General features: G+C 46.2%; 1 protein-coding gene, 2 long non-coding RNA genes, 2 other non-coding genes and 1 pseudogene across 10 annotated transcripts; 3 read left to right on the forward strand and 3 right to left on the reverse strand.

The window, feature by feature from the left end:
* Nucleotides 1-1,601: 1,601 nt before the first annotated feature.
* On the reverse strand, nucleotides 1,602-82,016 carry LOC105470698 (solute carrier family 9 member A8). 5 transcript variants are annotated; one of them, XR_011613258.1, is made up of 17 exons: nucleotides 81,820-81,976; nucleotides 79,573-79,754; nucleotides 70,328-70,408; nucleotides 54,357-54,415; nucleotides 48,246-48,329; nucleotides 43,773-43,874; nucleotides 42,592-42,626; nucleotides 37,746-37,889; nucleotides 30,224-30,362; nucleotides 28,453-28,558; nucleotides 16,548-16,664; nucleotides 13,241-13,323; nucleotides 9,935-10,046; nucleotides 6,933-7,153; nucleotides 4,275-4,421; nucleotides 3,174-3,362; nucleotides 1,602-1,805 (listed from the first exon to the last, which is right to left on the reverse strand). XR_011613258.1 is itself a non-coding variant. In XM_071079155.1 (16 exons), the coding sequence occupies exons 1-16, from the start codon at nucleotides 81,843-81,845 to the stop codon at nucleotides 3,255-3,257; spliced, it is 1,746 nt and encodes a 581-aa protein (XP_070935256.1). In that variant the 5' UTR covers nucleotides 81,846-81,977; the 3' UTR covers nucleotides 1,602-3,254. The 5 variants fall into 5 exon arrangements, 4 of the variants coding, with proteins under 4 accessions (XP_070935256.1, XP_070935259.1, XP_070935258.1 ...); XM_071079155.1 differs by having other exon boundaries at nucleotides 1,602-3,362; nucleotides 81,820-81,977; XM_071079158.1 differs by lacking the exon at nucleotides 16,548-16,664 and having other exon boundaries at nucleotides 1,602-3,362; nucleotides 81,820-81,989.
* LOC105470697 (uncharacterized) lies at nucleotides 55,175-76,225 on the forward strand. 2 transcript variants are annotated; one of them, XR_011613259.1, is made up of 4 exons: nucleotides 55,175-55,261; nucleotides 71,444-71,491; nucleotides 71,624-71,707; nucleotides 76,144-76,225. It is a non-coding gene; the product is annotated as an uncharacterized lncRNA (long non-coding RNA). The 2 variants fall into 2 exon arrangements; XR_980703.3 differs by lacking the exon at nucleotides 71,624-71,707 and having other exon boundaries at nucleotides 76,144-76,219.
* On the reverse strand, nucleotides 58,070-63,812 carry LOC105470696 (cytokine-like nuclear factor N-PAC; annotated as a pseudogene).
* LOC112424747 (U7 small nuclear RNA) lies at nucleotides 65,224-65,285 on the forward strand. The gene has a single exon (XR_003015652.1). It is a non-coding gene; the product is annotated as a U7 small nuclear RNA (small nuclear RNA).
* Nucleotides 82,017-99,148: 17,132 nt separating the features above from the next.
* On the reverse strand, nucleotides 99,149-99,252 carry LOC112424742 (U6 spliceosomal RNA). The gene has a single exon (XR_003015649.2). It is a non-coding gene; the product is annotated as a U6 spliceosomal RNA (small nuclear RNA).
* Nucleotides 99,253-121,179: 21,927 nt separating this feature from the next.
* Nucleotides 121,180-138,325, forward strand: LOC139358809 (uncharacterized). Its single transcript, XR_011614309.1, has 3 exons — nucleotides 121,180-121,257; nucleotides 132,677-132,800; nucleotides 138,282-138,325. It is a non-coding gene; the product is annotated as an uncharacterized lncRNA (long non-coding RNA).
* The last annotated feature ends 5,098 nt before the right edge of the window (nucleotides 138,326-143,423 follow it).

The raw sequence follows: 143,423 nt of genomic DNA on the forward strand, positions 1-143,423 counted from the left end.
CTCGGCAGGGAATCTGGGGGGCAGAGGGGGACCTTTTCTCTTCTGCATGTGAAATCCTTGTCAGTGGCCGCCAACGGCCACTGAGCTTCTCCCCACACAGGAATCAGGCAGCAGTTCCAGCCCTGAGCCACCCCCGGCCACACCTACACCCCAGCCTTCACCCTCCTCAGCAGAAGAGGCCTGGCCTCGGCCACCCTGCTGAGGACTCTGTAAGCATATGCGCCCCGTGGGTACATGGACCCGAGACTTCATGAGGCCAAGCTGTGCCGATGGCACCCTTGCCAAGGGTTTTAAGAAGGGTCCCCAGTCACCCATCTTTCGGCATTCCATGGCACACAAAGGAATCCTGTGGGCTAACCTGGGTGACTCTGGCGCTCAGGCCTGCCCCTTGGCCTCATGCCAGCCAACCTGGCTGGCCCAGCCCAGTCCACCCACTGTGAAGAGGGGTGGCTGGCTTAGGGTAGGGGCCGAGAGGGCTTCAGTTCTGCCTCTGGGCAGAGTGTCTGAGCTCTAGATGATGGAACTGAGCCACCCTTAGCCTGGCCCTGGCCCAGCCCCCTGCAAACTTATCTCGGGAACCTAGAAGCCAGCCCCTTTCCCTGCGAGACCACACACAAGTCATGGGGTGGTTGTTCCGAGGGGTCATAACAACTACAGGCTGCAGAAAGCGTGGGATTTACTCCAAGAACTGGTTCCACACGGCAGCGCCTGTGGTGGAGGGACTGCTGGCTAAAGGCTGGTTTCCCCAGCGCTCCCTGGCTCCAGCCTTCACTCACCCTGAAGTATTCCTCCTACATGCCACAGTTCTCCTGTCCCACGGCCTAGACCCAGAAGAAAATAAATACACATGCAGGAAGATACAGTTAAGCTGCATGTTTTTCTATCTTCTGCGCATTCACTGCCCCAAATAGAATTATCGGGTGTGCTAAAGGTAGACAGCAGCAATTTGTTATTCTCAGGCAAAGACATTTGAAAAAAACTGACCCAGAAAAACAGACTTCTATGGCCTTTTGTTACCAAGGCGAGTCAAGACTGCCAAGGAACACGGGGTGCCCTCATCTCTTAGGGGCACTCTCCCAGGCTGCTGACCTCACCTGGCCGCCTGGGGGCAGACAAGGCTCACAGGAGATCGAGGCAGGTGCTGGTACCTCCTGGGAAAGGTCCCGCCACCCCCTCTGCCCCCCACAAATCCTAGGGCCCCCCCACCAAGCCCCACATGCTCTTCCGCCACAGCATCCTTTTCAGGTCTCAGCTGAAAGCATGAGGCCAGGTGTGGCGTGGTTGGGGCTATCAGACCTGGCGGCGAGGGGGCAGACGGAAATGGGATCTGACTCTTTTCATTGCTTTATCTGTGAATTTAAGATTAGGAAAGAAAGAAATCCTGGCAAACAAGTGATTGCAAAGCAACTGACATCTGGGAGACGGGACCCTAAACTTCAGGCGAGAGTGAGTTCTGGCAGGGGCGCAAGAACAATCTGGTCTCAGATCCCTGCCCCCACTCGCCCAGGGGCAGGCAAAGGTCCCCACCCTCTGACTTCCTCTCTTCTCCACTAGAAGGAAATGGTGGAGACCAAAATTAAGCAAGGCAATGGCTCAAATGATAGGGTTGAGAAATTTAAAAAGATCATATTTTAGCTCTATCAAGTACAAATTTACTTTTCATGCAAAAAGTAAACAGCGTGCTTCCTGCCCGGCTGGCCTGCTCTCACTTCAGGGGCAAGGCGAGGTGGCAGCATCGGGCCTGGCCTCTTGTTCCTGGCACAGGTCCTGAGGTCAGTCCCTCCTGATATCCGGAGCCACACCGTCTGAGGTGGAAGAGATGGAGATGCGTTTGCTCCAGCCCAGGGACCATGCTGGCCCACCGTGTCCCCAGAGAAGCAGGAATGCACATGGTGAATTAAACCACCCCCGGGGGCCAGGTTCCAAGGCTCCCTGGGACCCAGAACCACATACGGAAGTTGGCAATGGCCCTTCGATGAGCTGAGCAGTTTGAGGCTTGTCAAAGGGGAGGTGAGGAGAGGATGCGAGTCAGTGACTCCATTCCGTCTGGACATGACTGACAGCTCCTCACCCTGAGATGGCTGAGGAGGCCGGGCCCCTGGGACAGGGCTGGGGTGTGTGTGCGTGGAGCATCTGCTTCTGACTCCAGGTCGGGGTGGGAGAGGGGAGCACTGGGTGCTGCCGCTCTGGCCCCTGCCCCAGTGCTTTGGGGACCCTAGCATGGGTGACAAATGGGATCCAACGTGGTGGGGAGAGGGGAAAGAGGATGGAACCCTGATTAGCAGCGAAGATGGCAGCAGTGAGCAGACACTGCAGGGGCTCGGCACAGTGGCCTCCGGTTAGACAAAAGAACAACTGAGTATGGGAATGGTGGGGAGGGAGATCAGATGGCAGGAGGTGACTACGAGGCTCTCAGCACTTTGCTGTAAAATGCATGAATTTAAACCTAATTAAGACAGCAGTTGTGGGCCAGCAGGAACCCTGTGCCTCTAGCTTTTCCCTCTAGAGGGCGCTCTGACCCTACAAGATAAAAGCCTTGGGTTGCAGCTTGCAGGGGGCTCTAAAGAAGATACCAGAAGGTACCAGTGTAAACATTCAGAAGATGCCCAGAGAAAGGCAGCAGCCACCTGCTGTCCAGGGAGACAGGCTGAGAAGTGCCAATCAGGCAAAGGGAAAAAGGTCACTCGGTTTCTCTCCCTCTCTCTGAGGGAGCACAGGAAGTGCCACAAAGGGCAGCGGGAGGTTTTCAAGATTTCTGGGCCCTGCCACTTAGGTCAGAATTGTGGCTGCGGAGGCATCTTGATGACTCAAAGGCAGGTGGCTCACCCCTGGCTCTGCCAGTCCGGCGGGGGCAGGATGAAGGCAGTGGCTGGGGAATGGCACACCTGTAGATGGTGCTCTAGGCGGGGGGCCACAGGGGTCCTCCAGGTGGCCGGGTAGGTGCCCCAGCTTCACAGATGACTGGCACTTGGCCCCGTGCTCCCTCCCCTCTGTGGGCCGACGAGCCACACTGAGCAGAGGCTGGCTCAGGGAGGAGTGGGGAGATGACAGTTTCCCAAGAAGTCACCTGGCTCCAAAGGCCTGGCAAGTTCTGGACTAAGGTGACTCTGCAGCCAGTACCTCGCCCCGCCCTCTATGTCTGGAGTCCTGAAGGGGCTGCTGGATGCACACACCTCTGCGAGGCCCCTGCTGAGTGTCTGTGGGCAGCAAACGCCCATCCTGGGCCTGCCTGCCTGAAGCCTTGGCACCTGGCGTCAGAGCAGCTCCTGCTCGTCGTCCTCGGAGCCGGAGGGGCCCTGGCGTACCTCCTCGTACCACTTGTTGGTGAGAGTTTTCATCTGGATGCGCCCGTGGTGCAGGTCCTGGGTCCAGAGACACAACCAAGCCGTCAGGGGCAGGGCCAAGGAAGGGAGGGGAGGCTGCTGGGTGCCTTGGGTGGGGTGTCTGGGGAGGAGGTAGGAGGTAGGGTGATGGCCACAGGCAACTTCAGTTTCAATTGAACAAACTGAGCTGGGATTGTTCTTTGTGGGGGTGGAGATCACGGGAGGTGTCATTCAGAAAGGAGGAGGTAGCATGGCGTGAGGTTGAAAATGTGGTCTCTGGAGTCAGACACACTTAGCTCTGCTCCTAATTATGCCCGTATTGGCTGTGATCTCGCGGGGTTACTGCACCCCCTTGGGCCTCCAATCTCCTCAGCTGTCAGGGAGACAGCTGCATCCACTGCACAGGATGCTGGAGAAGGAAGCAGTTGTGGTCACAGTCACTGGAGCTGCCTGGCTCCTGGAAGAGCGCACACACCGGCAGCTATCAGAATGGAAAATGGGCCTGCATAGAAACAAAGCAGGCAGCCGCAGGAAGAGCCCCACCCCTATGCAAGGCCTCCAACTAAAGAGAGGCCAGCAGTGCCCCGAGAGACAGAACCAGAGGCCTGAGCTGGGGGCAGCCTTGGGCCACAGCCTGAGGTCCTGGTATGTCTGAAATTCCTCAGCTCTGATTCAGTAGCTGATCGATACCCCGTGTCTGTCATCCAGGAAAACCAAACTGTGTTAACAAATCTATTATTAACCTCGCACTAAACGTGGCAGCGAAGGAAAAACAGCAGATGCCGAGTTCCACAAGCATGTCCAGCCTGCAGATCAGGAGGCAGCAGCCTGGCGGGCCCACGTGAGACTTTCTGCCTCCCCACTCTTCCTCCACCCCACCCTGGGCCACCGCAGGTCCTGAAGGAGGCAGGCAAGGGACCCCCAGAAAGTGTGGCCTGGCCGGTATCCCACCTCCTGCGTCAGCCTCCGAGTGAAGAAGGGGTTTAGGTACTTGGCGTCCAGCCACATGAAGCCTTTGAGGTCCTGCCGCCTGATGTAGTGGGCCTCGTACTCCTCCTCCGTGAGCTCCGACAGGTGCTCCGACTCCACAGTGTTGCCCTGAGCAGGGAAGAAAGGCGGCCTGACGGCCATCAGCAGGCACCATCGGGGGCACCTCTGGAAGCCCCCACACCACCCAGGCCGCCAGTGTCCCCAATCCTAACTCCACTTGACCATCAGTGCAGGGTGACGATGGGCAGCAGACGGCCTCCTGGGAGCCCGCAGGGAGGCAGGAAGGTCCCTCAGGGCACAATGGATGCCCAGGACCCCACCTAGGACAGCTAAAACAGAAGGACTGGGCTGGGCTGGGGCTTGGTTTTTAAGCTTTTCAAGCTTTTTGGGTGATTCTATCATGCAACCAGGACCGGAACTGCTGTTCTGGGCTTTTCATTAGCAGCAAATTGCACAGGGAGGCTTTTTGTGTCTTTGCCTGTGGGTCTATTAACTAGGACTCCACCATGGACAGGCTTTTGCCAATCAAGTCAGGAGAGGAGAGGGGAGAGGGACACATCCTGTAGGCATTGGAGAGGGATGAGAAAAGGGCCCCATGTGGAGGGGAGGGCCAGAGGTGAAGAGGCAGGAGCAAAGCAGACAGGCTCTGAGTGCAGTGCCCGTTCTGCTGCAGGAGCCTTGGTGGGGCCACAGGTGCAGGTGGTGGCGGGGGTGGGGGGGGAGATGGGTGCGGGGCAGGAGCAGGGAGGGGAGATGACGGCAGGGGAGGGGAGGGCATTTAGATGCTGTGAGGCAGTGGTTGTCAAACACTGGTCTGTATTAGAATCTACCTGGGGGGCTTGTGAAACCACAAAATACGGAGCCCACCGGAGCCACCTGCAGAGGTGCTAATTCAGTAGATCTGAGTGGGCTTGGGAATCTGCAGATCTAACAGGTTTCCGGTGATGCTGCTAGTCTGGGGACCCCATTTTGAGGACTGCTGATCAGTGTGGTGGTGAAGAACGCAGGCTTGGGAGTCTGCCCGCAGCTGTCTGATCTGATTCTCTTGGTGCCTCAGCATTCTCATCTGCAAAATGGGTATAATGAAAGCACCAGTTTCCATGCAGGCTATTGGGACAATCTGAGATAGTCCAAGGAAAATGCAAGCACATTGACTGCCACAGAAAACATTCCAGAAACTCAGCGGTTCATCCTCAGAGGAGCTGTCCTGTTTCTGCTAGTGCTGTGCTTCGCCAAGTGTGTTCACAGGATTGGCTGCAGCAGTACTACCTGGCAACTTGTTAGAAACGCAAATTCTTAGCCTGGGCCACATAGTGAGACCCTGTCTCTACTAAAAATAAGAAAAAAATTAGCTGGGTGGGGTCACGCCTGTCTGGAGTCCCAGCTACTCCAGAGGCTGAGGTGAGAAGATCGCTTGAGCCCAAGAGGTCCGGGCTGCAGTGGGTGGCCACGATCGCGCCACTGCACTTCAGCCTATGCAACAGAGTGAGACCCTGTCTCGGAAATAAAGAAGAAACACAAATTCTTTCGGACCCCATGCCAGACCTATGAGATGCTGGTGACAGACCCAGCAGCCTGTGTGTAGCAACCCCCCACCAATTCTGATACCCAGAAAGACCTAAGCTAGAGCTTTTGTGAAAACCAAAAAAGTTGGTAGATAGGGGTTGGGGGCAAAGGGCCTCTTAGTGTGATGGAAGTTCTGCAGAGCCAGGCCTCACAGCCATCTGGAACTTTCCTCCCAGCAGCACTGCACTGGCTGAGGGGCCCAGTTTGGAGACTGGAGGCCATGGTCTTGCCAGCCCTGACTCCAATGTTAGCCGTGGATGGCTACGTGAGGACTCCTGGGCCTCTGATGACTGATTAAAGTTACTGAGGCCCAGCATATGGAAACTAGAAAGAGATGCATGTCCAGAAATGCACGATTGGCAGGGGATGCTCTGGGCTGGAGCCTACAGCAGCCTCTGCTTTGGTCAGAGGGCCTAGCTTTGCATAGAGGTCCTGAGGGTGAAGACAGGGCAGGAAGGCAGCTTGGTGGCAGGGGCAGCGGCTTGTAGGAAGAAGAGGTGGGCAGGCTGCAGAGCCTCAGCTCTCCCTACAGCTGGGGCCTGGGTACCTCCAACCCCACACCATGTCTGTCCTTGGGGGAGTACCCCTCACGGCCCTCACAGCCACCACAAGCCGTCCTCCCCTCCTCGGGCCCCTAACAGGTGGTTTTTAGTAAAACCATACTGGGGAATGATGGGATTTTGAAACCCTCAAACCTGGGCCCTGACAGGTGTCTCAGCTGCTGGCAGGGCAGAGGCACTGCTAGGAGAGTGGCATAGGCCCAGACTCCTGTGGTGCCCTATGGAGCTTCAGAGAGGGAGCAGATGGGGTCGCCCACAGCTTCCCTGGCTGCGGCAGGTCACAAAGTTGCCAGACACCCCTCCAACAAGAGCCATGCTTCAGAACTCAAGTTCTGTCACCTCCTTCTCAGTGGGGGACCGGTGTGTGTGCGTGTGTGTGGAGGTGCTGGGCGTCCTCAAAGCAAGGCTCATCTCCCCATTTCCTGACAGTGGGGACCATCAGCTGTGCAGCAGGCCAGCCCCCTGCCCCACCCCGCAGGTGCGTGATACTGACCATCTTCTCCGTCTTGCTGAGGTTGACGTCCTTCTTGTTCCTGCGGCGTGCCTTGGCGTCCTCGATGTCCATGAGGCGAATGAGGGGCATGGTGCTGCCGCCCAGCAGCAGGATGGTGAAGAGCACAATGACGATGGTGGTGGTGCCGATGAGCTGTCGCTTCTCCATGGGCTCCAGGTCCAGGTGCAGGCTCAGGGCATAGGGGATGGCCCCCCGCAGGCCTGGGGGACAGCAAACAGCATGAGAGGACACAGTGAGGAGGCAGCAGCTTCATGGGCTGGCTTCCCTGGAAATCCACCAGCCCAACACTGCGACCAGCCGATTATTCTAATGGCCCTGCTAAAGGGCGTGTGCTCGCCCTGTGAGGCTTTGGGGTGTAAAGAGCAGGTGGCAGAGATGTGGGGACCACAGACTCACCTCCATGCCCACTTGGGCAGATCAAATGAGGTGGCCTGCCCCAGCTACAGAGCCCCAGGTGTGGGTGCAGGAGGACTTATCAAGCCTGACGCTCGTGTCCTGGAAACTGCAGGACAGCTGCTGTGGGCTGAGCCCTTCCTGTGTGTGCGCCAGGCCCGGGCAGGTGTTCAGCGTGTAGAGCATCACTGGATCTTCACAGGAATCCTTACCGAGCAGCGATACTCTTGTCCACAACACACAGATGAGGGATGGAGGCCAAGAGCAGCATGGCCCACCCAGGGCCACTCATCTAATACCCACAACAGCACAGGATGCAGTGTGTCCAGTACCCCTCCTATCTCGAGATGCTGCCCCTGTGGAGGCCCCTGGTGGCACTGATGGGGCTGTGGGCTGCTTAGGTGGTAATGAGGCTGGCTGGTCCCCTGTGAGGCTACTAGGAAACAACTGAGGGGCATGGACTGAGCTGGGAAACAGCACTTTCCTCTCTTAGAAGCTTCCTGGCTTCCTTGGCGCCGTACTGAGGGGACAGGCAGTCCTAGCCCCACCCTTGGGGAGCTCCTAGAGCAGCTGGGAGGAGACACAGCAAATGAGGGTTGTGAAATGGTACCTAGAAGAGAAGGTGGGAGGGTGGGGTGTAGACAGCACCAGGACCTGCCCCAGACAGGAAGGCAGGGAGGCTCACATCACCAGGGGGTAGGACAGCCAGACTGCTGCAGGCCAGACCCAGATGGGGAGATGGCAGGGCAAGAGCAAAGGGCACATAATACAGAGACATGGCAAGGACAAAGGACTCTCAGCCTCTCTAAACCTGTCACGGGCCAGAGGGTTCAGTGGCATGGCACATGTCATGTGCTTTAACAGGGTATGTACCCAGCAAGTGCTTAGTACCAGCTAGCCAGGCCATGGGGCAATTCAAAGATTTCTTGGGCAAGGGAGATGCAAAGGCATAGGGATGGCGGCATCTCCATGGCATCCAAACAGGCAGCTGGAAACAGGAGTATGGATCCCAGAGGGAGGTCTGGGTTTGCGGGAACAGCTTTGGACTAGGTGGAAGTGAAGGCCAGTGGATGCATGAGCACACTCAGTGAAGTGCAGAACACACAAACAGAAGCGGGGCTGGGGCCAACTCCTGAAGAAGCTGCTATTTGAGGGGTTAGTGAAGGGGGACGAGCCCAAGGAGACACCAAAGAGGAGAAAGGAGGAGCTTGCCCCAGAGGCCGGGGAAGAGGGTGAAACGGTCCTCATCAGAGGCAGGGGCGGTGGGAAGGAGGTGGACTAGGATGGGGGCGGATCCCTCCCCTCCAGGTCTGGCTGCGGGAGGTCACTGGTGACCTGCCAAGGCCAATTCCTGCCCCGTGGACAGACGGTGAAGAAGTGAGGAAAATAAGCGAGCATGGCTCACTCGCAGGGGTCTGGCCATGGCGAAAGAGGCGTGGATGCAGCGGCGGGGGACGTGAGGAGGAACTCTGGCTGAAGTTCCTGGTGTTTTGTAGGAAGGAGAAGCTCTGATTGCTTAAATGATGATAGGAGGGGCTGGAAGCAGATGCTTGTTCGGTGCCCCTCGTTGAAGATCCAGGAAAGCCTGGATGGAAACCCACGGAGCAAGAGCCCGGGGAGCCTGGGAGAGAACAGGAGCTGACAGCCCCCGCCATTTCAAATACACTCCAACCTTCCCTGTAACGCTCTCTCATCCTCATGCCCCCCTTCCCAAATAGCTCACATCACTTCAAAAACCTCTGACACACTTCTGCAACCACTTTACAAAGTAGTTTGCCTCACTAGAAAAAGAGATTAGGAAAAAAATGAGTTTTTCTCACCATATATATATGTATACATACATAGACATATACGTACATATATATGAAACATATACATTTTTAAACATGGCCTTTAGAAAGAAGAGAAATCTGAGACAAACTTGCAGATATGCCTTTGGATAAAGAACATTATAAAGTATGTTGCTATAACTCAACCCACACGGAAAATACTTTAATTATAATATTTAAGCAAGAAAGCATAAAGAACAGTATGTATTGCTCAAAAATAAATTTAAGGATGCCTATGGATCCAGTTCTTTAGAAGCAAAGATTTATGAAATCATTTCCATCCTTTAAAAAGCGATTAAATAGCAACTGAAACATTCAAATTAAACTACCAGAACTTTGTGACTTAAAGGAAAAATATCCAAAACTAACATAAGGTATGAAACAGTTTCAACTTTCAGCTTTTCTACCTTGAGTCCATTATTACTTCAGCCTAGAAAACCCACAGGGAGGCACTGAGCCACGCCCAGCTGCGTCCTGGACTGCACTGTCCTGTCCAGGGGAGAGTGGCAGAAATCCCGGCTCTGCCTCCAGTGGTCACGTGACCCTGGGCATGTCCTTTGCCCTCTTCCAACCTAGCCTCGCCCACTTCATAGCACCATGGTGAGGGGCACCATCTTGGTTGCAGTAGGTGCCATTAGACGGGAGTATTGATTACTTGTGGCTTTGCCAAGGGCGCTAGCAGAGAACCATGGCTCTCTCTGTGTGGGGCGTGCTTTTAACAGGTATTTCCCCACTCCATTTATTCAAGATTTGACTTACCACTAAACCACATGATGAACATCATCTTCGGTGTGATTTTATGATCCCGGAAGAAATTCAGGAGGTAGGAAAGAGGGAAAATGTTTACCGCTCTGCCAAATAGTACAAGCACCTGTTGATAGCAACAAACTAAGTCTTAGGTGAAAACATCTGGCTCTTCACGCTGAAGCTTCCTGACGCTGTTGCAGACTGTGTAACGCATCCAGTACAAATGCAGCATTCCCCTCATCCCCTCAGCCACAAAAGACACGAGCAACACCATGCTCGTGAGAGGCCCAGCATGGGCGTGCTGCCGGAGCTGCGGGATTCTATGCATCTAGGAAAGGATAAAGCTTTGTACGTTACCTTTCTCAGTAGCCAGAAAAGAGAACCGACGAGGTATCAGGAAGGGCATTAGTAATGACAGCAGAACAAAACTGAATGCCAAGAGGCTGTACAGAAGTATTCACAGATTAGTTTAAGGAAAACCTGACTCCAAAGGCGCTCCTCCTTGGGACAGGCCTGCATTGATCATTCCAGCCCCAAGGGGACAGACAAGGTGTTTCTGCCTCTCCCTCAGGGAAAGGAGGGCAGCTGTGAAGGACCTACCCATGCGTGGAAACACTGCTGTCTGAGCAAGAGGAATGCAGAGGTAGGGTCTACAAGGAGGCCATATGCCCTGGCTTAGCCGGCCAGCTTCTTGCTGTGGCTTTTGGTTCCTCTCCAACTCCAAAGGCATGTTAGTCTTGGCAAAGTACAGCTTTATGTAAAGTTCACATCTTTTGTTGTTTGTTTTTTTTTTTTTTTGAGACAAGGTCTCGCTCTGTCTCCCATGCTGGAGTACAGTGGCGCGATTGTGGCTCAATGCAACCTCAACCTCCTGGGCTCAAGTGATCCTCCCACCTTAACCTCCCAAGTAGCTAGAACTACAGGCATGCAACACCATGCCTGGCTAATTTTTTAAACTTTTTAGTTAAAGATGAGGTCTTGCTATGTTGCCCAGGCTGGTCTCAAACTCCTGGTCTCAAGCAATCATCCTTCCTTTGCCTCCCAAAGTGCTAGGATTACAGGTGTGAGTCACTGCACCCAGCCTAAAGTTTAAATCTTATCCAAGTGGATTCTTAGGACATTTATTACTTTACTTTCATTTTCTTCATTTTGGTTCTTACCATAATTACTTGAAAAGGATGACACAGACATATACAGCACATTCTTTAGGCTTTCAGTTTATTCCTTTAACAAGCATGAATTTTACAGGTTTTTTTTTTTTTTTTTTTTTTTGAGATGGAGTGCTGTGGTGCGATCTTGGCTTACTGCAACATCTGGCCCCCAGGTTCAAGCAATTGTCCTGCCTCAGTCTCCCTAGTAGCTGGGATTACAGGCGTGTGCTACCATGCCCAGCTGATTTTTGTATTTTTAGTAGAGACTGGGTTTCACCAAGTTGGCCAGGCTGGTCTCAAACTCCTGACCTCAAGTAATCTGCCCGCCTCAGACTCCCAAAGTGCTGGGATAATAGGTGTGAGCCACCATGCCTGGTCAAGAGTAAATGTTTCCAATCATCAAACATTTCTATGCCAGACAACATGCCGATCATTTTACATGCATTATCCTGCTAAATTTAAATCCCTGCAAAGGTCTTATAAAGTAGGTATTATTATCTCCAGTTTATAGGCAAAGGAACTGAGGTATAGAGAGATGAAGTAATTGGTCCAAGTTGACAAGGCAGGAAGTAATGGATTCAAGCCTCAAATCTGGTTCAGACCCCAAAGCCCATGCTCTTGACCACTAAGCGGAGCTTACAGGGTAGGAACTGTAACCCATCTGAACAGCACAGGCCATCTCCACTAGCTGCAGGGCCAGCCTGGGCCTAACTGCTTAGAGAAAACTGAGTTGTCACCCCAGGGCATCCTCTCATTTTCCTCCCAACCTGTGGCTGAAATAGTCACCTCCCTGTTTCACCCACTGAAATCCAATCTTCCATGCCTACACTGGTGTTTCAGGTTTGATTAAATGTGTCCCCTTTTATCCAGTGGCCACACTAAAGGCTATTATACTTTTTTTTGAGACGGAGTTTCGCTCTTTTTGCCCAGGCTGGGGTGCAAATGGCGAGGTCTCGGCTCACTGCACTGCAACCTCCACCTCCCGCGTTCAAGCATTTCTCCTGCCTCAGTCCCCCGAGTAGGTGGAATTACAGGCACAGACCACCACGCCCAGCTAATTTTGCATTTTTAGTAGAAATAGGGTTTCACCATGTTGGCCAGGCTGGTTTCGAACTCCTGACCTCATGATCCACCAGCCTCGGCCTCCCAAAGTGCTGAGATTACAGGTGTGAGCCACTGCGTCCAGCCTAGGCTATTATACTTTCTGTAAAGGACTTTTGCTACTTTTGCTGCTTTTTTTTGCCCTGAAACCTGAGTTTGGAGGACGAATAACAGTGACCAAGAGCAATGAGCTCTTGCTGAGTGACAGGTGGAAGTACCCAGGTTGCAGGCAGACTATCTTATAAACAGACAAATATAAATAGACAAATTTGAAGAAAACTGCAGTAAGAAGTACATAATAAACTATCCAGAAAAATTAGGAAAGAGAAAGAAATCCCAGCTCTATAACCACTGTGAACATGTGGCTACATTTTCTTTACATACTTTCTTTTTTTCTGTGCATAATAGTTTTACATGGTTATGATCAATTACATATTCAATTTTGAAATCTGCTTTTACCTCCTCACACAAAAACCTACAAACCTGTACTTTTATTTAAAGACCATAATATTCAAGGCCATTAAAAATCTTAAAAAACAAGACTGAGCGCGGTGGCTCATGCCTGTAATCCCAGCACTTTGGGAGGCTGAGGCAGGTAGATCACGAGGTCAGGAGTTCAAGACCAGTCTGACCAGTATGATGAAACCCCATGTCTACTAAAAATACAAAAATTAGCCGGGCATGGTGATGTGTGCCTGTAATCCCAGCTACTTGGGAGGCTGAGGCAGGAGAATCACTTGAACCTGGGAGGTGGAGGTTGCAGTGAGCTGAGATCGCACTACTGCACTCCAGTCTGGGCGACAGAGCGAGACTCCATCTCAGAAAACAAAAAAACAAAAAACCTTAAAAAAGTCTTTGCTGGGGATATTTATTCACTTAATTCTACCCCTGCCCCCTTAGTGTATGTTTGTGATTTTTTTTTTTTTAACAAAAGAAACTTTAAACAAAAGACTGTCTATGTAGCTGTTGACTTTGAACAGTTAACAGTTACATAAACGAATCCGGAACATGTGTTTATTGATCTACAAATAAGTAATTAAATAAAAAAAACAAGGAAAATACTTACTATGCACCAGATGACAAAGGAAATTTCAAACTTGTGAGGAAAACTAAAAATGGACAGGCCAAGAAATGCAAACACACATGTTTCTGAAACAAACCAAAGAATGGATTATTCAACCCCAATGATTTCATTCCAATATGGTACTAAACTGTTAAGCAAGCAAACATTCACAGGCAGAATCCAATACAACACTTTCCTTATTTTCTTGAAAACCCTGCAGCCAATATCTTGGCCAAACTTGTGCTTAAATTCTCTTATTCTTTTCTACTATATAAGCAATATGTCCCTGGTATTCAGAAATCTCTTAATGTAATGAGTCAACTGTCAAATACTTCTGCAAATAAACGCAATCCCGCCCAGGGAAGATGGAAACACATGAATCTGCCGATCTGCTGAACACTGTCACTAGCTAGGGTCCCAACTGTGGCAACGTGGCCAAAATTCAGAGCAAATGACTGCGACGCCACATGACAAACGTGAAGGGGTCTTTAGTTAACTTCCACATGATTAGCTTAATATATTTAACATTGCCACAAGGTTTAGAACATAGCTCACACCCAGCAGGATTTGCAGAGTGAGACTCATTGCTAACTCTTGGCTCCACTCTGCAAGCCAAAAAGAGCCCAATATTTACTCTCTGTCACACAAACTTGTATATTTTAAGAAAAAGCACCTTATAAATTTCTCACACTAGGCTCTCTGCTTAAACTGTGATGTCCCTCAGAATAGCATAACGACTAAAGAGATTAAAACTGTATATATATATTTTTTAGAGACAGAGTCTCACTCTCTCTCCCAGGCTGGAGTACAGTGGCATGATCTCGGCTCACTACAACCTCCACCTCCCGGGTTCAAGCAATTCTCCTGCCTCAGCCTCCCGAGTAGCTGGGACTGTAGGTGCCCGCCACCACACCCAGATAATTTTTTTTTTTTTTTTTTTAGTAGAGACAGGGTTTCACTGTGTTGGCCAGGCTGGTCTCGAACTCCTGACCTTGTGATCCGCACACCTGGGCCTCCCAAAGTGCTGGGATTACAAGCGTGAGCCACTGCGCCTGGTCTAAAACTGTATTCTAAAATAGCTGATCATAAAGAGCAAGGCTGTTTTACATTCTAACAATGTTTTTCCTTTGAATGGTACCCAAGTTTAAAACAAGTCCACAAGCTGGAGAGTTTACCCACCCTCCTCTCTTTGAAATTTTTTCTTATCTAATATTTGTGTGATCTTTCCAAATAAGCACATTTAGAAGACATTCAGATCTAGTGGATGCTTTTTCCTGGCAGCATCAACTCCAAGGTCTGGATATATCATGGTTAACCAAAGCCCCTTCACATTTGTCATGTGGCGTCGCAGTCATTTGCTCTGAATTTTTGCCACTTTGCCACAGTTGGGACCCTTGCTAGTGACAGTGTTCAGCCAGCAGGCAGAATCGTGTTTATCCTCTTCCCTGGGTGGGATCATGTTTATCTGCAGAGTATTTGACGGTCTTTCAGTCACACTTGACAAACTGTCAAAATTTGACAATTTTTCTAATGACCAATCCTCTATGGATGGATATTTAGATTGTTTCTATTTCTGAGAGGTTCAGCAAACACCCCAGTACAGGCTAAATTCCACACGGTTGAACTGTTGGGCCAAAGAGTACGTGCCTTTTAAATTCAGACAGACATGGCAAATGACTCTCCAGAAAAGATTCCAGTAGGCCTGTTTTCCACACACCAAGGCCAGAAGTGGGTATTATCAAGCTTAACATTTGCCAGTCTGCTGGGTAAAAACCAGAATCTTTTTGGATGGATGATTTGCTTTATGTGTCTTTAACTGGGAGGGTCAGAGTCAGAATCTGTAGTCTCACTTTCTGAGAGAGGTGCTGTACAAATAATACCCTCTGGCCCAGGAAGAGAGAGACCTGGCCCAGGAATAGAGAGAACTGGCCCAGGAATAAAGAGACCTGGCCTGCATACCCACTTCTTGGCCGTGAGACCATGGGCAAGTCACGTGACTACTCCTCACCTGAGCCTCCTTATCTGCTAAGTTTCTGCCTGGCCTGCCCCTGCCTTCTAGCATGCTAACAGTGTGGAAGTAGCAATTAAAAATGAGACAAATGACTGGGCGTGGTGGCTCTTGCCTGTAATCCCAGCACTTTGGGAGGCTGAGGCAGGTGGATCACAAGGTCAGGAGATCAAGACCATCCTGGCTAACACGGTGAAACCCCATCTATACTAAAAATACAAAAAACAAAATTAGCCGGGTGTGGTGACGGGCACCTGTAGTCCTAGCTACTGGGGAGGCTGAGTGAGAGAATGGCGTGAAACCGGGAGGCGGAGCTTGCAGTGAGCCGAGATCGCGCCACTGCACGCCAGCCTGGGCGACAGAGCGAGACTCCGTCTCAAAAAAAAAAGAGAGAGACAAATCCCCCAAAATGCCAGGAGTGACTTTGATGATGACAACTAGGGCAGGAGCCACTTGGGGGCCAGCTTAGAGAGACATGGTGAGAGTTGTTCCCCGACTCCAACCACTTCCAAGTATAAAGTTGGTGGGGAGATACATGGGTATGTCTGAGCGTGGGGAAAATAAGCTCGAACAAACTGCTTAAAGACAAAGCCATCATGGTTTATCCCAGCCCAACAAATGACACCTCTACTGCAAACTGTCCCCGAGTGATGTCCCTCAGGCTGCTCTGTGAATAAAAGATTCTGTGGACAAGTTTGGAAAATTCTGTAACTATATCCCCCGTTAAGGATTTTACAATGCACATTTGCTGAAAAGTCTGGCAATTCATAAATGTTAAATTTTATTTAACCAGGATTTCCTAAACTCTTGACTACAAAATTTATCTTTTTCTATCTTTCTTTTTTTTTGTTGAAGATCATAGCCCACTGCAGCCTCGAACTGCTGGGCTCAAGTGATCCTCTCAGCCTCCCAAACAGTTGGGATTACAGGCGTGAGCCCCACGCCTTGCTTGACTATGGAGCCATTTTCATCTAACCATCATTAATATTATTTCCAAAGACTACATTTTTGGAAATGTCACATTAATACATTAAAAATTCATGTCTCAAATGTTCATAATTGGTTCTCACTATTTTTGGTCTTTAAATCGTAGGCACCAGATGTTCATTTATTAGGTGTTTGGTTTACTTTATGAAATTTCAAAGCCAGAGGAACAAACAAAAGATAAGCGAGTACGGGATCTGGCTCTGAGGAGCTGCTGCCCTGCTGCCAAGGAAAGTCTCAACTGACTCTAAAACAGGGTAAGGAAGAAAGATCAGCTCTGGGTGGGCCTGTGCATGGCCACACAGACGCAGAACTCACCACACAAGAAGGCCACGGTGCGGAGGGTCTGCTGCATGAGGATCTGGGTGACTGGGGAGAGGTTATGGTGCGTGTAGTGGGACATCACAATGCCTGAGAACAGGATGGCCATGATGCCTAGACAGGGAAAGAACAGAACAGAAAGCACTGCCGTGTGATCCCCAACTCAGATCTCACAATGCCTGCAAGGCCCTGGGGCCTAAAGCATTAGAGGATTTAAGAAAAAGGAAAATAAACTAATACCTGAAGCCTCCCACAGGCTTCAGAAAAAATGCCATGGGTCCCTTCACTCTGGCAGCCTCATTACTAGCTGGGTGACCTTAAGCCACATTACTCAGAGCCTCAGTTTTCACTTCTGTACAGTGGGACTAATAGTAGCCACTCACAGAACTGTTAGGAGGGTGAGTGAAAATAAGCCACATGAAGTCCCCTTCACAGTACCAGAGCTAAAAAGGTATGGACTATCACTGACATCCAGGGATAGCACTGGCAGATGTGGAACCTGTGGCTATCGAGGGCCCACTGCACTGCCCCCAACCTTTTTTTTTTTTTTTTTGAGACAGAGTTTTGCTCTTGTCACCCAGGCTGGAGGGCAATAGTGCGATCTTGGCTCACTGCAACCTCTGCCTCCCAGGTTTATGTGATCCTTCTGCCTCAGCCTCCTGAGTAGTTGGGACAACTACTTTTTAGTAGAAATAAAGTTTCACCATGTTGGCCAGGCTGGTCTCGAACTCCTGACCTCGGGTGATCTGCCCGCCTTGGCCTCCCGAAGTGCTGGGATTACAGGTGTGAGCCCACCGTGCCTGGCCAACTGCACCGTTTTGCATAAGGAGCTTGAGCACCTATGAATTTTCTATATGTGGGGAGTCCTAGAGCTGATCCTCCACAGATGCTGAGGGATGACTATATAAGGAGTGCAAGCAAGCAAACCACTCTGGGGGGGCAGAAAGGAGCCTAAGAATCTGCGTAAGGATAATGTGTGGATTCTTTTTTTTTTTTTTTTTTTGAGACGGAGCCTCACTCTTGCTGCCCAGGCTGGAGTGCAATGGCATGAACTCGACTCACTGCAACCTCCACCTCCTGGGTTCAAGCGATTCTCCTGCTTCAGCCTCCCAAGTAGCTGGGATTACAGGCATCCACCACCAGGCCCAGCTTATTTTTGTATTTTTAGTAGAGATGAGGTTTCTCCATGTTGGTCAGGCTGGTCTCGAACTCCTGACTTCAGGTGATCTACCTGCCTTAGCCTCCCAACATGCTGGGATTACAGGCATGAGCCACCGCACCCGGCCTCTTTTTTTTTTTTTTTTTTGAGACAGGGTTTCGCTTTGTCGCCCAGGCTGGAGTGCAATGGCGTGGTATCAGCTCACTGCAACCTCCGGCTTCTGGGCTCAAGCAATCCTCCCACCTCAGCCTCCTAAGTAGCTGGGACCACAGGCACATACCACCACGCCCGGCTAATTTTTTGTGTTTTTGTAGAGATGGGTTTCACTATGTTGCCCAGGCTGGTCTCAAACTCCTGAGCTCAAGCAATCCAACCTGCATCGGCCTCCCAAAGTGCTGGGATTATAGGTGTGAGTCACCTCACCTGGCCAAATGTGGACTTTTAAAATACTTTTCCTTAACTTTGAATTTTCCCATAATCCTGCACTACTGTCATTTAAAAAGGTAATGCATCTTTTCTTCAGAGCCCTGCACCAGGGTGTCTACAACCTTCTGTGCTTATGCAGGATTCGAGCCTCGACATTTGTCCGCTGCCCTCAGTCACTCCTGCGGCACTCACAGTTCTCTTCTCAGCATCTCCCTGTGTAGGCAGCAGGAAAGGGGTCTGTATTTCATGTAAGGAAGCTGAGATTGTCTTAAAAAGTCATCAAATAAGCTGCCAAGATATACTAATTGCAAGTCAAACTTCATAAGCAAAGTTTTAATTCACTTCTGCCATTTTGTGGAAATAGGGCTTATCTGGCAAACTTTCCATGTATAAAAGGGTGAAAATTGGCCGGGCGTGGTGGCTGATGCCTGTAATCCCAGCACTTTGGGAGGCCGAGGCAGGTGGATCATGAGGTCAGGAGTTCAAGACCAGCCTGGCCAAGATGGTGAAACCCCGTCTCTACTAAAAATACAAAAATTAACCGGGCATGGTGGCACATGCCTGTAATCCCAGCTACTCCAGAGGCTGAGGCAGAGAACTGCTTAAATTTGGAGGAGCGGAGGTTGCATGAGCCGAGATCGTGCCACTGCACTCCAGCCTGGGCGACAGAGTGAGACTCTGTCTCAAAAAAAAAAAAACAAAAAAAATCACAGAGCACTGTATTACAGACATGTCAACTGCTAAGCTTACTGTAACACAATACCCTACAAAATATAGGAAACCTACTTTTTTGTATTTCCCAGCAGGTGTGGGCTGGCTGAGTGACAGCAGGAGCTGGACATTTGATCTCCTAACCCCTTTAGGAAACAGCAAGTGCCTTCGCTCTTCATTTTCCCCTACAGTGAGATTCCAGCCATGCTTCCTGTAAGACACACCCGACATGGTGGGCAAAGGAAAATGAGAGGGTAGGAGACTTCTTTACCTGCTCCTTTAGGGCTCTTTGGAGCTCAAGATTGTTTTTGCTGCTGTTGTTTTTCTTTGAGATGGAGTTTCACTCTTGTTGCCCAGGCTGGAGTGCAGTGGCACAATCTCAGCTCACTGCAACTTCCGCCTCCCGGGTTCAAGCAATTCTCCTGTCTCAACCTCCCAAGTAGCTGGGATTACAGGCACAGTCTTGGCTCAGCCTGGCTACAAAGGCCGACGGTAGCCCTGTGGGATTGAGGATCTAACATGGACCAGTCTTCCCGCTGGTTTTCCCTACAGGAAATCTCCATCTTTAAGGACGTCACCAAATTCAAACATTTTGGATTTTTCTGCATGGATAAGTAAGCCCTGTCTGGGGGCTGAGTCTGGACCACAGCTGCCACCTATGCACTTGACCCACTGTTGGCATGGGGCCATCTGGACAATCCCAGAGGGCTTTACCCTGGGCTAGTGTGGGGTCAGGGCACCTTGAGTTCTAGGCAAAAGGAAAGAGGGTCAGCAGCAGGCACAAAAGCCAGAGGGATGGCTCAAGTATCTGCTTCATATGCCCTCCAGAAGCTAAGGGGACTCTCCACCACCCACACCACCCTCGTCTGCAGCCACTGGAGCAGACTATAGAAACACAAAAGGGGGGTTTTCATGCAAACCAGGCTAACATTTTTAAGTGAGGTAAAAGGCACGGTATTTTTAAAAATACACTTATGGAAGAATCTCCTTTAAGAAGGCAAAATCATTTAAGCAAGCAGATAATGCAGCAAAAGCATTCAGCCTCCTGAAGGAATGGCAGAAAAGAAGAAAGGGAGAGAGGAAATCCACTTCTGTTTATGGTTACATCCACTGTTTCAGATGTAATAAAGGAAGACAGTATGGGATTCAAATCCAAAAGGCAGTGAAAAGGTATCATGGTACAATTTCCACTGTACTGTGCCTTACTGTGTGTAAAATATGACATACTTCTTGAGGGCTGAGTGAAACCATAATGAGTATGCTATGTTAATTACTCAATAATAAACATATTTTGCCATAAAACATTCAGACTCACTGAGGTATAGAGTAAAAGAGAATCTCTATTCACACTGCCCGCTCAGAGGTAACTACTTTTAACTACTATTAACACTTCAACATGCAGACTGCCAGTTCTTTCACCATGTGATTATAAAGTTTATCTTTAAAGTAACAGGCTGGGCACGGTGACTCATACTTGTAATCTCGGGACTTTGGGAGGCCAAGGTGGGTGGACTGCTTGAGCCCAGGAGTTTGAGACCAGCCTGAGCAACAGAGGGAGGCTCTGTCTCTACAAAAATTACAAAACTAGTCGGGTGTGGTGGCACGTGCCTATGGACCCAGCTACTCAGGAGGCTGAGGTGGAAGGATCACCTAAACCTGGGGAGGTCAAGGCTGCAGTAAGCCGTGATTGTGCCACTGCACTCCAGCCTGGGCAACAGAGCATGATCCTGTCTCAAAAAATAACATTAAAATAAAATAAAAATAAAGTAATAAACAGGATCCTATCACATATATAGTGCCTATACCAGCAGAGCAATTTCTTTTCAAGGGCTTCCAACTCTCTTTTCTTGGTGCATATACTAGAACCCCAGCTCCTTTTCAGGCCTACAGAACCTGTGAGGCAGTGTCCTGGCCACACTGGTCTTCCTTCTCTTCCTGGAGCATGCCACACTCCCGCACATCTATCTTCAGACCCGTGGCTCCTGCAGTTTCTGCTGCCAAAACCCTCCTTCCCTAGAGCGTCCCTGGGCTGGTTCCTCTCACCACACAGGTCTGAGCTCCAGTGCCACCTCCAGGAGACACCTCCCTGATTGCCTGAGCTCCCAATCCATTCTCTACCGCGTGCCACTCTCTGTCTTTAATTTTTCTTCTTGTAATTTCTTGCCACCTGGAATTGTCTTATGGGTTTACTTAAATTCTGGCTTTCTTCTGCAGGAAAAGGAAACTGATCTTGAGGTGTTTATAAATGTAGCCCCAACAGCAAGGATAGTTCTCAGCATAGGGTGGACATTTAATAAATATTTCTTGAATGGGTGAGAGATTGATTTTTCAACTTAAAGAATTTAACAATATGTCAAATTCTTCCCATGGCAGTACAGACAGGTCAAGTTCATTTTTTAAGAGGCTGCACAGGATTCCATAGGCTGCACAGGATTCCATGGACTGGAATTTGATCTTTTCCATTACTGATGAACATAGAGTTCCTTCCAATTTTTCTCTCCCAAGCAGTGCTGCAGTGGAATTCCTTAGATATCTGTGCATAAGAGCACTGCACCATACATTCTATCTTTGGCCAACTTCATGCCAGTATCTTTTTTTTTGAGATGGAGTCTCACTCTGTCACCCAGGCTGGAGTACAGTGGCGGGATCTCGGCTCACTGCAACCTCTGCTTCCCAGGTTCAAGCAATTCTCCTGTGTCAGCCTCCCAAGTAGCTGGGACTACCGCACGTGCCACCATGCCCAGTTAATTTTTGTATTTTTAGTAGAGATGGGGTTTCACCGTGTTAGCCAGGATGATCTCCATCTCTTGACCACGTGATCCGCCTGCCTTGGTCTCCCAAAGTACTGGGATTATAGGTGTAAGCCACCGCACCTGGCCCATGCCAACATCTTAAAGCGTTATGTCGGCTGGGCATGGTGGCTCATGCCTGTAATCCCAGCACTTTGGGAGGCCGAGGCGGGTAGATCACAAGGTCAGGATTTCAAGATCAGCCTGGCCAAATGGTGAAACCCCATCTCTACTAAAAATACAGAAAAAAAAAAAAAAAAAAAATTAGCCAGGTGTGGTGGTGGGCGCCTGTAATCCCAGCTACTCGGGATGCCGAGGCAGAGAGCTGCCTGAACCCGGGAGGCAGAGGTTGCAGTGAGCCGAGATGGCGCCACTGTACTCCAGCCTGGGCTACAGAGCAAAACTCCATCTCAAAGAAAGAAAGAAAGAAAGAGTTATGTTATAATTAATCCTGCAAACTCATCCTTCGAGCCCTAAGTCCCCTCCTCTGTGACTCACCCTGACAATGTCACTCTGTCCCATCCCCTCCAAGCCCAGTGTTTGCTAACCACTCTGCCTAAGTAGAGTCTATTCATCTTTGAATCTTTAGTGTCAGAGGCCAAAGTGGCCCTCAAAACTGGCTTGACTGAACAACAAAAATAGTTAACATGGATACAATTAGAATGAATATTCTGAGAATAGCTAATGTTTGCTGAGTAATAGGGAGACTATTTGATTTGCTGTGGATACCAGGAAGTTTTTAGAATAGAAGGGGATATTATTAATTCATCATGTTGAGACAGAGGGCAAACCAGGACTTGTGGCCACCCCAGTAGTGGCACAGATGCCCCATCAGGACTCTCACTTGCATTGCTCCCTTCGTCCTCAGCAAAGGCGTCAGGCTGGCCCTTTTACTTGTCTATTTTATGATGAGGAAGTAGAGCATGAGGTGGTTAAGTCTGTAATCTGAGGTTACACAGCCAATGAGAGGTGGAGCTGGGATTCAAATCCAAGTCTGTCTGTTATCCAGCTCCAGTTCTTAACAACCGTGTTCCCTACATGTAGATTTACATAAATAATTCCCACTTCCTAGGAAGAGAATGTCCTGCTCCACAGTCTTGGGAACCACTTGAGATCAGTCCTTTGTGGCAGTCAGGAAAAGGGGAGCACACAAAGGAAGGTGAAGACAGCAGAGGCCGGGCGCGGTGGCTCAAGCCTGTAATCCCAGCACTTTGGGAGGCCGAGACGGGCGGATCACGAGGTCAGGAGATCGAGACCATCCTGGTTAACACGGTGAAACCCCGTCTCTACTAAAAAATACAAAAAATTAGCCGGGCGCGGTGGTGGGCGCCTGTAGTCCCAGCTACTCGGGAGGCTGAGGCAGGAGAATGGCGTGAACCCGGGAGGCGGAGCTTGCAGTGAGCTGAGATCCGGCCACTGCACTCCAGCCCGGGCGACAGAGCGAGACTCTGTCTCAAAAAAAAAAAAAAAAAAAAAAAAGACAGCAGAAACACCACGCTTTCCATCTGTGCTTTCACAGTGCAGCGCAGAGCATCCACACACCACACAGGGCCATCCTGCCCCTCTCTGAAAACCCTGTGGGACAAATACCCAAAAGGCAAAGCACGGGCAGGGCAGGTTCCCTCACCCAGAGGCAGATCTGGTGTTCCTGGCTGGCACTGCTGTGTGTGGAGCAAGGTCCCTAAGGAAATGAAACCCCTCTCCACAGGAAACACTGCCACTCTGAAAAGAAGGTAAGAAAAACACTCCCTGATTTTAATCACAGATTCCAAACAGAAGCATGAAACACATCTTTGCCAACAGGTACCTAGTGATCATCTCAAGGGGGTAGAGGAACAATTTTAAAAAATAGATGTAAAAATAGCTAGGCTAGCCGGGCGCGGTGGCTCAAGCCTGTAATCCCAGCACTTTGGGAGGCCGAGACGGGCGGATCACGAGGTCAGGAGATCGAGACCATCCTGGCTAACACGGTGAAACCCCGTCTCTACTAAAAAAATACAAAAAACTAGCCGGGCGAGGTGGCGAGCGCCTATAGTCCCAGCTACTCGGGAGGCTGAGGCAGGAGAATGGCGTAAATCTGGGAAGCGGAGCTTGCAGTGAGCTGAGATCCGGCCACTGCACTCCAGCCTGGGCAACAGAGCGAGACTCCGTCTCAAAAGAAAAAAAAAAAAAAAAAGCTAGGCTAGAGCCAAATGACTCACAGGTAACCTTTTTGTAAGTGCCAACATTCAGTCAAGAAAGGGAACCTGATGGCGGACACCAGGATGGAATTACCCTGGTGAACTGGTTTGCGATGAAAAACAAAACCCTGAAAATGGCGAGTCCACTCTGCTTCCTCCTTGTGCTGCTCACGCAGCACCCACGTGCGACTGCAGATAGCGACTGGGTAGAAAAATTCTGTCAACTGAGTCACTAAAGACCACTGGGACTTCCGCTTTGTGTCTGAAGAAATTACTGCTACACAGAACACTGTCCTGCTCTACATAACTACAAAACCTGATACAAGATATGAAACAAAACTCTTCTGACATGGGACAAAAGATAGGGTAGGACTGTGATTCCTGCCAGAAGGGAAACAAACAAGGTGGCCACTCTTTCCCCAGGCCCCCTGCTGAGCTGACGGTCTAAGGCTGAGGCTTTAGAGGGCTGTCCTGTTGAGTCGGGGCTGAGCTGACGGTCTGAGGCTGAGGCTTTAGAGGGCTGTCCTGTTGAGTCGGGGCTGAGCTGACGGGCTGAGGCTGGGGCTTTACAGGGCTGTCCTGTTGAGTCGGGGCTGAGCTGACGGTCTGAGGCTGAGGCTTTACAGGGCTGTCCTGTTGAGTCGGGGCTGAGCTGACGGGCTGAGGCTGAGGCTTTACAGGGCTGTCCTGTTGAGTCGGGGCTGAGCTGACGGGCTGAGGCTGAGGCTTTACAGGGCTGTCCTGTTGAGTCGGGGCTGAGCTGACGGTCTGAGGCTGAGGCTTTACAGGGCTGTCCTGTTGAGTCGGGGCTGAGCTGACGGGCTGAGGCTGGGGCTTTACAGGGCTGTCCTGTTGAGTCGGGGCTGAGCTGACGGTCTGAGGCTGAGGCTTTACAGGGCTGTCCTGTTGAGTCGGGGCTGAGCTGACGGGCTGAGGCTGAGGCTTTACAGGGCTGTCCTGTTGAGTCGGGGCTGAGCTGACGGTCTGAGGCTGGGGCTTTACAGGGCTGTCCTGTTGAGTCGGGGCTGAGCTGACGGTCTGAGGCTGGGGCTTTACAGGGCTGTCCTGTTGAGTCGGGGCTGAGCTGACGGTCTGAGGCTGGGGCTTTAGAGGGCTGTCCTGTTGAGTCGGGGCTGAGCTGACGGTCTGAGGCTGAGGCTTTAGAGGGCTGTCCTGTTGAGTCGGGGCTGAGCTGACGGGCTGAGGCTGAGGCTTTAGAGGGCTGTCCTGTTGAGTCGGGGCTGAGCTGACGGGCTGAGGCTGGGGCTTTACAGGGCTGTCCTGTTGAGTCGGGGCTGAGCTGACGGGCTGAGGCTGGGGCTTTACAGGGCTGTCCTGTTGAGTCGGGGCTGAGCTGACGGTCTGAGGCTGAGGCTTTAGAGGGCTGTCCTGTTGAGTCGGGGCTGAGCTGACGGGCTGAGGCTGAGGCTTTACAGGGCTGTCCTGTTGAGTCGGGGCTGAGCTGACGGTCTGAGGCTGGGGCTTTACAGGGCTGTCCTGTTGAGTCGGGGCTGAGCTGACGGTCTGAGGCTGAGGCTTTAGAGGGCTGTCCTGTTGAGGCGGGGCTGAGCTGACGGTCTGAGGCTGAGGCTTTAGAGGGCTGTCCTGTTGAGGCGGGGCTGAGCTGACGGTCTGAGGCTGGGGCTTTAGAGGGCTGTCCTGTCGAGTCGGGGCTGAGCTGACGGTCTGAGGCTGGGGCTTTACAGGGCTGTCCTGTCGAGTCGGGGCTGAGCTGACGGGCTGAGGCTGAGGCTTTACAGGGCTGTCCTGTCGAGTCGGGGCTGAGCTGACGGGCTGAGGCTGAGGCTTTACAGGGCTGTCCTGTTGAGTCGGGGAAGCTGCACAGAAAGAGAGCTCTTGGACATCTACTGTAAAGTCCCCGTGAGTCTTTGACTGATACTGATCAGTATATATGTGGGATGAAACAAGAGGCTGGGGAAAGAATCATTAAAAAGAAGTAGACTGAACAATTCCAGAAGCTGACATGGGGCTGGGATTTGTATTCCCACCAGCCAGAGTGGAGAGAGCTCCCAATACCTGAGACACCTTAGTTAGGGCCCTGCTACTGTGCACCAGTCCTAACAAAGTTTAAATGTAAGCCTCAAAAAGGATTAAACTGATGCCAAGAGACTTAGATACATGCCAGAAGAAAAGTCTAGAAATAACACACAAAAAACAAAAAATATATATATATTTTAAAAAGTCCAGAACTCCATAAAGGAATGCAATAAAATCTTGTACTCAACAACATAAAGTTCACAATGACTGACATCCAATCAAAGCTTACTAGCAAGCAAAGTGCAAGAAGATGTGACCTATAAGCATGAGAAAAATCAACAACAAAACAGACCTAGAGTTGACAGAGACGATGCAATCAGCAAACAAGGACATTAAAACAGCAATTAGAAATGTTTCATATGCTCCAGAACATAGAAGAAAACATGAATATCAAGAGAGAAATGCAAGAAATGAAAATAACCCAAAGGGATCTTCTGTAGATGAATTATAGAATATGTAAATGAGAAATACACTGGGTAGGATTAGCAGGAGATTCCACATGGCAGAAGAAAAGATCAGTGACTTTGAAGACACGGCAAAAGGAAATAACCAAAATAAAGCACATAGGGAAAAAAAGACAGAAAAAAAAAAAGGCAAAGCATATTGTGGGCCAATAGCATGCTACCTCTCATAATGCGTAAATTGAAGTCTCAAGGGGAAGAGGAAGGAGGAACAAAAAAATGTTTATAAAGAAATAGGCAAAAGCTTACCAAATTTGATGAAAGCTATAAACTCATATAAACTATAAACCCAAGCAGCTCAATGAACCAAAGGTGAATATAAAAAGAACCACACCAAGGCACATATAAATCCAGTTGCTACACACCTATCAGGACAGCTAAACTTTTTGAAATTAAAATAAGTGTGGTGGCAATATGAAGCAACTGGCACTCTCTCATACATTCTGATGGGAATGTAAAATGATACAGTCACTTCGAAAAACACTGGGCAGTTTCTAAAAAAGTAAAAATGTACTTACCATATGACCTAGCAGCCTTAATCCTAGGTATTTACCCAAGAAAAATGAAAACACATGCAAACTGTTCTTAGCCCAAATCTGGAAAACCCCAAATGTCCTTCAAATGGTGAACAGACAAACAAACAGTGGTGCAATAAGAATGATAAACTACTGCCACATGCAAAAACATGGATGTCTCTCAAAAACATGACAACTGAAAGAGAGGAGACACAAAAGACTATGTACCCCATGATTTCATTTAAATGACATTCAGGAAAAGGCAAAACTACAATGACAGTGCAGATCAGTGGGTGCCAGGGCTCAGGACAGGCAGGGGGATTGACTACAGAAGGGCACAGGGGAGCCACGTTGGGCTATCGATAAGAATATGCCACACCTTGACTGTAGGGGTAGTTATGACTGCCCACATTTGCCAAAATTCATGGAATTATATACTTAGAACAGGTCCATGTATTGTGTGTAAATTATACCTCAACAAAGTTAATAAAAAAGAAAATCTCTGCCATCCTGTGGCACAGATCAAAACATTCCTGCAATAGTGCCTCATTTCCAGAACAAGGCCTCTGAAGGGACTTCACTCAAAGGATGGGATCAGACTTCCGGGGCAGAGTCCTTCCCACCTGGCTGCCCCCTCACACAGGAACAGGAGTGAGTCATGTTCCATTTTCAGGTCAATACCCTTACAATGTAACAAGCTGGGGACACAAACTTGACTGCCACTTGTAGGCAGAAAGCCCAACTAAGCCAAGCTTTGCCAACAGGGGCTGCTGACTGATTACCAGGTGACCATTACTAAGAACATCACTCTGTAAGTGGCCACCCCTCCTCCAGCTGGTGAGTATCATCTTCTAGGGCCACATCAGAGTCGTCCCTGCTGCTGGGAGCTGTGTGCCCTCCTCCAATGGGGTGCAGGGAAAAGGCTCTGGGCCTCCGCTGTCAATCTCACTACCACCACTGCCTGTGCAGTGCAGCTTTGGGCTAATGACAACCTTAGTACCTATGCCACATGGGCGGTAGCAGCATAAAAAAACTGAATACTGGTAAAGTGTGTCCAAAAACGCCCAACATTACGTCACCGCCACACTTTGCTTGTCCCTCTATGTAGCACTGAGTACATGGTTTCATGATGATCTGTTTTGGAGGGAGTTGTATTAGAGGAGGGTTCTAAGCACTGGTTCTTGACTCAAAGACAACTAGTTTGAATCGTTGTTCCACCAATCCCAGCTGTGACCTTGAGTAATTTACTTAATTTCACTCAACCTCAAGTTTTCTCATCAGTAAAATAAGGACCTTCACAGTACCTCCCTCCCACAGGCTACCCTCCTCTGAGGGAGCCTCATAGGACTGATGGGCTAAATAAGAGAAGGCAGGTTAAGAGAAAATGTGACTATGACACCAATGTGACTGTCTGAGCTACTGGATCCAGGCAGACCTAAATCCAGATGTGTGTCTAGGGAGCCAATAGATTCCCTTTATCACTTAAGCTCTTCTGAGTTGTGACTGTCTCTTGTGACTAAAGGTGACCTAACTGACAAAGCCTCTTTCATCAGGCAGGACAAAATGCCATCACCACAGCACTTTCAGGCTCTCTGTCACTTACCTGAGAGTGAGATTCCTTCTGCAAGCCCATAAGGCAGATAAGCAAAAATGATCATCATGCCAAACTCCAAGGAAGGTGTTTTCCTCAAGTCAATATGCTTCAGCACGTAAATGACAACTGTCAAGGAAGGAGAATCGAGGGAGAGTTGATGGGAGATGTGGAGAAGTCACAAAACTGCTGCTTTCCAAATATATGAAGTAAACAGGTACAGAAGATTTTGGAACGTCCCAAGGTTACAAATGAAAATTTGTCATTATGGATTTTTTTCCTTTGTAGGGAGACTGTTGCTATAAGAAACAAAACACTAAGAAATGTAAATTCCGGAGATAAATGGTGGTGGAAGATGAAAATCAACCTAAGTCAACTCATTTAAAAATGCTGACTTAGAGGGCTGGGGATGTGCTGGGCCATGGCACGAAGCTGGAGCTGCAGACACACCAAGGTCAGTTCACTCTGCCAGGTTCCTCCCAGGGCCATATCACCCCGACTCCTCCAACAACATCAGATGAGATCACTAATGCTACCCATCTTGCTTTCCCCATCAGTTTTGAGTCAAAGACAACTAGTGTGAATTGCTGTTCTAACTGGGGTTCCAGGCCCTGTTGAAGCGCAGTCTTTCCTATTCCTGGAGATTTCCAAACTCATGCCCCTGTAAAAGGAGAGAGCCTTGTATATATTGAAGTATCATTCACAATGCCTATACTGGAGCTCACAGTACCCATTTGCTCCACTTCATTTTGATAGATACTTTTTTTTTTTTTTTTTAAAGAAAAAGATATAGAGGAAAATACTGAAATGGAAAAAATTTTCTTTTCCATTCTGTTTATTGGTACAATATGAGAAGCTGTCAGCCAACTCAATAGAGCCTTTAGACTTCTAGATAAAGGAGTTGATGGGAAAATTCAACAGGATGGCAGAAAAATATGCCTGTAACCAGGCAAAAGAGTTTCTTCCGGCCATCTGTGAAACAAACTGCTCATGGAGGCGGGCCAGGTGGCCATCTCCCTGAGACATAGGCTTAGGCGTGCACCAAAGTGGTCTACTGCCTGTTACTATTTTAAACATAATGAAATTTCTACAGCAATAAAGGTGTCGTTGGCCTTAACAAGACTCTTTCCATCTCCAGCTAGAAAAACTTATTGGTTGTTAAATAACAAAATCAGTGCAAATAACTCAATGGAACACATTTTGAAAGCCCCTTTTTCAATCCTTCTGGATAAACACTTTCGGTGGGATAAAAATTTTCTCTGTTTAACATTTTATTTTTATTTATGTATTTTTTAGAGACGAGGTCTCACTATATTCCATTGCTCAGGCTGGTCTTGAACTCCTGGGCGAAAGCAATTCTCCAAGCCTTAGCCTCTTAAAGTGCTGGGATTACAGGCGTGAGCCACTGCACCTGGTCTATTTGACATTTTCAAAGAAAATTAATTTCTAATTTTCCAAATGTGAAAAGTAAGATGGCAGAAAATGAAAATCATCTGAGTGTGGTTATCATACTCTGGGAACTGAGAGGTCCCCAAAATCATATCTGATATCCAACAGTGTATATGTTTTTTAAACTTTGAAAAGTGACATTCTAAATTTCATATGTTAAATTAAAAAATCCTTGAGTTAGAGTGTTTCTCAAACAAAAACTAAGCAAAAAATCCTCCTTTAAGCAAAACCTTCATCTAAAATTGGCCCCCTTAAGAAACAGGAGAAACTGGCTAGAGACAGAAGCCATCAAGAATAATCTCAACCCTGTATGCTCATCACATTAAAAGGATATTAATGCAGAAATTAAGCCAGTGAGAGTGCCGAGCGCTGCAGAGCCAAAGAACATTTTGAGGAAGTAGTCAAGGGCTTGTAAAAATGTTTGCCACCCACTGACATCTGACATATTTTTTCTTGTTAAACCTTCAGCTGTGCTAGGAAATGAAAGAAAACAGAAGTTAAAATGTTATATATACAAAGGTCTTAGAAATTAACTTAAAACTTATCTCTTGCTTATTCCCTCATTCATTCATTCATTCATTCATTCATACCATCATTCATTCAGTCAGCCAAACGTCTACTGTTCACCTACTTTGTCCCAGGTACTGTTACTTTCTGGGGTTCAGAGATGAGAGCAAAGTTGCTGCCCTTAAGGAGCTCCTCCCTTCAGGCTAACAAGGGAGAAAACAAGATGAACACTAAAGACAATCTGCAGGAAGGGTAGAGGGCTGTAGAAACACAGGATGGGCGGGTAACTAACTCAGACTGGCTGGGCTCAAGGAAGGTGCTTGAGAAAATGTGGGCTGATGCCGGGCGTGGTGGCTCACACCTGTAATCCCAGCACTTTGGGAGGCCGAGGTAAGCGGATCACTTGAGGGCAGGAGTTCAGATCAGCCTGGCCAACATGGTGAAACCCTAACTCTACTAAAAATACAAAAAGTATCCGGGTGTGGTGGCACACGTGTGCCTGTAATCCCAGCTACTCAGGAGGCTGAGGCAGGAGAATTGCTTGAACCCAGGAGGCAGAGGTTGCAGTGAGCCAAGATTGCACCACTACACTCCAGCGTGGGCAACAGAGCAAGACTCTGTCTCAAAAAAATAAAAAATAAAAAAGGCGGGGGGAGGGGTGGGTTTAGATTTGGGATAAAAACGACTTGCCCAGGTGAAGAAATGGGGGAAGGCACCCAGTGAGGGAACAGCATCTGCAAAGGAAGGGAGCCCATGCATATGCAGCCCATTGTAGGAACTTTCAAGTACCGAGATTAATGCAGCTAAAACGTGGCAGGGGGAGTGGTGGGGCGGGGGAGGTGGGGGTGGGACAGTGGCAGGAGGCAAGGTGACAGTAGTGGCAGAGGAACAGGGCACAGCCCGGGAAACGCACTGGTATTTCAGCTTGAAGGCCTCGGAAGTCAATGGGAAGGATTTCAGTACAGAAATCTTGTGATAAAACCTGAAATTGAGGCTACGGCAAGAAGTCAGATTAGAATGGAGCTACCCAAAGAAAAAATGCCCGAGGTTTTAGGCTGAGAGGGAAGATATAGGAGACATTAAGGAGGAAGAAATCAAAGAACTTTCCTTTTACTGTAACAGAACAAAGTAAAATGTCAGATGTTATTAAATTTAATTGTTGGTTTTGTTCTCAAAGGTAAAAGCATTACACCATTAACATGGAGTTATTCTCATTAAATATCCTCCTCCTGTCTCTCAAATCCATCCCCTTTTCTCCCTCCCCTACTGCCCTTTACTACCAGGGATAAGTCTCACTGAGCTCTCTCTCAACATCCTTGTCTTCCTACAGACCAACCCCGTTCTCCACTCAGTGGCCTAAATGATCCCCCTCTTTTTGTTTTTGAGACAGGGTCTCACTCTGTCACCTAGGCAAAGTGCAGTGGCGTGACCTCAGCTCACTGCATCCTCTGCTTCCCGAGGCTCAAGTGATCCTCCCACGTCAGCTCCAGAGTAGCTGAGACCACAGGTATGCATCACCACACTCGGCTAGTTTTTGTATTTTCTGTAAAGATGGGATTTCACCATGTTGCCCAGGCTGGTCTTGAACTCCTGGGCTCAAGCAATTCACTTGCCTCAACATCCCAAAGTGCTAGAAATACAGGGCCTAACTGATCCTTTTCAAAGGCACACCTGATCGGGTTACCAGCCTGTTCAGAACTCAGAGTTTCCCGACATCACCAGGAAGCCCAGTCTTAGTCTGACCTGGCTCCCACCTGCCATACCTCTCTGACCTTACCTCCTCCTCCCCAGATCTAAACATCTGGGCCACACTGTCACTAGCACCTCCCAGGTGGTCACCATTCACCTTTCCCTGCCCCAGCTAACTCCCTATTCATCCCTCAGAACCCAGGATCAGTGCCACTCCCTCAGGGACACCTGCCCTGATCCCTTCACGAAGGCCTGCCCATGTAACGTTTGTCATGGTGTCTGACTTCTCCTTCACAGCATGGGAAACTGTAGTGCCTCATTCCACGAGGATGAAGCCTGTGTCCATCTTGTTTGCTGCCTTATGTCCGGGGCTTAAAGCAGAGCCTCGCACACAAAAGACAGTCAATACCTTTTTATTGACTCAGCAAATGAAACAAAGAATACTCAACAGTAATACTCAGCTTCATCAATCACCATGTCATGAATTGGTATCGTATTATTATTATTATTATTATTATTATTATTGAGATGGAGTCTCGCTCTGTTGCTCAGGCTGGAGTGCAGTGGTGCAATCTCGACTCACTGCAACCTCTGCTTCCAGGTTCAAGCGATTCTCCTGCATCAGCCTCTCAAGTAGCTGGGATTACAGATACGCACCACCACATCCAACGACTTTTTTTTTTTTTTTTGTATTTTTAGTAGAGATGGGGTTTCACCATATTGGCCAGGCTGGCGTGGAGCTCCTAACCTCAAGTGACCCGCCTGCCTTGGCCTCCCAAAATGCTGGGATTACAGACAGGAGCCACCGTGCCAGGCCCCAGGATTGGTATCATTTTAAAGCAGAGTAAGATGAAAAGGTAGCTTGGTCAAATAACCTCAGAAAGCCTTTCGAGGAAATTTACAGCACAAAATAACATTAAGGTCTGACACGTCTTGCAAAAAAGAAATCTAACTTTCTTCATGTGAAAGCTTTGCAGACTCATTTGAACACACAATCTCCCCAATCCCCCTTCTTTCTAGCAGATCACAGGTTAACATCCCACCTTGAAGAATGTGGCAGCCAACAAGGGCTCATACTGGAAAAGTGCTTTTGAAGGCCATGATCACCCGCAGTTCCCAAAAATGGATCTGCAGGCCACACACATACAGTGCCCGGCCTCAGCCCACGTCTCTACCATGGCAGGCACCCAGGCTGGTTTCACTGCTTTATTTTTATACAGAGTAGCCTGAGGCCCAAAGAGAGTGAGTCACGGGGTAAGGTCACACAAAGGGTTAACAGCAGATCCAGGACTGAGGCAATGGTTTCTGAACTCCAGGTAATGAAAGTAGAATTTGGACTCTTTCTGGCCTAGTAATTTTCTATGTTTTGTTTCTTAAGGTCATGTTTCTCATACCTTAAATAATAAAAGGGAGTATTGCTTCAGGGTCCATTTCATGAGCTTAAACTGTAGCTGGAGAAAACAAAAGGTTTCCTCTATAGCAGTGACTTTAAGAACACACTATCATAGCAACGAATCAAAGTTGAAAATGAATTCAAGTTACTGAAGAAACAGAAGACATTTGCTTTCCGGCACTCATGAAGGTAACAACACTAAAAAGGGGGTAATTCATTCACATATTCAGTTGCAAAGATAAATGTGTCAGCTCACTTTGGAGATGATCGTTTATGAAGCATACCTCTTCAAAACCAGATGTGATTCTAGCTGATAACCAAGGAAAAGTGACAACAGCTCCCAGAAGCATATTTTCTTTTGAACTAAAAAAAAAAAAAAAAAAAAAAGGGCAGGGGAAGTCTGACATGCCCCTTTTCTCTCTCTTCTGTCTAAAAATGAGCCTCCCAGGTCTGGCTCACAAGACATTCCTTCTGAGAAGCCTTCCTCATATCCTTAATGGTCTGGTCATTGAGCCCCTCCGGCTTACAGCACCATGTTCACTTCTCTATGGGCATCTTTTGCCCATCATGGACCGAGTTCATCAAATCCACCTGGCTCTCAGCAGTATCTGGCACATAAAGGTCCCTCACCAAATGCTGATGGCAGATGACCAGCCGTGGCTGGAGAGTTCATGAGGCTGATTCTCCAGTCAGCTTGGGTCTCAGCAGTGGCAGTGCTGCTGGTGGAGGGAGGCGGCCGGAAACTATACATGCATGCTCCACAGATCCAACCGTGGGAACTGTTATCATAGGCGATCTTGGGATTCTTTTTTTTTTGAGATGGAGTCTCACTCTGTTGCTCTGGCTGGAGTGCAGTGGTGTGATCTCAGCTCACTGCAACCTCCACCTCCCAGGTTCAAGAGATTCTCCTGCCTCAGCCTCCCAAGTAGACAAGATTACAGGGACCCACCACCATGCCCGGCTAATTTTTATATTATTAGTAGAGACAGGGTTTCACCATGTTGGCCAGGCTGGTCTCAAACTCCTGACCTCAGGTGATCCACGGGCCTTGGCCTTCCAAAGTGCTGGGATCACAGGCATGAGCCACTGTGCCCAGACCAATCTTGGGTTTCCAAAGCACTTTTCCAGGAAGAACCTCTGGCTACAGACAATGACTCCATCATTTCCCATCTTAAATAGAAAAAGTCTCCTAATCTTTGGCTTTTATAACAGAACTGGAAAAGCTCAGAAAAGATCCTACCTCTGAAAAATTATTTTTCTTTAAAAAAATCAGAGACAAAGCAATTGAGTTTAGCTCCCAATGCATAAAAATAACTCATGATGTCACCTCCAAGTTGGACAAAATTCCTTGTCACAAATGTTCAATATGTGTAGCCAGGATACGAGATAAAAGTAAAAACCAGAACGCTAAGCAGCTTTCAGAGTAGATCTTAAATAAGAAAAAATATTACCATCGGATTTTTTAAAGGTCTTGCAGCATGCTGTATGATAATATCCTAATAAAGCTATAGAAATTTCTGCCAAGAGAAACATGAAAAAGCCAATAGTAGGAAATTGGTTAAGTAGATCACAGTAAACCCAGAAAAAGGAATACTCCGTAACCAGTAAAATGATGTTCCAGAAGACTGTTTTATCAACTGTGTTCAATGGAAAATAGAATACAGTATTTGGGGTATAAGCCTATTTAAATAAAATGTATATATATTTACACCAAATTGTTAACTATATCTCTAGGTAGTAGCAATGTGTGTGATATTTCTCCCTTTTTTGCTTGTGTATTTCCTAAATTTTATAAGAATATATGTACTACGCTTAGAATAACAAAAACACTTCTAAGTTTGGTTTTTTTTTAAGGCCTGTTGAGCATCTCTTGCCATCAGGCAGTATTTGGTAAGCTCCTCCTGCAAAGGAAGGGCAAAAACAGGGCAAAAACTGAGCAAACATGGTGAAAACAATAACTGGGGCAGGGAAAGAAAAGGAAAGGATGTCACGTTACCTGGTGCTGGATGATTTTCTCGTAGTATCTTTCCTTTTCTTTTTTTTTTTGACACAGAGTCTCACTCTGACGCCCAGGCTGGAGTGCAGGGGCGTGAGTTTGGCTCACTTCAACCTCTGCCTCCCAGGTTCAAGCGATTCTCCTGCCTCAGCCTCTCGAGTAGCTGGGATTACAGGCGTGAGCCACCACGCCTGGCTAATTTTTGTATTTTTAGTAGATATGGGGTTTCACCATGTTGGCCAGGCTGGTCTTGAACTCTTGGCCTCAAGTGATCTATCTGCCTCAGCTTCCCAAAGTGATGGGATTACAGGCGTGAGCCACTGTGCCCGGCCCTGTAATATCTTATTTAACTATTCAGTCCTCAATTTTAGTCCTAGGCTGAGGCATTTTATTCCAACATAAAAATTCTGAATATAGTCTATAAAAAAACTTTTAAGAAAATGCCAACTACACAGAGTGGTTATGCTTTAGCAAAGGCAGTAAGTCAGCATTCAGCTAAATGGAAATTCTATTATCTAACAGAACACAGTCTGGCCTCTAACGTTCTCTTAGCTCATTTTTGATACACTATCCAGGGCTCTTTTCTCCACTTGCTTTGGAGTTTTTTGCAGGGAGGTGGGAGAATGGGGTCTTGCTATGTTGTCCAGACTGAGCTCAAACATCTGGGTTCAAATGATCCTCTAACCTCAGCCTTTGGAGTAGCTGGAATTACAGGCATGAGCCACCATGCCTGGCTTCCTTCAACTGCTTTGTCTGTGCCTTTTCTGTGTTTTGGCAAAATTGTTTGGGTTTCTTGACTGCATGTTAACAACCACCAAAAAATGCAGAGTTCAAGGAAATATCCCTGCATCAGAAAAATATATTTGAGATTATCTTAAATGCATTTCCTTTCCCCAATGATTTTGTTTTGTTTTGTTTTTAAGACAGGGTCTCACTCTGTTGCCCAGGTTGGACTGCAATGGCTCCATCATAGCTCAGGCATGTGATATGACACCCAGCTAAAATTTTTTTTCTTTTTTTTTTTTTTTTTGAGACGGAGTCTCGCTCTGTCACCAGGCTGGAATCCAGTGGTGTGATCTCAGCTCACTGCAACCTCCGCCTCCCAGTTTCAAGTGATTCTCCTGCCTCAGCCTCCGGAGTAGCTGCGATTACAGGCACCTGCCACCATGCCCCGCTAATTTTTGTATTTTTAGTAGAAACAGGGTTTCACCATGTTGGCCAGGCTGGTCTTGAACTCCTGACCTCAGAGGATCCACCCACCTCGGCCTTCCAAAGTGCTGGGATTACAGGACTGAGCCACTGCGCCTGGCCCCCAATGACTTCTTGACATTTTATTATTCATCATTAACTTCTCAGATCCCATCAATTAGGGCAGTAATACCAACAACTATTTGAAAACAAATTGCAGTTTCCAAAGCAGCGTTTACACAATAGCATCTTAAGGCAGGGCACCTATCCGCATTCCTACCTTATTTTAAAGTTGTGAAAAGGAAGGTGACATGCAACAGCTAGTGGGGCCTCTGTCTACTCCTTTTGTCTCCAATGATGTTGCCTGAACATTGACCCCTCAACAGGCCACTTCATCATATCTGGGGAACTTATTAAAAACCCATGGTCTTGGGACTCACCCCAGACCAAATGAATCAGAAGGCTCTGAGGGTGGGGCCGAGGAATGTCACACTTAATAAGCACCCTCAGTGATGTTGAGAACCTGGGCTCAGAAACTGCTACTAAAAGGTAGGCCAAAAAAGGTGGGCACAGCCAGGAGCAATGGTTCACACCTATAATCCCAGCACCTTGGGAGGCTGAGGTGGGCAAACTGCTTGAGCCCAGGGGTTCAAGACCAGCCTGGGCAACATGGTGAAACCCTGTCTCTACAAAAACTTTTTTAAAAATTAGCTGGGCATGGTGGCAGGTGCCTGTAAGTCCCAGCTACTCGGGAGGCTGAGGTGGGAGGATCACTTGAACCCAGGAGGTTAAGGCTGCGGTGAGCTGTGATGGAGCCACTGCACTCCAGCTTGGGTGACAGAGCGAGACCCTGTCTCAAAAAAAAAGGGGGACTCTGCTCTTTTAACCACCCCTGGAACCTGACCATATTCTTGCAGCACATCAAGGCTTGTCAGGACAGAAAGATGGAGAAAGACAGTGGGTGAACTGATCACCCAGAGGACAAGCAACTGTACACATGCTGCGGGGAAATATCTGCCTCTTCATTACAAGGATCTTTAGTTCTGTCACATGAACAAAGTCTGTTCTCTGCCCCATACTTACTTGGTCAGAACAATGGAGACTGCATCGTTGAGAATACTTTCTCCAAAGACCAGCATGTTGAGCACTGGGTCCACATGAAGTGCATTGAAAATAGCAATAGTGGCCACTGGATCAACAGCAGATATTAGGGAGCCAAACGCAAAACTGTAAGAGACAGAGGGAAGGGGAGATTCTGTAATGTGTGTCACCCAGTCCACATATTAAAGCATTAAAGTCAAAGGCCATATTTAACAGAAAGCAAAACTACACACTAGAGCTGAAGTAACTATAGAAGGTAGCATATTTTTTCCCACTTATCTGCTGTTGACATTGTGGGTGGAGTGTGAAAGGCCCACTCTAAGTTGAGTTGTTAGGAATGGCCTGGTTTTCTACTGTCAACACAGAGACTTGACTTTGACCAATGACGGAAGAGAGACTTTTGCTTAGATATATTTATTATATACCGCCCAGTTCCACAGGTCAGAGCAGCTGGAGTCAAATGGCCCATGAACTCCTGCATCTGACCTCTGCTCTGCCCCTTGCCACCAGCCCCTTGGAGTGCTGTCTGTGACCAATCCCAGCCTGCACTCAGATTTGCAACATCTAAGAAAGTGTCAAAAACCAGGAGTAACCCCAGTGTGCTTTGGGGGTGAGTGGCGTGGACAGCCGATAGAAACACTGAGGCCATCTCCTAACTGGGCCAGTGACCTCACTGACAGTCCCCGTGAAGAGCTTATCACCCCCAGCAGATATGTGCTGATTGTCTAACATGTTTCAGGCATGGAGGCTATCACGGCCGGCACTGTTCTAAGCACGTCACATACGGTGACTCAACAATCCAGTCAGTGACTGTATGAGAGACTGCTACTACTGCCCCGATGACAGAGGAGAAAACCGAGGGACAACGGGATGATGAAGTAACTTGTTCAAGGTCACTCAGCTAACAAGTGGCAGAGCCAGGCTATCTGCCCAGAGTTGGTACTCCTCCCCTCAATAGTAGATACAGCAATACCTAGAGATGAAGGCAAATTCAGACAACAGCAAGTGTGACCCGGGAAATCAATTGAGGTGACGTGAGAAGGTGGGGTGTGGGTGTGGGTGTGGTGTGCGTGTGGGAGCCACTTAGATGGGGGGGTTCTGGAGAGGCCTCTCTGAAAGGATGACACATGTAAGCAAGAACCTACATGTTAAGCAGCAGTTGGCCAGGCCAAGAGCTACAGGCAGAGGTGACAGCAAGTGACTCCTGAGGTGAGAGAAAGCCTGCTGCCTGAGGAACAGAAGGAAGGTGCGTGTGGTGGCGGGGGTGGGGCGAGTGGCAGGAGCCATAGGAAGCTGGCAAGGGAGGCAGGACCAGCTCCCTCAAGGGGCCTCGTGGGCCACATGAGCCTGGACAATTCACTCTCCCTGCCCTTTGGTGATTTTCCCACAAGCCTCTGTGCCATGCCTGGTGCAACTTTCTTTCCAGGGCAGCAGAATGGTGGGTCTGCCCCCTTCCACAACACCAGCCAAAACATGGAGCCCCCAAGGGCCAGTCTGTGTCAGTCATTAGCCAGAGACGACTGCCTGAGCACTATACTCCAGCCTCAGTGAAGTGCAGGCCCAGCCCAGGCTCCCAGGTTCCCAGCCTGTGTCAGTCATTAGCCAGAGATGACCCACCCTCACCAAGCCTGGGTCTAGGGGGAAGAGGATGCTCGGCCTGCGCAGCCTTCGATGGGTGATCTTTTGGCTGCAGGGTCAGGGAGAGGAGAGCTGACTGAGGAAATGCCTGGCTGCCTTGCCAGGTACAGGTCTCTCCAGAAGTCAATCATTTGGCCTCTGGTTTCCATGGTAGCTGCCTGTGAATGTGATTCATGTGCATTAAACCAGAGTGCCTCCGGATCCCAGGCTGAGGATTCAGTTCCCAGACTTTGCCTGTCCTCACAGAGGTCATCACAGGCCTGTGAGCTCCAAGGAAGGAGACGCTGGGTTTTCATCATGGGTGAATTCCTAGGGTCTGTACTGGGTATGGCCCAGAGACACTTGCAGAAGGCAAGCAGGCAGGCAGGCGGGAAGAAGGAAGGGAAGCAGGAAAGGGAAGGTAACTCCACTAAACAACTGCCCATCTGGGAGATCCTATTTTGTTGGTAGCTGGTCCCCAGGCCCGTGCACCACAACCCAGACAGAGCTTCTGGTTGCTCTTTTATTCCCACTCTCATCAACCACAGCCACATCACCAGAGGCCGTGAAGGAAGGAGGACAATGTCTAAAAAGTGTATCCTGGGCCGGGCACAGTGGCTCACGTCTGTAATCCCAACACTTTGGGAGGCTGAGGTGGGAGGATGGCTTGAGCTCAGGAGTTCAGGACCAGCCTGGGCAATATAGAGAACCCCACCTCCACACACACAAATTAACTGGAAGCGGTACCACACACCTGTAGTCCGAGCTACTCGGGAGGCTGAGGCAGGAGGATAGCTTGAGCTCAGGAGTTTGAGACTACAGCGAGCTGTGATCATGCCACTATACTCCAGCCTCAGCGACGTGCAGGCCCAGCCCAGGCTCCCAGGTTCCCTGTCCTATGACTCTCCTACCCCTGCAGGATATACTTTTTATTTTATTTTTTTTTAAATTTGTTTATGGGTATTCATTGTACAATGCTTCACCTTTTCTGTATGTTTAAAATGTTTCATAGTGAAAGGTTGGGGCAACGTTCATCTTACGTAAGTCGAATGATGTCTCATGTGTCCCTAAAATGTATAAAACCAAACTGCTCTGACCATCTTGGGTACATGTCATCAGAACCTCCTGAGGCTGTGTCACGGGTGCGTGTCCTCAACCTTGGCAAAATAAACTTTCTAAATTAACTGAAAAAACAAAACAAACAAAAGGTTGGGGGAAATGCTTTGTATAAATCACGTTACACATTTAGTTTGCTTGGGAATCTAAATTGAGGCAGAGTATTTCTGACAGTGAAGATGAAAAGTCTGAAATACAAACTGTTCAATCATTGAGAGGTCTGTATGGAAAGAGGATCACTTCACCTGGCTGTCAGCTGTTCCACTTCACTTCTTTAGGACCTCGCCTTTTAAATGCCAGAAGTTCAACTTAAAAATGTACTTTCTTTATTCCATAACCCCAAAAGATAGCAACATCAACAAAATGAAAAAGAAATGGACAAAGGCAGTGAAATAATTCAGGATCTCTAAGAGTGAAATCTCTCTCCAGCAAGATATCATCAGAACAAAACGAAACATGTGCAACAAAGTTACTTTTGTGTTTTCTACAGTGCAGAGGTTGCAAAAGATAGTCTGTGGCTCTCATGTTTGATCTGCATGGTGTTTGTGAAAAATTGAGCAAGTTGTCAACATTTGAAAACTGGAAAATTCCCTACAAAAATCTAGAAACCTAGCCTCGTTTTGAAAGAAAAATTATTTAAAATAGCCACCAATTCCGGGCCCAGATTTCCACATGGTAATCATGAGTTGGCACTGAGAAGTGGCTGTCCCTTCATACAGGGTGTGTTCTCCCACTGGCTGCTGCCCCACCGCTAGACTCACAGCTGGCCAGCTTCCCTCTCTTAAGTGCTCTGCCAGGCCCTGCAGCTGTGCGGGTTTGCGACCCCAGAGCAGTCCCCATCCGTGGGACTGTCACTTTCTAACAGCCAAGGAAGCTTCTGCACATGGAGAGGAAAACACTACCTGGCTCTAAGTCAGTGTGTCTACAGGGCAATTATTTTCCTGTCCTTCACCTGAACATTCCAACCACTGATTCAATTCAACTTCACAGGAAGTTATCCAGCATTGTCTGTATCTCTAACCAGCTGTCCCCAAAACAAGTGGAAGATTTGAATACTGTGATACCTTCCTTTACTGGGCATTTCTTTTTATTTGCAAAACACCTACCAAACACAGGACATCAGTTCTGCTTTATTTCCAGTTCCCATGGAATAGGACTACTTGTTTATGTATCAAAACTGTCTTTCAACATAAGCTCCAAAATTGTTGTCCTGGGCTGGGGTGGGTGGTGAGTGGAGGTGGAAATAGGATTGGACTTGTTATCAGAGACACAGTTTCCATGAAAAGGGTTCCCAGATTCTAGTCCTAAGTTGCTAAACTGCTGCTAAATCCTGAAAGCTCTGACTGGCCAGATGGCAAGGATCTGGGGACGAACATGTGGCCCTGCTGCCCAGCTCCTCAGCCATGCTGCAAGACCAAACACAGACACACTGAGCAAGGCTGTCTACTCTCAGAAGGGGGAATCCAGATGATGCTCTGCATGGGTGCTTTTTCAGCACTAGATCTGGTACCTTCTGAGAGACACCTGCCTCAACCTAGTGAGGCTGCTTCTCACTATGCAATTCTGGGAATTTCTGGACAGGGCTCATGGGACGTGCTCACGGGAGTGGCTTCAGATGGAAGGGCTTTCCACAATATCCACAACAGAGGTCTTGGCCCTGCTTCCCCCACCGCAGGTTTGGTGGCAATCCTAGAGGAAAGTTTCTCCGTCACTCCCCGCTCCATCTCTAAACTATCAAGAAGACAACTTTTTGTTATGGCGACTGAAGTCTTGGAAATAATAAGAAGACAATGGTACAGTGTATGTGTGCACATGGGCAGGGCAGTTAGCTGAGCAGAGTTACTCCCTCCCAAGCTTAAACTATATCATTCCAATCAGCAATGCCCGACTAGGGATCTTCAAAAGTCTTTAGTATAGTTTTGATTCATTTCAGAGATACAAATCAATTCAGAGTAAGATTCTATGGCAGAAATCCTTACCAAAAATAAATACACAGAGAGAGAATAGAACAGTACCACACCTAGGAAGCAATGTGGAGAAAAATTTCCCCTGTCTGAAAAGCAGTCGCATGGGTGTTACAGTATGAAGGATTTACCTGTCTGTCATGTTGAGTTTAGAGATTACATCAGCCTGTAAAATAAAACACACAAACACACAGACACAAAAAAAACCCCCTGGAGAACAGCCAAGAAGATTTAAATGTCCATTAGTGCTTTGTTAAAACTAATAAGGACATTAATCTTCAGTTCCCAAACCACTTGAAAAATAAAGAAGGCTCCTAAGCTTTAGTTGAAACATGCATTCCATCAGCATGCAATGAAAGTATGGAAAAGAATGCTACATTCTTCAAGCCCAATTAACTGTAGTTTCCTTAAGTTTATTCTTATTTAATACTAGAAACTGAGCAATGAAGAAAGCTGCATGACAGACAGATTTACTCTGGTGCCATCAAAGCTGCAATATAGGTGAAAATTCGATGGAATGGGCTTTGGCTATCGAGAGAAGAAAGCAGCTGACATGTGTTAAAGAAATCTGCCTGTCACCCAGACACCTGACCCTCAACTTAATTTTCAGATCTGGGACAGGCAAACTTTCTGCAACTGACAATAAAGGAAAAGAATGTGACATGCATGGACATGCACAGTACAAAACTACAGATACTACCTTCCTAGGGATGTTTGGTCTAAATTAATTTGAATTAATTTGAAGTCTAAAGTAGAGACCATCCAACTGATGTCACTGGGAAGTGGTTTAGCAATTGTGGAAAATCCAGAGTATATAATTCTACAGGTAGACAGCTTAGAATTGAGTGAACAGATTCAGAATCACCTTTGATTTTATTATTTCTCCAATGCCAGCAGAAAAGCACATCTCTGATTTTTAAAATGCAAATTTTTATCAAAAAACAGCATTCAATCCCAATTCAGTCTACCTGACAACTGTCTGAAGTTCTTGATGGCATATATTTGGCTTTATTTTTAGATATTCTAATTTAAGACAGTATTGGTTTGCAAATAAAATAAAATACTTTGGGGGGGGGGGGATTATGGAAAAGATTTACTCAATTCCAGATACCAAAGGTCTTGCAGGACACTTTGAAACAATTTAGCATGCCTCTACTGTGCCTCATATAAAGCTAGGATTTCCTTCCAGAAGGAATTTACCCTAAGGGTGAAACCCAGGCCCCACCAAGTGGCCCCATTTCACCTTCCCACCTCCCTGCACTAGCTCTAAGAATGTAAGACTTTCAAAGTGTTTCAAAGATGATTTTCTTACCTGACCCAGAAAATAAATTCCTCCACCTACTACAAAAGCAGATATTGCCGTCCCAAAAACAGCAAACAGGGTGATGGAACCAATATTTTGAAAGAAGTTACCCTGTTTGAAAGAGCAGAAATCAGGGAAACGATTAGAAAAGCCATTCCTGTCAGTGAAGTCATGGCCTGCACACCTGGCCCTCTCGGCTGACTTGACTCTCTGTGAAAGGTACCACTGCCCATCCTGTGTGGCAAGCTGGGAGCCTGGGAGTCTTCCTGCACCCCTGCACCTACTGCAGTGTCCCGTCACTCACATCATCTTTCATCTGGAACACTGCAGAGCTTCACACAAGTCTCCTCAACCCCTCCGGGCCCCTTTCCCTCCACTCTCCAGTCCTTCCAGAATGGTCCTCCCAAAAGACAAATCTGATTGTACTGCCTTCACCTGGACCCCTACTTCCACTTAAAATGCAGCTAGCCCCCACCCTGGATGACTCGACCCCTGGGGAGGCCTCTGGGCTCATCTGGCACCATGCTCGCCTTTGTTCTCTGGGTTCCAGTCCCACTGGTGGCTTCGAGCGGGTTGTGCTCCCTCTTTGCTTGTTAAGCTTTCATCATCCCAAGATCTCGGGACATTTCAACTCTTCCTGATCCCTCAGCCAGCTCCCAGCTCAGATCCTAGTCTATGCTCTCAGTGCACAGTCACCCTCCCTTGTAGTGGTTGACAAGACTGCAATTTTGCACTTATTTATGTAACTGATGTCTGATTTTCCCATGAGGCTGCAGGCTCATTCTGGGCAATGACCACATCTGCTTTTGCACAACACAGTCCCTGACATAATGTCCCTCAGATGGAGGATGCCCAACAGACAGGCACTGACGGAATTAACTGTGTTTCACGTCCAAAGTCCACACAATTAGGATACCAAGATACACTATCAGATATTCCTTTTTCCTGGCCAGGTCTTTTAAACAATTTTACTTCACTCTGTTAGTATCATCATTAACTATGACAGATAAAATGTTTCTATCTATACTTCACACCATTTAAGAGAAAATATTCAAGTCCAAGCAGCATGGTAACATCTTTCAAATTTCCATAAAATTAAGGAAATTAAGCTAGTTATCATAACCCTGTGGACTCCACTTAGGAGTTACCAAGAGGCTTTAATCACTCCTGATTGTGGGTGTGAACAAGATTCTTGTTTTCAGCTCAGAAATCGCCAAACCAGGGACATTAGGACCTGCTATTTTAAAGCCCACTCGTGAAAGAGTGTCCTCAGCTGAACACTGACTGCCCCACTAAGCCCACCTCCTAGAAGCTGCAATTTTGACTTGGCTGCCTATAATTTGACACTCAATTCCTTTATTTGGCATATCAATCTTTACTGCACAAAGAATTTAAAATAACTCAAGGCAAACACAATGATTTGGTTTTTCAAAACAAAGGGCTTTCAATCTATGAGTTTCTCTTTGCAAATCGCTGTTTTCTTTTGTTATTTAAAAACAGATTAGGCTGGGCTCAGTGGCCAACCCTGTAATCCCAGCACTTTGAGAGGCCAAGGCGGGTGGATCACCTAAGGTCAGGAGTTCGAGACCAACCTGACCAACATGGAGAAACCCCATTTCTACTAAAAATACAAAATTAGCCGGTGTGCTGGTGGGCACCTGTAATCCCAGCTACTCGGGAGGCTGAGGCAGAAGAATCGCTTGAACCCGGGAGGCCACGGTTGCAGTGAGCCGAGATCGCGCCATTGCACTCCAGCCTGGGTAATGAGCAAAACTCCATCTCAAACAAACAAACAAAAAGATTAATCAGTTTTGACCTGTTTGCAGAGATCTAATGTTGATATAATTTATATACTTGGTTAATATTAATCTGGATCTTGAAATTTACCCAAATTAAAGTTACCACACTACAAGAACTTCCCTCTGCTAGATAAAGCAAATTTACTGTTTCTCTTTGACATAATTAACATCCTATGATTTGTGTAATATTTACAATTCAAAGAACCAGTTGCTGCCTAGCTATTGCATATCAAATGATGATAATCTTACTGAAATCTGTATTCTAAGTCCAAATTTACATTAGCAAATATCACAATATTAAAATAAAATATTCCAACTTTACTTCCTATCATCTTTGGGGCAGGGTAGAAAGTAGACAGAAGTTTCAGAATTAGCATTTCATAATCCTATAAGTCCCTTTCATATAAATTGTCACATTATCTGCTGGAAAGTCATCTTCAACAAAATGTTTTTCTAAAAAACTATTACTTTCCTCAAATTTTGAATAAGTTTCTCTCCCTTCCCTCTAAAAAAAAAATAGATAATAAAAACTTTACATTCTCTAATATTCAAAATGTCATGTTTTTAAGTCAAAATCAAGTCAATTTCCTCAGCATGTTTTGAAATATTTTCATAATCTGCTTACAGTTAAGATTTGTTTACAAAGTGAAAGAAAGACATGGTGACCTTCAACTTATGTTTCCTTGTTAAAAATTATCTGATGTCAGTAACAGTTTCTAAAACTTGGGAATATTTTTTGCATTAAACTTCCTTTTCACTTTTTCTTTGGATAGATGTACAATAAAATAATAACTTAAAAAAAATCTGGGCTGAACATTTCTATGTTTTTACCGAAAATTTCTAGACAAATCTAACCCATTTTAAAAAAATTGTTTATTTATTTATTTTATACCATGTCAACAACAAATTAAGTTTCTTTTTATTTACTTATTTTTGAGACAAAGTCTCCCTCTATCACCCAGGCTGGAGTGCAGTGGCGTGATCTCAGCTCACTGCAAGCTCCACCTCCTGAGTTCAAAGGATTCTCATGATTCTCATGCTTCAGCCTCCGGAGTAGCTGGGATTACAGGCACGCACCACCACGACCAACTAGTTTTTGTATTTTTAGTAGAGATGGGGTTTCGCCATGTTGGCCAGACTGGTCTTGAATTCCTGGCCTCAAGTGATCCACCCACCTCGGCCTCTCAAATTGCTGGGATTACAGGCATGAGCCACTGGGCCTGACCTATTAAGTTTAATAAATTATTATTACTACTACTGGAGGTGGTATTGTTATTAATAATAGATAACATTTTTATCATTAATAACAAGCAGCAGCACTCCATTTATTTAGTGTGGTGGGTGGTGCTTTGCCTACATTCTTTCATCTAGTGTGAATCTCAAAGCACCCCGGGAGGTAGGGTTTTGGGGTTTTTGGTTTTTACTTTACCAAAAAGAAACCTGCAGGGGGCAGCGCATGATTAGATCTGTATTGTGTCTCTGGCTTTCCTCTCTCCAAGGGCTGGCCTAAACTTTCCAATCTTCAGGTTTTTAAAAAATCACATTCACAAAATAGCTGTTGTATTATTAATACTAGTATTTTAAGTTGAATCACTTTATTTTAAAACTTAAATATATTTATGTTTAAAGAAAACTCACAGACAAGGAAAATACCACGCACAGACACAAACAGGCTTAAAAGTGAGAAGCTCCCGCCCAGGCAGAAAGACTCACACTAGGGGCCGGGCGCGGTGGCTCATGCCTGTAATCCCAGCACTTTGGGAGGCTGAGGTGGGCAGATCACTTGAGGACAGGAGTTTTGAGACCAGCCTGGCCAACATGGTAAAACCTCGTGTCCACTAAAAACACAAAAATTAGCTGGACATGGTGGCGTGTGCCTGTAATCCCAGCTACTCAGGAGTCTGAGGCAGAAGAATTGATTGAACCCGCGAGGCGGAGGTTGCAGTGAGCCGAGATCATGCCACTGCACTCCAGCCTGGATGACAGAGCGAGACTCCATTTCAAAAAACAAAAACAAAAACAAAAACAGCACCTCACACTGGGAGTTGCAAGGCAATGGCCATCAAGGCCAAGCCAAAGCAGAGAAGTGGGTAGGGGCCAGTGCCACTGCTCGCCCAGGCAGGGAGGCAAGGATGGGCAGGCAACTGTGGGACTAGGAAGGCTGGACGAGGGAGTGGGCGAGAAGAGATAGAGGTTGAGGGATGAAGGGGAATATCAAGCTGGGGTCTGAGGCCAGGGGAGGACACGGAGAGGGAGACAAGAAAGGATGGATGGGCCTGAGAAGGTTAGAAACGCGCCAGTGGGGGAGCTGAAAGAAACAAAAGCCCTGGGGCACATGTCCCTGTCATCCCAGGACACAGTCTACCCTCTTTACATCTATCAGTCTGTGTCCAGGAAGACGAGTCAATGCATCATCTGTGAGCCACTTAACATCACTTCAGCCATCTTTCTGGGCAAAGCACCCATTTATGGCAAACACTGGCTCAGTGAGCCACACTGCCTGAAACCAATAAAGCAGCCAATTGATCACGTCTGGTCCTCTCCAGAATTCAGGCACTGCAGTCCAGCTTCCACTGAGCACAACCAGGAAGAAGCAGAGCTAACACCCAAGCTTTTAAGGAACTTGCTTTACAAACACGAGAAACTGTCCAGACCAAAGCACCAATGTGGGCCTGAGTCTCACCTTGTGTAATGAATATCCAGACTCAAAGATAATAGGGGGAAGCAGGAGGAGGAAAAACATGTTTGGACGAAACATTTCTTCTTCCTGTAAATAGAAAATGGGAATCTTAAGAGGCATGGAATTTGTGTAATTAAGAAATAAATTCATCAATAAAGAGCCAAAATAATTCTTCTTTCAGGGCCTGGCCTAATGGAAATGTATAATGTTTAAATAACTACCTGATAATAAAATCAAGCAGAATGAGAGATTCCCCCACCAAAAAAAAAAAAAAAAAAAGAAACTGCATTTTATTATTTTTATCATTATTATTATTATTTTGAGACAGAGTCTTGCTCTGTTGCCCAGGCTGAAGTGCAGTGGTGCAATCACAGCTCCCTGCAGCCTCAACCTCCTGGACTCCAGTGATCCTCTCACTTCAGCCTCCTGAGTAGCTGGGACTACATGTGCGTGCTATCATGCCAGGCTATTTTTTTTTTTTTCTTTTTTTTAGATATAGGGTCTGCTGTGTTGCCCAGGCTGGTCTCAAAGTCCTAACCTCAAGCAATCCTCCCACCTCAGTTTCCCAAAATGCTGGGATTACAGGCATGAGCCACCACACCTAGTCAAGACAAGGATTTTAAAGGTGATCGGCGAAAAGAAATAGCACAACAAACTGCTTCCAAACACAGAGTAGTATGTTTTTTATTCCTTAGTACAGAAAGAAAATTAATCTGAATCTAGAAAATTTCAATTCTGGTTGCATACTTTCAAAAACAAGCCTACAAGCTAGAATTCCTACGGGAAAAAGGTAACGGCAAATCCTAAAACAATCCACTCAGAGGAACAGGAAACCCTACACATGGTTAAAATAGCTCTGCCTTCTTTCTGCTTATCAGAGACAACTGTGCTGTTTTCCAAAGTCTGATGTGATGAAACAGTCCCCACTGGATGCTCTTTCGACTTGAGACTTGGCTACAAAGACAGCCCCTTACCATGTGTCTTGCTATAAAAGAACACCTGAGGCTGGGTAATTTACAAAGGAAAAACATTTATTTGGCTCATGATTCTGCCGTCTGGAAAAGTTCAAGACTGGTTATCTGATAAGAACCTTAGGCTGCTTCTACTCATGGGGGAAGAGAAGGGGAGCCAGAGTGTGCAGAGATCCATGGCAAGAGAGGAAGAAAGGGGGGGTGGGGGTGGGACCAGACTCTTTTTAACAATCCGCTGTATAGGGAACGAACACAGCAAGAACTCATGCACCTCCCTCCCCCAGCAAGGGCATCAGTCTATCCATGAGGGTCCACCCCCATGACCCAAACACTTCCAACACTGGAATCAAACTTCACATGAGGTTTAGGGAGACAAACGCCCAAACCATTGCACCTTGCTTCCAGATTTGATTATTAAGTGCCATTATGAATGGTGTTTGCAGAATACAGCCAACTTTGGAGGGATGAAACAATAACAATTTCATTTTCTATATTATTAGAATATCTCTCTAGTTGTTGGCAGAATTTGGGGGAAATATATATTGGTCCTCAAGCCCAAAATGGTTATGTGTAATACATAGTCTTTTTAAAAATGCAAAATCAGGCCCTTTTTCATATGAATATTTTCCCATGTCGCAATTTTGACAGTCTGATTTCTTGTCAAAATCCCTATTCCCAAGAATGCCTAAATGTATTCTTACAAATGTACAGCTGTTACCACAAAGACTAAAAAAAATTCAAAAAAGGCTCAAAATAGAAGCAAATGATGACTTCTGAAATGCCTTATTAAGTCTTAAAATAGCAGCATGTACAACAAGCTCATGATTCAGCCTGGGACTATGTGAAAAGAAATGAGCCGAGCTCTGTGTTTTGTGGGGCAACCTATTCTCAGGATCTGTGCAGCAGGACCACTATATACAGCCTTTTGGAGGTACAAAAACTACCCCTTCCACCCTGGGAAAAAGGAGAATCTACCTATAGTGGGGTTACATAGTGTCCCCCAACCCCAACCCCAATTCCTGTCCACTAGGAATCTCAGAATGTGACCTTACTTGGAAATAGGGTCTCTGCAGATCTAATGAAGGTAAGGATCTAGATGACCTTATGCTGGATAAGGGAAGGCCAAAGACAGCAAACATCAACTTGTAAGAGACAGAACGAGGCACACAGAGACGTGTAGAAGAAGCCCACGTGAGCACAGAGACAAAGACAGGAGCGATGCGGCCACAAGCCAAGGAAAACCTGGGCCACCAGAAGCTGGGAGATGCAATGAAGAATTATTTTCTAGAGTCTTTGGGAGGGAACCCGGTCCTGCTGATACCTTGACTTCTCACTTCTGGCCTCCAGAACTGTGAGACAACGAATCTCTGTTATTTTAAGCCACTTAGTTTGTGGTAATTTGTTACTGCAGCCCTTATGAACACACTGCCTTTCAGGGAAATAGTGTTATAGTTCCTTTTGGCAATGGCTCCCACAAAATGGTCTGAGGTGATTTTAGGTGGCACTTGAGCAGTGTGTGTCAAATACCACTGACCTCACGGATTGAGACAGCCCCTTTTGATTATTTCTTCAGGTCCAAATAAATCCAAGACACCTTAGGATGGCAATACCGCCTCTAAGGGCTCTAACGTGCTGATCTCCCTCCACAGAGAGCAGACTTGACCTTTGATGCTTCAGCAGGCATCTGTACTACTTCATTTTTATCATGTTTACAAAACAATATTAGTTTCTGAATGGAAATAGTACTGTAACATTGCCTTGAAAATAAACATGGCCAGGCGTGGGGGCCCATGCCTGTAATCCCAGCACTTTGGGAGGCCAAGGTGGATGGATCACGAGGTCAGGAGTTCGAGACCAGCCTGGCCAACTTGGTGAAACCTTGTCTCTACTAAAAATACAAAAATTAGCTGGGCGTGGTGACAGGCACCTGTAATCCTACCTACTCAGGAAGCTGAGGCAGGAGAACCGCTTGAACCTGGGAGGTGGAGGTTGCAGTGAGCTGAGACCACGCCATTGCACTCCAGCCTGGGTAACACAGTGAGACTCTGTCCACTCCCCGCCAAGCCCCCGCAAAAAAAAAAAAAAAAAAGAAAACAAAATAAGAAAATAAATATATAGGCCAGGCACGGTGGCTCAATCCTGTAATCCTAAAACTTTGGGAGGCCAAGGTGGGAGGATCACATGAGCTCAGGAGTTCGAGATCAGTCTGAGCAGCATAGTGACATCGTGTCTCTACAAAATTTTTTAAAAAAAATTAGCCACACCCAGGCACAGTGGCTCACACCTGTGATCCCAGCACTTTGGGAGGAAAATGTGGGTAGATCACTTAAGGTCAGGAGTTTGAGACCAGCCTGGCTAACAAGGTGAGACCCTGTCTCTACTAAAAATACAAAAATTAGCCGGGCACGGTAGCACATGCCCATTCTCCTGCCTAGCTACTCAGAAGGCTGAGACAGAAGAATCATTTGAACCCGGGAGGCAGAGGTTGCCGTGAGCCGAGACTGCACCACTGCACTCTAGCCTGGACAACTGAGCGAGACTCTGTGTCAAAAAAAGAAAGTAATAAACAAATAAATAATATATATATATATTTAAAAAGCAAGTTAATAGAAAAATATTAAGCACATGATAATACAGGTAGAATGCAGACCCAGCAGGTCAGTTTGGAATCAGAACTTCAGGGAAAGAAACTACCAGCTCCTCTTGTTTTTCTGACTTCCGACTGCTCCCTGTACATCTGGTTTCCAGGCAGATATCCTGCTTCTCACTCTGACTCTCCACAAATGCAGGCTCCTAAAGGAAGCCTGCCCCAATTTTTTTTTTTTTTTTTTTTTAGAGACAGGGTCTTGCTCTGTTACCCAGGCTGGACTGCAGTGGTGCAATTATAACTCACTGCAGCCTCAAACTTCTGGGCTCAAGCAATCCTCCTGCCTCAGCCTCCCAAGTAGGTGGGACCACTGGTACATGCTGGCATCCCCAATCTAGCCTTCTTTTCTGAGGTCAAGCACTGGTTATCTGGATGACACTTCAGGCACTTTATCACATCCATCACCTAACTTGTTTCATGGTCTATACTGTTAAATACATTCTATTATTTTATCTTGTAAAGTAACATCTGTTGGAAAACAAAAATTCAGTAACAATGATGCATATAAAACTAGAAGTGAAAGATCACCTCCCATTCCCCTACTCCCACTGCTTACAGCAGGGGTCACAAGCAAAGGTTTCTTGGGGCCACACTGCATGACCCGGAAGATAAGCCCCTCTGCTCAGTGTCTCTGAACACTGCTGGACCTAGTGTTAAGAGAGCTTCTGCTTTTCCAAGAGAAGCTAGAAGTTCTGAATTTTATGTAAAATTTCCAGAATTTTATATAGACTGGTAATATTTTAAAATCTAACTTTTTTTTTTTTTTTGAGATGGAGCCTCACTCTGTCACCCAGGCTGGAGTGCGGTGGCTCAATCTTGGCTCACTGCAACCTCCACCTCCCGGGTTCAAGTGATTCTTGTGCCTCAGCCTCCCAAGTAGCTGGGACTACAGGTATGTGCCACCACGCCCAGCTAATTTTTTGTATTTTTAGTAGAGACAAGGTTTCACCGTGTTGGACAGGCTGGTCTCAAACTCCTGACCTCAGATGATCCACACGATTTGGCCTCTCAAAGTTCTGGGTTTACAGGCATGAGCCACCACACCTGGCCAAAATCTAACAATTTTTAATTGTTTTACAGTCAATTCAAATTTTGATCATTTATTTTTTATTTTTTATTTTTTTGTATTTTTGTAGAGACACAGTTTCACCATGTTGCCCAGGCTGGCCTCAAGCTCCTGGGCTCAGGCGATCCACCCACCTTGGCCTCCTAAAGTGCTGGGATTATAGGCATGAACCACCATGCCCAGTCTTGATCAAATGATTTTTAAATCAGATCAAACAAAATGGGTTAGTGGGCAAAATCTACACATCAGGCTATATCCAGCCTAGGAGTAGAAAAAGGCTCTTCAGTCATGACCCACTCTTAGAGTGGTTAAATGTAACCAAGTCGCAGGAAGGCAGAGATCTCACATGTAATGTGCTCCATTGGGGCCTCCCCAGCAGAGGTGTGTCCTATCACTCTTCGAAGTTCAATACACATTTTGAAAATTTATTTAATATATAAAATATTTCATTACTACTATTTATAACAGCTTCAAATTGTGTTTTATGTTAGGCTATAAGGTTTGTCTTGCTAATTTTATACTCTATAGTTTCACAGGTCAAATAATCCTAGGACCTAGGAGCTTCATCAAAGTAGGAAGGGCTCAAATGTGATCAATTTTAGCCACATAATTCTTTACTATTTTGAAATGAATCTTATTTCCCTCCACAAAATAAATTTTGTAGCATACTTGTTAATCTCACCCTACTCAACATGGATGTTCAAGTTGATATTGAAATTCCAGTTTCAATGAGTACTTGTATCCCAGGATGATGTTCATACTCTAATAACCTCTTTAACACAAGGGTATGTATATTAGCAAACTGAGGACGGGGTGGTATGGTGGAGAAAACACTGCATATTCAGGCCAGAGGGTTTGGACACAAGACTCCACTCAGCCACTTTCTTTCTAGCTCTGTGACACTGAATACATCCCAATCTCCCTGAGTGTCACCTTTTTCATGTGTAAAAATGGGGTGATGATATTACAATACCCAGACAATCCACCTCACATGACCGTCATGAGGATAATAGAGCCACAATATATGAAGTACTGTGTCTCACAGTACCAGACAAGTATGTTTTATTATCCTCAGTTGTCAGAATGGAATTGGGAGCAATAAACAGTATTTAATGTTTAATGCTAATTAGAGAATTTTCCTGCCTAATAAAGTAGGTTAGCCTAGGATTACAAAAATGCAAGTATAATAACAACAACAACAAAATGACATTGGTGCTCCCACGTGCACTTGAAACAGTATGAGACTTATGCTTTTGCAAAAACTCGGATGTAAAGGCATCAGCCTGTATCTAATAAAAAAAAATTAAAATTAATGGGGTATATAATATAATAATATAAATAACTCCACTGATAGCCAAGTAATTACCAAAAAAAAGCCAGCATAACCATCAATGTTACTAAAATTAAGAACAACCAAAGGGCAAACCTACCTTCCAATTCGCCAGTTTTTTAAACTCTATAATTTTTATAACTGCTCCCATGAGAATACCTATAAGAGAAAATTTAACATAAATTTAAGATATGAGAAAGATTGCTCAAATTTAAGATATGACACAGCCTCAGGAGGTCCTGACATGTGCCCTAGGTGGTTGGGGCACAGCTTCGTTTTACACATTTTAGGGAGATGTGAGACATCTATCACATGAATTTCTCACTCACATCTCAGGCAAACACACTAAAATGAAGCACAAAAGTCAGGCTGTGGGGGAGGAAAAGCATTTTAAATCAAGACCCAAGGATACTCTGACTGGTGAAGATTTATCACCTGTCATTTTTACTATATCCACCCATTTTCAATGTGAAATGGCAGAGTTTACAAGCTAAGTTTGCCATGTACTGTTTATTTCCATCATTTTCAAAAAAGAATCCATGATCACTTTCTCAGACTCAAATAGCAGTTCCATGTTGAATATTTAGTTACAAAAACACAAATGCTGAAAATAACCTAAAGTAAAAGTCCTGTGAAATTCCTGGAAGAAAACAGACCATCTAAGTTCAGGCATGTTTCCATAAAGCTGACAGGCTCATCATTCTCATAAAGCAGCTACCAAAAATAATTCCCAAAGCAGCAGCATGGGCACAATTTATGATTGCCCTGCTACTCCCTAGATAAATGACTCTTAACCCTCTGTTGGTTCACCAGAATCACCACGGGAACTTTTTATAAAATGAAGACGCCCAAGTAGAACTTCAGACCTACTACATCACAATCTTGGGTAGGAGGTGACACAAAGCAAGCCTGCAGACCATTCCACGGATGCTTCAAAATGAAGACCTCCCTCTCCCAGAAAGGAAGGAGCTTTCACCACAAGAAGATGGAAGCACAGCTTACTGGGTGAGTGGGAGATAATACCAAAACACAGAATTTCCGCAGGAAAACGATGTGCACTAACACTACCTTAGGGTAGGTAGTTTCAGGTGAAGAGGGGAGGTAAGTTCATTTTCACTTTATAAACCTCCATGCTATTTGAATTGATACAAAGTATTAAAAAATAATAAAATTATTTTGAAAAAGAGGAAGGACCCCAGACAAAATAAAGCTAAGCTATAAAAGGAGTCAATGAATACACATTCCTTTGCCAGGGCGCATGGAGCATGGATTCTAACCCATCTCCTGCTACAGTTCCCCAAGAGCTCCCATGTTCTTATTTTTTCAGGTTGTAATTACATTTTAAGGAGCTTTTACACTTTTGTTAGCCAAACAGTACATGGATACTATGTAAAATGTCATAAATAAGACAAAAGTCCCTTTAGATCATACCCCACTTCCACCCCCATCTTCGTTCTCTCTCTTCCTGGCCCAAGGTAACAAACTATCTTGGAAAGGTTGGGAAATATTGTATCAGGCCCTTCTCTATCCTCTTACATACATATATATATATTTAACTGAACAGTAACAGGGTGTGAGAGTGTGTGTGTGTGTAAGTGTATGCATGGCACACCTGAGTGTTTTTATTTATATAAAATTTATGGTAGTATAATATATCATCCTACTACTTGCTATTTTGCTTAGCATTAAGTCTTAGAGATCTAGTCAGGGATTATTATGTACAGATTTGCTTCATTCCTTTTAACAGCTGGGCAGCATAGTATAAAAATGTCACAGCACCAACCAGGTGCGGTGGTTCACCCCTGTAATCCCAGCACAGGAGGCCGAAGCGGGTGGATCGCCTGAGGTTAGGAGTTCGAGACCAGCCTGGTCAACATAGTGAAACCCCCGTCTCTACTAAAAACACAAAAAATTAGCTGGGTGTGTTGGTGGGCACCTGTAATCCCAGCTACTAGGGAGGCTGAGGCAGGAGAATCGTTTGAATCCGGGAGGTGAAGGTTGCAGTGAGCTGAGATGGTGCCACTGCGCCCCAGCCTGGGCAACAAGAGTGAAACTCCATCTCAAACAAACAAACAAAAACAACAACAAAAAATGCCACAGAACCAAGCGTAGTGGCACCTGCTTATATCTTAGCTACTCAGGAGGCTGAAGCAGGGGGATTGCTTGAGCCTAGGAGTTCAAGATTGTAGTGCACCATGGTTGCACCTGTAAACAGCCACTGCACTCCAGGCTGTGCAAGACCCCATCCCTGTTAAAAAAAAAAAAAAAAAAAAAAGAAGAAGAAGGAAAGAAAAGAAGCCACAAATTGAATAGATATTTCTGACCAGGCACAGTAGCTCACATGTGTAATTCCAGCACTTTGGGAGGCTGAGGAGAGAGGATTACCTGGACCCAGGAGTTCGAGACTAGCCTAAGCATCACAGGAAAACCCTGCCTCTACAAAAAAATTTAAAAATTAGCTAGGAGCCAGGTGTAGTGGCTCACACCTGTAATCCCAGCACTTTAGGCGGCCAAGACAGGTGGATTACCTGAGGTCAGGAGTTCAAGACCAGCTTGGCCAACATGGTAAAACACTGGTCTCTACTTTTGCAAAAACTCAGATGTAAAGGCATCAACCTGGTCTCTACTAAAAATACAAAAATTAGCTGGGCGTGGTGGCAAGTGCCTGTAATCCCAGCTACCCTGAAGGCTGAGGCAGGAGAGTTGCTTGACCTGGGAGGCGGAGGCTGCAGTGAGCTAAGATTGCACTGTTGCATTCCAGCCTGGGCGACAGAGTGAGACTCCGTCTTAAAAAGGAAAAAAAATTAAAAAATTAAAAAATTAAAAATAAATTAGCTAGGTATGGTTGTTCATGCTTGTTAATCCCAGCTACATGGGAGGCTGAAATGGGTGCACTGCTTAAGCCTCGGAGGTGGAACCTACAGTGAGCCGTGATTGTGCCACTACATTCCAGCCTGGGTAACAGAGTGAGACCTTGTCTTAAAAAAAGAAAAAAAAAAAAAGAAAAAACTTAGCCAGATGTGGTGGTAGGCAACTGTAGTCCTACTCAGGTAGCTGAGACAGGAAGACTGCTTGAGCCCAGGGGGTGGAGGCTGCAGTGAGCTATAATGATACCAACGTACTCCAGCCTGGGTGACAGAGCAAGACTCTGGCTCTAAAAATTTTTTTTTTTTTTTTTTTTGAGATGGAGTCTCGCTCTGTCGCCCAGGCTGGAGTGCAGTGGCTGGATCTCAGCTCACTGCAAGCTCCGCCTCCCGGGTTCACGCCATTCTCCGGCCTCAGCCTCCCGAGTAGCTGGGACTGTAGGTGCCCGCCACCTCGCCCGGCTAGTTTTTTGTATTTTTTAGTAGAGACGGGGTTTCACCGTGTTAGCCAGGATGGTCTCGATCTCCCGACCTCGTGATCCGCCCGTCTCGGCCTCCCAAAGTGCTGGGATTACAGGCTTGAGCCACCGCGCCCGGCCTAAAAATTTTTTTAAAAATTTTTAATTAGCCTGTAATCCCAGCACTTTGGGAGGCCGAGACGGGCGGATCACGAGGTCAGGAGATCGAGACCATCCTGGCTAACACGGTGAAACCCCGTCTCTACTAAAAAATACAAAAAACTAGCCGGGCGAGGTGGCGGGCACCTACAGTCCCAGCTACTCGGGAGGCTGAGGCCGGAGAATGGCGTGAACCCGGGAGGCGGAGCTTGCAGTGAGCTGAGATCTGGCCACCGCACTCCAGCCTGGGTGACAGAGCGAGACTCCGTCTCAAAAAAAAAAAAAAAAAATTTTTTTAATTAAAAATAAATTGAGGCCAGATGTGGTGGCTCACGCCTGTAATCCCAACACTTTGGGAGGCCGAGGCGGGCGGAGCACCTGAGTTAAGGAGTTCGAGACCAGCCTGGCCAACACGGTGAAATACCGTCTTTACTAAAAAAATACAAAAATTAGCTGGGCGTGGTGGCGGGCACCTCTAATCCCAGCTACTCAGGAGGCTGAGGCAGGAGAATCGCTTGAACCCAAGAGGCAGAGATTGCAGTGAGCTAGGATCATGCCACTGCACTCCAGCCTGGTGGACAGAGTGAGACTCCATCTCAAAATATCAAACAAAATAAAATAAAAATAAAAATACACATAAATAAATCGAATAGATATTTCGGAAAAGAAGATGTACAAATGGCTGAGAAACACATGAAAAGATGTTCAACATCATAAATCATTAGGGAAATGCAAATAAAAACTATAATGAGATACCACTCCATACCCACTAGGATGGTTATGTAAACCAGAGTATCTGAGACAAGTCTCAGTCAAGTTTGGAAGTTTATTTTGCCAACGTGAAGGATGCCCACCCATGATACATGCCGGGCGTGGCGGCAGGTACCTGTAATCCTAGCTACTCAGGAGGCTGAGGCAGGAGAATCGCTTGAACCCAGGAGGCGGAGGTTGCAGTGAGCTGAGATTGTAGCACTGCACTCCAGCCTGGGCCATAGAGCAAGACTCCATCCCCCGCAAAAAGAAAAAGGTGAATTGTGTGATATGTGAAGCACATCTCAATAAAGCTGTTGCCAAATAAAAAGTACCACAGATTGTACGATTCCATTTCTTTATATTAAATGTCCAGGACACGCAAATTCAGAGACAGAAAGTAGATTGGTGGTTTCCAGGGGATGGGAGAAGGGAGAAGGGAGAAATGGGGAGTGACTGCTAATGGGTATTAGTTTCTTTTTGGGGTAATGAAAATGTTCTGGAATTATTTAGAGGTGATAGTAGTACAACTCTGTGAATATACTAAAAAACTCTGAATTGTGCACTTTAAGATGGTGAAATTTATCATATGTGAATTACATTGCACTTAAAAAAAAAATAACAACCTTTTTAACCATTCCCCCACTGATGGGTGCCTCCAACTGTTTGCTATTAACAGTGGTGCTGCATTGAACACGCTTGTACATGCCACTTTGTGTTAAGAGTATCTCCCTGTGGAAGACATTCACAAAAAAAAAAAAAAACAAACCCAAGACTATCTCCCTAGGGCAGATCCAGAGACTACAAATGGCAGGTTTACAAAGCATGAGCATTTTTAACTCTGAAAATGTTGCCAAATTATCCTCCAAAGTGGTTGTACTGACTTACACTTCCACAAGAAAGCGTCCCACATCTCCAGTCGGGCTGGATAATCATCAGATGTTAACATTTCTGCCAACATGGTGGGCAATACATTGTACTTTAATGTTTCAATTTGTATTTGCATTCAATTTGCATTCAGCAATTATCCTGATTACTAGGGAAGTTAAACCTCTTTCCATGGTTTCAGGCTTCATTTTTAAAGCTTAGTGTTTTTCTGCTTTACTAAAACCTCAGCTTTCTTTTTCCTTTCTAAACGTATACCAAACCTTAATGCCATGATTACCTCGTTTATAACCACACATGAAGCAGTTACATTTGAAAATCAGTAATTATTCTATTGCCCAAGCCTGTGTCTTATTATTATTTATGATGTGCTAGGAAGTTTTGTCAAATACGATGTGATATTATTATTGTTGTTATTACTTAAATAATCCTTTGTGCAGCATTAAATTGGCAAACTACTACTTTACCTCTTAAGATTGAGGTTCAAAGTTAGGTTCAAAGTTAGGTCAATCTACTCAACAGAGAAAATGAATGTATATCACACAACTCATCACCAGATATTATACATACAGTATATATACAGTGTATATATATAGCATGTATATATATATTGTGTGTGTGTGTATACATATATATATAGAGAAAGAGAGAGAGAGAAAAGCTAATACTACAAGCGTGCGCCACCACGGCCGGCTAATTTTTGTATTTTTAGTAGAGACATCACCACGTTGGCCAAGCTGGTCTTGAACTCCCAACCTCAGGTGATCCGCCTGCCTCAGCCTCCCAAAGTGCTGGGATTATAGGCATAAGCCACTGCACCCAGCCAATATTTTAAAATATTCACAAAAAAACAGAAATTGTAAACGAGTGAGGTTAAAAATAAACAGAAACACAAGTTCTAACATTTTCCTTTGCTCCCAGTTGATCTTTGTGCATACACCTAATTAAGGACACCCCTCAATTCATTCAGAGGATCAGGAGCAATTAATGATTATTTGTTGAGCTTCTTCTTTCAGGATTTGTCACTTTCAATTACTTCTAATCCTCAAAAGAACATTGTAGGAAAGCTCAGAGAGTTTAAATAGCTTTTCTGAGAGCTTAGAGCCACCAAGGATGCTGGCCCGCTGGCTCGGGTGCATCCTACCACCTCATCATGCTAAAGACACAGGCTGCCTACACTACTACAATGAACTGCCAATGCTCGCTTGCTCACTCCCAGAGTGCACTGCAGGGCTACCATTATGACTGTAAAACATAAATATTCCTGGTCAGTAAGGTTACATGAAAAATGTTTCAAATGTATTAATTTTTTTTGTTACCAAGAAATGTTTTATTTTTCTTGCAGTAGTTTTGTTAATTGTGCAAAATCATGTTTTGTTTTCACCATTTACACATTATCACACAATCCTGTTCTGAAAGACAAGTGTCCATTAAAAACAAAGCAAAAATAAAAATTCACAACCCTATTACCTAGATTTGTCATTTAAAGGTTTAAAGGAAAAAAAAAAAGGGAGGTGCTTTCTTACAAGCTTTTTCACAAGTGTCACATTTTCTGCTTAAAAGGGAAGGGTTGGCTGGGCACGGTGGCTCACACCTGTAATCCCAGCACTTTGGGAGGCTGAGGCGGGCGGATTACGAGGTCAGGAGTTTGAGACCAGCCTGGCCAACATAAGTGAAACCCCGTTTCTGCTAAAAACACAAAAATTAGCCGAATGTGGTGGCATGTGCCTGTAGTCCCAGCTACTTGGGAGGCTGAGGTGGGAGAATCACTTAGACCCGGAGGGGAAGGTTGCAGTGAGCTGAGACCACGCCATTGTACTCCAGCCTGGGGGACACAGTAAGACTATGTCTCCAATAAAAGGGGAAGGGTTTCAAAACAAAGGTGAAACAGCTTAACAAATATTTATAAAAAGGAACTTTACAGAATTGTCAACAATATTAAGACAACACTGACTAACGGGTTACATTACCACATCTTTCTCCACCCCCACCCTCAGAATGTATCCTGCCAGGACTAGAACAGGCTTTGTGTTCAAACAGAAATGTTTCAAAATCTCAGTGAAATGACCTGTGCTAAAAACCTGACAGGCATCTTCCCTGCCCTCCCACCTCATCTTCTGCAATTCTCTAACCCAGGTTCTAAACTGTTAAAGGGTCAAAGCCATGAGTGCGGAGAGGGGAGGGACCCTGCCCCAGTGTGGCTGTCTTATGATTATATATTCCACCATAAGTGCTGGCCTTCTGCAAGTTATGATTTTGGAAAATCCAACCCAGGCAGAGGGATAAGAAATTGACACCCCTTGGGTGACTTCCTGTTCTTATGCAACATCCCAAGCACCCTCTGGTCCCCTATCCAAGGAGAAATGCTAGGGCCTCGAGGATGTCCCAGACCCACCTCAGAGGGTCAGTCAGTTCAGGTAGGTCAGGCCCAGTTCTCTTCCCCCGCGACAGACCCTGGATCCAGAAAGCACGGAAGACCATGATGCTGCCGGAGTGAAGACACTCATTTCCGTATCAAGAGCTGAGCCTAAGAAATGCGTGTTGTTGGTCAGGCTGGGTCTGAGCCAAAGAAGGGACAGACAGACAGAAAGAAAGAGACTAGAGGGCTGGGGCGGGGGGTCCGACAGTTTAGTGTATGTAGGCTTGGGACACGGTGGACATATTGTCGGACTGGTCTAGTGCCTTGGCTCTTTTGTACACCTTGTTGGCTGCAGCTGCCACGGGAGTCGGATGGTTAACCGCGTTGCCCAGTACAATGGCTAAGCAGAGATCCTTCTGCATGTATTTCAGGTAGAAATCAGGCTTAAAGTTTCCTTGCAGGATATTTTGGCACTTCTGGTCTAGCAAGATGCTGGCCAACTGTCCCTGATTGAGGATGTCCAAGAGTGTCTGCTGGGACTGATCTGTCACCTGGGCCAGGGTCAGCACCTCAGTGATCATGGCCATGAAGCTCCCTTGGACCATGTTCATGATCAGCATCATCTTGGCTGCGTTGCCAACTTCACCTAGGAAAAAGGAGGTCTTCCGCATTGTCTGGATGCAGCTGCTGCAGTCCTCATATAGGCCCCTGTCTCCAGCTGCTAAGATCACCAACATCCCTTGATTAGAAAGCTGCTGATTCCCTGAGATGGAGGCTTCTGGAAAGCGCCCCCGCTCCCTGACCTGGACACAATCACCTGGGCCAGCTCAGTGACTATGTCAGCGTCCAACGTTGACATGTCCACGTAGCACTCTCCAGGGTGGATCCCTTGCAGCATACCACTGGGGCCCAGCACCAGGTCCTTGGCTGCCTTGGGATCCAACACATGGGCGAAAGTGGTGTCACAGGTTGAGAGGACTTCAGCAGGCGTTCTTCCCAAGTACGCCCCCTCCTAGATGAACAAATCACATTTCTTGGCAGTGCAGTTCCAGACAGTCACCGTGTGACCCATTTTTAGCAAGCTGGAGACGATGCCACTTCCCATGAGACCAAGGCCCCCAAATCCTATCTTTTTGTTGTGATGCTGCCATTCACAGCCCTGCTGTCAGCTGCCCGGATGGAGGTGGAACCAGTTTCCTCTTTACATATTTTCAACTTCTTTGTGATTGCCTGGTAACAGACAGAGATGGCTTTTGTTTGGCTTAGCAGGAAATGATGGAAATGAGGATCTGCATCTTTAACAGGCTCACTTCTGGTCCATTTAAATGCGGCCATTGGTCTGGCCATCATCCACCTCAAGGTACTGGACTTCGGGATGGTGACATTCTTCTAATCCTTTGGGGGCTAACCCCGCTTCTGGGGACTTTGCTCTTGGGTTCTTTTCAGAGGGGATTTGGAGCCTCTCTCTGAAGAGCCCGAAGACACCCCCTTTTTCCCTTCTCCCATGATCTTTTTCACTTTCCCTTCAGACAGGCTAAGTTTGCACTTCTTATCACCTGAGTTGGGCCTACTTCTCTCCTCACTGAAATTAAGCCGATTCTTGTCATCAGCAGAATTGTGGGATGACGTCTGATCTTTCCCTTTGGGCTCTCCTGAGAAACTCCTTAGCGGCATCCACCGCTTGCTGGAATCGTTTACCCTTGTTAATCTTTATCATTCCCTCTTTATGAGCATGATATGGCTTCAGCTGTTTCACTTTAATCCAGGCATGATCTTATGTTCCAAAAAAATTTCACAAAGAAGCATTTCTTTCCATGAAGTTCCCTTTTTTTTTTTTTTGAGACGGAGTCTCACTCTGTCTCCCAGGCTGGAGTGCAGTGGCGCGATCTCGGCTCACTGCAAGCTCTACCTTCTGGGTTCATGCCATTCTCCTGCCTCAGCCTCCCGAGTAGCTGGGACTACAGGTGCCCGCCACCACACCCGGCTCATTTTTTGTATTTTTAGTAGAGATGGGGTTTCACCATGTCAGCCAGGATGGTCTCAATTTACTGATCTCATGATCCACCGACCTCAGCCTCCCAAAGTGCTGGGATTACAGGCGTGAGCCACCGCACCTGGTCCCATGAGGTTTCTTCAAGTCCTTCGGTGACTTAACGATCTTTCCTGGTGAAGGAGGATACCAGCCGAGTTTCCCCCACATCAAGTTGCTGAACAGCGAACTCACAGCCCCCATCTTACTACCCAACCATCCCCGACGCATGGGCCACCAAAAACATCCTCAAATGTATTAATAATCAGGTTACAAAATGTAGAATCCCAACACAAGTTCTCTCTCTCAAAAAAAAAAAAAAAAAAAAATATATATATATATACACGCATACACACCTATGTATTTGTTAAAAAGAAACAAATGCGGCCGGTTGTGGTGGCTCATGCTTGTAATCCCAGCACTTTGGGAGGCCAAGGCAGGTGGATCACAAGGTCAGGAGATTGAGACCACAGTGAAACCCCGTCTCTACTAAAAATACAAAAAATTAGCCGGGCGCCATGGCGGGCACCTGTAGTCCCAACTACTCTGGAGGCTGAGGCAGGAGAATGGCGTGAACCCGGGAGGCGGAGCTTGCAGTGAGCAGAGATCCCACCACTGCACTACAGCCTGGGCGACACAGCGAGACTCCATCTCAAAAAAAAAAAAAAAAAGAAAGAAATGCATACATGCACACACACACGTCCATAATGTGTGCCACGCACTGTGCTAATGTGTAAAATATATTAATACATTAATACATTATTATTATTATTTATTTCAGACAGTCTCACTCTGTCACCCATGCTGGAGTGCAATGGCACAATCTTGGCTCACTGCAACCTCTGTCTACCGGATTCAAGTGATTTTCCTACCTCAGCCTTCACTTTATTTTAGAGCGAGAAAAGGCCAGATTAGGGTTATAAGTGGAGGGCTGGAAGTTTGACTTTCAGTTGCCAAAGTTTAACCTTAATACTGCTGATCATTAGAAAAACTGTGATCTAACTTACAAACTAGATTTGATTGAATCAATGGGTAAATAGAATATACAAAAGTGCTCCTCTGTCACAACTTTTTAAACCATGTTTGTGCTATTTAATTCTATTCTATTCCTTCTTGTTTTTTACTAAAAGATTTTAATTTTTTTTTTTTTTTTTTTTGAGACGGAGTCTCACGCTGTTGCCCAGGCTGGAGTGCAGTGGCGCGATCTCGGCTCACTGCAAGCTCCGCCTCCTGGGTTCACGCCATTCTCCTGCCTCAGCCTCCTGAGTAGCTAGGACTACAGGCGCCCGCCACCGCGCCCGGCTAATTTTTTTTTTGTATTTTTAGTAGAGACGGGGTTTCACTGTGGTCTCGATCTCCTGACCTTGTGATCTGCCCGCCTCGGCCTCCCAAAGTGCTGGGATTACAGGCTTGAGCCACCGCGCCCGGCCCTTTTTTTTTGTTTTTTAAGGATGGTACTTTTGGCCAGTTACAGCTCTTTCAGAATTTGTCTAGCAGGCTTTCCGGTTTTTGTTGGAAAGCCCCCGTACCCCCACCAAAAAAAAAAAATTGCTTTTTTTGTGGTTTTTTTTGAGACGGAGTTTCACTTTTGTTGCGCAGGCTGGAGTGCAATGGCATGATCTCAGCTCACTGCAACCTCTGCCTCCCAGGTTCAAGTGATTCTCCTGCCTCAGCCTCCCGAGTAGCGGGGATTACAGGCACGCACCACCACGCCTGGCTAATTTTTGTTATTTTTAGTAGAGATGGGGTTTCGCCATGTTGGCCAGGCTGTTCTTGAACTCTTGACCTCAGGTGATCTGCCCACCTCAGCCTCCCAAAGTGCTGGGATTACAGTCGTGAGCCACTGAACCCAGCCTCATTTTCATTCCTTACAAATTTTAGCCTAAAATATATACATGAATCAGCATTATACAGCCAGTAAAAAAATAAATATGGGCCGGGCACAGTGGCTCATGCCTGTAATCCCAGCACTTTGGGAAGCTGAGGCAGGCAGATCACTTGAGGTTAGGAGTTCGAGACTAGCCTGGCCAACATAGTGAAACCCTGTCTCCACTAAAAATACAAAAATTAGCCGCGCATGGTGGCATGTGCCTGTAATCCCAGATACTTGGGTGGCTGAGGCAGGAGAATCGCTTGAATCTGGGGGCGGAGATTGCAGTGTGCTGAGATCGCGCCATTGCACTCCAGCCTGGGTGACAGAACAAGACTCTGTCTGAAAAAAAAGATAAATAAATAAATAGGTGAACTCAACTAATACATGGAAAGAACACAAAAAAATGATATAAACTCAAATTAAACTATATAAAGTCATCTAATACATATGGACATGTCTACTCATGGACTGGAAGAGAATGAAACAAGATAAAAACAATTGTCAATAAACAGGATTTTTCTTTTTTCTATGTATAGTCGTTGTTTAACTGTGCAAAAGAAATTAGTTTTTAAAAGGCCCAAACTACAGAATTCCATAAAGTATAGAAAGTATCCTGAAAGCTTTGAACAAGGGCCAAGGAACTCTTTAGAACTTCAGGTTGATACTATATTTTTATAGTGAATGAAAAGTGGCCAGACAGACGCTCCTTTAAAAATACAGTAAAGTAGAAGTGGGGGACATGTGCTTTTGGAGTGCAGATGGTCCTTTTGTATCCTGACAATTTCTTAGGAACGCTGAACACCTAACTATAAAGCAAAAGACCAATGATGTCTCGAAATGACTGCAAGCTACAAAGCAACTTCTGGCAGGAGGGGAAAATGTATCCCCCAAAAAATGAAAACCCTACTTTCTCTGGCAACTTCATCTAGATTCTTTTTTGGCACAAAAGTTGGAAATTCTTGAAATGGTAGATATCTCAATATTTTGTTAGACTTTGCTCCAGCTGAGGAAAAAAGTTTTCCTTCAATTTCTTTAGCTTTATGAAATACAGAATTACTTTGATAGCTAAGTCAGCATTTGCAAATTCTAACCAAATGTCCTCTAATATAATTTTTAAAAAGTACTTTCTGGACCTCAGCGCTCTCCCTGGAAGTGCTGTTGGGTTTCCAGTGACCTCAGTTAGCAAGGAAGTATTGAAGGCAACACTGCCCTTCCATCACTTCTCCCAAGACCTGGTTATGCAGGCTACAATTATCTCTGCAACATCAGTGAAGAAATGAACCTTGTAGATGGAGAGCTCTGGCTGACTCCCAACACCATTCCACCCCACTCCCAATTCTGAGGTCACCAGGTGGTCAGAGTTCATCCTGCAACTTTTGGTGCCAGAAAGAAGAGGAGGTCCTCTCTTACACTGCAGTTACTGCTTTAAGGGCTTACCACACCAAGAGCCTGTCTGAGAGCGGATCAGAGTACCACAGCGAGAGAGCCTGCCTGACAGTGAAGCCGGGGAAAAGGGATTCACTGCTGAGGCATGGAGAAGAACTGAGTCCAGGAGACCTGATTCAGCTGTCTCAAGCTAATACTACCCGTAGTTTTGCCAGTTATCTGAGTCAAGAGGTGTGCGCCCCTACCCTTACCAATTTTTTTTGTTTGTTTGTTTGTTTGTTTGTTTTGAGATGGAGTCTTGCTCTGTCACCCAGGCTGGAGTGTCCTGGCGTGACCGGGGCTCAGTGCAACTTCCACCTCCCGGACTCAAGTGGTTCTACTGCTTCAGCCTCCAGGATAGCTGGGATTACAAGCACCTGCCACCATGCCCAGCTAATTTTTCTATTTTTAGTGGAGATGGGGGGTTCACCATGTTGGCCAGGCTGGTCTCAAACTCCTGGCCTCAGGCGATCCGTCCACCTCGGCCTCCCAAAATGCTGGGATTATAGGTGTGAGCCACTGTGCCTGGCCAATTTCTTCTGAATTGGGTTTTGTCCCTTGAATGCAAAGAGTTCTATGTTAGTTAAGATGCTTTTAGTTGCAAGTAAAAGAATTTAGACTAAAAATGGCTTAAACAATATGCTTGTTTTGATTTTTTTCTTTATTCTAAGTCAACAACAGCTAATAGATGTTTATTATCTCATATAAAAGGTAGCACTAAGATAGGAAGTTTCAGGGCTATCAATTCAACAAAGCAACAATGCTATCAATAATCTGGGATTCCCATCTGTCCCCCTGGCAATCCTTAGCACTCTGGCTTTTGTGATTGAGCCACAGTAGTTGCAAGATGGCTACCAGTCCACTAGGCATCACACCCTCATTCAGCAGCATCAAAGAAATGAAGGGGAAATTTCTCATTACTATCGGAGAGGAAAACATTTTCCATCCAGTACCCACTACCTCATCACACTTCACCTTGGTGTCACTTGCCAGAAACGGGTTTTACACTGCCTTGCCACCTCCACCCCTCTCAACCAATCATTGGCAAAGAAGAGTGAAATTAACATGATGGCAAAGACCAATCCTGACTTGGAGAGGCCTATCTTCCTCAAGCACACGCTGGCAAGATACCTGATCAAAATTGGGGTTCTATTTTCAAGGAAGAAGGGAGAAATGACTCTTTGGTAAGCAACCAACAATGTCTGCTCTAAGTCCTAATAGAAGCACTGGTGTTCAGCAAGCTGCAGTTACCCAAACATTCAAGAAACATGAGGAGCTTGAAATTCTAAACCAAATTATAAGAATTATCATTTTAATTTTCATGTGTATAATATCTAAATACACACCAACTATAATTTTCAAAGCAAATTTCCTTAAGAAGCTGTAAAACTGACCACACAACTGTAAATTCCTTGGAGTAGTTCTTAAAGCCTTTACCGAATGCCCCAGAATGATGGGTATTAGTCACAGAGGTTCTTTTCAATATGCCTAATAGCAGAAACGAATGTTCTTTTTTTTTTTTTTTTTTTTGAGATGGAGTCTCGCTGTGCCGCCCGGGCTGGAGTGCAGTGGCGCGATCTCAGCTCACTGCAAGCTCCGCCTCCCGGGTTCACGCCATTCTCCTGCCTCAGCCTCCCGAGTAGCTGGGACTACAGGCGCCTGCCACCACGCCCGGCTAATTTTTTTTTATTTTTAGTAGAGACGGGGTTTCACTGTGTTAGCCAGGGTGGTCTCGATCTCCTGACCTCGTGATCCGCCCGCCTCGGCCTCCCAAAGGGCTGGGATTACAGGCGTGAGCCACCGCACCTGGCCAGAAAGGAATGTTACCGAGCAAGCCTCCTATTCTTGGAGCTCTAGGACTATCTTATTAGCTAAGGCTGTTAGAATCTACCAAGATATATTGCTAAAAAGCATGCTAAAAAGAGAACACGAACTTTTTTTTTTTTTTTTTTTTTTTTTTTTTTGAGACGGAGTCTCGCTCTGTCGCCCAGGCTGGAGTGCAGTGGCGCGATCTCAGCTCACTGCAAGCTCCGCCTCCGGGGTTCACGCCATTCTCCTGCCTCAGCCTCCTGAGTAGCTGGGACTACAGGCGCCCGCCACCGCGCCCGGCTAATTTTTTGTATTTTTAGTAGAGACGGGGTTTCACCGGAGAACACGAACTTTTTGAGTAAAACTGGTTTCCAAACCTGTACTGAAGGTCAACACTATCCAGTGGTGCTCATTCCTTAAAATATGGTATCACCTGGAGCTCATAAGGCATAAATGAGATGACAATGTGAAGCCTCACAAGCCAGGATCTGGCACTTCGTACTGAAGTCCAGCAAAAATACAGGAGACTCTGAAACAGGGTAGTAGGACTGCTGGGGTGATGGGAGGATGGGGAGGCTAGCGAACAGAGTCTGAACAATCATTTCCAAAGCTAATCTTAACAATAACTATCCTGTGAAAGAATTACTACTCCGCTAAAGATCTACCAGGCAATCCAAGTTAACTTCTGAACATCAGTGGTGATCAGGAAAAATGAAATACCATCAGTAGGCAAGTGGAAACTAGTAAAAGTGACCATAATATAATAAACTGATAAAAAGCTTTGGCTGACCTAAGACTTTATTTACTGTGCCTTACATGTCTCCACCCCATTTCAGCCTTGATCTTACACTTACTGAAATTCCCTGCCTTCTTCCTTCACTAACCACTTCAATGAACTTGTGTGCATTCACACCTGTTATTACACAGGTTCATTCACTGCAACTAGATCTCAACAGTTAATTGGCACAGGAAACAAAACAGAAATGTAAGTGGGATAGAGTGGAATGCTCTCTGAAGACTTTAGATCTGACTCTGGCATTAAGTGAGCCATTGAAGGTTCCTCCTAAACCGTAAAGTCAGAGTCCCTTCTGTCTATAAAATTGAGTGATTCTATGAAGTGTCATTACTGAGTTGGATGTTAGCCCAGCCTAGCAGTAGAGGTCAATGTTCCCCAGGGGTAGTTCTACCAGAAGTAAAAGGCTAAGAAAGGGCCTTTGAGCTGTACAGAGCTGTATGGCCTTTAGGCTTCTACATGACCTTTAGGAGGTCACTACCCTTCTTGAACCCCAGTGTCCTCATCTGTAAAATGGGATCATAACACCCTTAGGGCAGGTTGCAGCGAGGATTAAATGAGATCAGGGATGTGATGCATCTCTTGTGGTTCCTGGCACTAAAGAGGCACTCAAAAAATGGTAGTTACTGTTACTGCTTTCATTATGGAATCACCAATACATACTTACCTAAAGAAACAACAGCAACACTCTCTGGCAAGAAATGTAATCTGTATCGGATCAGTAAATGCACCAATATGATGCAGATAGCTGTAGACAAAAAAAAAAATAAGATGTTGTTTTAAAAAAACACCCAATTTTGAATGATAAACACCAAGTTCCAGTCAGTGGTATCTCTGGGGGGTCCTCACAGAAATGGACAAGTGGAATAACACAGTGAACTTCAGCTGTGCTTTTCATGTCTCATTTCTTAAACTGGAGGTACATTTACAACGTTTATTATATTTTCTCCATACTTCTTTGTCTGCCTGAACTACTTTGTTTTCCAGTAGTTATTGGAAAAGGAACAGAAATCTACTTTTTTTGAGACAGTGTCTCACTGTGTCACCCAAGCTGGAGTGTAGTGGTATGATCTAGGCTCACTGCAGTCTCAACTTCCCGGGCCCAGGTGATTCTCCCATCTCAGCCTTCCAAGTAGCTGGGACTACAGGCACATGCCACCACACACAGCTAATTTTCTTTGTACTTTTAGTAGAGACGGGGTTTCGCCACGTTGCACAGGCTGGTCTCCAACTCTTGGGCTCAAGCAATCCATCCACCTTGGCCTCCCAAAGTGCTGGGATTACAGGTGTGAGCCACAGTGCCCAGCCAGAAATCTATTTTTTTACATAAGCTATTAAACCTTATATAATCATTTAAAATTATTCAAATTTTTCTGATTCTGAGAAATGGTCTTCAACTTTTTGGAAGTGATTATCAACTAGAACACTCTATGTGGTGAAGAGGAAGTCAATGAAATCAATCACTTTTACCTAAATGTAACTACAACAGATTGCATTGACACAAATTAGTTTGCCACCATGTGACTGGCTCTTAACATGGAGGGAAGTGAGGGTTTTACAAACAGGAAAAAGTAAACACTTTGGTTTGGTGACAAGAACATCAGAGATCTGAATATGGAACACTCCTGCTCCGCAGCTGGGTGCAGCTGTGTCCTGCCATTCTCACTGGCTGAGGGCTTCCCATGAGCCATGAACTAGGCTGAACACCCCAACTACTCTCTCATTTAATCCTCCAGCTCCCCTCTGAACTAGCTGTCATTACCACTATCTTCTCTGATTACAGATCAGAAAACTGAGGCTTCAAGACATCACAGCACCTGTCACACCACCGGTAGGTGCTGCAGTATTGAGTCAGATTCCAAATCTGTGCTCTTAACCACAGTGTACCCCACCACCTCCCTCCTGGCTGGATGCCTTCACTCCTCAACCTCCAAAATACAATAATGTCTAACTTTCTTCACAGAGGTGTTGTCATGAAAGAAAATAAGAAGATGTAAAATAAAATGATTTGAAAGGGATATTTCTGCCCCCCACCCAAAAAAATAAGGTATTTCACAAAAATTATTCCTGAATGTAATTTCCTAATCCAAATGTTAGTATGCATGTCTCTTTCTTTTATTGGGCACCTAGATAGTATACCAGCTCATCAACCCCAGTATTAATTAACAGGACTAAAATTAATTTTGTTATTTTTTTCAAGGAACTGTTTAAACAATCCACATGGCTGTTAACTGGTCACACTCAGAGGCTGCACTGACAAATGAGGTTTATTTAATCCCACCAAAAAGCACCAGGTGGCCAGAGTGTTGTAAATGTAGACATTTTGTCCTCTTTTCATTTTGTGCTTTAAACTATCAATCTGTGGTGTTATTTTTATAGAAATATTTAACCTAGTTAGAAATCCTACATTAAATACTAAGGGCAAGAAAAAAGTTCCAGTGCATAAACATAACATGTGACTAATGAACATGCTCAATGTCTAGACAAAACAAAAAAAGGCAAATAAGCACATAAGTGGACAGAAAATAGACCAAGAGAGTTGAACCAGTTTCTGCTCTTCCTTTGTACCAAGCTAGATTTTTAAAAATTTAAGTTATTCTCATACACAGATCAAACAACTCTTTGCAGCTTTAAGAGCAAAGGGGGGAACTGTCTACTACAGAAAGAGGTAAATATAAGGTTCATCAATGCCAAGTAATAGCTTTCAGCCATTAAAAAGAATAAAGTCAGAAAAGACAATCCATAGAAGGGGAGAAAATATTTGCAAATCATGTATCTGATAAGGGTGTAGTATCCACAATATATAAAGAACTCTTAAACTCAACAGCCAAGAGACAAACACCACAGCCTTTTTTTTTTTTTTTGAGACGGAGTCTTGCTCTGTCGCCCAGGCTTGAGTGCAGTGGCACGATCTCGGCTCACTGCAAGTTCTGCCTCCCGGGTACATGCCATTCTCCCGCCTCAGCCTCCAGAGTAGCTGGGACTACAGGCACCTGCCACCATGCCTAGTTAATTTTTTGTATTTTTTAGTAGAGACGGGGTTTCACCGTATTAGCCAGGATGGTCTCGATCTTCTGACCTCGTGATCCGCCCGCCTCGGCCTCCCAAAGTGCTGGGATTACAGGTGTGAGCCACCACGCCCAGCCAAACACCACAGCTTTTAAATGGGCATAGGACATGAATAAACAAAAGATGCTCAACATCAACAGTCACTAGGGAAACTAAAATCAAAATACAATGATTCACTGGAAGGACATGTAAGATTTTTATTTTTATTTTTATTTATTTATTTATTTATTTATTTATTTTGAGACGGAGTCTCGCTCTGCCGCCCAGGCTGGAGTGCAGTGGCCGGATCTCAGCTCACTGCAAGCTCCGCCTCCCGGGTTCACGCCATTCTCCTGCCTCAGCCTCCCGAGTAGTTGGGACTACAGGCGCCCGCCACCGCGCCCGGCTAGTTTTTTTTTTTTGTATTTTTTAGTAGAGACGGGGTTTCACCGTGTTAGCCAGGATGGTCTCGATCTCCTGACCTCGTGATCCGCCCGTCTCGGCCTCCCAAAGTGCTGGGATTACAGGCTTGAGCCACCGCGCCCGGCCGACATGTAAGATTTTTAAAAAAAATACAGTGAGTGCAGTGGCTCACACCTGTAATCCCAGCACTTTGGGAGGCCGAGGCAAGCAGATCACCTGAGGTCAGGAGTTCAAGACCGGCCTGGCCAACATGGTGAAATGCCATCTCTACTAAAAACACAAAAATTAGCAGGGTGTGGTAGTGCACACCTATAATCCCAGTTACATGGGAGGCTAAGATAGGAGAATCACTTGAACCCAGGAGGCAGAGGCTGCAGTGAGCCAAGATCATGCCACTGCACTCTAGCCTGGGAGACAGAGCAAGACTCCATCTCAAAAAAAAAACAAAAACAAAAACAAAAACAAAAACCAATTTCATATCCACTAGAATAGCTATACGTTTTTTCTTCCCCTGAGACAGAGTCTCGCTCTGTCACCCAGGCTGGAGTGCAGTGGTGCGATCTCAGCTCACTGCAACCTCCACCTCCCAGATTCAAATGATTCTAGTGCCTCAGCCTCCCAAATAGCTAGGACTACAGGTGTATGCCACCACGTCCACGCCCACCTAATTTTTTTGTATTTTTAGTAGAGACAGGGTTTCGCCATATTGCCAGGCTGGTCTCGAACTCCTGGCCTCAAGTGATCTGCCCACCTCAGCCTCCCAAAGTGCTGAGATTGCAGGTATAAGCCACCACACCCAGTCTATCATTTTTTTTTAAACCAGAAAATAAGTGTTGGCAAGAACATGGAGAAATTGGAACCCTTGTAAAATGGTGCAGCCCCTGTGGAAAACATTTGCTAGTTTCTGAGAAAGTTAAACACAGAGTAACCATTTGACTCTGCAATTCCACTTGTAGGTATATATCCAAAAGAAATAAAAACATTTATCCACACAAAAGCCTGTACAGAAATGCTCACTGCAGAAGTATTCACAATAGCCCAAAGGTAGAAACAATCCAAATGTTCACTGATGAATGAATAAACATCATGTGGTATATCCATACAGTGGAATATTACTCAGCCATAAAAAAGAATGCAATTCTAATATACGCTATAACATGAATCTTGAGAACATTATGCTAAGTAATAGAAACTAGACACAAAAGACCACATATAAATGGTTTCATTTATACGAAGTATTGTAAATAGGCAAATTCCTAGAGACAGAAAGCAGAATAGTGGTTGCCAAGGACTAGAAGAGGGAGGGATGGGAAATGACTGCTTTTAATGGTTTTCTTTTGGGGTGAAGAAAATGTTCTGAAAGTAGATAGTAGTGATGGCTGCACAACATTGTGAATGTACTAGATGCTGCTGAACTGTACATTTTAAAGTGTTCAAAATTGTAAATGTATGTTATGTGCATTTTACTACCAAAAAAAAAAAAAAAAAAGAATGAGGTAGACAGAAAAAACACCAACACAATGATCTCCAAGACATTCCGTGAGATGAAAAGGCAAGTTATAGGACCCCATTTATGTCGAAACAAATTCGCAACTCCAAACATGTATTATTTGTGTTTGTGTATGTGCTTATGAACATACATCTGTATACACAAAAACAAGCACATGTTTTCAAGTACACTTGGAAAAAAACCGAGCAAGAAAGGGCAAAAACTGTGTGGTATGGAGGGTGTGCTTCCAATTTTTCATGCCTAGAGTAATGACTATGGAAAATATATAAAACACATATCAATTGTAATAACTCCATTAAGTTTCGAGGCCCATAAAATGTATGTGTCAAATAATGTTAATTATTTATCTAGTGTAAGTAAATAACAATGATTCCCCATTTTTTCTTGTGGAGTCAAAGATCAACAATAGTTAAATGCAAGTCGACTGATTTCAAGTTTCTAAAAGTCAAAAGTAACTACAGAGTTTTGTCATCCCTTCTCAACAAAGAGGAACACACTGTAATCCTGTGATGTGCTTAGAGGACACAAAAGTTACCATTTCATTTGAATTAACTAAAAGAGTAACCAAATGTGGCAAATAAATTCCAGGTCAGGAGTTCTGAGGTCTAGAATAAACTATAGGCTAATTTACCTTAATTCATTTGAGTTCATTTATTCATAAATTAGTAAGTTACCGAATAACAGTAATTTTTAAAAACATTATCAGATTTACATTGTTTGAACTGGGTGTGGTGGCTCACACCTATAATCCTAGCACTTTGGGAGGCTGAGGCAGGTGGACCATCTGAGGTCAGGAGTTCAAGACCAGCCTGGCCAACACGGCGAAACACCATCTCTACTAAAAATACAAAAATCAGCTGGGTGTGGTTGTGGGCACTTGTAACCACAGCTACTTGGGAGCCTGAGGAAGGAAAATCACTTGAACTCAGGAGGCGGAAGTTGCAGTGAGGTGAGATCTCACCACTGTACTCCAGCCTGGGCAATAGAACGAGATTCCATCTCGGAAAAAAAAAAAAAAAAAAGATTTTCAGTGTTTGGATATCTAACCAGAAATAAATAATAATATGCAACAGGGAAACAATGCCTTCAAATTTACTTAAAAAGAAAGCATCATTCTATTCTGCTAATACATGCTGACCTCCACATAAGCAGAGACAGTAACTCATAAACTATCAAGAATCTGATTAGGTGAAAATGAAACCCACCTAACATTGGTGTGACTCTAGAGTCTAGGTTTATAATCCGTTTGGAGAGGACAATCCAAGAGAAATATACAGGACTATTAAATACAGTTCAGCCTTTCTGGCCCCAAAGATAATACTATTAACACTGGGCAGGATTTTGCCTGGTATAAAAGGTACATTATAGAAACCTGTTTTGCGGTCTTTTGTACAGCTAATCTTAAATGCTCCACACCCTGGAAGTTACTTAAAAGTCCTATTATACTTTTCAATTTCCCTTAAAAAAAAGTGACTGCAAAAGTTGTTTTTCTTTTTTTTCAGGTCTGCCTTTTATATTGTCTAACATATCAAATTGACAGCAATGTAAATAGACTAATAATACTCCTCAATCCTGAAGGAAGACTTCAGCTACTAAAGATTTCTTAATCAAGAAAAGAAATGCTTTTCTTTGTCTTCGACTACTATCGCAAAAGAAAAAAGAAAACAAAAAAGAGTCCTTCATTGTTGAAGTAATCCCCTAGAAATAGAATTCAACTACATTTACAGGGTAAAAAATTACCAGGGTGTATTAAATCTATATGAGACATTGTATACTTCTGGTCTGTGTACTTTTTCAGTATGGGTTTAAAAGTTTCTGAAACTATGACAGACAAGGATGAGTCCTAAGATTTCAAATAAAAAGACTGTATTATTAAAATCTTTTATTTTTTATAGAGACAGAGTCTCACTACGTTGCCCGGGCTGGTCTCAAACTGCTGGCCTCAAGTGTATTATTAAAATTTTTGACCACTTACCAGAGATAAATGTAAGAGAAGTTATACTTTTCCTTCAAAAACAGTCCTAATACACATCAGAGAAATAAAAAAAAAAAAAAACAGTTCCACCTTTCAACTTTCTGAAAAGATCTAATCTCATTAGGAATATGACTTTGGTATCATTAAAGAAAAGCAGCAAATGAAATGTTTGTTTCACTTTCTTTTTTTTTTTTTTTTTTTGAGACAGAGTCTCGCTCTGTCGCCCAGGCTGCAGTGCAGTGGCCGGATCTCAGCTCACTGCAAGCTCCGCCTCCCGGGTTCACGCCATTCTCCTGCCTCAGCCTCCCGAGTAGCTAGGACTACAGGCGCCCGCCACCACGCCCGGCTAGTTTTTTGTATTTTTTTTTAGTAGAGAGGGGGTTTCACCGTGTTAGCCAGGATGGTCTCGATCTCCTGACCTCGTGATCCGCCCGTCTCGGCCTCCCAAAGTGCTGGGATTACAGGCTTGAGCCACCTCGCCCGGTGTTTCACTTTCAAACAAGAATTTGTTTTTGTTTTTTGGGGGGGTGGAGGATGGTTTCCCTCTTGTCACTCAGGCTGGAGTGCAGTGGTGCAATCTTGGCTCACCGCAACCTCCGCCTCCCAGGGTTCAAGTGATTCTCCTGCCTCAGCCTCCCAAGAAGGTGAGGTTACAGGGGCACACCACCATGTCCTGCTAAAATTTTTTGTATTTTTAGTAGAGATGGGGTTTCACCATGTTGGCCAGGCTGGTCTCGAACTCCTGACCTTAGATGATCCATGCGCCTTGGCCTCCCAAAGTGCTGGGATTACAGGCCAGGTGCGGTGGCTCACGCCTGTAATCCCAGCACTTTGGGAGGCTGAGGCAGGCAGATCATGAGGTCAGCAGATCAAGACCATCCTGGCCAACACTGTGAAACCCCATCTCTACTAAAAATACAAAAAATTAGCTGGGCGTGGTGGTGGGCACCTGTAGTCCCAGCTACTTGGGAGGCTGAGGCAGGAGAATGGCGTGAATCTGGGAGGCGGACCTTGCAGTGAGCTGAGATCTCGCCATGGCACTCCAGCCTGGGCAACAGCAAGACTCCATCTCAAAAATAAAAACAAAAAAAACAAAAAAACAATTTGAACTTGGGTCAAACTCAAAGCTATTTATTCCTTAGCTAATCAAAAGTGGTTGTGTAGTTTCAACTGGATTTCTTTTTTGTTTGTTTTTTGAGATGGAGTTATAGGCACTCTGGGAGGCATTTAAGTTTTTGTCTTTTATCGAAACCTCTCGACAGCTATCTGGTAACCTGGTTATCAGTCTCTAGTCTTATACTAGCCCAGTATGACAATCACTTGACTTCTCTATGCTAAAATTTCCTCACACACTAAAAGAGAAGGTTGAACAAAATTAGTTTTTTTTTTTTTTTTTTTCCTGCTTTAAGACAGTGCCTTACTCTGTCTCCCAGGCTGGAGTATAGTGGCACGATCTTGGCTCACTGCAGCCTCCGCCTCCCAGGTTCAAGCAATTCTCCTGCCTCAGCCTCCTGAGTAGCTGGGATTACAGGCACATACCACCATGCCCGGCTAATTTTTGTAATTTCAGTAGAGACAGAGTTTCACCATGTTGGCCAGGCTGGTCTCGAACTCCTGACCTCAAGTGATCCATCCGCCTCGGCCTCCCAAACTGTTGGTATTACCAGCATGATACACCGCACCTGGCCCAAAATGAAGTTTTCAGAGAGTGAATGCATTTAAACAAAAATAGCACATAACTAAATTAACAATACAGGTGGTGCACAGATACGGCAAAAGTCATGACCATGGTTAATGAGAATGACAGAGGTTAAGGAAAACAGGGTGCTAGGGCAAGGATTTCTGCTCTTTCAATCAGCAGCAAAACCGTTAAATAAAATTCACATGGAAGTCTAACAAATATGAACACAAAATGCTGCTCTGATTGAAGCTAGGAGCAGAGGGTCAGATATTCTCCCATCTGACTCCTCCCACTTTCTGCCACCCTACCCCCTGCTCCTTCCTCCCCTGCACACGCGCATACTCCTTTGAGCAGAACCTGAAATTCATTAAACTAGATGTTCAAGATTCTTTTTTTTTTTTTTTGAGACAGAGTCTCGCTCTGTCATTCAGGCTGGAGTGCAGTGGCGTGATCTCGGCTAACTGCAACCTCTGCCTCCCAGGTTCAAGTGATTCTTGTCCCTCAGCCCCCTGAGTAACTGCGATTACATGCATGTGCCACTACGCCCAACTAATTTTGTATTTTTAGTAGATACAGGGTTTCACCACATTGGCCAGGCTGGTCTTGATTTCCTAACCTCAAGTGATCCACCTGAGTCTCCCAAAGTGCTGAGATGTCAGGTGTGAGCCACCGCGCTGGGCCTCAAGATTCTTTCTAGGCCAAAATTTTTTAAATCCTTCTTTCAAAGGCTAAGATACTACATTAAGAGCTCTTCGGGAGGCCGGGCGCGGTGGCTCAAGCCTGTAATCCCAGCACTTTGGGAGGCCGAGACAGGCGGATCACAAGGTCAGGAGATCGAGACCATCCTGGCAAACACGGTGAAACCCCGTCTCTACTAAAAAAAAAATACAAAAAACTAGCCGGGCGAGGTGGCGGGTGCCTGTAGTCCCAGCTACTCGGGAGGCTGAGGCAGGAGAATGGCGTAAACCTGGGAGGCAGAGCTTGTAGTGAGCTGAGATCTGGCCACTGCACTCCAGCCTGGGTGATAGAGCGAGACTCCATCTCAAAAAAAAAAAAAAAGAGCTCTTCGGAACTTGCTAAGCGCCATGATTTTATAAAGAAGAGAGTTCCCTGTTACGATGTTATAAACTGAACATGTTCCCTCAGTGTTTGATATGAAAACCAAATGGGAGGAAGACTTGACACAGTCAAGAGGAGTGACAGGGTTAAACACACAGACCAAGTACACAGACACTGGGGATGGCAGATGATGGGGATGACAGTGTCCATATTCACCTAGGACAAGGAGACTGAAGAAAATGGTCATGCCACTGGACTGTTCCTCTTGCTGGGCCTGCTCCCCTGTCTGCACGGGGAGGATGGGCTTGCCAGGGGTCGGGAGCACCAGCTTCGTCGTGACAACCAGGGTAGTGTGGAGGGTGACATTGAAACCCTCATGAGTTGTATTGGGGAACCTCCTGGAGGACATAAAAAGCATAATTACATAATGGAAAAGGGTCCCAGAACATCAATTCACACACCTCACACCAGAAAGAGCAGCTGTCCAAGAATTTTATGGGATTCACAAGTCTTGTAACTAACAGGCAGGTCTTGGAGAGAAACTTACTAAGAAAATCCCTGGCTGCACAGCACTACTAGTGGCCTCTGGTGCTTTTGAATGCAGCCACAGAGGACAGGAATGGTAGGGAATTAGAGCTAGTAGAGACATGAAATGCTGCCTGCTCTTTGGCAAATACTGGGGGATTAAAAGGGAGGCGAACTGGAGTCTCATCACTTTCCAAGGTCCAACATTGTTTACTTAGCACCTTTGCTTCTCCAATTTACATTCTTTTCCTTGCATTATTTCTGCAAGTTGAAGAAGCCACCTGAATTTGCCCAGTGGTTGATCTGGGCATGCCCTACCCTACTTTACAAAATCTTTCTTAGATTTCAAAAGGCTCAAATGTCACCTCCTATTACCCCATCTTACCTCACCCGAATTTAACCACTCCACTGCTTATGTTCCCACAGCTCTTTCACACCGTGCTGGGATTGTGAACTAGTGCAATACTGTTATAATAACTGTAATTGTGACTATAAAAGTTAATATTTTCTGAGCACTGCTTCATTTCAGGAACTAGGTAACACACTACCTCTCATTTAATAGGTATAACATGTCTGATTGGGTATGATTACTTTCCCTTTTTTACCCATGCATAACTAAGGCTCAGGGAGGTTGCAAAGCTTCACCAACATCTCAGTTAGTGGCAGAATCAAACTGAAAACCCAAACTTGAAATCGCTGGGCTATATCGCCTCTTTCATTTTGTGCTGCTGAGGCCCTGTTTAGTGTCTGGGATGGAGCAGTTGCTCAGTAAGTATCTGATTACATTAAATGACCCCCATATGGCCAAGAAATATATTTGAAAAGTTATCAGGTGAAGGAGTCCAGTATCAATGAAAGGGTTCCTTATTCATCTTCACGTACTCATTCCACAAACAGTGATAGGGCATCTACAATCTGCAACAGACTCTGCCCTGTAGGTATGGAGATGACTTTTGGACTTGCTCAAAAGTACCTGGAGGACACAGATCGTCCTTCCCTAACTCCCCTTGTTCAGCTAACCCCCCCTCCTCTTTACACACCAGCTATGCTGCCTGTCACTCAAAAGCACTAAACCCTTTCTTCAACCAGACCTTTTGAACTTAATGTTACTTCTCCTACCCCTCCTTCTGGTCATTCAAGTTTCTGCTGAATGTCACTTTTTCCTGAGTGGACTCCCCAACCCTAACTCTATTCTGCTTCCTTAGGAACACTTAACCCATTCATGGCAGAGATTGCAATTTTTAGAATTGCAGACATGTGAGAAAAATCAGACCTTGGCGATGACCTTGAGCAGTAGGATATAAATAACTCCCACATGCTTAGCGTTCCAATAACAGAACACTAGGCATAAATAGGGTTAATTAATCACGATCTGAAACCATCTTGACTAATTATGGTCTTCTTTTCCCACTAGAATGGAAGCTCCCAGAGAGCGGCTCCTGGTCGGCCTCCTTTCCTACCATGTGCCCAGGGCCTGGAATTGAGTAGATGGCTAACAGTTAATGACTGAACGAAACTTAGTGAAGGAGAAAGACATGAAAACTGATCGTTACAGAGGAGGAGAAGACTGGCTACGTAGGACGTGGGTGTGGAGAACCCGGACGACTTCCTGGAGGAGGCGGAAGAGGCTCAGTAACCATGAGATAACCGAAAACTGGGAAAGTAAATATGGGTTTGCATTTTCTGCAAGGCCGCTCTGGGGGCCTGCGCTGGGCGGCGGATTCCCAGCTCCAGGGACCGACCTCCAAGAGAACGCAAGGCCCACCTGGGCCCAGGCCCGCCCATCCCGCCCCCCTCGTAGGCACCAGCTTGGTCAGTCCTGGCCAACCAGCAAAAGAAGCTCCGCCTTCCGGAGCCTGAGGGCGGACTGAGGCGCTCGCTGTCACCCGCCGGGGCCCAGCCCTGCCGCCTCTGCCGCCCGGGAAAAAGCCCACTCACTCCTCTTCCGCCATCTTCTCCCCCATCCAGCGGAGCTTCCAGGACCACCGAGTTCGGAGCTGCGGGGCTAGCAGGACCCGCTTTTGCTTCCGGCTTCCGCTGGAGGCGCGGGCGGGCGAGCGGGAGGCGGGGCCTCGGCCGCGCGGGGGCGGCCCTCTGTGCCTCCGTCTCAGTGGCCCGAGGGTGGGAGAAAGCGCGTGGGAGGACTGTTTCTTAGTCCCTCCCCGGGCTTTCGGGAAGCTTGTCCGGCCTGGGCAACATGACCACCTGGGCCCGAGAGATTCCGGCTTTTCCCCATCACAGGCCGGGGACGTTTTGAGGAAACTCCTGTGAGGTCACTGTGACTCACCCTGAGGGCAAGCAAGCACCCTCCGCCCAGTGCTCTCGACTTCGCTGTGCTAAAAGAGTTTGAAAAGGGATGCCCAGCCTGTAGCCTAAGCTGAGAGACCCCAGGGGGACACTTCCGCAACCCGAGCCTCAGTTTCCTTCGGCTGTGGAAAGAAATAACCGCCTGGACTTGACAGGACAGTGCAGCATTCCATCTGTAAACATGGATTGAATTCAGACTATATGCCTAGCGTTAAAATGGATGCTGATGATCTAGGGGTGGACCATTCATTAAACAGTTCATTGATTCAACACATGCTTAGTAGATGCCTTCTATGTGCCTAGCAGTGGCCGGTGGGGTGGGGATGCGGGGAGGGAACAAGGTGAGGTGGGAGGGGTAGGTGAGACCCCCATCGGGAGGACTGGGACCCTATCGTAAGGACTTTGGACTTTATTGACGGCTTCTGTTGCTACCTCCCTTCCTGATCCAAGCCACTCTATCTCATCTGGATAATTGCAAGGCTCCATTCAGGGTCTCTGACTCACCCCTGTTCCTTATGGATTTCCACACAGCAGCTGGAGTGATCCCTTAACTCATCACTCCTCTGCTTAAACCCTCCAATGGCTTCCAATCTCCATCAGAGAAAAAAACCTTGGGGAATGTACAGGACTCAACCCTGCCCCCTTTTTCCCCTCTGAAGTGTGTGGGAGGGGGACATGGGGCTCTATATCTCCCCTCCCACACACTTTCACTTTCCACTATTGTCACAGACTCACCAGGAATACTTCCATCCTTGCACTTGCTGAGCCTTTATCTAGAATGCTCTTCTTCTGGGTGGCTCTTTGGCTCCCACCTCTCCTAAGTTTGGCCTTTTATTTAACTCTTATCTTGTGTGTTAGACCTCCTTGACCACCCTACTTAAAATCCAAGGCCCCCCGCCTTCCCTAAACTGTTTTTCCACATGACACCTAACCCACCGTATGTTTTACTTACACACTTGTTTATTAACCATCTCCCTCCATGAGAACGGAAGCTTCATGAATGCAGAAATTTTTGTCTTTTGTTCTCCATTTTATCTTTAATGCCTACAACAGTATCTGGCACATAATAGACACTCAATAATAAATAATCATTGAATACATAAATCAGTTAATTCTAGGTGTGTTAGGAAGTCACAGAAGGGTTTTGAACTGAGAAGTAACATGAGCTTTACTGCCTGGGAGCTGACTGGGTGTTGGCGAGAGAGAGAGGATGGAAGCCCCAAAGCCAGTGAGGAGGCTTTTGCAATAATCTAGGTGACAGCTGATGGCAGTTTGGATGAAAGTAATACTGAGGAGGTGGCAGGAATGGTTGGACTCCTGGATGCATAACTGAAGATAGGGTTTGCTGATGGACTACGGCATCTGAAAGAGGATTTAAGCATGGTGTAAGGGTTTTGGCCCCGAAGAACTGGGTAGAGAAGAAATCTGGCTCTAACCTTGAGTTCTCCATCCTCTAAGGTCTCTTGAGATTGCTAAAGCTAACTGAGAGAATGTCATCAGGATCCACCAATGTTTGAGTAATAATAAACTTGCTTCCTTCCTGTGGGTGTGGTGTTGGGCTATTGTTTCCTTAATTCTTTACCTAGCTTTGAGGTAGATACCATCATTATCCACAGACACAGGGAAATCAAGGCGCTTGCCTGCATTCCCACAGCTAGCAAATGACAAGGCTAGGATTCAGGCACAGAGCCTGTGTTTTTAACCAGTAGCCCTGCTGCTCTCCACTGCCTTAATTTCTCTGGCTCTTAAATGGGGCTAATAACCTACCCTCCTCTGTTAGCACAGACCCTGGCGGGAATGACCTGGTCTACAAAGGATTGAGAGTGGGGTTCTCTCTGGCCACACTTGTCAACTGAGGGCTTGAGGCTACTGTTTTCTACCAGCACCAATAAACCCCACGTGACTGGAATTCACCAAGCTGGAAACCCCACATAGCTGGAATTCACTGCTCTTCTCTAGCCTATGTCTCGCCTACTGCCCTTGCCACAGATTCTGCTGTCAAGGCCAGATGAGGGCTTTGTGATGGTCATGGAGTTCCTGACCTTGGCCTCTTCTGGGACTACCACTAACCATGAGGCTGCAGAGAACATGCTTTCATGCCCATGGGTGAGTCCTTGGCTCTTCTCACCTATTCCTGAGAATGAATCTAAAATCCCTGGTCCTTCCCCGAGGAAGATAAATAAAGCCATTCAATATGCAGTTTCTGGGCTCCTGTGCTATGTCAGGCCGAGAAGGGGCCAGCATATGGCACCACAAATTCTGGTGCCAGACAGAGCTAGTTCCCAACCCCTCCTCAGGACCTACAGTCTCCGTGACCCTGAGAGACTACAGCACACTCAGAGCCTCAGGGCCCCCTCATTTTTTTTTCCTTAATAACACTTTTCTTTAGAAGACTGTTACAAGATTAGAGAGAAAACTGCCTTTGCTGTCTTTTCTCTCTGCCTAGACAGCTCTGCCCGCTACCTCCAGTCTTCTCGTCATTCAGGTCTCAGCTTAAATGTCCCCCTCCTCAGGGAAGCCCTCCCTGACCAGTTTCTGTAAAGAGTTGGACAGTAAATATTGAAGTCTTTGTGGGCCGTACGATCGCTGTAGCAACAAATCAACTCTAGTTTGCGTGCAGCATAAATAATACAAATATAAATAGGCGTAGCTATGTTCCAACAAAACTTTATGGATACTGAAATTTGAATTTTGCATTACTTTCACATGTCATGAAATACCATTCTTCTTCGGATTTTTTTTTTTTTTTTTTTTTTTTTTGAGACAGAGTCTCTGTCGCCCAGGCTGGAGTGCAATGGCGCGATCTCAGCTCATTACAACCTCCACCTCCCAGTTCAAGCAATTCTCCTGCCTCAGCCTCCCAAGTAGCTGAGACTACAGGCATGTGCCACCATACCCAGCTAATTTTTGTATTTTTAGTAGAGACAGGGTTTCACCATGTTGGCCAAGATGGTCTTGATCTCTTGACCTCGTGATCCTCCTGCCTCAGCCTCCCAAAGTGCTGGGATTACAGGCATGAGCCACCAGGCCCAGTCTGTTGTTGTTTTTTGAGATGGAGTCTCACTCTTTCACTAAGGCTGGAGTGCAGTGGCACAATCTCGGCTCACTGCAACCTCTGCCTCCTGGGTTCAAACGATTCCTGCCTCAGCCTCCCAAGTAGCTGGAATTACAGGCGTGTGCCACCATGCCCGGCTAATTTTTGTATTTTTAATAGAGACGGGGTTTTGTCACATTGGCCAGGCTGGTCTCAAACTCCTGACCTCAAGTGATTCACCTGCCTCAGCCTCCCAAAGTGCTGGGATAACAGGCATGAGCCACTGCGCCTGGACAATAATTTGATCCTTAATGCTTTTATTAAACAGGGAATCAAATTGGTTACCAGGTATATCAGTCAGGGTTCAATCAGAGAAGCAGAACCAAAAGGGGATATATTTTAAGAGCTTTATGGCAAAGAATTGGCTTAAGACAACACAAACGTATTAGCTTATAGTTCTGTAAGTTAGAAGATAAAGATTTTCACTGGCCTAAAATCAAGGTGTTGGCAGGGTCACATTCATTCTGGAGGCCTTAGGGGAGAATAAACTTTCTTGCCTTTTCTAGCTCCTAGAGGCTGCTTGCATCCCATGGCTCATAGCCCACTCCCTATCTTTAAAGCCAAGGACTGCATCACCCCATGCTCTACTTCTGATTCTGACTCTCGTCTTCCTCTTCCTCTTCCCCGCCACCCCACTGCCTTTTTTTTTTTTTTTTTGAGACTGAGTCTTGCTCTGTCGCCCAGGCTGGAGTGCAGTGGCATGATCTTGGCTCACTACAACCTCCGCCTCTGGGATTCAAGCGATTCCTGCCTCAGCCTCCCAAGTAGCTGGGGTTACAGGCGCCCGCCACCACACCAGCTAATTTTTGTAGTTTTAGTAGAGATGGGGTTTCACCATGTTGGCCAGGCTGGTCTTGAACTCCTGATCTCAGGTGATCCACCTGCCTTGGCCTCCCAAAGTGCTTGGATGACAGGCATGAGCCACTGCGCCCAGGCCCTCTTTCCCTTATTAGGACCCTTCTGACTACATTGGACCCACCTACATAATCAGAATAATCTCCCCATCTCAAAGTCAGCTGATTAGTACCCTAATTCCATCTGCAACCTTAATTCGTCCTTGCCCTGTAACATATTCACAGGGGCCAGCAATTAGCACATGGCCATCTTTGGAGGGCCATTATCCTACCCACCACATCATAGGAAAAATAAGATCTGTTGGACTTCTCTTCAGGTTTTTTGTTTTTTGTTTTTTGAGACAGAGTTTCACTCTTGTTGCCCAGGCTGGAGTGCAATGGCACAATCTCGGCTCACTGCAACCTCCACCTTCTGGGTTCAAGAGATTCTCCTGCCTCAGCCTCCCGAGTAGCTGAGATTACAGGCATGTGCCACCACATCCGGCTAATTTTGTATTTTTAGTAGAGATGGGGTTTCTCTGTGTTGGTCAAGCTGGTCTCGAACTCCCGACCTCAGGTGATCTGCTCGCCGTGGCCTCCCATAGTGCTGGGACTACAGGCGTGAGCCACCATGCCCAGCCCTCTTCATGTATTTTTGTTATCTATTATCATTTCATGTTGATTTATATATGGGAAAGAGTGGGGCGTAATTTCTTTAATACCTTTGGATGTTAACATTTTAATCTGGCCCTGACCACTTAGCATATAACAGGCACTAGAATTACTAAGCAAAAATAGAAAATCTGGGCTTATAGAATTCAGTGGAGTCAGGTGTAATTCTCTGAGAAAGTTTGTGAAAAAATGCAGATTCCAGGTCGTGCATAGTGACTCACAGCTGTAAACCCAGCACTTTGGGAGGCCGAGGTGGGTGGATCACCTGAGGTCAGGAGTTCAAAACCTCCGTCACCCTCACCTGCTTTGTGTCCTCCCCACTGTCCCCACCCTAAGACCTGGTGACCGATAGAAACACTTGCTTCCTTGGCTTACTTTTTTTCTTTCTCCCTTTAAAAAAAAAAATCATAGTTTTGACTGGACGTGGTGGCACACACCTGTAATCCCAACCACTTGGGGGGCTGAGGCAGAAGGATCACTTGAACCTGGGAGGTGGAGGTTGCATTAAGCCTAGATCGCACAACTGCACTCCAGCCTGGGCGACAGAGGGAGACTCCGTCTCAAAAAAAAAAAAAAAAAAAAAAGAAGAAGAAGAAGAAGAAAAGAAAAATGAAAAGTTGCAGAAAAGGAGAAAAGTAAAGGTCATCATAGTTTACCATAGAGCTCAGCTGTGAATGGCATTTACATAGTCACAATAATTGTAGACAGTAAATATCAATCTCACAAGAATAACCATGTAAGTATATTGAGAGAATAAAGGATGGCAAGGGTCTCTGCATGTGCTGGGCAGGTGAGGGGAGGGAAAGAGGGCAGAACCCTTATTGCCCAGAGTGGGAAAGCAGATTTTACTGAAAACAGAAAAATTAAGAAGTGGCAATAGAAGCATGTTATTCCAAGACATGGAGTTAAATACCCAAAAAATCAGCTCAAAGTGGTTGTCTCTGGGGAGGCAGAAATGAGAGGAGAGAGTGAAGTGGGGATTCCTATTTTTAGAAAATTTGACTCTTCAACTTATGTGCATGTATGACCTCAATACAAATAAAATTTAAACCAAAAAATAAAAAAGGACAGGAATAACATATTGAAATGTTGTTTTGATAATGGTTATTTCTCAATTGTGGGTCATGGGTATTGTTTTTCCTTTTGCTTATAATTTTTTTCTGCAAATGACATATCATTTGAAATAAGCAAAAATATGATTAAAAAAACATAAAAATAGGCCAGGTGTAGTGGCTCACGCCTGTAATCCCAGCACTTTGGGAGGCTGAAGCAGGTGTATCATGAGGTCAAGAGATTGAGACCATCCTGGCCAATATGGCGAAACCCCGTCTCTACTAAAAATACAAAAATTAGCTGGGCGTGGTGGTGCGCACCTGTAGTCCCAGCTACTCGGGAGGCTGAGGAAGGAGAATTGCTGGAATCCGGGAGGCGGAGGTTGCAGTGAGCCAAGATTGCACCACTGCACTCCAGCCTGGCAATAGAGCGAGACTCCATCTCAAAAATAAATAAATAAATAAAAATTAAAAATAGAGACAGGGTCTCACTATGTTGCCCAGGCTGGCCTCAGACTCCTGGGTGCAAGTGATCCTCCTGCCTCGGCCTCCCAAAGTGCTGGAATGACAGGCATGAGCCACTGCACCCGGCCAAAACTATGATATTTTTTAAAGGGGGAAAGATAAAAGGTAAGCCAAGGAAGCAAGTGTTTCTATCGGTCATCAGGTTTTAGGGTGGGGACAGTGTGGAGGACACAAAGGGGTGAGAGTGGAAGAGGAAGAATCCACAGGGCTGGTGACTCAGAACAGGGAGGTGAGGCAGCATCAAGACAGAAAGATCAAAATACCCAGGGCCTTGACTTTCTGTGTTTAAATAAATATGACAAGCTGGCCTGTTTCTAGCTTATGAAAGATGACTGGCAATTACTGAGTGTTGCAGGTCACAAGCACACTGTCAAAGGGATTTACTTACATTTTCTGCTTCTACTCCTACCTGCCTGCCACAGTCATGCATCGCCTAACGACAGGAATCCGTTGTGAGAAATATGTCGTTAGGTGATCTCGACGTGAACATCCTAGAGCAGACTTCTTCAAACCCAGATGGTGTCGCCTATGACACACCCAGGCTTTTATGGTATGGCCTATTGCTTGTAGGCTACACACCCATATGGCATGTTACTGTATTGGGTACTGCAGGCAATGGTAACACAATGACAACTTTTTGTGTGTCTAAACATATCTAAACACAAAAAAGGCACAGTAAAAATACCATATTATAACCTCATGGGACCACCATTGTATTTGTGGTCTATCTTTGACCAAAATGTATGTCTGTAGCTGTATTTACCTTACAATGACAGTGCAAGCAGTCTTTCCTTCTTTCTTTCTTTTTTTTTTTTTTTTTTTGAGAGACAGGGTCTCATTCTGTTGCCCAGGCTACAGTGCAGTTGTGGGATCACAGCTCGCTGCAGCCTCAACCTCTCAGGCTCAAGCCATCCTCCTACCTCAGCCTCCTGAGTAACTGGGATTATAGGCGCATGCCACCATTCCTGGGTAATTTTTTGTTTTATTTTATTTTTTGTAGAAAAATAAAATAACTTTTTGTTTTATTTTATTTTTGCTATGCTGCCTAGGCTGATCTTGAACTCCTGGTCTCAAGTGATCCTCCAGCCTCAGCCTCCTAAAGAGCGGGGATTATAGATATGAGCCACAGTGCTTGGCCCAAGCAGTCTTTTTGAAGTATGTTTCAGCTCATGTTACTCTTCTGCTCAAAATCATCCCATGGCTCCCCATTTTACTGCAGACAAAACCCAAACTCCTCTTGGCAGTCAGCAAGGCCCTGTTTGGTCAGCTCCCTTTCCCTGCAGGGGTCTCTTGTCCCTTTTCCTCTGCGTCCCAACTCACTTATCTGCTCCTTGAACATGCCATGCTTGGATGAGTTCCTGAGTCCCCACCTCAGGAACTTTGCACTTGCTGTTCCTTTGTCTGTCACCTTCTAGATATACATAGAGCTGCCTCCTAGTCATAATTCAGATCCCATACAATGGAAGCACCCTGACTGAGGCAGTCTCCCACCTGCCCCAGCCAGCCACTGCGTCTTCCAGCATTTCACTTTCTTGTCCTCACGGTACCTATTATGTGAAGTTACCCTGTTTTGTCCTTTTTTAAAAAAACATATTTGAAATTATTATTGAAATATGGCCCGGGAATGGTGGCTCATGCCTGTGATCCCAACACTTTGGGAGGCCAAAGCAAGTGGATCACTTGAGGTAGGGAGTTCGGGACCAACCTGGCCAACATGGCAAAACCCCGTCTCTGCTAGAAATACAAAAATTAGCCAGGTGTATTGGTGAACACCTATAATCCCAGCTGCTTGGGAGTCTAAGGCACAAGAATCACTTGAACTCGGGAGGTAGAGATTGCAGTGAGCCAAGGTCATACCACCACATTCCAGTCTGGGTGACAGAGCAAGACTCTGTCTCAAAAAATAAATTAATTAATTAAATTAAATTAAATTAATATTGAGATATAATTCGTATAACAAAAACTTCATTTTAACACGTGCAATTCAGTGGCTTTAGTGTATTCACTATGTTATGCAACCATCACAACTATCTGATTCCCAAACATTTCCGGCACCCCAACAAGAGCCTCTGCACCTATCAGCAGTCACTCCCCGCTGCCCCATCCCCTGGCAATCATTGCTTTATTTTCTGTCTCTATGGATTTACCAATTCTGAACATTTCATGTAAGTGGAATAAAATATGTGGCATTTTATGACTGGCTTCTTTCACTTAGCACAATGTTGTTTCTTTTTCAAATTTACCTCCTTGTGACCTGTCATCCCCATTAGGCTCACTGGGGGTCTAGTACCTAGACTAGCACCTGACATAAATCATTAAGTATGGATTAAGCACCTACTATGTGCTATGTCCGCAGTAGCACAGAAAACCCCAAGGAAACTATCTTTTTTATTTTATGTTTTTCAGAATTTTAAATTATTTCTTATTCTAATTTTTAAATTTAATTTAATTTTTGAGACAGGGTCTCACACTGTCACCCAGGCTGGACCACTGCTCACTTTGGCCTCAACCTCCCAGGCTCAGGTGATCCTTCCACCTCAACCTCCTGAGTAGCTGGGACTACAGGCGCACACCACTGTGCCTGGCTAATTTTTGTATTTTTTTTGTAGAGACGGGGTTTCACCATGTTGTTCAGACTGGTCTTGAACTCTTTGGCTCAAGGGATCTGCCAGCCTCGGCCTCCCAAAGTGCTGGGACTACAGGAGTGAGCCACTGTCCCTGGCCCTTTATTTATTTTTTATTTTTTTATTTTTGCAGACTTTTTTTTTTTTTTGAGATGGAGTTTTGCTCTTGTTGCCCAAGCTAGAGTGCAATGGCATGATCTCAGCTCACTGCAATCTCTGCCTCCTGGGTTCAAGCGATTCTCCTTGCCTCAGCCTCCCAAGTAGCTGAGATTACAGGCACCTGCCACCATGCCCAGCTAATTTTTTGTATTTTTGGTAGAGATGGGGTTTCACCACGTTGGCCAGGCTGGTCATGAAATCCTAATCTCAGGTGATCCACCCACCTCGGCCTCTCAAAGTTCTGAGATTACAGGCGTGAGCCACCACACCCGGCCCAGGCATTTTCAATGAAGGGGAAACTTTCTCCATAACCTCTATTTTCCCCTCAGTAATCCTCAAGTCTTCCTGGTACACCCTCAAGACAGGTGATGAGCTAAGGGTTCATAGGCTGGTTTGGGGAAGTCTCCGCTTTTCTAACTCAGCAGACGGTTCAGCTGTCCCTAGAGAGAGCCAAGTACCCCAGCAGGGAGCCCTCAACCAAAATGGAAACAAAAAAAAGTCCCATTACGCACCTGTTGCTAAGGGGTTTTCCCATCTCTTTGCTTCTTATTCAAGACAAATCTGTGGGACAGTTAAAATATCTGCCATAAATAAAAATGTAGAAGGGTCCACAGGACAAGGAATGCAGGAAGCTTCTAATTGCAGAGGGAATCGCAAGTAAGGAAATGGGGGCTTCAGTTCTACAACTGCGAGGAACTGAATTCTGTCAACAATCTGAAAAGCCAGTTCCTCCCAGAGCCTCCAGATGAGGACCCCAGTGAGCTGACATCTCTGCTTCAGCCATGTTATGCCCTGAACATGGAGCACAGCAGAGCCTGCATGAACTTAGGACCTACAGAACTGGGAGCTAATACATGAGTCTCACTTAAAAGGAAAAATAGATATATTCACTTTGCTGCCTTCAGTCCTCAGCTGAAAGTGGATTTGCTTTGAGTACCCCAGGGCTGGCCAGCTCTCTTGGGCCAAGGGGTAGACAGAGAGGTTGATTAGGAGTTAAGAATCCAGACACTGGAGCCAAGTTTCCAGGGTTCAGATCTCAGCACTGCCACTTACCGCCTCTGTCATGTTGGGCAAGTTAACCTCCTTGTACCTCAGTTTCCCTGGTATGTATTTCAGAGTATTATTTTTGGGTGAAGTGAGCTAATATTCAGAAGTTTTTTTTTTTTTTTTTTTTTTTTTTTTTTTTTTTTTTTTTTGAGACGGTGTTTCACTCTTGTTGCCCAGTCTGGAGTGCAGTGGCGTGATCTCAGTTCACTGCACTGCAACCTCTGCCTCCTGGGTTCAAGCAATTCTCCTGCCTCAGCCTCCCAAGTAGCTGGAATTACAGGAGCCCGCCACCACACCCAGCTAATTTTTTGTATTTTCAGTAGAGATGGGGTTTCACCACGTTGGCCAGGCTGGTCTCAAATTCCTGACCTCACGATCCGCCTGCCTCAGCCTCCCAAAGTGTTGGGATTACAGGTGTGAGCCACTGTGCCTGGCCTATCAGAAATTCTTGAAGCCATGTCTGGTACATAAGTACTTCATGGATGTTTCTTAAGTAAAATAACCTCCCCCAGTCAATATATATGTGCATAATGGGGTGATCACTTCAAAGTAGGGCTGAGCCCTTCATTGCTTCTCCTGGGTTAGAAATACCAGTTGTCAGCCTGGGCAACACAGTGAGACCCCGTGTCTACAGAAAAGAAAAATAGCCAGACACAGTGGTAAGCGCTTGTAGTTCCAACTACTCAGAAGGCTGAAGTGGGGGAACAGATTGAGGTGGGAGAATAGATTGAGTCTGGGAGGGCAAAGCTGCAGTGAGCTGCGATCGCACCACTGCACTCCAGCCTGGGTGACAGAGCGAAACCCCTTCTCAAAAAAAAAAAAAAAAAAAGTACAAGTTGTGGTGACATCTAACCACATGTTTTCTTGTCTAATTTAAAAACCAAAAGGGAAGTTTCTCTCTATTTCCTAGTAGGGGGAAACTAGAAAAAAAAAACCAATTATCTAGTAATAAAAGAATAAGTGCAGACACTAAAAAGGATGACTCCTATCTATGGGTATTAACTTGGGAGGGGCCTCTGCTCTGCCTTGGCAATGTAGTGCAGTGGTTAAGGTCATGGGCCTTGAAGCCACATTACTTATTTCTGAATTCCAGCTTGGCCACCTACAGCTGTGTGATCTTGGGTAAATCACTTAAACTCTCTGTGCCTCAATTTCCCCATCTATAAAATGGAGTTGATAATAGTGCTTATCACACAGGACTACTGTAAATATAAAATGGATTAATACACAGAGATCAACTAGCATATGCATTGTACATACTCAATAAATCTTACGGTTACCGTTAAATAAAAAGATAGCACAGATTCACTTTAGAATTAAGTGCACGTGTATGCATTAAAAAAATCTATGGGCTAATTTACAAAATGCTCCAAAATTATTACTGTTTTTTATTCTATTCCTCACACTTTTCTGTATTCTCTGAAAATGCTTTTTCATAGTGATGAGCCAATTTTTTTTTTTTTTTTTTTTTTTTTTGAGACGGAGTCTCGCTCTTGTTGCCCAGGCTGGAATACTACTTTTATAATCAAGACAAAAATTTAAGTTCATTCCCTTTGAGGGTCGGGAGCTTAATAAACAACTTTGCCCTCCAGAGTCGAGACCATCAATGAGTTATTTCCCAACCTCATCTTTATGTGTTTGAGGGCTGCTTTTGCCTTGGAAATTCTTGAACAGGAAACCAAGTCCACTCCCTGTGAATCAGGATGGGCCTGTTAAAGGCTTTATTGGGGCAGGAAGGGGCGGTCCTCCTTCTTCCTCCCCTCCTCTGTGTTTTGGGGGAGGAAGGAATGACTCACCCTTCTTTTGGTTTGTTTGGCCATTTTTTCACTCCCAGCTTTTTTCACCCCCAATTTTTCAACGAAGTGTGAGAAACAAGCGTGGCCCATCCAATCAATAGATCTCCATGCATTTGTCTGAAAGGTCAAAACAGATTCGTGTCTACTTCCCTACAAGTTAAAACAAACACACAAACTACAGAGTGATACTTACTCAACAAATGTGTATTGGATACTTGGCCAGTCTGTGAAAGGCACTGGCGACACAGCAATGGCAAACAGAGAAAAATGTCTGCTCTGAATAAGTTAATTTAGGGAGTGAAACATGCCAGCATGCAAGAAAGCATGATGGAGGTGGAGCCACTTCAGATGGGGTGGTCACTGGAGAGGTAGCGTTTGAACTGAAAATGTAGAGTGTGCTTCCATTTTTGTAAAAATATTATTCTGTGTCTGTATATGACTATTATAAGCACAGAGAAGAAGTCTGGAGGGATACTTACTAGACTCTGTTTGTGTTCTTATTTTTATTTTTTTTTACTTTTAGAGATGAAGTTTTGCCCAGTCACCCAGGCTAGAGTGCAGTGGCTCACTGCAGTGCCAAACTCCTGGGCTCAAGCGATCCTCCTACCTCAGCCTCCCCAGTAGCTGAGACTACAGGTGCACACCACCATGCGCAGCTGATTTTTTATTTTTGCTTTTGCAGAGATGGGGGTCTCATTATGTTGTTCAGGCTGTTGTCGTTGCTCTTGAACTCCTGGGCTGAAGCAAACCTCCCACCTAGGCCTCCCAAAGTGCTGGGATTATAGGGCACAAATAGGCCCAGCCTACTTATGCTTTTAACTCCTGATGCGTCTAGAGTTCCATTCTATGCATTGGCCTGGGCAAAGCTCTTGGAATACCAAGCTGATTTAGGTGGGCATCATTCTGCCCTCAGAGGACTATCTCCTTTTCTAATTCCCCATCCTGGCTGGTCTGGACTAGACTCCACACACATCACTGCAAGTGACAGAACCCCTGCCTCAAACTGGCTTATTCAAAAAAAAAAAAAAAAAAAAAAAAAAAGGAACGTATCGGCTCACATAATGAAAAGTCCAGTGGTAAATCCGATTCAGGCATGGCTGGATCCAGGAGCTCAACAGAGTCAACAGCCCTCTGCCTCTCCATCTCTCATCTCTGCTTCCCCTCTTGTTGGCTCCACTTCAAGCCAGCTCTCCCCAAGATGGTTTCCAGCAGCTCCTAGCTTCCACTGTTCCAGCCAGCAATTCTAGAGGATAGAGAGGCTCTCTTTCCCTGGTTCCCTGAGCCAATCATATTGACCTGAGGGATTCAAGAATTCAAGTGAGGAGAATGTGCCCACTTCTGGAACAGAACGGAGAGTCTCCCTCACCTGAACCACATCTACTGAGGGTGGGAAAAGGCCACCCAAATTCCCAGTGGGAAGGCCAAAGAATGCATTATCAGCACATACGGAGCATTAACTATTGCCACACAGTAATGACAAGAGATAGGAGCACTTATCATTCCCATTTTACAGGGTGGAACTGAAGCTCAGCAACTTGCATAAGGCCGCACAGCTAAGAAGTGGAGAAACTGGAATTTGATCAGAGGCTGCCTGAGGTCAAAGCCCCCAAAGGATGATGGTGATGTTGATAATAACCAGAATACTGTTGAAGGCTGGGTGCGGTGGCTCATGTCTGTAATCCCAGCACTTTGGGAGGCCCAGGCAGGAGGATCGCTTCAGTCCAGGACAGTGAGACTTCCCCTCTACAAAACATAGTGAGACCTCCCCTCTACAAAACATAGTGAGACCTCCCCTCTACAAAAACTAAACAAAATTAGCCCAGTGTGGTGGCGCCTGTGGTCCCAGCTAGCTACTAGGGAGGCTGAGGCAGGAGGATCACTTCAGCCTGGGAAATAGAGGCTGCAGTGAGCCAAGATCACACTGCTGTATTCAGCCTGGGAGACAGAGCAAGACTCTGCCTCAAAAAAGAAAATAATAATAATATGGTTGGGTATCCCTAATCTGAAAATCTGAAATCTGAAATCTGAAATGTGCCAAAATCCCAAACTTTTTGAGCACGGATGTGATGCTCAACAGAAATGCTCACTGGAGCATTTTGGATTTCAGATTTTCAGATTAGGAATGCTCAACTGGTAAATATAATGCAAATATTCCAAAATCCAAAACAATCTGAATTCTGACACATTTCTTGTCCCAAGCATTTCGGATGAGGGATACTCAGCCTGTAATAGTAATAAAAGCTACTATTTGTTGAGCGCCTACTGTGTGCTAAACTCTGCAAGCATGATCTCATTTTCTTCTCCCAGTAACCATTCGAGGCAGATAGAGAGGACGATGTTGTTGACTGACTCCTTGACAATGATCCCAGCCCAGCCACAGGCACTGGAACCAATGAGTCTAAGCTAATCATGAGACTTGCATCTTTTTGCCAGAGTTTGGTTCCGGAATGGGCCTCTGAGCTACCCCGAGCTAATGAGAAGTGGAGAGAAGTTTGCCAGACACTTCTGGGAAAGTTCTTCCTCAGTCTTCCAGGAAGATGGCCTGGAAGTGAATGCATTTTCCTGCTGGACATGAAAGAGGATGCCCGTGGCCCTGACAGCTCCTGGCAGTCATCCTGCGGTCACGAGGAGGACCAGCCTGAGGATGAAACCAACACTGTGGACGGAGACATGGAAAAAGCCTGACTCCAGGATGAGATCACTAGGCTGCTGGATCTCCTGCTACCCAGTCCTAGAAATGTCTTATGTGGGGAGTCAACGGAGCCTGTTCCAGTAAAGCACGCTGGAGTTTTATTATCCGCTTCTTTCTAGCGAAGGGCATTCTAAAGAGCTCAGTAGGTATTTTTATTATCTTTATTTTACAGGGAGAGTGAGGCTCAGAGATTGAGTTGCCTGAGATCACACAGTGAGCTGGCCTTTGATCCAGAGTTTATCTGACTCCAAATTCACCACGCAGTACGGTTCTCACACAGCAATAGTCTTCCTTCGGCCAAATGTTTTTCAGTCCCATCATGCTGAATCCCCGTGAAGTAGGTCTTTTATTATCCCTTTTGTTTCTGGGACGGAGTCTCATTTTGTCACCCAGGCTGGAGTGCAGTGGCACAACCCTGGCTCACTGCAACCTCCGCCTCCCAGGTTCAAGTGATTCTCCTGCCTCAGCCTTCCAAGTAGCTGGGATTACAGGTGCATGCCACCACACCAAACTAATTTTTGTATTTTTAGTAGAGATGGGTCTCCACCATGTTGGCCAGGCCGGTCTCAAAGTCCTGACCTCAAGTGATCCTCCCTCCTCGGCCTCCCAAAGTGCTGGGATTACAGGCGTGAGCCACCGCACCCGGCATTATTCCCATTTTGCAGATGAGAAACATCTGTAGGGAAGGGGAGGCTGATTATCAGAGTGGATTGTGGACCTATGCATTGTTTTCAGGCTTCTGATTCAGAGCCAAGAGGGATGATGGTCAGACGGAAAGGTGTGAGAAAGCGGGCAGTAAGGAAATCCCGGAGGATGCAGAATGCTAGGATCTTATCCTGACCCAGGAGGCTTGAGAAACAGAGCCCAGACACTCATTCGTATTCTCTCAGAATTGGCTCTTAATTCATTTTAAATTTGAGGTCTTGGCTGGGTGTGGTGGCTCACACCTGTAATCCCAGAACTTTTCGAGGCCAAGGTGGGCGGATCACCTGAGGTCAGGAGTTTGAGACCAGCCTGGCCAACAGGGAGAAACCCTGTTTCTACTAAAAACACAAAAATTAGCCAGGCGTGGTGGTGGGCACCTGTAATACCAGCTACTCAGGAGGCTGAGGCAGAAGAATCGCTTGAACCTGGGAGGCGGAGGTTGCAGTAAGCTGAGATTGTGCCATTGCACTCCAGCCTGGGCAACAGAGTGAGGCTCCATCTCAAAACAACAACAACGACAACAAAAATTGAGGTCTTTCTTTTTTGATTTTTTTGTTTGTTTTGTTTTGTTTTTGTTTTGAGACGGAGTCTCGCTCTGTCACCCAGGCTGGAGTGCAGTGGCGCAATCTCGGCTCACTGCAAACTCCGCCTCCCAAGTAGCTGGGACTACAGGCACCCACCACCAAGCCCAGCTAATTTAAAAATATTTTCAGTAGAGACAGGGTTTCATCGTGTTAGCCAGGATGGTCTCGATCTCCTGACCTCGTGATCCACCCACCTTGGCCTCCCAAAGTGCTGGGATTACAGGCGTGAGCCACTGCACCCAACCTGTTTTTTGTTTTTTTTAAGAGTCCAGTCTTGCTCTGTTGTCCTGGCTGGAGTGCAGTGGTGTGATCATAGCTCACTCCAGCCTCCAACTCTTAGCCTTAAGACATCCTCTCACTCTGCCTCCTGAGTACCTGGTACTATAGGTGCATGCCACCACTCCTGGCTAATTTTAAAATTGTTTGTAGAGATGGAGTCTCACTATGTTGCCCAGGCTGGTCTTGAACTCCCGAGTTCAAGTGATCCTATCGCCTCAGCCTCCCAAAGTGCTGGGATTACAGGCATGAGCCTCAATGCCCAGCCTGAATTTGGTTTTAATTCATTTGGTTTTAATTTGGTTTTAATTTGAATTGAGTTTTAAGAAATTCACACAGGGAATACATCACCATTGTAGAAAACACTTAGAAGTATAAGCACATAATAAGGTAACATAATTCAAAATCTCACCAATAAGCCAGCTGTACAACTTTTGACAGTTATGCTCAGTCTCTTCATACCTCTGTTTCTTCTAAACAGAGTGATCAGGAAAGTCTCTCTGAGGAGGTGGCATTTGAGTTGAGCCTGAAGGATGAGTTGGAACCACCACAGGAAGAGTGTTCCAGGCAGAGGGAACAGCACATGCAAAAGTCCTGAGGTAGAAATGAACTTGGCTACTGAAGGGACAGGAGGACAGCCAGTGGGGTTCATGAGAAACAAGGAACAAGGAGAGTCGAAGGAGGTGAGGTCAGATCATGAACTAGGTTAGAGTCAGATCACACAGGAGGAAATGAGCTTGAGGCAAGGGGGCCACTGTGCGTGCCCAGCACAGCACCGATGTGGGCCAATGACTTAAGCAGAAGCTTTTTTAATCAGCATTGGCCTCCTGGGAGGAACAGAGGTTGAGAGACATGAGAGACACCACCAGTCAGTCTGGTACTTTTTTTTTCCTTTTTTTTTCTGTATATCGAACACCTCACAAATTTATACGTCATTCTCGCACAGGGGCCATGTTAATCTCTGTATTGTTACAATTTTAGTATATGCGCTGCCCAAGTGAGCACTTTTTTTTTTTTTTTCAAAGACAAGGTCTCACCCTGTCACTCAGGCTGGAGTGCTGTGGTGCCATCATAGCTCACAGCAGCCTCAACCTCTTGGGCTCAAGCCATCTTCCTATCTCAGCAGCCTCTTGAGTAGCTGGGAGTACAAGCATGCACCACCACACCCAGCTAATTTTTAATTTTTGTTTTGTAGAGATAGGGTCTCACTACCCTGATCATTATGGTTTTGAACTCCTGGGCTTAAGCAATCTGCCTGCTTCGGCCTTCCAAAATGCTGGGATTACAGGCACGAGCCACCATGCCTGGCTGAGTTTGGCACATTTTTACCAAGTGCCCTCACTGCGCCAGGCCCTGCCCCAAGTCCTGGCCTCCAGGCATACTTGCAGAGAAGATCAGAAACTCGGGGACAGCCAAGGCTAGAAAGAGGCATTTTTCTGAAGAGGATGCTTGATTGGCCCACAAATGGATGGAAAGGTCCTCAAGGTCCCTTCTAAGCAGGCAATGCAAGTTAAAGTACTTAGAGACATTTCACAGCCACGAACTGGCAGCAACTTGAAAACCGGAAAATTCCAAGACCTACAAGAGTGATGAACAGCCCAGGCTCTGGAACCAGCCTCTCTGGGTTCATGCCATGCTCTGCTATTCCTAGCTGAGTGACCTTGGGCTAGTTATTTGACCTCTCTGTGTCTTCATTCTCCATCTGTCTAGTGGGGATGATGATAGTACCCCACCTCAAAGTCCTTTGAGAGGTTAAATGAGTTATTTCATGTTAGATGTTTAGAAAGATGCCTGGCACATAGTACGTGTCATGTGGGGTAGTGGTATTATTTTCATCGTTAAGGAAGTGCAGAAACAAGAACTCTTCATGCACTGCTGCTTGGCAATTGAAACGTATGAACTCTGAGACCAGTGATCCCACTTCCTGGTATTCACTCTAGAGAAGCTCCAACATATGCAAAGTTGGGTGTCGCAGCTTTGCCTATAATGGGCCCAAAGTGCAATGGACTAAATAGGCATCCATGGGATAGTGGGCAAAGAGACCATGACATGTTCCTGTAAAGGAATACTAGTGAGCAATTAAAATCAATGAATGGTGTGGCTCACGCCTGTAATCCCAACACTTTGGGAGGCCAAGGCAGGTAGATCACCTGAGGTCAGGAGTTTGAGACTAGCCTGGCCAACATGGCGAAACCCTGTCTCCATTAAAAATGCAAAATTTACCAGGTGTGATGCCATGTGCCTATAGTCCCAGCTACTCAGGAGGCTGAGGCAGAATTGCTTGAACCCAGGAGGCACAGGTTGCAGTGAGCCGAGTTCACACCACTGCACTTCAGCCTGGGTGACAGAGTGAGACTCTGTCTCAAAAAAAAAAAAAAAAAAGAATGAATGGCTGGGCACCGTGGCTCACGCCTGTCATCCCAACACCTTGGGAAGCCCAGATGGGAGGATCACTTGAGCCCAGGATTTCAAGACCAGACTGGCCAACACAGTGAGACCCCATGTCTAAAAAATAAAATTAAATTAATGAACTAGATCAAAACAGATCTTAAACATACAATAATGTTGAGTGAGAAAAGGAAGTTACCATTTAGTATGATACCATTTGTGTAAGTATTAAATCTGCAAAACAATGTCATATATGTAGTAATAGCATGGGTGATAATGAAATACTGAAGAACTGGCATGACCTAGGCACTGACCAGTCAGAACGGAGGCTGGCCATGTGGGTCCCAATGGGTGGTCCACACTTCCATCATTCCTAGGATAAAGGTGTGGCTTCTCCATGCCCACCAGCACTTCTACCTTCGCCACACCTATCCTGTTCATTCTATGCCTTATTAGCATTAGTAGTGTGACCTCAGACAAACTGATTCATCTCTCTGGGCTTCAGCTTTTTCTTTTTTTTTTTTTTTTTTTTTTTTTTTTTTGAGACGGAGTCTCGCTCTGCCGCCCAGGCTGGAGTGCAGTGGCCGGATCTCAGCTCACTGCAAGCTCCGCCTCCCGGGTTCACGCCATTCTCCTGCCTCAGCCTCCCGAGTAGTTGGGACTACAGGTGCCCGCCACCGCGCCCAGCTAGTTTTTTGTATTTTTTAGTAGAGACGGGGTTTCACCGTGTTAGCCAGGATGGTCTCGATCTCCTGACCTCGTGATCCGCCCGTCTCGGCCTCCCAAAGTGCTGGGATTACAGGCTTGAGCCACCGCGCCCGGCCGAGCTTTTTCATCTATAAAATGGAAATAATAGTACCAAAAGCTAATACATACACAACATTTCCCATGTGCCAAGCCCTCATTGTAACCCTCATACTAACTCTCTGTGGTAGGTTCTATGATTACTCCCATTGTGCATATGAGGAAACTGAGGCACAGAATGGCTGAGTAATTTGCTCATGGTCTGGAGAACCTTACTTACAGGGTTGTTGCAAATACATACTAAATGATACATGTTAACAGCTTAGAAAAAAGTCTGGCACTGAATAAGTGGTCGATAAATATCAGCAGGCAAGGCATGGTGGCTCATGCCTGTAATCCCAGCACTTTGGGAGGCCAAGGTGAGGGGATTACCTGAGTTCAGGAGTTCAAGGCCAGACTGGTCAACGTGGTGAAACCCCGACTCTACTAAAAATACAAAAAATTAGCTGGGCGTGGTGGAGGGATCCTGCAACCCCAGCTACTCGGGAGGCTGAGGCAGGAGAATTGCTTGAACCTGGGAGGCAGAGGTTGTAGTGAGCCGAGATCACACCATTGCACTCCAGCCTGGGTAGCAAGAGTGAAACTCCGTCTTTAAATAATAAATAAACAAATATTAGCAGTTCTATTATGTTACTGCCTGATATAATATTAACATTGATAATAAATGAACAAATATTAGCAGTTCTATTATGTCATAAGCCTTCAGTGGTCACCACTGGCCTTAAGAGACAGTTTGAATTCCACACCGTGGACTACAAGGTCATGGTCTATTCCCTTACCGCCCCTCTTCCTTCCCTCTCTTCCCCTTGTTCTCTGTTCTCCAGTCAGAGGGAAGTGGCCTTCTCTCACTTCCTCCTGCACCCCTCACCTTCCCTGACACTGGACCTTTGCACATGAACTTTTCCCTTGCCTGAAATGCCGTTCCCTCCTGCCCTTCTTTTGCCTGGTTATCCTCTGAACACCTTCACACATCATGTACAATGGCACCTCTTTCAGGGGGTCCTCTTAGAATAGGTTGAGTTTTCTTGGTCTGTTTGTGACTGCCTGTAATTTCCCTTTTGGAATGCTCTCCCTCCTATAATTACTTGGTGTTGATATCCCCCTCTCAATGGTGAGCTCCTGGAAAGCAAGAGACTCTTCTGATTTTATCATTAATTTTTTTTTTTAATTTTAATTTTTCTTTTTTAGAACAGGGTCTTGCCCGGTCACTCATGCTGGAGTACAGTGGTGCGATCGTAGCTCACTGTAACCTCGAACTCCTGGGCTTAAGCAATCCTCCCTCCTCAGCCTGGGACTACAGGCATGCACCACTGCTGAATTTTTTTTCTTTTTGGTAGAGCTGGGGTGGTCTCACTCTGTTACCTAGGCTGGTCTCAAACTCCTGGCTTCAAGGGAGCCTCCCACATTGGTCTCCCAAAGTGCTGAGATTACAGGCATGAGCTGCTGTGCCCAGCCCTGACTTTATCATTGTTGTGAGCCTATGGCAGGCACTACAGATTGGCTCACTCACCTATCCCAGTCCCCTTTAGTGTGACTTCCTGCACTGTACAGGCCAGACAGAGGAAAACTACATTCCTTTTTTTTTTTTTTTTTTTTTTTTGAGACGGAGTCTTGCTCTGTCGCCCAGGCTGGAGTGCAGTGGCGCGATCTCAGCTCACTGCAAGCTCCGCCTCCCGGGTTCACGCCATTCTCCTGCCTCAGCCTCCCGAGTAGCTGGGACTACAGGCGCCCACAACCGCGCCCGGCTAATTTTTTGTATTTTTAGTAGAGACGGGGTTTCACCGTGGTCTCGATCTTCTGACCTTGTGATCCGCCCGCCTCGGCCTCCCAAAGTGCTGGGATTACAGGCGTGAGCCACCGCGCCCGGCCAGAAAACTACATTCCTAAGATTTCTTTGCAGCAAGAGTGCCTTATGTGATCTGGGTTCTCCTAGTAAGCCTTGGAGACAGAAGCAAGCAGAAGGACGCCAAGTGCTGGAGTCTTCTAGCAAGCACAGTGGGAGAGGTATCTGGTCCTTCTGGGGAAGCATGGGGCAGTCCTAGCAGCCTGTCTCTAGCTCCCTAGGTCTTGAGTTGGAGGGGGGCGGGGTGGGCAGCGGCAGCAGTGATATTTTGGTTAGAACAGTTCAACAGTGAAGGTGAGTGTTACTCTTGGCTTTGATGCTCCTGGCTGCACCGTTTGTGGCTATTTAACATCTGGGGTACTTCCTACTTTTCATAAATCCCTTTGTGGGCCAAGCACAGTGGCTTATGCCTGTAATTCCAGCACTTCAGGAGGCTGAGGTAGGCGGATCACTTGAGGCTAGGAGTTCAAGACCAGGCTGGCTAGCATGGTAAAACTCCATCTCTACTGAAAATACAAAAAATTAGCCAGGTGTGGTGGTGCATACCTGTAATTCCAGCTATTCGGGAGGCTGAGGCAGGAGAATCACTTGAGCCCTGGAGGCAGAGGTCGCAGTGAGCCGAGATTGCGCCACTGCAGCCCAGCCTGGGCGACAGAGCAACACTCCCTCTCAAAAAAAAAAAAAAAAAAAAAAAAAATCCCTTTCTGCTTAAGCTGGCTCTAGTTGACTCTACAATTTATAATTCCTTGCCCAAGCACTCATTCAACAATGTTGAATGAATGAATGAATGAATGAATGAATGATGACCTCTTAGGAATCTCTCTCTTTCCTAATGATTATACCCCCAAGATGGAATATCTCAGTCTGAGTCTACATCACAGGCCCTGGATGGATAGGGTTCTTTCAAAGGTCAGGGACAGGAAAATGACGTTGAATACCCTTATCACTGGCTGGACAGAACACTGAGGCCTTGCAGATGAAAGAATCTGAGGAAGGAACTGGGGTTATCTCCTAGGGTGGGCGGGGGAGCTGGGTAGGAGCCTCAGGATGGAGAGGCTTGGGAAAGGGTTAGTGTGTGAGAATGAGGTAGAGAGGAGGCACCCAGGGTGGATCACTCAGCTGTTCCAGGGTCACTCAGGGGCCTCTCTCTCACCGAGTCTCTTTCTGCTATGCACACGGATAAGTCAACTCACGGTGCACACACTTCCCTTGAGCTGAAAAGCAGGCTGGAAAAATACAGTTATGAGGAAAATATTTTAAAAGAATGCTTGAACCATGTGTCTGCCAGAGCAGCTTTAGCTGTGTGTGACAGAAAAGCAATCTTAGGAAATGTTTAGGTTGGTTTCCTGCAGAAGCAGATCTGAGACAAGGATTTGTGTGTAGATATTAAATTGTTTACTTGAGAAATGATCCCAGGAAGCTCTGGTGGGGGAGGGAAGTAGGACAGGGAAGGGAAAGAAGCCAATCGAAGGTAAGTTACAGAGCAGGTTATCACTCTGGGCAGCTGGGGCTCAACCCTGCTGGGGAACTCTGGGACACGGAGTGCAATACACCTCAGAATTATCCAGGTGAAGGGCAAGGGAGTGGGGACATTTGTCCACCAGCCCCTATCACTCATTGGTTAAGGGCTGCTAGTAGAGGAGGGGAATAGCCAGCATTCTGAGACTGTGTGTGCAGAGCGTGCATGAGAGCAAAGTCCTCAGGCTGCAAGCATAGGTGTGGAAACTGGAAGCCATCCAGTCACTGTGCGTCAAAAGAGTGAATGCCAAGGGGATTTGGACACAGAAGCCACGTCATCTGCTACAGTGACTTAAGTCCAAAGAGGAACCATATTGAGGATGGGCGTGGTGGCTCATGCCTGTAATCCCAGCACTTTGGCAGGCCAAGACAGGTGGATCACTTGAGGTCAGGAGTTCAAGACCAGCCTGGCCAACATGACAAAATCCTGTTGCTACCAAAAATTTAAAAAATTAGCTGGGCGTGGTGATATGTGCCTGCAGTCCCAGCTACTCAGGAGTCTGAAGCAGGAGAATTGCTTGAACCTGGGAGGTGGAGGTTGCAGTGAGGCGAGATGGTGCCACTGCACTCTAGCCTAGGTGACAGTGAGACTCCATTTCAAAAAAAAACAACAACAACAACAACAAAGAGGAACCATATTGACTCATGGAGAATAACATGTTCAGGAATATGTGGCTGCCTTCAGGTACAGCTGGGGCTCATAAGTTATCAGGGCTCAGTCTTTCTGTCACTCTCACAGTGGTGGCTACCTTTGAGCTTCAGACCCTCTTCACACTGGCCTAGCATAGCAGAAGCAAAACAATCCCAGCAAAAACCTGAGGAAGGACTCACTGGTCCACTTGGGCCAGGTGCCCATTTCTGAGCCAACCCCTATGGGCAGAGAAATGAGGGGTGCTGATTGGCCAGCATAGAGCATTTGGCCTTCCTGGAGCCAAGGATAAAGTTAGTGCTGCATGACTTTCACAAGGACAGGGAGTAAAGAAAGGGGCTCCCAGAGAAATTGGGGCGCTATTATGATGGGGGAATTCATAGTGAGTAGACAAAACCAAAAGGATAGATGTAATCTAAATCCCCACTCTGCAGACAAGGAACTACTACCTTAAAAATATACAATACACTTTGGGAGGCCGAGATGGGCGGATCATGAGGTCAGGAGATCGAGACCATCCTGGCTAACACGGTGAAACCCTATCTCTACTAAAAATATAAAGAATTAGCTGGGTGTGGTGGTGGACACCTGTAATCCCAGCTGCTTGGGAGGCTGAGGCGGGAGAATGGCGTGAACCCAGGAGGTAGAGCTTGCAGTGAGCTGAGATTGTACCACTGAACTCCAGCCCGGGCAACAGAGAGAGGACTCCGCCTCAAAAAAAAAAAAAAAAAAAAAAAATATATATATATATATATATATATACACACACACACACAATGAAATATTTTTTATTATCTATCCTCAGGTAGGGGAAGGGCCTTGTCCCAGCTCATTCAGTGAGCAGCATGCAGCTTCCTGTCTTCATGTGGTGTCTTTTCTCCTGGAGCAGGTGGTCTCCCAATAAACAGAGTTTGTTTACCCATCACAAACCCATTAGTGTCCTTCCTGTCCTAGCTCCTTCTCCCAATCCATACCCAAGGTAACCCTAATACATATCTTCCTGTTTTTTGTTTTTGAGAGACAGGGCTATGCTCTGTTGCCTAGGCTGGAGTGCAGTGATGTGAAGAAGCTGGAACTACAGGCATGTACCACCACTCCCAGCTGATTTTTTTTTTTAACTTTTTGTAGAGATAGGGGTCTCACTATATTGCCCAGGCTGGTCTCAAATGCCTGGCTTCAATAAATCCTCCTGCCTTGGCCTCCCAAAGTGCTGGGATTACAGTCATGACCCACCATGCAGGGCCTCAGAAGGTATATTTGAAAGATGCACATATATGCTGGGTACTGATATTGTTCTGCACTGGACTTTGGAATCAATAAAATAGAGTTTAAATTGTTATTTCATGCCTTCCTGGGCTGTGTCACGTTAGGAAAATTCCTTAACCTCCCTGAACCCTGCTTTTGTCATTTGCTAAGCAAGGACAATGGTATATTACTCATCAAGGGCTGGGAAAATCAAATAAGACAATGGACATAAAGCTGAAGTATAGTATTCAGTCTAAAGAGGGTGTTCAATACATGGTTATTTTATTGATAAGGAGTGTATGCTGGGTGAGAACATGAGCTTGGAGATCAGAGAGACCTGGCTTTAAATACAGACCTTCACTTCCTGGCTGAGCAAATTATTTAACCTCTCTGTGCTTCAGCCTCTCCATCTTTCAAATGGAAGCAGTAACAGTTCCAGCCCACTGGGTGGTTGAAGCGTGAAAGAATGGATGGCACATTTATTTATTATATTATATTATATTATATTATATTATATTATATTATATTATATTATATTTTTTTGAGATGGAGTCTCCCTCTGTCGTCCAGGCTGGAGTGCAGTGGCATGATCTCTGCTCACTGCAACCTCCACCTCCCAGGTTCAAGTGATTCTCCTGCCTCAGCCTCCCCAGTAGCTGGGATTATAAGTGCCCACCACCATACCTGGTAAATTTTTGTATTTTTAGTAGAGATGGGGTTTCACCATGATGGCCAGGCTAGTCTCGAAATCCTGACCTCAAGTAATCCACCTGCCTTGGCCTCTAAAAATGTTGGGATTACGGGCGTGAGCCACCGTGCCCGGCCAGATGGTACATTTAAACCAGTCAAGCAAGTATTCTTTTGCTTTATTTTGTGTTATTATTAGGTTCCTTTTTCTCTTTGAGGGCATGGAGGAAGAGACGGGGTCAAAAGGCTGTTGCTACGAACATATGAAGTTTGTAGCAAGTAAGTCATACACAAAAGAATTCGTGTTATGTGCTTCCGTTCCATCAAGTTCAAAAACCGGCAAAAGGCCGGGCGCGGTGGCTCACGCCTGTAATCCCAGCACTTTGGGAGGCCGAGGCGGGCGGATCACAAGGTCAGGAGATCGAGACCACGGTGAAACCACGTCTCTACTAAAAATACAAAAAATTAGCCGGGCGCGGTGGCGGGCGCCTGTAGTCCCAGCTACTCAGGAGGCTGAGGCAGGAGAATGGCGTAAACCCAGGAGGCGGAGCTTGCAGTGAGCCGAGATCGCGCCACTGCACTCCAGCCTGGGCGACAGAGCGAGACTCCGTCTCAAAAAACAAAAAACAAAAAACAAACAAACAAACAAACAAAAAACAGAAAAACAAAAACCGGCAAAAATCATCACTGCTGTTGGAATCATGATAACGGTTATCACCGAGGATGGGAAAGACTTGAAGGGAGCTTCTCCGGGGCGGGGAATGTTCTGTTCCTTGAGCTGGGGGCTGGTTACCCCGCTGTGCTGCCTTTGTGAAAATGTATCAAGCCATCGCTCCCCTGTGCACTTTCCTTATTTGTGCACTTTTCTGTATGTCTGCTATACTTCAATAAAAAAAGCTTCCTCCCAAAAGTCTCTGTGGTCTGTTGGAAGCCGGCAATGGCCGAGGGGCTGAGGGGCACAGGTAGGGACCCTTCCTTGCCAGCCACCGCAGTTTCTGTTTCAGCTCGAGGTACAGCAATCAACTTCCTCCTCAGATGCGTGACTTGCTGCTGACTCCTAGAGCCTCTGGCCACAGGGCTCCTCTTCCCCCTGTAGTGTGGCCTGATTCCATTCCTTCATCCGAGTCCAGTCTGGTGTCAGCCAGCTTGACTGTCCATTATTATCAGACGCCGGAACTGTAGGACAGACTTGTTGAGAAGGAAATTTCAATCAGTACCCTTGGACAGCAGCTCAGATCAACCTCAGACTGAACTTACAAGGAGGGTTGGTGCTGTCTTTTCTTCCTCCCTCCCTCCCTCCCTCCCTCCCTCCCTTCCTCCCTCCCTTCCTTCCTTCCTTCTTTCCTTCCTTCCTTCCTTTCTTTTTAAGACGGAGTTTCGCTCTTGTTGCCCAGGCTGGAGTGCAATGGCACGATCTCGGCTCACCACAACCTCTGCCTCCCGGGTTCAAGCGATTCTCCTGTCTCAGCTTCCCAAGTAGCTGGGATTACAGGCATGCGCCACCACGCCTGGCTAATTTTGTATTTTTAGTAGAGACAGGGTTTCTCCATGTTAGTCAGGCTGGTCTTGAACTCCCAGCCTCAGGTGATTCACCCTCCTCGGCCTCCCAAAGTGCTGGGATTGCAGGCGTGAGCCACCGCGCCTTGCCTGTTCTTTTATTCGTTAATTCAAATGACAAGTTGTAGGCACCTAATGTGTACATGGCTCATGGTTTGTACAAAGATACTTCATTCATGCATGCATGGATTCATTCATTCGTTCATTCATTCATTCATTCATTCATGTACCCACTAGGCACTGTGCTAGGCGCTGGGAATGCATCTGTGTAGAAAACAGACAAGGTCCATTCACTCCTGGAGCTGATTTGTTAGTGGAGGGAAATAGAAAATAAATAAATAAGTTGCCCAGCGCGATGGTTCACTTATAATCCCAGCACTTTGGGAGGCTGAGACAGGTAGTCGCTGGAACCCAGGAGTTTGAGACAAGACTGGCCAACATGGTGAAACCCCTTCTGTACAAAAAACACAAAAATTAGCCAGGTGTGATGATGTGCACTTGTGGTACCAGCTGCTTGGGAGGCTAAGGTGGGAGGATTGCTTGAGCCCAGGAGACAGAGGTTGCAGTGAACCATGATCACACTACTGCACTCCAGCCTGGGGGGCAACAGAGTGAGACCCTGTCTCAAAAAGATAAAAATAAACAAGTAAATGCACAGTATGTTAGATGGTATGAGTGCTATGGAGAAAATTTAAGCAGAGACAGGGATGGTGAGTGGAAGACGTGTTTGGGGGCAGGTTGCAATTTTTAATAGAGTGTTCAGAAAATGACTTCCTGAGAAGGTGGCCTTTAAGCAAAGACTTGAAGAAGCCAAGGGAGTTGGCCATTTGAATGTACGAGGGAGGGCTGGGTGCGGTGGCTCACGCCTGTAATCCTAGCCGTTTGGGAGGCTGAGGTGGAAGGAATGCTTGAGGTCACGAATTTGAGATGAGCCTGGGCAACACAGTGAGACTCCAATCTCTACAAAACAATAAATAAATTAGCCAACCTAGTGGCACACACCTGTAACGTCAGCTACTCAGGAGGCTGAGGTGACAGAACCAAAACCTGTCTAAAAAAAAATAAGTATGTGAGGAAAGCCTGAGAAGGAGCAACCATCATTAAAACAATATTGACAGGCCGGGTGCGGCGGCTCACACCTGTAATCCCAACACTTTGGAGGCCAAGATGGGCAGATCACTGAGGCCAGGAGTTCAAAACCAGCCTGGCCAACATGGCGAAACCCTGTCTCTATTAAAAATACAAACATTAGCAGCCGGGCGCTGTGGCTCACACCTGTAATCCCAACACTTTGGGAGGCCGAGACGGGTGGATCACCTGAGGTCAGGAGTTCGAGACCAGCCTGACCAACATGGTGAAACCCTGTCTCTATTAAAAATACAAACATTAGCAGCCAGGCGCTGTGGCTCACACCTGTAATCCCAACACTTTGGGAGGCCGAGACGGGTGGATCACCTGAGGTCAGGAGTTCGAGACCAGCCTGACCAACATGGTGAAACCCTGTCTCTAGTAATAATACAAAAATTAGCTGGGCTGGGCGTGGTGGCACATACTTGTAATCCCAACTACTCGGGAGGCTAAGGCAGGCGAATCACTTTAACCCAGAAGGCTGAGGTTGCAGTGAGCTGAGATGATGCCACTGCACTCCAGCCTGGGAGACAAGAACAAAACTCCGTCTCCGAAAAAAAAAATCAGCTGGTCATGGTGACAGGCGCCTGTAATCCCAGCTACTTGGGAGGCTGAGACACATAAATCACTTGAACCCTGCGGGCAGAGGTTGCAGTGAGCTGAGATCTCACTACTGCACTCAAGCCTGGGCGACAGAGCGAGGCTTCGTCTCAAAAAAAAAAAAAAAAAGACAATATGGCTTTCTGCATTCTCTCTCTAACTTGGATGCTTGCCCTTCCATCCCAGCCGCCCTAGTTGGAAGGAAGCGCAGGATATGTAGAGACGCTGTGCGTGGGGCCTCAGCTAAGCCCCACCCAGCAGCCTGCGTTAGCTGCCAGACAGAGTGCTTCTAGCCTTTGAGTTTTCCAGCTGAGGCCTCAGATATGTTAGAGCAGATAGAATTTTTCCCCACTATGCCCTTCCTGAATTCCTATCCTACAAGAATTTGGGGTAATCTGTTAAGCCCCAAATGAGGAACATTCTATGAAATAACTGGCCTGTATTCTTCAAAAAATGTCAAGGTCATAAAAGACAAAGAAAAACAGAGGCATCATTTCAGATGAAAGACAATTAGGCCGGGCGTGGTGACTCATGCCTGTAATCCCAGCACTTTGGGAGGCCGAGGTGGGCGGATCACCTGAGGTCAGGAATTTGTGACCAGCCTGATCAACAAGGTGAAACCCCGTCTCTACTAAAAATACAAAAATTAGCTGGGCATGGTGGCAGGCGCCTGTAGTCCTAGCTACTTGGGAGGCTGAGACAGAATTGCTTGAACCCGGGAGGCGGAGGTTGCAGTAAGCCAAGATTGTGACACTGCACTCCAGTATGGGTGACGGAGCAAGACTCCATCTCAAAAAGAAAGAAAGACAAAACATGGTCCTGAACTGAATCCTGCACTAGGCAGGAAAATGCTGTAAGGGATTTTTTTTTTTTTAACCACAACTGACAAAATTGGAGTATGGATGGTAGAGTAATCAAGTTAAATTTTTTGGTAACACTGCTGTGATTACAGCAAATAATATCTTTATTTTATTTTATTTTATTTTTTTGAGGCAGAGTCTTACTCTGTTGCCCAGGCTGGAGTGCAGTGGTACAATCTCGGCTCACTGCAACCTCTACCTCCTGGGTTCAAGCGATTCTCCTGCCTTAACCTCCCAAGTAGCTGGGGTTACAGGCGTGCGCCACCACGCCCGGCTAGTTTTGTATTTTTAGTAGAGACGGGTTTTGCCATGTTGGTCAGGCTGGTCTTGAACTCCTGACCTCCAGGTGATCCACCCACCTCAGCCTCCCAAAGTGCTGGGATTACAGGAGTGAGCCACTGTGCCCAGCCTATAGCAAATAATATCTTGTTCTTAGGAAATACATGCTGAAATATTATGAGGTAAATGGGGCATCAAGGTAAATTTCCTGAATTTGGTAACAGTGCCGTGGTTACAGCAAATAATATCCTGTTCTTAGTAAACATACACTGAAATATTAAGAGGTAAATGCAGTGTAATGTATGAAAACTGTAATAGTTCAGAAAAATAATAATAAACATAGTCACATGAAGAAAGAAAGGATAATAAAACAAACATGGCAAAATAGTGAAGATAGGTGATTCTGGGTAAAGGGTGTATGGAATTCTCTGAATTATTCTTGTTATAGTCTTATAAATTCAAAACTGTTTTAAACCTGTAATCTTGATTGTATCTCTGAAAGGGAAGTGGGTGGGTAAAGGAACATGGAGGAAGAGAGACCCATTTTTCACTCTTTACTTTCACTCTGTACTTTTTGAATATATTCATGTAGTCAAACAAACAAGTAAAAAAAGGGAAAATAAAAGTTCATGTATTAGACACAGATTCTAGGCACTGTGCTGAGCTAGTCAATACTTGAGATGATTCTCATTTATTGCCCTCTACTCTGCCCATTGCATGCAGGAGGAAACTGAGGCTTAGAGAAGGAAACTGATTTGTCCAAGGCAGAACCCAGAGCCAGAAATTAACCCGGGTCAGTCCCCTACAAAGGCCTCAACACCCAGTTGGGCAGGATATTTGCCTTTAAGGAGAGATTCCTTGAAACCCTCTTCACGGTTTAAAGAGAAAAACCAAAAATCAAAACACCAAGCACCTGGCTCTTAGCTTTGTGGGTGTGGATTGTCCATTGTAAAGAATAATCTGGGGGACCAGTCGCGGTGGCTCAAGCCTGTAATTCCAGCACTTTGGGAGACCGAGGCAGGTAGATCATGAGGTCAGGAGATTGCGACCATCCTGGCCAACATGGTGAAACCGCGTCTTTAACTAAAATACAAAAATTAGCCGGGCGTGGTGTACCTGTAATCCCAGCTACCCAGGAGCCTGAGGCAGGAGAATTGCTTGAACCTGGGAGGCGGAGGTTGTAGTAAACCGAGATTGTGCCACTGCATTCCAGCCTGGGTGACACAGTGAGATTACGTCTCAAAAAAAAAAAAAAAAAAAAAAAGAATAATCTGAGGAGGCCAGGCACGGTGGCTCACACCTGTAATACTAGCACTTCGGGAGGCTGAGGCGGGCAGATTACCTGAGGTCAGGAATTTGAGACCAGCCTGGTCAACATGGTGAAACACTGTCTCTACCAAAAAATACAAAAATTAGCCAGGTGTGGTGGCACGCGCCTGTAATCTCAGCTACTCCAGAGGCTGAGGTGGGAGAATTGCTTGAACCGGGAGGCGGATGTTGCAGTGAGCTGAGATGATACTGCTGCACTCCAACCTGGGTGACAGAGTGAGACCTTGTCTTCAAAAAACAAAAAGGATAATCTAGGGTGTAGCTAGGGACTTAGTTAGTCATCCAACAGACATTTATTTAGAATCTATATTGGCTCCAAAGGCAAATTTACTGTAATTTACCAGTACTGGGTGGTGTTGGGAGTTCTAGAGTGTTCTTGGGTGAGGGAGGGTCAGCCTTTGTGTTTACATCTCTGGCAAATTGCCTAAAGAGATCGCAGATGAAAGGATTCTGACTCTTCAAGTGTCCAATAAATTGAAGTAAATGATTATTTTGTCTATAAATACTTTCTTATCTAGTTCATATTTATAGTTTTGTATTCTTTTTGTAAAATTTCATGAACTTCAGGACCTATAACCCTGGATGCAACCCGGCTGGGCCAGGCCTTCTATCAGGTGCCAAGAGTTAAAGATGAGCCGGAAGTCTGATGGGGTTGAGTGATTGCCACAGTGACGTGCAGGCTGATGGGGGAAGTAGAGGCAACACTGGTGGCCCCAGTCTTGTCATTCAGGGAGTTTCAGTGCTGTCTTTCCCCCTTTCCTCACAGCTGTCTTCAAACTCCTATTTGACCAGCAAATAATATTTTTATTACCTGCTTCTTTGCTGTCCCAAAAATGATGTAGCTGACATTGGCTCTATAGTACATGCATGATAATATCAGCCAATGTAATGAGCATTAGGCATCATTCTAAGCCCTTTACTCAGAGTCTCATTTTAGCCTCAGAACAACCCTTCTACAAGAGAGGTACAGTTATCCCGTTTTACAGACAAAGACATTGAAACACAGGGAGGTTAAGAACTTTGGCCAGGTGCTGTAGCTCACACCTGTAATCTCAGCACTTTGGGAGGCCGAGGCAGGCAGATCATATGAGGTCAGGAGTTTGAGACCAGCCTGGCCAACATGGTGAAACCCCATCTCTACTAAAAATACCAAAATTAGCCAGGTGTGGTGGCAGGCACCTGTAATCCCAGCTACTTGGGAGGTTGAGGTGGGAGAATCGTTTGAACCCAGGAGGCAGACGTCGCAGTGAGCCAAGATCATACAACTGCACTCCAGCCTGGGTGACAGAATGAGACTCCATCTCAGGAAAAAAAAAAAAAGAAGAAGAACTTTGCCAAGGTCACATAGCCGGCACGTGGAAAAAGCAAGGGTCAAACCTGGGCAGCAGAGTCCACAGTGTCCGAATACTATGGGTATTTGTGACTTGAGCCTGCCCAGAATCCTAATTTTTCCTTGGGGAACCACCCCACCCCTATAATCTATATGGTTTGGGTGAAGCTGACCACAAGCCTGGCTCTAGAATGGGTTGTGTCACCCAGTCTTAGCCCACCAGAGCAGAAAATTATTCTGGCTATGGTGATTAATTCAAAGATGACCCCAGTCAGGTCAATGTGAACCTTCCATCAGATCTTTACTAAACACTATAAGGAAAAAGATCCTCCCTCAGGATAATAAGAGCTCAGCAGTCTAGAGCTGCAAGGCCATCTTTGTCACCTACTTAAAAAGGAAGGCAGCACAGGGCAAATCTGAACTGGAGAAATAGAGCAAGACAAAGTCTCACTGACATTACTTAAGTTCCTGGATCCAGCCATGCCTGAAATACTCCTGGACTTTTGAATTGTATGAGCTAATATATTCTGCTCCCCTCCTTGCTCTTTTTGGCTCAGGCTAGTTGAGCACATAAGTGCAGATGTTCAAACACAGACATGGTTTAGGTCATGATCACAGCCTACCCCATTATTATTATTATTGTTGTTGTTATTATTATGGAGTCTTGTGCTGTCACCCAGGGCAGAGTGCAGTGGCGTGATCTCGGCTCACTGTGGCCTCCACCTCCCGGGTTCAAGCAATTCTTCTGCCTCAGCCTCCCAAGTAGCTGGGACTACAGGCATGCACCACCACACTGGGCTAATTTTTGAACTTTTAGTAGAGACTGGGTTTTGCCATGCTGGCCAGGCTGGTCTCGAACTCCTGACCTCAAGTCATCCACTTGCCTTGGCCTTCCAAAGTGCTGGGATTACAGGCGTGAGCCATTGTGCTGGGCCTATTATCGTTACTATTATTTTGAGACAAAGTTTTCCTCCTGTTGCCCAGGCTGGAGTGCAGTGGCGCGATCTTGGCTCACTGTAACCTCTGCCTCCTGGGTTCAAGCAATTCTCCTGCCTCAGCCTCCCAAGTAGCAGAGATTACAGGTGTGTGCCACCACGCCCAGCTAATTTTGCATTTTTAGTAGAGATGGGGTTTTGCCATGTTGGTCAGGCTGATCTAGAACTCCTGACCTCAGGTGATCTGCACGCCTTGGCCTCCAAAAGTGCTGGGATTACAGGCATGAGCCACTGCGCCCAGCCCCTATTATTATCACTTTTTAAAACTTTTTCCTGTAACAGCTTTACTGAGATATAATTCAGATACCATATAATTTACCTGTTTAAAGTGTATGATTCCATGGGTTTTCATACATTTTCATACATTTGGAGTTGGGTAACCAAGTCCCCTATCAATTTTAGAGCATTTTCACCACTCCCAAAAGAAACCCCATTAGCAGTCAGTCCTCATTTTCTCCCAAATCCCCCTGCCCTGGCAACCACTAATCTACTTTCTGCCTCTACAGATTTACCTATACTGGACATTTCACACAAATGAAATCATGTAACATATGCTCCTTTATGCTGTTCATTTGTTTTTTGTGTTTTGTTTGTTTGTTTTATGGAGATGGAGTCTCGCTCTGTCACCCAGGCTGGAGGGCAGTGGCATGATCTCGGCTCACTGCAACCTCCGCCTCCCAGGTTCAAGCAATTCTCCTGCGTCAGCCTCCCAACTAGCTGGTACTACAGGCGCGTGCTGCCACACCCAGCTAATTTTTTGTATTTTAGTAGAGATGGGGTTTCACCCTCTTGCCCAGGCTGGTCTCAAACTCTTGAGCTCAGGCAATCCGCCTGCCTCTGCCTCCCAAAGTGCTAGGATTACAGGCGTGAGCCACTGCACCCGGCCAGTTTTGTTGTTTAACATGTTTTTCCAGTTAATCTGTATTGTAGTAAGTGTCAGCCTCTACTTTTTATTGCTCAATAAGACTCCATTGTATGGATACATACATTTATTTATTCATTTATAGGCCAGGCGTGGTGGCTCACACCTGTAATCCCAGCACTTTGGGAAGCTGAGGCAGGCGGATCACCAGAGGTCAGGAGTTCAAGACCGGTCTGGTCAACGTGGTGAAAACACATCTCTACTAAAAATAGAAAAATTAGCTGGGCTTGATGGCGGACACCTGTAATCCCAGCTAGTCGGGAGGCTGAGACAGGAGAATTGATTGAACCCAGGAGGTGGAGGCTGCAGTGAGCTGAGATTGCACCACTGTACTCCAGCCTGAGTGACAGAGGGAGACTCTGTCTAAAATATATATATATCCATCTATCAGTTGTTGGACATTTGGATTGGTTTCACTTTGAGCTATAATGAATAATACTGCAGTGAAGTTTCATGTACAAATTTTGTGAGGATGTATGTTTTCCATTCTTGGGTACATACCTGGGGGAAAATTGCTGGATGATATGGTAACCCTGTGTTTACACTTTTTTTCTTTTTTCAGCAGAGAGGGGGTCTCAGTATCAAGGTTGCCCAGGCTGGTCTCAAATTCCTAAGTTCAAGTGATCCTCCTGTCTCAGCTTCCCAAAGTGCTGGAATTACAGGCTCTTGGGTCACTGCACCTGGCTTGTTTAGCCTTTTGAGGAACTGCTACACTGTTTTCCAAAGTGACTGCCCCACTTTGCATTCCTATCAGCAGTGTAGGAGCACTCCCTTACTTTTACTGTGTCTCTGGCAAGTTGCTGCAACTCTCTGGCCTCAGTTTTCCCCTATCATAAATGGGGATGTTCTATTGTAAAGATTAAACAAAGATCATGACTGGGCCCAGTGGCTCACGCCTGTACTCTAGCATTTTGGGAGGCTGAGCTGAGAGGATCTCTTGAGCCCAGGAGTTAGAGACCAACTTAGACAACATAGTAAGACCTCATCTCTACAAATAATTTTTAAAAACTAGCTAGGCAGCTGGGTGCAGTGGCTCATACCTGTAATCCCAGCACTCTGGGAGGCCGAAGCATGTGGATCACCTGAGGTTAGGAGTTTGAGAACAGCCTGGCCAACATGGTGAAAACTCGTCTCTCCTAAAAATACCTAAAAATACAAAAATTAGTCGGGTGTGGTGGCACATGCCTGTAATCCTAGCTACTTGGGAGGCTGAGGCAAGAGAATCACTTGAACTCAGCAGGCGGATATTGCAGTGAGCTGAGATTGCACCCCTGCACTGCAGCCTGGGCAACTTAGCAAGACTCCATCTCGGGAAAAAAAAAATACAGAAATTAGCTGGGTGTGTTGGTGCATACGTGTAGTCCTAGCTAATTGGGAGGCTGAGGTGGGAGGATCACCTGATCCCGGGGAGGTCAAGGCTGCAGTGAACTGTGTTCCAGCCTCTGCACTCCAGTTGGGGTGGCTGCTTGAGACCCTGTCTAAAAAAAAAAGAAAAAAAAGTGATCGGGTATATGAGATTTGAGGCAAGTGTCTTACATTCTAGGCTTCAGTTCTCTTCTGTGAAGTAGGGATAGCAAAAGCATTTTCCTCATAAGTTTCCTCTGAGCATGAAATGAGACCCGGCTGCTAGAGATAGGACACTCTCAGCTAAATGGCGACTTGAGACCTAGTCATAAAGTGCCTCCAATTGAACAAAACTTGCCTGCCTATCTGTGGGCAATGCATCCAGCGGTATAATATTTACTAATGCTCCCTTGATTTTCAGTGTAAGATTTTTTTGCCATATATAACTCTGGAAGTGGCCAGGAGTGGTGGCTCACATCTGTAGTCTCAGCACTTTGGGAGGCCAAGCCGGGCAGATCAAAAGTTCAGGAATTCGAGACCAGCCTGGCCAACATAGCAAAACCCCATCTCCACTAAAACTACAAAAATTAGCCAGATGTGGGTGGCAGGCACCTGTAATCCCAGCTACTCAGGAGGCTGAGGCAGGAGAATTGCTTGAAGCCGGGAGGTGGAGGCAGTGAGCAGAGATCACGCCATTGCACTCCAGCCTGACGGACAAGAGCAAGACCTCGTCTCAAAAAAGAAAAAAGAAAAAAAAAAAACTCTGGAAGATTTGTGGTCTAATTAATGAGAATCAGCTGACATTCTGGAACCATGGTGTGGATTGGGGGGATGACATGATCTGCGGATGAATGACACGTTGGCTGACATACAGAAACTGTGCCCAGCTTGAAGTGAGACAGTGTGAAAACCCCATGACTGAGTCATGGCCCGAGGAGTGGGGTGAGGGTGGGGAGGTTGGTGGGAAGGGTGGAATGGGGGTGGTTAATTAGCAATTCCTTTAAGTGGGCTCCCTGCCTTTCTGTCTTTTTCTCTGGCCTCATCACTTCCTCTTCCAAGTCCTACAGTATCATCTCAAACACTTGCATTTTCGGAAACAAGACGTGACCTCCTGATCTTTGTACATGCTGTTCCCTTTGCCCAGAGCACCATTTCTGGGCGTTTCCTCCCTATCACCTGGCAACGTTCATCCCTGAGTTTTCAGTTTAGAGGTCAACTTCTCCAGGTAGCTGTCCAAATTGAGGATCTTCTGTCTTGCCAGTGGGGCACGTATGTCCTCTGGATCAGAAAGCAGCATCTCTCTCTCTCTCTTTTGAATTTTTGAGACAGGCTATGGCTGAAGCTGGAGTGCAGTGGCATGATCTCGGCTCACTGCAACCTCCACCTCCTGGGTTCAAGTGATTCTCCTGCCTCAGCCTCCTGAGTAGCTGGGATTACAAGTGTGCGCCACCACGCCTGGCCTGTTTTTTTTTTTTTTTTTTTTAGACGGAGTCTCGCTCTGTCACCCAGGCTGGAGTGCAGTGGCCGGATCTCAGCTCACTGCAAGCTCCGCCTCCCGGGTTCACGCCATTCTCCTGCCTCAGCCTCCCGAGTAGCTGGGACTACAGGCGCCTGCCACCTCGCCCGGCTAAGTTTTTGTATTTTTAGTAGAGACGGGGTTTCACTGTGTTACCCAGGATGGTCTCGATCTCCTGACCTCGTGATCCGCCCGTCTCGGCCTCCCAAAGTGCTGGGATTACAGGCTTGAGCCACCGCGCCCGGCCCTGGCCTGTTATTTTAAAATAATCAAATCTGTCTCCATCCTGGGATTGCTAAATAAATAAATTAGTTAATTAATTAAAAGCAAAGCTTAAAAAAAATGAAAGCAGCACATACTTGTGTAATAACGAATATAAACAACTCAAAAATGTGTGGGTTAGAAGTGAGAGGTATTTTGCCCCTCTAATAAATATTAGCTGAATGCATGAATAAATGTCATGTCTATAAATAGATGATGAATGAATGATTGAATAAGAAAACAGTTCTGTCCAGAGAGACCTCGGTTCAAGGTGACCCCCCTCGCCACCTCCCACCCACAAGCGGGCCAGCTGATTTCTCTGAAAGTCTGGGCCCTGGGCCAACGTTTTATTTATTTCTGGGATAGGCCCCTATCTAGGAGTTTTTTTTTTCCTTGGAAACTTGGAGAATGACTCACAAGGACTTTCAATGGGCAGTAAGTGCCCAGGGGACATAGGGTCACATCCTGTTACTCGAGCAGGCAGGTCCTGGGTAGATCCCAGGAAGGTGGGTTGGTGAGGGATAAAGAGCTCCTGGGCAGTCAGCAGCTGGCTGCAGTTCCCCAGGAAACAGCTTCCGGCAGGCACTCAATCTCCAGTTGTAACAGGTGGTGTGGAGTCTGCTGGCCCAGAAAGTCTAGTCCTGCCAATGAACTTGCTGTATAAACTTTTCTGTCTATCAAATGAGGTGAGGTCCATGGAAAATCTAAAGGTTGCCTGTTGAATACTCATCCTGTTCCTTCTTTTTTACTTACAGAACCCCAGTTGGGGGTGGGGGACATTGGACAACAATGTGACTAAGGGGAGGCTGGGCCTCTCTCCGGCCCCAGTGTTTGTGTGTCCAAATGCATGCACGAGTGTGTGTGTGTAGCTGCAAGCACACAGGAAAATGTGTACATCTTGTTTATCTACGAGAATCCCAGCTCCAAGACATCTTCCTGGAGGGATGGCCTAGGCACAAGATGACATTCTACATTCTTCTCATTTTCTTTTTCTGGTTTATTTTTGTTTGTTTCATTTTTTCCCTTTCTAGTTTTCTTTTGTTTGGTTTTGCGTGTGTGTGTGTGTGTGTGTGTGTTTCTGTTTCTTATTTTTTGTTATTTTAAATTTTATTTATTTTTCTTCTCACTTTTTTGTTTTGGAGACACAGTCTCACCCTGTCACCCAGGCTGGAGGGCAGTGGTCCAATCTCGGCTCACTGTAACCTCCGCCTCCCGGGTTCAAGCGATTCTCCTGCCTCAGCCTCCTGAGTAGCTGGGGTTACAGGCATGCGCCACCACTCCTGGCTAATTTTTGTATTTTTAGTAGCGACGGGGTTTCACTATGTTGGCCAGGCTGGTCTCAAACTCCTGACCTCAGGCAATCCGCCTGCCTCAGCCTCCTAAAGTGCTGGGATTACAGGCCTAAGCCACCTTGCCCGGCCTCTTTTTTTTTTTTCTTTTTTTTTTTTTGAGATGGTCTCGCTCTGTCACCTAGGTTCGAATGCACTGGTACAATAATGGCTTACTGCAGCCTTGACCTCCCATGCTCAAGCAATCCTCCCACCTCAGCCTCCCACATAGCTGGGACTGCAGGTGAGTGCCACCATACCTGACTAATTTTTGTATTTTTTGTAGAGACGGAGTTTTGCCGTGTTGCCCGGGCTGGGCTCCGACTCCTGGGCTCAAGTGATCCTCCCACCTCAACCTCCCAAACTGCTGGGATTACAGGCTTGAGCCACTGCACCCGGCCTATTCTCACTTTCTATATGGCTTCAGGTAAGTCACAATCTCTTTGTGCTTCAGTTTCTTCTCTGAAGTGGGAATGGCAAGCTGAACATCCTGAGCATGTCTGTAGTCCCAGCTTCTGAGGCTAAGGCCAGGAGTTCAAGGCTGTGGTGTGCCATGATCACTCCTACGAATAGCCAGTGCACCCTAACTCTAAAAATAGTTAAAAAAGGCCGGGTGCGGTGGCTCAAGCCTGTAATCCCAGCACTTTGGGAGGCCGAGATGGGCGGATCACGAGGTCAGGAGATCGAGACCATCCTGGCTAACACAGTGAAACCCCGTCTCTACTAAAAAATACAGAAAACTAGCCGGGTGCGGTGGCGGGCGCCTGTAGTCCCAACTACTCGGGAGGCTGAGGCAGGAGAATGGCGTGAACCTGGGAGGCGGAGCTTGCAGTGAGCTGAGATCTGGCCACTGCACTCCAGCCTGGGTGACAGAGCGAGACTCCATCTCAAAAAAAAAAAAAAAAAAAAAAAAGTTAAAAGACCAGACACAGTGGCTCACACCTATAATCCCAGTACTTTGGGAGGCCAAGGTGAGAGGATCACTTGAGCTCAGGAGTTGGAGACCAACCTGGGCAACATAATGAGACCCTGTCTCATTTATAACAACAACAACAAAAAGTAAAAAATAAACAGTGGGGGTTCATGTGAGAAAAGCTGTAAAAACAGAGGATATTGGCTGTGAAATATTGATGCTTGCAGGTTGTCAGGAAAGGGATCTTGTAGGGAATACAGAACCCCTGGTCCCTTTCCTAAAGGTTCTGATGCGGTGGGTCTGGCATGGGGCCAGGCCTCTGTTAGCAGAGGCCCCAGTGACGTTTATCTGCCAGTGAATTTGAAAATCACCGGGTTAGGCCAGGCGCGGTGACTCATGCCTGTAATCCCAGCACTTTGAGAGGCCAAGGCGGGTGGATCACCTGAGGTCAGGAGTGCCAGACATGCCTGGTCAACATTGTGAAACCCTGTCTCTACTAAAAATACAAAAAATTAGCTGGGTGTGGTGCCAGGCACCTGTAATTCCAGCTACTCGGGAGGCTGAGGCAGGAGAATTGCTTGAACCCGGGAGGCTGAGGTTGCAGTGAGCCGAGATCATGCCACTGCACTCCAGCCTAGGCAACAAGAGCAAAACTCCGTCTCAAAAGAAAAGAAAAGAAAAGAAAAGAAAAGAAAATCACTGGCATGGGAGAAATTCCAGTTCCTCACTTTGCCCCATACACCTGAACAAGTCATCACACTTCTAGAATCCTGATTTCCTCATCTCTAAAGTAATAATAATATGGTTGGACACAGTGGCTCACACCTGTAATCCTAACACTTTGGGAGGCCGAGGCAGGTAGATCACTTGAGGTCAGAATTTTGAGACCAGCCGGAGAAACATGGTGATACCTTGTCTGTACTAACAATACAAAAAATTAGCTGGGCGTGGTGGCAGCTGTCTGTAACTCCAGCTACTTGGGAGGATGAGGCAGGAGAATCGCTTGAACCTGACAGGTAGAACTTGCAGTGAGCCAAGATAGTGCCACTGCAGTGCAGCCTGGATACCAGAGCAAGACTCTCTCTCAATAAATAAATAAATAAATAAATAAAATAATAGTATTACTAACCTCAGTGGTTCCTACTAGGAGTTGACAATGGTTCTCGACTGAGGGTGATTTTTTTTCCCCAGAGAATATTTGACAATGTCTGGAAAAAGTTTTGGTTACAACCAGGTGTGGTGTTGCCCCTGGCATCTGTGAGTGGAGGCCAGGGATGTTGCTACACATCAGACAACACACAGGACAGCCCCCCAAGCAAAGAATGAGCCAGCCCAAAATGTCAGTAGCACCAAGGCTGGGAAACTCTGGGTTAAACTTATTAATGCACCATGTGCTCTCAGGGAGGGTAGGGACCAAGAAGCATTTTCTGTTGACTTAGCACAAACAAAGTTGCCCACAACATAAAGGTCCAGGAAAATGGAGTAAAGTGCTGGGTGTGAAGAAGGTCAGAGGCAGAGAGAGTCCCATTGTTCTGCATGAGAGGGGGTGGGGAGAGTGGCAGTGGCGCCAGAAATCTCTTGAGTGTGACCCACTGAGAGAAGCCAGCTGAATGGCAGGGTTTGCCAGGGCCTTCGTTCCAAGCTGCACTTGAGTAGTGAGCTTGAGGTTTTTCCACAGAAGGTGGCACTCAATCACTCAATGAAAGGGACTTCATTTTCTGAAGTTGCTTGTTGCTCCCCTCCCTTTTTTTTTTTTTTTTTTTTTTGAGACAGAGTCTCGCTCTGTCACCCAGGCTGGAGTACAGTGGCGTGATCTTGGCTCACTGCAACCTCTGCCTTCTGGGTTCACGCGAGGCGTCTGCCACCACACCCGGCTAAATTTTTTTTTGTATTTTTAGTAGAGACGGGGTTTCACCGTGTTAGCCAGGATGATCTCGATCTCCTGACCTCGTGATCCGCCCGCCTCGGCCTCCCAAAGTGCTGGGATTACAGCACTTTGTGAGCCACTGCGCCTGGCCCCACTTTTTATATTAAGAAAATACTGACTGTCTAGATCAGTGGTTCAGGAGTGATTTTTGTCTCCCAGTGGACATTAGCAATGTCTGGAGGCACTGACATCATTGGGGAGGAGGGTTCTCTGGGCATCTAGTGAGTGGAGGTCAGGCCTGCCCCTAAACCTCCTATAGTGAACAGGACAGCCCGCACCCCCATCCCCATTCAAGAATTATTTGACCCAAAATGTAAATAGTGCTGGTGTTGTGAAACTCCAAATTATATGGCGAAATCCTGTCTCTACTAAAAATACAAAAATTAGCCCAGCCCAGTGGCACATGCCTGTAGTCCCAGCTACTCAGGAAGCTGAGGCACAAAAATTGCTTGAACCTGGGAGGTGGAGGTTTCATTGAGCCGAGATCGTGCCACTGCACTCCAGCCTGGGTGACAAAGCAAGACTCTGTCTTAAAAAAAAAAGAAAGAAAGAAAGAAAGAAAAAATAATAAACTCCAAGTTATATAAAAATGTCATTATTGGGGTCCAAACCACCCCTACCGCTCAGGAGGTGGTAAGGGAACAGGTTTTGGGAGGGAAATAATCCTGAATTCTTTCTGTTTGGATAGGCCGAGTTGTCCCCGAGATCATTTGAGAGCCAGAAGGGGGTCCTAGTGGTATTTTGCAGTGTTTCTTGAGGCCCCATTATGTGCCACGCTTCCTGCCCTCTGACTGCAGGCATCTTGGAGGGAGGTCATTACCTCGGAGGTGGAGAAATGTCAAGCTAGTTGAACAACAGGCACCAAAGATTTTGAGGAGTGCAGAGCGAAGAGCCTTGGGCTGAGAGCTTGAGTCCTGACTGTTTCAGTGAGATCAGCAAGTACCTTCTCTCTCCAGCTTCTCCATTTCCACTTCTGCAAACTCTGGACTCCAAGGACCCAAGATGACTGGAAACAAGATGGCGGAGGTGAGGGAGATGCTGAGAGCTGGACAGAGGCTCTGGCACCACTGAAGTTTCCAGAAGTCAGGGCAGAGTTGAGGGCCAAGGAGGTCCAACCATGAGGACAGAGTGTAAGTGGATGTAGGGCATAGCAGAGGACCTGGCCACCTTTCAGTTGAAGAGGAAGTGGTGAAGAGAAAGAGAAGGTTGTTAGGAGGAGGAGGTGACAGAGAGGATAACATCTCTCCAACTGGAGTTGAGGTCTCAAGCCACATGGGGTATGGCTGCAGATCCTGGAGGTTGGTTTTACCACTGAAAATCCCATGTCTCCAGAATATCCTTAGTCCCAGGCAAACTAGGATCATTGATCATCCTGCCCAAACTGCCCACTCCCAATCCCCTTCCCCTTGCCTTCTTCTATTAGAGAGACCAGGAAGCTAAATACTTGGTTCTCCAGTGGAGGCAGTGAGACACGGTTCAGGATAATGAGATGTAGGTTGAAGTCCACTGGGAAGGCATTCCTTCTGAAATATAAACACAAAGTCTGGCAGGAAAAAACATTTGGCCCTTCCTTCCCCTTCTTTAAGTAGCAGAATCCCTGTAATGTTTTTTTTTTTTTTTTTTTTGAGACAGGGTCTCACTCTGTCACCCAGGCCAGAGTGCAGGGGCATGATTATAGTTCATTGCAGCCTCGAACTCTTGAGCCCAAGCAATTCCCTTGCCTCAGCCTCCCAAGTAGCCAGCACTACAGGCATGTGCCAACATGCCCAGGTAGTTTAAACGTTGTTTTTTTTGTTTTTTTGTAAAGGCAAGAGTCTCATTTTGCTGCCCAGGGTGGTCTCAAACCCCTAGGCTCAAGCAATCCTCCCACCTCAGCCTCTCAAAGTGCTGGGATTACAGGAGTGAGCCACCACACCCAGCCATAATCCCTGAGATTTGGCTGGACAGTCAAAAGCTACATTTCCCCACATATAGATATGGCCATTTGATCACATCCTGGCCTATGAGATGTGAACAAAAGTGACAAGTGCAGCTTCCATGCCAGTTCCTTAAAGCAACAGAGTATACCCTTCCCTGCCACTGCTTGGTTAATGGAGTCAGACAGTGAGTGGGCCAACCAGTTCACTCCTTGGATGAACGTATGTTGGTTTGACCTGTACAACATCAGTGCCTTCTTCTGATCCTACCACCCCAATTTTCCTTCAGACAATGAAGCAAAGGCTATTGGTGCCCTGGCCATTGTCCTAACCTTCAATGTACCCTGGTCCAAGCTTCATCTCTTTGTCTGAGGACTTTCTCAGACCAGCAGGGACCACTTTGCTCTTCCATGCTGGAAGTTCGGGGCAAAAACACTCCTGGTAGCAACTGTCAGACAATGACTGACAGAGTTGGTAGATAAATACCCCAGCTACCTCAGCCTTAAGATGGGATAACACTGAAGTCTATGTTTGCTATGGTTTGAATGTGTGCCCCCAAAAGCATGTATTGGAAACTTAATCCCCAATTCAAATGTGCTGGAGAGTGGAGCCTAATGGAGCCCTCATGAGAACAGATTAATGCCGATTGTGAAAGGTCTTGAGGCTGCGAGTTCAATCTCTTGCTCACCCTTGCCTTCTCTTACCTTTTCACCTTCCATCATGAATGATACAGCATGAAGGCCCTTGCCAGATGCCAGCACTATGCCCTTGGACTCCCCCGCCTCCATAACCATGAGCCAAATAAAATTCTATTGTTTTAAATTGCCCAGTCTGTGGTATTCTGTTATAGCAGCACAAAATAGACTAAAACGATGCTCTACACTGGCTGGCAGAGTTCACTGATGGGATTGTGCTCCGGTTGTCCACAGTGGTAACTTGCTTGATAATACTTCCTGTTTCAGCAGGCTTCTTTTCTCTGTTTCATTCCCTCAATCACCTAATGGTGCTTTCTGGAATCATCTTCCAAATAATCCACTTGCACCTCAAATCCTCAACTCAGAGTCTGCTTCTGAGGGAGCCCAAACAAAGGCATGAAACCTACTTTCCCATTCCCCATTCTCAGTCTATGTGGTTAAAGTGGGCCTGAACTCCACTCCAGGATGCGTCAGACTCAGGTCTGGCCAACGACACCGCCATACCTCTTTCAGGTACAGTGATGGTTCAGGGATGACCACCTGAACTCAAACAAGGCCAATAACAGTTTCATCCAGGATTGATGTTGAAACAATTGAGAAAGAGAAACATTTCTGCTGTGGTTTCTAAACTGTCAGGATGTTGGCTTGTGAGCCCACAATCCTCTGAGAATGAAGCCACATCAGACACAGAGCAGTGAGATGAAAAAGAGAAACCACATCCCAATGGCTTTAGGTGCATCTTTGGTTCCACTGCAGTGTAAATAATTTTTTCATTTATTAGGCTGGGGCATGAGAACTCTTCTGTCCCCCGCAGACAGGACTACTCCCTATTGTTTCACATGTTTACTCTCCCTGTCTGGCCCCTGAAACCACTGGGGTTTGCAGTCTCTGGATTTGGCTGCAAACCAGTTTTTGCTTGAGTGTTCTTCCTGAACACTGTTCAACCTGAATGCTTTAGCAACACGATGGGGCAAGGACAGTTACCAAAAGTTCAACGTGGTGGAATAACCTGATTGGGAAACCAACTGTCTTTCATTTACTCAATTCCAGGGTCACTGGGAAAGAATGAAAGGCATTTCCCTACTCTTTGCCAAGAAGGTAGTTGGGGCTTTGTGATGGAAAGGACTGGGTCTCTTTTGTCTCCCATGCAGAATTAAGAGACCATCCTTCCCCAAAGTCTGCGTCAGAGGGTCTCAGACTATAAAGGCAGGACTACCTACTTGTTAGGGGTCCTGGAGGAGCTTGTTCCAAAGGTGGAGGTTCAGGTCCCAGGACAGGTGTCTCAGTCACCTGGGAATTTGTCTTTCAAACATGTTTTCAATTTGTATTTCAAACATATTTCTCAAAACACTGAGAAACTTGGGATTATTTTATTTGTATGTATACTTTTTTTTTTCTTTTTTAGATAGAGATGGGGGTCCCGCTATGTTGCTGGTCTCAAACTCCTGAGCTCAAACAGTCCTCCCACCTTGGTCTCTCAAAGTGCTGGGATTATAGGCATGAGCCACTGTGCCCAGCCTAGCATTCTTTTATTTGTAAATGACAGAAGCCCCATTTGAAACTGATTTATATGCAAAAAGCAATTTATTGGCTTAAGTAACTGAAAAGTACTGGAGTAAGTAACTGAAAAGTACTGGCTTCAGACCTGGCTGGATTCAGGAACTCAAATGAGGTTACCAGACATAGTCTCTCGCCATCTCTTGGCTTTGCTCTTCAGTGAGTTGGCTCCAGTCTTAGTCTCTACTTGATAGCAAGCTGGCAACCACTAGCTCCAGGCCTGCATCCTGCCAGGTATGAGTGTGGTGGGAAAGGAGGTCACTTCCTGGAAATGCTGCTGAAGTTGCAGCATTCACTCTGATTGGACGAACACAAGTCATGGCGCATCTCTGAACCAATCATTGTCACTCAAAGAAGGCAATGCTTTGATTGTCCAGGCCTGGTCACATGCTTATTCGTGGAACCAAGGGGTAGAAACAGCCTCACCTGAACTGCAGGGAGTGGAAGCGAGGGAGGGGAAGTTTCCCAAAGAAGTTGGTGTCCAGTGTAGTCTAGTCTAGGCCATAAATCTTCCTCTCATGTTTCGGTGCTCTGGGCATCTCAGCACTCTGGGAAGTCCAAGTTGGTTTTTGGTCCAGATCACAAAAACAGATCCATGGTGCCCACTCAGGAAATCATCAAAGCCATATGGCAGGGTGTGGTGGCTCATGCCTGTAATCTCAGAACTTTGGGAGGCCAAGGATAGAGGATCACTTGAACCCAGGAATTTGTGACCAGTCTGAGCAACGTATTGAAACCCCATCTCTACAGAAAATACCACTGTTAGCCAGGCGTGGTTGCACATGCCTGTAGTCCCAGCTACTCAGCAGGCTAAGGTGGGAGGATCAGTTGAGCCTGGGAGGTCGAGGCAGCACTGAGCTATGATCATGCCACTATACTCTAGCTTGGGTGATGGAATGAGACCCTGTATCAGAAAATAAATAAATAAATAAATAGTAGGTTAGGACAAAAGTAATTGTGGTTTTTGCCATTTTTTAAAAAGAAACGGTAAAAACCACAACTACTTTTGTACCAACCTATAAAGTCCTAAAAGAGATTCTGTTGATTACTTCACTCCCCTTCTCCCCTGCCAACAGAACCTAATTTTGTTGGAATGAAACGCAACACGTCAGGAGCAGGAAATTAATTCCGATTGGTCTGAGCCAGCCATGGAAATCCTGTGGACAGTCTTGGAGTAAGCATTGGAAGCAGTCCTGGCAGTTGAGGCTTTGGTGGAGGTCTGCTGAGGGTTTCTGGGAAGGATGTTCCTTTCTGTTAAAAGAGAGAGACTTTCCCACCTCCCAACTTCTTTTCTCTCATAAACATATTCTTCCAGCCTTTGGACATTGCTGTGCTAGAATGTGACATTTGAAGTTGCAGCAGCCATTTTTAGACCATGAGGAATCCTTCAGAAGCTTAGAGGCATTTGAACCAGAGCAACTCCATCTTGAGTAGGGGCTGCATGAAATAAGGCTGAGACCTACTGGGCTATGTTCTTAGGCAATTAGGCATTCTAAGTCACAGAATGAGACAAGAGGTCAGCACAAGATACACGTCATAAAGATCTTTCTGATAAAACAGGTTGCAGTAAAGAAGCCGGCTAAAACCCACCAAAACCAAGATGGCGATGAGAGCGACCTCTGGTCATCCTCACTGCTACACACCCACCAGCGCCCTGACAGTTTACAAATGCCATGGCAACATCAGGAAGTTACCCTATATGGTCTAAAAGGAGAGGCATGAATAATCCACCCCTTGTTTAGCATATGATCAAGAAATAACCATAAAAATGGGCAACCAGTCATTCTCAGGACTGCTCTGTCCATGGAGTAGCCTTTCTTTATTCCCTTATTTTCCTAATAAACTTGCTTTCACTTTACTATGCGGACTCGCCCTGAATTTGTTCTTGCACGAGATCGAAGAACCCTCTCTTGGGGTCTGGATTGGGACCCCTGTCCAGTAACAAGCTAATCCAATACCCCAGAACTGAGACGCTGAAACAGCCAACCCTGAAACAGCCCACCTATTGGTGTATTGTTACCTGAGGTGATACTAAGTGCTCTAGTCACTTAAGGCCGTCTTGACCCAGTCTAGTTACATTCAACCCAAAGCACCCTGATGAATCCACCTGCAGGTAAAGAGGGCAGAACAAAAAAGGTTGTGACTTCTTGGAGATTATTCCGGCTCAAAAGCTGGTTGAGCCTCTCCCACTTGGCTCCCTCAATGTTCTATTAAGAAGCTCTTGCTACTTCCTGCTGACCAGGTCATTTAAAAGAAGAAGAAGAAAGAGCTGTTGCACACCATAAGCATTCATCACTCATTAGGACACTCCCATTACGGGCTGGGTGCTGTAAACTTCCTTGTCAGTCTGAAAGTTGCCTGAAGCCTCATGCAAGTGTTTACAATACAGAGGGTGAGAGTGGGCTGGCTGTGGAGAGTCTAGCCTCTAACATTTTTATTTATTTTTTTAAAATTTTCATTTATTAATAATTTCTGGGTTTTTTTGTTTGTTTGTTTGTCTTTTGGAGATGGAGTCTCCCTCTGTTGCCCAGGCTAGAGTGCAGTGGCATGATCTTGGCTCACTGCTTCCGCCTCCTGGGTTCAAGCAATGCTTGTGCCTTAGTCTCCTGAGTAGCCGGGATTACAGGCATGCGCCATGACGTCTGGCTAATTTTTGTATTTTTAGTAGAGACAAAGTTTCACCATGTTGACCAGGCTGGTCTCGAACTTGTGACCTCAAGTGATCCTCCTGCCTTGGCCTCCCAAAGTGCTGGGATTACAGGCATGAGCCGCTATGCCCAGCCAATAATTTCAAACTTATGGAAAAGTTGTACAAATAAAAATAGGATAAAGAATATCTAGGCCGGGCGTGGTGGCTCAAGCCTGTAACCCCAGCACTTTGGGAGGCCAAGACGGGCGGATCACGAGGTCAGGAGATCGAGACCATCCTGGCTAACACGATGAAACCCCGTCTCTACCAAAAAATACAAAAAACTAGCCGGGCGAGGTGGTGGGGGCCTGTAGTCCCAGCTACTTGGGAGGCTGAGGCAGGAGAATGGCATAAACCCGGGAGGTAGAGCTTGCAGTGAGCTGAGATCCGGCCACTGCACTCCAGCCTGGGCGACAGAGCGAGACTCTGTCTCAAAAAAAAAAAAAAAGAATATCTATACGCCCTTTACTCAAACTCACCTATTGTAAATACTTTATTCCATGTTCTTTATCATTTCTTGCCACCCCCTGCAACGTGTATATGTGTGTGTACATAATTTTTTGAACCATTTGAAGGTAAATTATATATATCATGACCCCTTACCACTATATGCTTCTGTGTGTATTTGCTAAAAATAGGGCTATTATCGTACACAACCCAAGTACAGTTATCAACATAGTGTCTTTTTTTTTTTTCTTTTTTTCTGAGACACGGTCTCACTCTGTCACTCAGGCTAGAGTGCAGTGGCACAATCATAGCTCACCGCAGCTTGGATCTCCTGGACTCAAGTGATCCTCCTATCTCAGCCCTCTGAGTAGCTGAAACCACAGGTGTGCACCAACAAACCCGGTTAATTTTTTTTTCTATTTTTTGTAAAGATGAGCTATTGCTATGTTAGCCGGGTTGGTCTCGAACTCCTGGGTTCAGGTGATCCTCACATCTCAGCCTCCCAAAATGCTGGGATTACAGGTGTGAGCCACCACACCTGGCTGGTATCTTACTATAATTAGTTTATTTAATCTACCACTTGTATTCCAATTTTTTTTTTTTTTTTTTTTTTGAGATGGAGTCTCACTCCGTAGCCCAGGCTGCAGTGCAGTGGCGTGATCTTGGCTTGCTGCAAGCTCTGCCTCCCAGGTTCATGCCATTCTCCTGCCTCAGCCTCCCGAGTAGCTGGGACTACAGGTGCCCACCACCACGCCCGGCTAAATTTTTTTGTATTTTTAGTAGAGACGGGGTTTCACTGTGTTAGCCAGGATGGTCTCGATCTCCTGGCCTCGTGATCTGCCTACCTCAGCCTCCCAACGTGCTGGGATTACAGGTGAGCCACTGTGCCCAGCCCAATTTTTTTTTTTTTTTTTTTTTGTGAGACAGATTCTCACTCTGTTGCCCAGGCTGGAGTGCAGTGGCGCGATCTCAGCTCATGCAACCTTCACCACCCAGACAGAATCTCCCGGGTTCAAGCAATTCTTGTGCCTCAGCCTCCTGAGTAGCTGGGATTACAGGTGCCTGCCACCATACCCGGCTAATTTTTATATTTTTAGTAGAGATGGAGTTTCGCCATGTTGGCCGGGCTGGTCTCAAACTCCTAAGCGCAGGTGATCTGCCAGCCTCAGCCTCCCAAAGTGCTAAGATTACAGGTGTGAGCCACCACGCCCGGCTCCAATTTTGTTAATTGAGTCTATAATGTCATAAGGGATTTTTTCTCCTTCAGTACAGAATCCAGTTTAGCGTCAAGTATTGCATTCAGTTGTCATGTCTCTTTAGTGTCCTTTGATCTGGAACATTTCATAGCATTTCTTTGTATTTTATGACATTTTTGAAGAATGCTCTTTCTCCACTCACCACCTTTTTTTTTTTTTTTTTTTTTTTTTAAGAATAATGCTCCTTTTGAGCTTGTTTGATGTTTTCTTGTGATCAGATTCAGATTATGCATTCTCATTCATCATTCATTAGGATACTCCCACTATGAACTGGGTGCTGTAAACTTCCTTGTCAGTCTGAAAGTTGCCTGAAGCCTCATGCAAGCATTTACAACACAGAGGGTGAGAGTGGGCTGGTTGTGGAGTCTGGCCTCTAACATTTTTATTTGTTTTAATTTTCATTGTTAATAATTTCTTTTTCTTTCTTTTCTTCCTTTTTTTTTCAGATGGAGTCCCCCTCTATCGCCCAGGCTAGAGTGCAACCTGATTCTACAACTTGGCCACATGATCGTGAGCAAGTTACATACCCCTGTTTGAGTTTCAGTTTCCCCTCTGCAACAACAAAAAAAGGTTGGATTAAGTAACGATTAAAACCCCTTCCTAGATTTCTACTGTCATTTTTTATTTTTCACCAATCCTCTAGATTCTTTTTTTATTTTCTTCTAAAAGGAAAAAAGGCCCCGGGGTGTAGTGGCTCACACCTGTAATCCCAGCACTTTGGGAGGCCGAGGTGGGAGGATCACCTGAGGTTAGGAGTTCGAGACGAGCCTGACCAACATGGAGAAACCCCATCTGGACTAAAAATACAAAATTAGCTGGGTATGGTGGGGCATGCCTGTAATCCCAGCTACTCGGGAGGCTGAGGCGGGAGAATCACTTGAACCCAAGAGGCGGAGACTGCAGTGAGTCAGACCACACCACTGTACTCCAGCCTGGGCAACAGAGCAAGACTCCATCTCAAAAAAAAAAAAAAGAAAAGAAAAAAGAGAAAGAAAAATGCCTAGACCCGGAATTTGCAGGGGAAAGAGCAAGACTCTGTCTCAAAAAAGGGTTTAGAGGATCAGAGAAGAGTCACCAGTCAGATTGAGAAACCAAACACATCCAGCTGCTGGAGTAAAACTGCGAAAGGGAGGTGGTGGAGAGGTCTCTGGGAAGCAGTTCTTTGTGAGTCTACAGCCAAGAACCGGGTCATGGGCCTAAGCCAACTTTTGGAAAGCAGGCCAGCAATTAGGAAAAAGAGCTAGAGGCCAGGTGCATTGGCTCACGCCTGTAATCCCAGCACTTTGGGAGGCTGAGGCAGGTGGGTCACCTGAGGTCAAGAGTTTGAGACCAGCCTGGCCAACATGTTGAAACCCCGTCTCTCCTAAAAATACAAAAATTAGCCGGCATGGTGGTGTGCGCCTGTAGTCCCATCTACTTGGGAGGCTGAGGCAGGAGAATTGCTTGAACCTGGGAGGCGGAGGTTGCAATGAGCTGAGATAGTGCCACTGCCCTCCAGCCTGGGTGACAGAGCAAGAATACATCTCAAAAAAAAAAAAAAGCTAGAGGTAGCATAGGAAAGAGCAGAGAGCAGTCCTGAAAACAACCATAATCCAGTTTGATAGTGTTTCAACAGGGAAAACACAAAGTGCAATGGGAGCCCCAAGGGGTTACAGAATCCAGCCTAGAAATCAAGAAAGGTGGTGGTGGCTCATGCCTGTAATCCCAGCATTTTGGGAGGCCGAGGCGGGTGGATCACTTGAGCTCAGGAGTTTGAAACCAGCCTGGAAAACATGGTGAAACCCCGTCTCAACTAAAAATACAAAAATTATCTGGGCATGGTGGTGGGCGCCTGTAATCTCAGCTACTCAGGAGGCTGAGGCAGAAGAATTGTTTGAACCCAGGAGACGGAGGTTGCAGTGAGCCGAGATCGCACCACTGAACTCCAGCCTGGGTGACAGAGTGAGACTCCTTCTCAAAAAAAGAGAAAAGAAAAGGAAAGAAAAGAAAAGAAATCAAGGAAGGCCTCTTGGAGGAGCAAACATTTGAGCTGGGACCTGAGGATGGAGGAGATAGCCACATGAAATGGGGGAAGAGGGAGAGGAATTAGCATATGCAAATGTCTGGAGGTAATATAGGATATTATCAGAGGTGTTAGAACCAGAGTGACTCCGTCTGGAATAGGGGCTGGGTAAAATGTGGATGAGACCCGCTGGGCTGCATTCCCAGGAGGTTAGGCATTCTTAGTCACAGGTTGAGATAAGAGGCCAGCAGGATTGGTATCACAAGACATAGGTCATGAAGACCCTGCTGACAAAACAAGAGGTAGTAAAGAAGCAGGTCAAAAGCCATCCAAACCAAGATGACAACAAAAGTGACCTGTGGTTGTCTTCACTGCTCATCATACACTAACATGTGAAAAGACAGTCTCTGGCCGGGCGCGGTGGCTCAAGCCTGTAATCCCAGCACTTTGGGAGGCCGAGACGGGCGGATCACAAGGTCAGGAGATCGAGACCATCCTGGCTAACACGGTGAAACCCCGTCTCTACTAAAAATACAAAAAACTAGCCGGGTGAGGTGGCGGGCGCCTGTAGTCCCAGCTACTTGGGAGGCTGAGGCAGGAGAATGGCGTAAACCCAGGAGGCGGAGCTTGCAGTGAGCTGAGATCCGGCCACTGCACTCCAGCCTGGGCGACAGAGCGAGACTCTGTCTCAAAAAAAAAAAAAAAAAAAAAAAAGAAAAGACAGTCTCCCCAGCGTCATGACGATGTCCAGAAGCTATCCTATACGATCTAAAAAGAGGAGACACCCTCACTTTCAGGAGCTCCCCAACCCTGCCCTGGAAAACTCATGAAAAATTCACCCCTTGTTTAGCACATAATCAGAAAGTATCCATAAATATACTCAGTCAAGCAGCCCGTGCTGCTGCTCTGCCTACGGAATAGCCATTCTTTTATTCTCTTTCTTTTTTCTTTTCTTTTTTTTTTTTTTTTTGAGATGGAGTCTCACTCTGTCGCCCAGGCTGGAGTGCAGTGGTGCGATCTCAGCTCATTGCAACCTTGGCCTCCTGGGTTCAGGCAATTCCGCTGCCTCAGCCTCCCGAGTAACTGGGATTACAGGGGCGCACCACCAGGCCCAGTTAATTTTTTGTATGTTTAGTACAGATGGGGTTTCGCCATTTTAGCCAGGCTGGTCTTGAACTCCTAACCTCAGGTGATCCCCCTGCCTCGACCTCCCAAAGTACTGGGATTACAGGCGTGAGCCACTGCGCCTGGTCTTTATTCCTTTACTTTGTTAATAAACTTGCTTTTGCTTTACTTTGTGGACTCATCCTGAATTCTTTCTTGTGAGAGAATTATTTCGTGGGGTCTGGATCAGGACCCCTTTCTAGTAATAATATTAGGTAACTAAAAGCAGTTCAGTCTGGCTGGGGAACAAGTACGAAGTGGGAAGGGTCGTGGGTGATGGCAGGGGACCAGGAGGTGCCAGATCTTGCAGATCTTTATCAGTGAGGAGTTCAAACTCTGTCTTAAGAGTACTGGGGGACTGGCCAGGCACAGTGGCTCATGCCTATAATCCCAGCACTTTGGGAGGCCAAGGTGGATGGATCACCTGAGGTCAGGAGTTCAAGACCAGCCTGGCCAACATATTGAAACCCCATCTCTACTAAGAATACAAAAATTAGCTGGGCATGGTGGCGGGTGCCTGTAATCCCAGCTACTCAGGAGGCTGAGGTAGGAGAATCGCTTGAACCCAGCAGGTGGAGGTTGCAGTGAGTGGAGATCGCACCACTACACTACAGCCTGGACAAAAAGAGCAAAACTCCGTCTTAAAAAAAACCCTAAAAAAGTACTGGGGAGCCATGGGAGGGTTTGAAGCAAGGGACAGGTAAGTATTGTTGATGAAAAAAAGTCAAACTCCATAAAATATTTGAAGAAGTTTATTCTGACCCAAATATGAGTGATCATGGCCCGTGACACAGTCTCAGGGGGTCCTGAGGACATGTGCACAAGATGGTCAGGTTACAGTTTGGTTTTATACATTTTAGAGAGACAGAAGTCACAAGACATAAAAGCAATACATGTAATGTATACATTGGTTCAGCCTCAAAAGGCAAGACATCTCAAAGATGGAAGCAGAAGGACTTCCAGGTCATAGGTGGATTCGAAGATGTCCTGATTGGCAGTTGACTGAAAGAGTGAAGCATTGCCTGAGGAGTTGAAGTCAGCATAAAGAAATGTTTAAGGCTGGGTGCGGTGGCTCAGCCTGTAATCCTAGCACTTTGGGAGGCCAAGGCGGGTGGATCGCTTGAGCCTAGGAGTTCCAGACCAGACTGGGCAACAGGAAGAGACCCCTGACTCTACCAAAAATTAGCTCAGCATGGTGGTATGCACCTGTGCTCCCAGCTATCAGGAGGTGGAGTCGGGAGGACCCTTTGAGCCTGGGAGGCAGAGGTTGCAGTTAGCTGAGATCACACCCCTGCACTCCAGCCTAGGTGATAGGGTGAGACTCCAACTCAAAAAAAAAAAAAAAAAAAGAAAGAATAAGAAAAGAAATGCTTGAGTTAAGATAAGAGAGTTGTGGAAGCCAAGGTTCTTGTTTATGTAGATGAAGCCTCTAAGCACCCAGCTTCAGACAGGATAGATGGTATATGTCTCTTATTGGACCTTAAAAGGTGTCAAACTCCTAGTTTAATTCTCTCCTGGATCAGGAAAAGACCTGGAACGGGAAGGGGATTCGCTACAGAAGGCAAAGAGTGGGCTTTCCAGGGTCACTCCAAAATATGCCAAATAAATACATCTTGGGGTAAAATACTTTGACTTCCTTTAGGGCCTGTTATCTGTCACTGTGATGCCATACCAGGGTCAGGTTGGAATTTGGTATCTTATTGCACAAAGAGTCTGTTTTGTCTGTCTGATGATCTGGGTTTTAGTTTTGTTTTGTTTTGAGACAGAGTCTCGCTCTGTCACCCAAGGTATATTGCAGTGGAGTGATCTCAGTTCACTGCAACCTCCACCTCCCAGGTTCAAGCAATTCTCCTGCCTCAGCCTCCGCAGTAGCTGAGATTACAGGTGCCTGCCACCATGCCTGGCTAATTTTTGTATTTTTGGTAGAGAAGGGGTTTCACCATGTTGGCCAGACTGGTCTCAAACTCCTGAGCTCAAGTGATCCGCCCGCCTCGGCCTCCCAAAGTGCTGGGATTACAGGCATGAGCCACCATGCTTACCTTATGATGATCTGTAATTTAATGTGAATGTTGGTCAGTTGTGCCTTAACTCCAAAGGGAGGATGATATGAAGAGGTGAAGAGACATATCCGACTTTCCTTCCCATCATGGCCTGAACTAGCTTTTCAGGTTTTCTTTGGGATCCCCTTGGTGAAGATGGGGATTCAGTCAGTCAGTTGAGGGGCTTAGAATTTCATTTTTGGTTTACATTATCATAGGTGTTGGCAAGTTGGAAATGAGAGAATTGTGTGTGTGTGTGTGTGTGTGTGTGTGTGTGTGTGTGTGTGTGTGTGAGAGAGAGAGAGAGAGAGAGGCAGTCTCGCTCTGTTGCCCAGGCTGGAGTGCAGTGGTGTGATCTTAGCTCACTGCAACCTCCACCTCCCGGGTTCAAGTGATTCTCCTGCCTCAGCCTCCCGAGTAGCTGGAATTTCAGGCATGTGCCACTGTGCCCGGCTAATTTTTGTAATTTTAGTAGAGACAGGATTTCACCATGTTGGCCAGGCTGGTCTTGAACTCCTGATCTCAGGTGACCTGCCCACTTCAGCCTACCAAAGTGCTGGGATTATAGGACTTTGTAATCCTGTGAGTCCTTAAAAGTCCTTTTGTGATCCACAGTGTGAGCCACTGTGCCTGGGGCTGAGAGGACGTTTTGAACATTTCCCTTCCAGGAAAAGTCCACATACCTCAACAAGAATTCTGAGTCCCATACCTTCAGGGGTTTGAAGGTAATCTGGAGAATAGAGCATGGGGAATGTGATTGCGTGTGTTATATTTTCAGCGGCCAGTCACAGCATGCCTGACTCTTGGTGACTTCAGCAAAGAAGAAATGCAATCTTTTTCTTACAGCAAAACATGTGGAGGTCAGCGGCTTCAGAGTCATTGCAGCGGCTCGGGGGTGTTCTCCAGGACTCAGATTCTTCTCATCTTTCTGCTCTGTCATCTTCAGCAGTTGGCTTTTGTCCTCAAACTCATTGCCCAAAACAGCTGCTGCAGCGCCTCACATCATTTGATCACAGGACACTGATCAAAATGGGAGGGAAGCGGCAGGGCAGAAGGCTGTAACCACGTGAAGGTCTATGTTATCAATAAAGTGAAGCCCAGATTTCCCCTGACCTCTTATTGGCTAAAAGGTGGGCCAGGCACCCATCCTGGACCAATCCCTGTAGAACAGAATAGATTTACTGGGTCTCCTTAAGACAGATCATGATTTATCTGCGGGGACTGGAGAGCAACCCACTCTCCAAAGATGAAGGGATTTCAATCCAATGCTGAGCCCAACATCAAGATTATTTGGGCAGGCATATGTGGAGGTGGGGTGAGAATGGTTGCGGGGTAGTAAAGGCAGCATGTCAGTTCCAGACCTCTGGGAAGCAGATGGTAAAATGGAGCTAGGAGGACAAGAGGGAGGAGTGGCATGCCTGTGAAAGACAAAAGTGGGTGAAAGCAGCACTGAGCAGGGGAGCCTCAGACAGCAATGCAGGGCTGACGAAGGCTTTGTCAACTCAGCTGGGAGCTCCAGAACAAAGACTATTTGTTAGGGGAGTCCCATGTTGGGCAGAACTGGTCAGGTCCTAGTCCCCCCGTGCAGTTTCTTGGCTGGAGCCTGCTCAGGAAGAGCTGGCCTTGGCTTGAAAGTTAAGGCAGATCTCAAATGTGCTGAGGCTGAAGGCTGTTGGCTAACTGCATTCTTTGCAGGGGAATGGCAAGTTCTTTCTTGAAGCTGTACCCCTCCAGGGCCACCACATGGTACCCAGTGTCTGGCCTAGTTGTGCCCAAGGAAGTCAACTTTGAGGTGACAAATCCATTTCTGCCCAGACCAGCATCAGACCTGACAGAGTGAGAAGAGAGACTGAGAGAGGTTGAGATATTAGGCTCAACTCAGAAATTGTCTCATTTATTGAAAAACATTTTCCCCCACATTTTTTTTTTTTTTTTTTTGAGACAGAGTCTTATTCCATCACCAGGAGTGCAGTGGCATGATCTCAGCTCATTGCAACTTCTGCCTCCCCATGCCTCAGCCTCCCAAGTAGCTGGAACTAGAGGCACGTGCCACCATGCCTGGCTAATTTTTGTATTTTTAGTAGAGATGGGGTTTTGTTATGTTGGCCAGCCTGGTCTTGAACTCCTAACCTCAAGTGATCTGCCCACCTCGGCCTCCGAAAGTGCTGGGATTACAGGCATGAGTTACCACACACAGCCTAGAATATTTTTATTATAGTAAAATTAGAAATTGTACATGGGTGCAAAGAAGATAAAAGTTAGTCAAGGACAGACGTGGTGGCTCACACTTGTAATCCCAATACTTTGGGAGGCCGAGGCTGGGAGGATTGCTTGAGCCTAGGCGTTCAAGACCAGCCTGAGCAATATGGCAAAACTTCATCTCTACAAAGATTTTTAAAATTAACTGAGTGTGGTGGCACACACCTATAGTCCTAGCTGCTTGGGGACTGAGCTAGGAGGATTGCTTGAGCCCAAGAGATTGAGGCTGCAGTGAGCCATAATTGTACCATTGTACTCCAGCCTGGTGACAGAGCAAGATCCTGTCTGAAAAACATAAAAAATAAAAAAGATTAATCATGATTCTCCCATAATTAATGAGGATAATAGCTAATGTTTATATGGATTGTTGATTATGTGCTAGGCATTGTGATAAACAATTCATATACATTGTATCATTTAATCCCAGCTCTGTTGCTTGAGTGAGTTGCTTAGTCCCCCTATGCCTCAATTTGCTCATTTGCCCGATAGGGTTTACCACACTATCTGTCATGTGGAGTTGCTCTGTGGATTCGGTAAGTTAATTGATGTGAGGCACTTGGAACATTGCCAGGTTTCACAAAAATGCTCAATAGGCCAGGCGCAGTTGCTCACGCCTGTAATCCCAGCACTTTGGGAGGCCGAGGTGGGTAGATCATGAGGTCAGGAGATTGAGACCATCCTGGCTAACACGGTGAAACCCTGTCTCTACTAAAAATACAAAAAATTAGCAGGGCGTGGTGGCGGGCGCCTGTAGTCCCAGCTACTCGGGAGGCTGAGGCAGGAGAATGGCTTGAACCCGGGAGGTGGAGTTTGCAGTGAGCCGAGATTGCGCAACTGCACTCCAGCCTGGGCGACAGAGCGAGACTCTGTCACAAAAAAAAAAAAAAAAGCTCAATAAATATTAACTATTATCTTCATTATAAGTCCTCATTCCTTTATCCACAATTCTAAAATAAAAAAAGAGGAAGATAGGCATCAGGAATTAAAAAAAAAAAGCCTATAATGACAACTAGAAACGTCTCTGAAAAACAAAACACAACAAAAAAGCTATGAAATGAACTATTTCTCAAAAGTCTGGTGCCAACACTTAGTCGGAAGGAAATCCTGACCTGACCTGAAGTTATACATAATCTTATTGAACCCACTTAGTGTAAATTTTGAAACTCTGATATCTGATAAGTGGTTGTAGCCTCGTGACACTAATTTTCATGACAACACTATGAGGTGAGTACTATTAATATCCTCACTTTACAGAAAATGAAGCTGAGACTGAGTGATTTTCCCAAGGCCATCTAGCTAGGAGGTGGAAGAACAAGGGTTGGAAGCCAGCAAGCTGATTCCAGAGCTTCTATTCGGGGGATTTTTTATTTATTTATTTTTTTACATAGAGACAGGATCTTGCTCTGTCATCCAGGATGGAGTGCAGTGGGGCAATCATACCTCACTGTAACTCCTGGGCTCATGCTATCTACTCGCCTCGGTCTTCCAAAGTGCTGGGGTTATGGGTATGAGCCACCATACCTGACCTGGGAGGAATTTGTTTTTGTTTTTGTGACAGAGCAAGACCAGGCTGGAGTGCAGTCGTGTGATCTCAGCTCACTGTCACCTCTGCCTCCTCGGTTCAAGTGATTCTCCTGCCGTAGCCTCGCGAGTCACTGGGATTACAGGCGCGTATCACCACACCTGGCTAATTTTTTTGTATTTTTTTAGTAGAGATGGGGTTTCACCATGTTGGCCAGGCTGGTCTTGAACTCCTGACCTCAAGTGATCCACCTGCCTCAGCCTCCCAAAGTGCTGGGATTACAGGTGTGAGCCACCATGCCCAGCCAGGAATTTTTTTTTAAGTAGTTTTCTTTATTGCAGGACTATCCAGAACCTTTAATCTGCCAACATGCTCTGTAAATCTCCAGGAGGGTGCTATAGAATGCAACCTTCTCCAGACTCACAGACCATGGATGTCAAGGTCATTTTTTTCTCCAGGGGATCTCCCCGTGCTGTCACCTTGAGAACGAGGAGGCCTACTGGGTGGAACAGCCTGAAAGAACTAAGGGCCCTGGGCAGAACAGGAGCAAGGAGCCTAGCTAAGTGGACACTGGAGTCCTGTCACCAATTAACTGTGTGTGTCCTTGAAAAAAATCTCTCCTCCTCTCAAAAACTTAGCCTCCTGACTCATAGAACACATGACAAAACCATCTTTGAAGTCCCTTAGCTCACCAGCAGCATTTTCTCTTCTGTCTTTTGAAGAAGCAGGCGGATGCATTTGAAGAAGACAGTCACAAGAACTTCAAGGGGGTACAGCTGGTGCCAGGTTCCCCTTCCTGGAAATCCTTTGAAATATCAGGCTGGGCTGGGAACTGCTCAGCAGTGGGAAGGAGGCAGGAAGAACTCCAAATGTCCCTCAAGCTCCAGGATGCTGAGTGCCAGATCACTTTCCACCCTTTTAGCATCTGAACTTGCCAATGACATTTCTTTCTTTGTTGTTCCAGTGGCCTCTCTGAGACCACTTCGGCAAGAGCCAGGCTTGCCAGATTAAATGTATTTCTTTCATGCGCTTAAAAGAAATGTAAAACCTGGCTGGGCACGGTGGTTCACGCCTATAATCCCAGCACTTTGGAAGGCCAAGGAGGATGGATCACCAGAGCTTAGGAGGTCGTGACCAGCCTGGGCAACATGGCAAAATCACATCTCTACTACAAATACAAAAAAATTAGTCAGGTGTGGTGGCTCATGCCTGTAATCTCAGCTATTTGGGAGGCTGAGGCAGAAGAATCGCTTGAACCCGGGATGAGGAGATTGCAGTGAGCCAAGACTGCGCCACTGTACTCCAGCCTGCGCGACAGAGCAAGACTGTGTCAAAGAAAAAAAAAAATCCCCAAGTGTTCCACTTACTTTGAAGTTTTATCGTCTAGTTTTTGAAATGGTGAAAGTTGGCCCCAGAGAAACAAAATCCAAGCACACACAAAAAAATCTGAATTAAATATGTCTCCCACCCGTCCCCCTCTGGTACCTGTCCCGCTCCCTAGAGGCATTCAGCATTACCAGTCTTGTAGATCTCCTTTGTAAACGTTAGATATATGGAAGCATATATTGTTGTATCTGTTGGGATGCTTTTGGCTGCAAATACAAAACAATACCCAACCCGCAAATGTGTAATTTACCTATGAGGGGTCCGGATGTAGAACAGTTTCAAAGTTGGATCATTTAGGGAAGCAATGCTATCACCAAGGATCCAGATTCTTTCTTTCTTCCTGCTCTGGCATCCTTAGTACTGCGACTTTTGTGTCTTTTTTAAATTTTGATTTTTTAATTTGAAACAGGGCTTCTCTGTTGCCCAGGCTGGAGTGCAGTGGTGCAATCAAGGCTCACCGTAGTCTTGACCTCCTGGGCTCAAGTGATCCTCGCACCTCAGCCTCCCTAATAGCTGGGACTACAGGAGCACACCATCACCACTCCAGGCTAACTAAAACCTTTTTTTTTTTTTTTTAAGAGATAGGGTCTCACTATGTTGCCCAGACTGGTCTGGAACTCCTGGGCTCAATCAATCTTCCTGCCTCGGCCTCCCAAAGTGCTGAAATTACAGGTATGAGCCACCGTGCCTGACTTTTGTGTCTTGATACTGGGTGAGTCAGTAGAATGGGCAGAAGGAGTATCCTGGAAGCCATTTCTCTGCCAGGACAACAAGCAATACTTTCCTTATTCACCAAAAAGATTGTGAGCTACAAGATCACA

This window comes from Macaca nemestrina, chromosome 15, assembly GCF_043159975.1.
Source record: "Macaca nemestrina isolate mMacNem1 chromosome 15, mMacNem.hap1, whole genome shotgun sequence".
Lineage (NCBI taxonomy): Eukaryota > Metazoa > Chordata > Mammalia > Primates > Cercopithecidae > Macaca > Macaca nemestrina.

Coding starts and splice junctions, on each gene's coding strand:
- LOC105470698 (XM_071079155.1), bottom strand. CDS start 81,845: ATGGGGGAGAAGATGGCGGAAGAGGA. Junction 4,422..6,932: donor TCAGCAAGACGGAGAAGATG/GTCAGTATCACG, acceptor TTCCCTGCTCAG/GGCAACACTGTGGAGTCGGA. Junction 3,363..4,274: donor CTCGGAGGCTGACGCAGGAG/GTGGGATACCGG, acceptor CTCTGGACCCAG/GACCTGCACCACGGGCGCAT.